A 110,988-nucleotide genomic window follows, 5' to 3' on the forward strand; every position below is an offset into this window, starting at 1 on the left:
GCAGCCTTTACTCTGAGGCAAAACTTGTATCCTTTATAGTGAACAAGTACACAGAAAAATTTGGAATTTTCAACTAGAGTAGGGACCATAGTACATTGAAAAAAGTGCTGAAAGTACTTTTTATCGATGTGCTACTCCACTTATGATTTACTTTGAAGTAAAGTAGTGATGATATTAAATCACAGTAAAACAATAAGAAGTGTTTTATCCCTACTGTGTATTTTGCTATGGTCCTTACTCTAGTTGACAATTCCAATTTTATCTGTGTACTTGTTTGTTAACTTTTTTTGAAAACAGTATTATGACTGGTGAACCCACAGATACCGCATCTGAAATGGCACTGAGTGCCCCCAGCTATATCAATTATCATCTGAAAAGTGAAGTATCCAATACACTTCATTGTCAGCTATGTTCAACCCTTACACAGCATTTTGAATCAAGAACTGGAAAAGCACCTCTGCAATCCACGTATACTGAAAGAAAAAAGTGGTGCCATGTGCCCCAGTTTATCAATTATTGTCTAAAATATGAACATCCATTACTCTTTGTTGTTGGCTATGTTCAGCCCGTCACACAGCAGTACGAATCAAGAACTGTTCGAAACGCAACTCTGCAACCAAAACAGCCACTATTAAAAACACCGATGTTTTCCATTACGAAGGGAAGCCATCATGTGCTATCACCAAATCGCCACACGTTTTACTGTCAGCAAAGATGAATGGGACACAAAGGAGGATACTGGTAAGTCCATGAAGAATGCATTGTACATACTGTAGTATGTCAAAAGGCACCTCTCGGGTCAAAGCGACATCGAACAATGAAAAAATCAAGCTTGAAGCCTTAGGCATTCATCGAGTTACACTTGTCTGAAGGCATCAGGCAGTCAGTAAAGACCCCATTAAATAAATTATTTTTAAAACTCTGTAGCAACTTGTTGAAAGCATTCCGGGTCAATCTAAAAGCTTGTTTGGGCTTAATTTTACCTCAGTAACCAATACTGCCTCATCATCATCAGGAAAAATTGAGGCTGATTTTTGAGTGATGTTATGTCGTGGGCCACGCCTACTCCTTTGTGGTTCCTACTTTACAGTACTATCATACTGTGTGATATAGAATGAATAACTATACCAGTCTCTCTTGTCTGATTTCTTCTTCGAGTACTGTGACATCTTCACAATCACTGGCACAATTTGGTCAAGTGATGATAGCTTCTTGTGTAGATATAAATGGTCCATGGAAGCAAGGGCGGATTTAGGGGGGTGCTTGGGGCGCTGAAGCACCCCCCTTCAAGATTTTACAATGAGCAAGCTAGGAAGCTTCTAGAAGCTGTAGTACAAGTGCAGTTGCATTTTATACACATGTATGGGCAATGAAAAGATGGAAAGAGCAAGGGGAATAGCTAATCTTATCCAAGAATTACTAAGAGGGGTTCAAAATTATGCTTTTGGAGTAAGTCTTACCTTAGAAGTTGCTAAATCCGAAATACTCTAATAGAACAGTCAACTACTCTAAAAGAACATCCAACATTAAAACTACACTGTAAATTGATGGTATGACTCCTGCGGTCACTTAGTATAATGATCATACTTCAAAGCGTGATGCTCATACTTCTGAAGTATGATGATCACACTAAGCGACTGCAGGAGTCATACCATCAGTATGAACTTCACACGTCTGAATTTACAGTGTATAATTTTCAAGAAGTTACCAGAGTGTAAGCTGAAATTAAACCTATTCTTCTAGACCTGTGTACTGCTACCCTCACCACTGTACCAAACATCCTGCCATATACCAATCACTTCAGGTAAAAGATTTACCTTTAATGTACTATAAATTGTATAAAACATCATTAATTGAAAATCTATTCTGAAAATAACCTTTTCTGTCAAATAGTTTAAATTTTTCAGGCTCTGCTACAAACTTGATTCTTGGGTTGACATGCTTCTCTTGCGAGTAAAACAGTAGTCTTATATAATAGTGAATTTCATAGCTTTTATAAAGTTCACAAGGCTGCAACATCTGAGAACTGTTCGTTTTTGTTTCCCTTGCTTGATCAAATCCCATGCTACATTTGTATAAATCTAGAGTTTGCACTATCAAATCCCTCAAAGCTCATGATCAACTTTAAGCTTAAATGATACTGCAGCATTTATGTTGTCATGATCATTGTGTGCTAAAAAGGAGTTAGTTGTGGCCAAAAACTAGTTGTATTTGTAGACTAGTTGTGAAACAATTATAATGATGGATGGATCCATCATTTTAAAAGTTAGATTGAAATAGCAACCAGCCATTCAAAACAGTGGCTACATATGAAGTAGATCCGTGTTTTAAATATTCTCCTTGACCTTACATTCAATTAACTATACCCTCTTTATTCTCTTTGATAAGCCACTATTATACATTTTCTTAAAATCCAATAACAAGAAACAGTGTTTAGTTCTGTTTTTTTTTTTAATTAAAATTACTTCCAACTGAACTCATTTAAATTAAAATTACTTCCACCTGAACTCATTTATTTTGTACCCAGATTTGATTAAAAATACCATCTAGATTCAATCTTGTGATAGCCATTTTCCAAAAATTTCCAGGGGGTCCAGGAGTACATATGCCACCAGATCTAAAGCCCCCTTAGCTGGAGAATTATATGCAGCTGAGTGCACATGCACTCCATACACTGGTGAGTCAGTCTACTTGCCCTCTCCACTACCACTTACCCTCTCTACTATTTGGACAGCTAGTGAAGTTTGAGCCATGAGACTGTAAATTATGCTATACTTCAAAACACTAAATTTGATCATGTGTACCTGATACCCATATGTTAACATTTCCACTACTAGTTCTTTAAGATTTTAGTCTAAGATTGAATTTTAGCTACATGGCTGTGCCCTTTAGTCTTATTGACAAGCTGTAGGGAAATAATGGTATAACATAAACAAAGTGACATCATTTTTCATTCAAAATTACTACCAAATTCAATCACAATAGGCCAAATTTGCAAAATTTTCTTGTGGGGGCATGCCCACAGACCCCCTAGATAGAGCATACTCCACATGCTGAGTGCGCTTCTCACACTAGTTGTATCAACTATCTTGCTACATACATGTTAGCACTCCCCCTTCTGAAATCCTAGATCCGCCCCTGCATGGAAGGGTTCTTTCAAACTGTTCTGTCTTCTGATGTAGCTTTTCTTCAAGCTCTACAATTTGTTTTTGAGCAGCGTTTTCAATCTCACTCAGTTTTGTTTGAAACTTCCTCTCTATTTTAGCTAGTGCCTCATCATTGCTTTAGGCTATAGCTATAGTGGTGCACATCTTAACCTGTGCAAGATCCCCACAAGTTGTAACTAATTATTGCTTTGTACTGCAAATGTGTGTTAGAAAGTGTTTTACAACTTATAGTTAAGTGTTTTTGAGTTAGAGACAAGTGTTCCATTCTTTCTTTATTGTGTTTCTTCAAATAATTGCAAGCCACTACCATTCAGCTACAACCCACCATGTGATACTCACGCTGTATCACTTCCAGTGGGCACATTTTGTTGTGCTCTTCTATATAATATTATATGCTGTCTCTTGTGAAAATGCCAACCTTACATTTATTGGGACAGGGTAGAGGACACTTTAGTTGTGTGATAATTTATGAGAAAATCACCAATCATGGGGTATTCTATTAGCCAGTCGTAAGCCAGTGTAGGTTGAGATGTACCATGTATTTTCGAACCCTGCAATTATTATATTACAATACCCAAAGAGCATGTACATGTACAAGTGCATGAATGGATATAAGTCCAATGTTTTTTGGTAGGATCTCAGAGGATTGAACAACTAGTCTACAAATTTGATTAGTTGTTTCACAGGCCTGCCAACCCACCCTTTTCATTGATTTAAAATAAATTTTCATAAAAAAGTTGGAAATGAAGCTAAATTACCACTAGAAACTATGAACTAGTGTTGTTTTAGTAGCTAAGGACTTTTAGTTTTAGTTATAGTCATAGTCAGTTTCGTCAATAATAATTAGTTTTAGTTATAGTAATTTTTCATAATTCCTTTTAGATATTGATTTAGCTATGGTTATATTCTCTGTGTTATTTTAGTTATAGTTATAGTTTTAGTTAAAAATGTGAAAGTATTTTAGTTATAGTTTTAGTAACATTTCTAAAAACGTTTTAGTTTTAGTTATAGTTTAGTTGTACATAAGAAAATCTTTTAGTGTTTAACTTAGTTATAGTTTTAGTAATCTTTTCCAATTCTTTTTAGTTTTAGATTTAGTTTTGGTAAAATATTCTGTTGTATTTTAGTTATAGATTTAGTTTTAGTTATAACACGGATTTGTTTTTAGTTATTGTTTTAGTTATAGTTAACTAATACATATTTGTCTTACTAAAAGTACTTTTATAGCTAACTAAACCACCATCAGGTCACAAACTGATGTTTGGATGCTACATATAGCAGTACAGTTTCATTCTGTGCTTTGTTCCACCTGTAGAACACATGTGAACTTATACGTGCAGTGATCTGAGCAACATTGTGTTGTTTTAGTAAAGAGTTTTAAATTAGTTTTATAAGTCATAGCTAGTTTCTTCAATAATTTTAGTTTTAGTTATAGTAATCCTTCTTAATTTATTTTAGTTATAGATTTAGTTATGGTTATATTGTCTTTGTTGTTTTAGTTTTATTTTTAGTTTTAGTTAAGAACATGAAAACCTTTTAGTTTAAATTAGTTATAGTTTTAGTTGTACACAAGAAAATCTTTTGGTTTTAGTTATAGTTTTAGTTATCTTTCTTAATTCTTTTTAGTTTTAGATTTAGTAAATTATTCTGCTGTTTTTATATAGATATAGTTTTAGTTATAACATGGATTTGCTTTTGGATTTGCTTTTAGTTATAGTTTTAGTTAACTAATACATATTTGCCTAACTAAAAGTACTTTTAGTTTTAGTTATAGTTAACTAAAACAACACTACTATGAGCACAAGCTTCTAATGCATTTAACTTCTGTTCACCTGCTCAAAACATTGCTTAGAAACACACTATGACTGCAAACAATTTGCAGTTTTGTCAAGACCATGCCATTTACTGTACTGTATTTTGCTAATCGTTTTGTCAGTTAACTTGATATTTTTATTTATGCTGACCTACCGACCCTACATGCTTGAGATTTTTACCCATAAACAACTAATCCAGGCCTAATTTAAATTCAATCTTGCAGGATCCTGTACCCAGCAAGCACCAGAAAGTTTTCTGGGAAAAGAAAGATGGAACTAAGTTTAATGAAACTCCGTTTACTGTTGATAGCCACACAGTGTTAGATTGCCAACATGGAGTGGAGTATTTTAAAGACAAAGAGTCTAAGCATGCAAGGCTACGGTTACAAGGAACAAGAAAGACTGGCTGCTGTGCACACATACGAATAACACAGTTCACTTTGTATACCGATTATCAAATTCATCCAGCTGAAAAAGAGGGACTGTCTGCATGGAAGCTGCAACAGTTACGTGAAACTAGACTGGCTAATCTTAAAAAAGAGTTGGAGACTGGCACACCTAACACAAAAGTTGTGTACTTTGTATCCTTGCCTACCAGCCAAGCACACAGCATCCACCCACACTTTGCATGTGCTCAAAAAGTGCATCCATTAATAATCACAAAAATTTCTGATTTAGTGTTTTCAAACATCTGTGATATCTATGAGATCAAGAAAATTCTACGACATTATGCAAACACTGAATTAAGCAAAGAGCTTGGCTTTAAGCCAAAGGATGATGATCGTGCATTCTATCCTGATATGTGTGATATTAAGAACCACGTATACAAGGCCAAAAGAGCACTGGAGCTCTCAAAAATTGATCAAGAGAATCTTAGATTGAAAGTGAATAATTGGAGGACAAACGGGTCAGAGAATAAGTTTTTCTTTCGCCCATATATTCAGAGTGATGGTGATAACATAAAGGAGCAAACAATTGAATTGGAAAGCAAACAGAAAGTAGAAAGAAGCGATATCTTTTGTGGCAATTCAGGAGAAGATGACAGCTGGTATGAAGGTCTTGGTTGTAGTAAGCAGTGCACTCAAACTTTTCTGTACGTTCACCAAACATCATGGCAACAGCGATTGCTGGAAGGTTATGGAAGCACAATCTCTCTTTTAGATGCAACATACAAAACAACTCGTTATGACTTGGCATTATTTTTCTCTGTGTTAGAACCAATGTTGGTTACATGGTTGTAGCAGAATTCACCACCCAATCAGAAGATGCAGAACACATATCAGAGGCTCTGCAACAGTTGCAACTATGGAATCCCTGTTGGAAGCCCAGTTTTTTTTATGACAGATTACTCTGAAGCAGAATTGTTGGCTATTGAGAAATGCTTTCCTGGAACTCAGGTTTATCTATGTGATTTTCACCGTGAACAGGTTAGTGTTGTTCTAGCATACTTTTACTTGCTAATATGAAAGCATTAAAGTATTATACTAAAGTTGTGATAAAAGGTTAGTGGTTCGAGCCCACCCAGTTGCGATTGTGAAGTTATCTTTTTAGTTTACGTTTTTTGCAATTTTAAACTTGGGCTGTAGTTTTATAAATGTTTGTTGCTGAAGCTTGTTTTTTATGCTACTAATTTGTGTTACTATTATGTGGCACCTGTGGAGCAATTGGTTAGCGCGTTTGGCTGTTAACCAAAAGGTTGGTGGTTCGAGCCCACCCAGGTGCGATTGTGAGTTTTAGTTTACGTTTTTTGCAATTTTAAACTTGGGCTGTAGTTTTATAAATGTTTGTTGCTGAAGCTTGTTTTTTATGCTACTAATTTGTGTTACTATTATGTGGCACCTGTGGCGCAATTGGTTAGCGCGTTTGGCTGTTAACCAAAAGGTTGGTGGTTCGAGCCCACCCAGGTGCGATTGTGAGTTTTAGTTTACGTTTTTTGCAATTATAAACTTGGGCTGCAGTTTTATAAATGTTTGTTGCTGAAGCTTGTTTTTTATGCTACTAATTTGTGTTTTGCTATTATGTAGCACCTGTGGCGCAATGGGTTAGCGCGTTTGGCTGTTAACCAAAAGGTTGGTGGTTCGAGCCCACCCAGGTGCAGTAGCAACCCCCTTGCCTTACATACTTTTAAAACTAGGGCTGCTTATCTGCAATCACAAAAGGTGATGTCATAATTGGTGATTGTGACAGTCAACAAACTGAACTTTTTAGTGGTTTGTCCAACTTTGAAATAATGTAAGAGGAAGTACGTAAACATATGGTGGCAGTGCAAAATGGGAGGAAATACCTCACCTGTGTCTTCGTTTGAATTCATGAATGTTAATTGGGATGAGCCTGAGTGAGCCTCACACAAGTCAGTAGCTGTGCGTACATTACGTCTCCAAAAATTTATTGAAAATCCCACACTGGGTGGTCGATTGTGCACGTTGTACGAGTGTCACGTGCATGACACACATGGTCACTGAATTACTGAGTATGCTATGAAGTTCGATTGAAATAATAAAAACTGCTCAGTTAAGTACAGTAAGAGAATCAAGGTTTACAAACAGCACAAAACTTTCAAAGATGAAGAGAGTGTGACAGATTAGAATAGGCGAACAGATGTAGCTAGAGCTATGAATTCTAGAAGAAAGCAGAACTTGATGATGGTGTATTTTGAGCAACCAGAACAGGGAAAGAAGCGGTCTGGGAATGAGCCTATGCATTACTTATTTTACAGTCTGTTACTGATTAACGGTAGGTAGTGGGCATGGTGAGGAATGAATATCGCTACTATGTTCAGCTGCTACATGTTTAAAAGATTCTACGTCACCCAATTATCATTTTGATATTGACTTATGTCCAGAGAGCTCAAGCAGGTTGGATCCACTTGACTGATAATGTTGTATAGTTCAGAACATTTGGCTCATTGTGTAACGTGTTTGCAATGATATTTCTGTTGCTGTAGCACTGAAGCAATAGATTAGCTCTGCTCGGAAATAAATTTTGAAGCTTCTTTCTGCAAAAAAAAAAAAAAAAAGGATCTAGCTAAGTCCAGTACTTACTAAATACTCAATGTTATTATATCCATGCGAAAAACAGCCATGCTGTACAAAAAGGGTGCAGCCTTCAAAAAGTGTGGGTGAAAAAGTTGTGAAATCAAGGGTGGCAGCCATGAAATCATGGCTGCAATGATCTTGATCACAATAAATTTTGTGTTATGATTAAGATCATTGAAATCATGGCTGCCACCCTTTATATATATATACTAATTCAATGCTAAGCCTATCATCACACAAGAGCTAGGATATCATTTGAAACTTCACTGAAATAGCCATTTACATGTGGTTTTCACCCAAAAGGTTGTGAACTAGTGGAATTCCCTAATGGCCTACAGATTAACCTGTGCAGCCACTATTTTGTAACTTAGTTGCTACTGGATATGAAGTCCTAAGTGCCTAAACCTTTATCCCTGTAACAAAGTATGTAATTTTTTTCTACTTTAAAGAGGTAGTGGCTATAAAATTAAAACTTACTATTGTATGTTTACACTGTTATTATGATTTCTGATCATAATAGTTACCCATGCTAATTAAGGGCTAGTAGTACAAGGTACACTACACTAAATCAATCAAATTGTATATTAAATATTTTGAGTCCAATATTTTACTAATAAATATTTTACTAATACTTATACTAAGTACAATATCTAATACTGGAACAACACTAACAAGCATGGGAACGATGGACCAACAAGCACAAAATCAGAGACTCCAAAGACCGCCTTCTCTCGCTTTGCGAAGCTGTGCTAATGCTCCACCTTATACAGATCCTACACTTCCTTCAGATGTATAATTATCAACAAGCACTGAAAGACCTTAAGGATTCTGATATTTGGAAGTCTAATGGTGAAGTAAGAGAATGGCTTGGTAAAAAGTGGCTCCCAATTGCTAAGGTGACGTATGCATGTGTGTGTGTGTGTGTGTGTGTGTGTGTGTGTGTGTGTGTATGTGTGTGTGTGTGTGTGTGTGTGTGTGTGTGTGTGTGGGTGCGTGCCTGGTAACATGCCACTCTAGTAGTGTGGCTAATAGTAGCAGCCTTGGCCTTAACCAGACAAGGCAGGGTCAAGGTATCCTTACAAGCATTAAAATAGTCTGTACATTGCATTTATAGGAGAAAACTCAGGTCTATGCTATTGTCAGTGGCCCATCCACCATTCTTGGGAGTCCATTCATTCATCTGTCCTAAAAAATGCTTGAAATTTTGTTACCCAGCGGGCGGGTGTCTCTAATGTGGGGTTGGGGGCTAAATCAAAGAATACAGGACAAGAAGCAAGTCAAGCAGTGTGTGCATGCATGCGTGGGTGCATGCAAATACCAACTATACATGTATTGTATAATGGTAGGCACATGACCAACCTAGCACAGTAGCCAAAAGACTTGTGTGATGTGTGTGTGGTGTTTCAGTGTGGTCATTTGCAAAGTGGTGGAGAACCATCCTGGAATTCACAATTTGGTTACGGCTGCTACTTTTTTGAGCAAGAAAATGTAATTTAACTTTAATCTTCCCCACTGTAAATGGGGACATGGTTGCTATCTGTGTAAGCAAATGCTAAGTGGGTTGGAAGGCTTTTCCCTTTGTTTGGCCATTTTTCCTATTAGCTACAGTATAAGTGAGATAATCTCTTGTCCATATTCCAGTAGGTATTAGGTAATCCAAAAGTTTAAGCACAATTTGCTGTCAGACCTTCAGTGCTGGCCACTGTAAAGTACTAATAATAGCAACAATAACTGTCCATGTCTCATAACCAGTTTCCAAACCTTTACCATAAGACAGATGCTGTCTCTCTGTTAAAAATATCCCTACCCCTAGGAGGATTCATCTGTTCTGACTTAGTAATGTTCTTTTAGGGCATGACTATTTGTCAAAAGCATTGTGTGTTGGTCTGTGTGGGGGGTGTGAATACGTCTTTTTCACCAGTTATATAATATTCTGCATTATACTGTATGCTTATAAATTGTATCTACATATGTGATCAAATTTGACAAAACAAGGCTTTCACGCACATCCAGTTTTATAAGTTTGAAGGACCATAAATTCATGTAGGAGTATGCCATCAGATTTAAATTTTGATCTGTTATTAGAATTGTGTAGGTCAATAGCCAACTGAGTGGTGATTATAAAGCCAAAGAATTGGTGTGTGAAAGACTGTTTTGTCAAATTCACATATAGTATTTATGTTTCAGAGATGGGCTCGAGCATATTGTGATGATAAATTTCATGCTGCTGTTGATACTAACTATGGTGTAGAAGCTATGAATAAAACTCTGAAATATAACTACTTGCCAAGAGGAAAGAACATCACTGTATCTCAGTTAGTGGTAACTTTAACTGAAGAATTTCTGCCAGAGATGCTTCGCAAATACCAAAAACAAAACATTGCTACGTCAGGTTATTATCGATCTTACAATGATTTTGTTCCTAAATACTTAAGGGAAAGACCATGGGCCGTAATTCTACACTGCCTGTCAAGAATTAAAAAGGCATCTAAATTTAGAAAGGAGTCAGTAAAGGAAACCGGTGAAGCTGGTACTTTTTTGGTGACCAGCCCATCTGGCAAGCTTCATGAAGTGAAGATCTCAAATGGTAGCGGCTTGCCAGAATGTACCTGTAAAGATTGGACACGCTGGCACATATCTTGCAAACACTTGTTTGCAATATTTACACATACATCATGGAACTGGTCTGATTTGCCCAGTAGTTATCGTCAGAATGAATACCTTTGTGCTGATTCAGAAGCATTAGTTAGTTCAGTTGTAGATGACGACCACAACAATGATGATGGCCAAGGAGATGGAGATATGATATTCCCTGAAGTTCCAGACCATGACATCGATGGTCAAGATTTTGATATGGAACAATGCAGCCATGAATTACCTAAGCATAAGGTTATTAGTTTTATCTGTAAATGTCTATTAATAATACTTTTGTTATAGCACAGCATTTCAGTACAAAAATCACAGAGAAAGATTTTCATAACTTTAAAAGTAATTGAGTCTCTTACTTACAACTGTACTGAAAGAATTAAACTGCAAATGTTGTAACACATGCTGATAAATGTAGAAAATCAGTTTAGATCAATGCTACCTCATGATAATGGCTTATTGCTTCGGCCTGTTGGAACTCACAGAATTGCTACAGCCAAGAAAGTCTGCAGAAAATACAGAACGCTACAGTTGAAGTCTTTATATGGGTCTCTTCCTTTGCATCACAAATAGCAAGAAAAACAAAAGTGGAGATTGGAGATTTAAGAATCGAGTTGGAAAAAGAGCTGATGAATGGAGAAAGGTATGCAATAGCATATATTATACACTGGTTCATTATTGATATGTATATTATAATAGGTTTCTGAAGACTTGTTAGCAGCAAAGAGGAAGACTGTAAAGAAACAGACGGAGCTGATAAAAAATTAGATGGAGTCGATGAAGCAAGATCATGAACACCTTGAATCAATAGAAAATCTAATGGAGGGAACAGAAAATCAGACAGAGCCGGTGGAAAATATGATGAAGCTGACATAAAATCAGACAAAGCCAATGGAAAGTCACACACAGTCTATGAGATGTCCTTCTGCTTCAAATGACTCTCTACAGACCAAATGTACCACTCATGGTAAGAAAACATAGTGCAAACATTACAGTGATGCATTTTTAATGCTCTTTAGGTCGGAAACGGAAATTGAAATGTGGTGAATGTCCTGGATGTATCAGTGAAGACTGCAATCAATGCAAGTTTTGTCTTGATAAAAAGAAAAATGGCGGGCCTGGCTCAAAAAATCAACGCTGTATTAACAGAAGATGCATACATACAGCAAGACATGATGTTGACATAGATAATATTGTCTCTCGATTGCGGCAGCTAAATGATAAGCATGGTAAGCTATATTAATAAAAGATTCGAAAGAATGCTCACTTCATGCATAATTGTTTGTAATAGCAGTTTTGGATCAGCCTCAGTTGAATGACAAAGTTTCTGATGAAGAGTTTATACAAGTACAACGTCATACATGTGTGAGAATAATTACAAGCATTTCACATTGTAGGGATACTTTCGAACTTTCCCTAATTTTCACAAATTACCTAATTTTATTATTGGTGATGTCCCCGTTCCCCCACACATGTTGCTTCACTAAACAAAACTGCTGGTGTTTTGTTTACCTCACCATAAATGAAGCTTCTGTATGGGCTTACAGACGCCACATGTGTTATGCTCTATTAGGAATGGATACTACGTAGTACGTACACAGCTGCATCTATTGACATATTGAGTTACACTCTTACGATCATACGACAATTTAGAGAAGATTTTAGGAAAACAAAGAAGGATTGACTACATCATTCCTGATGGTAACTGTTTGTTTAGGTCACTTTCAAAAGAAATCCTGGGTCATCAAAAATTTCATCATTTAATCCGACAATACATTCTAAAGATATACTTGATGCATATGTGTTTGGAGGGTCAGTAAAAGATCATTGTAAACAAATGAAAAACCTTGGTGAGTGGGGAACTCAAGCTGAAATTTTTGCTATGGCTACTCTGTTAAAATTACCAATTTTTGTCTTTACATTTGAAACAAATAGTCAGCAGTATCATTGGCTTTGCTATAAGCCAATTGCTTATAACCTGTGTATTGCTAACAACTGTTCTGATAATGTGAAGAAAGTATGGAAACTGGTACCTCCAACAAATTACCACATAGAGCTTATACACTCATTCCAAACTCACTTTGACAGAGTTGCACCATCCAACTTAACTTGTATTTCTATGGAAAACGCACCTCGTCTCAGAGATACTGCAGATTATATTGAATTATAGTACCTAGTTTTTAAAAGTGTGTTTATACATTTGCCAATGGGTTTGAAAGTGTACAATTTCTAATAAACAGTAGAATAAGTTTATCAATGTATATATTGTGATATGGAGGTGTACTAATACTCACAAAGTTAAGTGAATAGCTATCAATGAAGTGATCAAACTATACAGTGCAATCATTTTAATATTATATATTTAACATTTCGTCTATGTTATTGCATGGTATATGCTCAGTTCAGTGCAAGACAGCTTTTTTTATACCAGTGATCATGAGTAAGTTGGCAACGTGCTGTGTATCTGACATATATAGCTGCTTCTTTAAGGTACACACTAGGCTTTTATAGCATAGGTTACCTAGCCATTATAACAAGGTGGTCTTACTGAGTGTATCAGTACTAAATTGGCTTATCAATTTTAAATCATAACCCTTGGTCAACCATCCCAATACAATATTAAAAGCTCATACATGTATCTCACTAAAAAGCACTGGTAATTTTTGCATTTTAATGTGTCTGAACTCTTGGGCAGTGTCTTGCTGTGATGATTAGCCACATAACAACTATGCTAATACTAGATCAGGTGTCAGCAACAAACTCTTGTTACCGCTACATCTTAACAGCGTTAACATTATGCGACCGTGACATTCTTATTTTCACTGTTTAGGCCACATAAATTTGGGTATTAGTTTCTCATCCCCACCTGCATCCCGTTTTTCTTATACCTCATCAAGGAATTTTTGCACTATTGTAGGCCAATTAGCACCTTTTATAGTTGGTGCCTTGATAAAAAAAGCAGTCTAAGAAAATTGTCATTTAACTAGATAATTCAACTGCCTAGTTAGTAAAAAATAAAATAAAAATCCTCCCTCCCGCACTGCTATTTTGACCATCCCTGTGGAGACTTAGAACATGTCAATTTGTTTGTTTGTTGAAATCTAAATAGAAATTGTACCTGTGGGATCATTTTCTAAGAAACTTTGATGAGAATAATAACTGCACTCTACATTACTTATGTCCACGTCTAGATGTCAAAAAACAGCAAAACCTCCAACTAGCAGTTACTAACAGACCTTCGGTGTTTTCTTTCACACAATAAATTTTAATAAAACATTACCTGTTTCGAGGGGTCCAACACTCCTGAAATCTCGTACGCTTCATCAGAAATCACATTTGAAATCATGAAATCACACACTCAAAAGAAATCAGAAATCACACTTTTGGAAAACGAAAATCGTAAAACTCCGTATATTTCCGTAAATTATGGACGCATTGAATGATGCGTAATTATTAACTGAAACATAACAGAAGTGATTTAAGGCCCGAATCACTTGATCTGACACTGTTTCGGATACCAATCTTTTGAATTTTACAGCCCAAGCTGAGCCCACTAATGGTCAAAAGCTTCCATCACTGCATGGAGCCACACGAGTGATCTGAGAACCTATCTCGGAATCTATTCAGTGTTAGCTAACTAGCAATTCAAGCTCTACTCGCAGCCACAAGTGACAGTACATGACTGCATGGGTTAATGATGAAACGGGTAAAACATGTAGAAGGGCTGCAAGCTATAAGGACACTTTTGCAAAGAAAGTAGTTCCCAGCATTAGCTTCAGGACAAATAATTATCAGCGGCAGCTTATCTAGAAAACATGTATGTCAGTACTGGTTAGTAACTAGCTACTAGGTGTAACTTTTCAAAGATTAGCTCACATAATATGATTCTGCTTGTTCAGCTGACCCACTAACTTTGCACAACTCGCAAGCAAACATTTCATATAAAACAATCCCGGCATACACAATGAAGACCATGGATGTATCCAGATCAGTCGACTGTGTACTTAAGTGTTTCTTGCCACTGTGGTTGTTAGTCAATATGAAATGGGATCAGGTTTGTTAACAGAGAGCCATTCTAGTTTTCAATACCATTGTAAAGGAAGGGATGTGCACATTACTGATGTTAGCAGAGGTATTGTTTATGTCAACTTTCAGGTGTGATTTAATCTATTGTATATTATCAAACTGGTAGGTAATACATGCAAGTAGCTATCTTTCTGCATATAAGTCAGCATCATACAGATTAAATACATCACATATTGATCAGATGAGGTATACATTCTTATTTCTTACTAATAGCTATTTTGTGAAGATACAATCATTGTGCTGTATAAGGTTTATACGTTCTGCTAAATTTTGCAGGTATATTCATTGCTGACAATGTATCATACTGGTTTGCATTATATTATAATTATCTGAAGAACTGATAATGCAGGATACATTGGAGCTAACAGTGTATAGCACATAAATTTTGCGGAGAACCAATTACCTAAACATTCCTGATTGAGTCCATGCAAGTCTCTATCTACCTACCAAAGATACTGTTTTAAAACTCAGCATGAGTCATGACTCAGTGATAAAAGTGTAACTGAAATCATGTGGACCCATGAGTGACACGCAACCATGTAATATAGTAACGAATTCCAATATACTTAATTAATCACATGTATCATCATCAGCTACTTTTATTATTATATTACTGGGCATGCTGATATGCCAAGGAGTGAGTAATGCTCCAAGGAAAAAAAATAACACAAGATAACAACAGTACTGCTTTATTATATCGACCGGTAAAGACAATGTCTATACCATTTTTACTTTACAGCACAAGTATGTAGTAGCTATATGCTAATGCTTTCTGACTCAATCACTGAAGTTGGCAAATTATTCCAGTTGATGACAGCTCTTGGAAAGAAGGAATGCCGGTTCATGTAGCTATGTACCTGGATAAAGTGTAGGATAGTGGTGTCCAGTTGAACATCGTGTGGCTAAGAGGATAATGGTATTGATAGGCCAGATAAGTTGTGGATTGCCTCGTAAAAAATCTCATTAAAATTTATTTACTTATTTATTTATTTAAAACTTTATAGTGTAAACAACAATGATGTACAGGGGAATTTGACATGTTGACATAGATAACTTAAGAGTTTGTTACCCTGATGGAATACTGGCATCCTGTGCGAGTACCCAAACTACATTACTTATAATTACACTTTATATAATTACTTAACTTACAAATTACACCTAACATAAATTACATAATTTGCAGTTAGAGCCTTACAGGTTGAAAATTACTTGACTGTGGTGATCAGGACTAGAGATGTTCAAAGTTCATGAAAGAGTTGTTTATACAGGAGCCACAGGGGCATAGATAATGCAGTTTGTGGGAATCAGTGGGATTGGAAGTTGGCAGTGAAGTGTTTCCAAAAGAACGATTTTATTTGATTTTTGATGGTAAAAGTTGATAAATTCATGTTAATGATTGGTAAAGAGTTCCATAGTCTGCATATACAATTAAAATAACAGTAATGTTGTTTATTGGTGAAAGGTGTACTGTGCCTAAGTTTTAGACCAGAGGATCTTGTTCCGCTGATTGAAAATGATACACAGGAGTTGATATTAAAACTTGAGGTGGGGTTCTTGATGCTGTTAATGTCTTGCAGGATGTATTTAGTGGCTCTACATTGTAGTTGTTCAATCCTAGTAATGCCCTTCATAAGGTGAGGATGCCAGACAGGTGAGCAATACATGATTTGAGATCTTACTTGTGAGATGTACAGTTTGACTTTCACTGAGGGTGAATTGATTGGCTAAAAGTTGTTTGGATAAGACCTATATAGTGTTTTGTAGGCTTTAGTAAGGACAAAATCTTGATGGGGACTCCATCCTAGATTACTACTAATTAAAACTCCAAGATCCTTGTGCGTCGAAAGTGAATTAATAGTGGTTCCATTTATTGTATAAGATGTTGGAAATTTCTGGTTGAACAACAAGTGGCAGCTTTTAGAAGGATGAAATGACAGGTGGGTTGTTGAGCTCCAATTGAACAGACAGTTGATATCACTTTGCAAGAGATCCATGTCATTTTGTACTATTATACGTTTGAAACATTTGGTGTTATCAGCAAATAAATAGGTATTACTGTAGAACACTGAATCTGGAATGCTATTCATGTATACGATAAATAAAAGGGGACCTAATATATTGCCTTGTGGTACTCCAGATTCCACCGGAAGTAAACAGGAATTACTGTTGTTAATGGATACATATAGTCTTCTATTGGTAATGTAAGCTTGAAACCACAACCTACCTGTAACTTCACCTCCTATGTTAAAGGATGAAAGTTTGGTGAGAAGATGTGAGTGGGAGACTGTGTTGAAGGCCTTGCTAACGTCTAAGTAAATGACATCAAGCTGATTGATAGAAAAGATAGAAGTTGCTGAGCTGTTGATCTGTTTGGTAAGAAACCAAACTGAGCTGGATTGATCTGGCATACCACATTAGTTATTTTGTTATAGATTATTCTTTCTACCACTTTTGATACTAGCTATAACCAGGCCAGTGCGGCATTCCTTGATCCATGCCTATTATTTTTTTACCCTTGTTAGAATCAAGACACACGGTAGTGTGTCGTGCGGCCCAAGAAGCCGGCGCGCAACCCCGTGAGTATATTGACAGGAAGAAAGAAAACGCAATTTTCGCAACTTCGTAGCTCTGTGCTGCCTTGATCAAACAAGACGAATTTTGCTGTGTACATTCCCTCCAACTGCAGCACTCTACATTCCAAATTTGAGCGAAATCGCTTCACGCGTTCCCGAGATATGCGACTTCAAAAATTGGCTCAGTTTCTTCGGTTTTTTTTTCTTCTTATTTTTCTTCCTCTTTTCGCACACTTACAAAAACTGCTATAAAACGCGAACGCGTTATCCGATTGCCTTGAAATTTGGCACACAGAAGGGGGGTATAAAGGCGCATCTCGGTACCAACTTTGGCTGGAATACCATAAACAGGCAAAGAGTTATGAGCGATTATTCACGAAAAATAACACCAATATGTTGTCACGCCTACAGGGTAAACCGCGTATGGGAAGAAGCTGAAAATCGGAGGGTGAATAGGTTAACTATTGAACCTCAAACCTTTTGTGGTTTGAAAGAAATCGAGCTAAAAACCAGGAAGATACAACAACAAAACCAACAGTGTGTAACAATTGCGCAACCGAGATTAGCTAATAAAAAACGAATACTTGCCACACCTACCAGATAAACCGCTTGGGGTAATGCTTTGAAATTCACTGTACAGATGGAGTAATCATCTTAGAAAGGCTCTTCAATGGTGTAGAAGAATCAGACCTAAAGCCACGGAGTTATAACACGAAATCCAACTTGGTGTAGTAAGTGCTAGATCGAGATACTCTAATAGAGCAGTCATCCTAATAGAGCAGTCACCCTGAACAGAATTCAAGAGATCAGTTAGAAATAAGTAACCTGTATAGAGATCAGCTACAAACAAGTTACCCTGTAGAGAGTTCAGCTACGAACAATTCACCCTGTTCAGACATCAGTTAGAAGAAGTTTTCTTGTAGAGAGTTCAGTTACAAACAAATCACCCTGTTGAAAGATCAGCTAGAAGATGTCACCTTGTAGAGAGTTCAGCTACAAAGAAACCATTCTGTAAAGAGCTCAGCTGCAAACAAATCACCTATACAGAATTCAGCTACAAACAAATCACCCTGTAGAGAGATCAGCTAGAAGAAGTTACCTTGTAGAGAATTCAGCTACAAACAAATCACCTTGTAGAAAGATCAGCTATAGAAGAAATCACCTTGTAGAGAGTTCAGCTACAAAGAAACCATCATGTAGAGAGTTCAGCTACAAACAAATCACCCTGTAGAAAGATCAGCTATTGAAGAAATCACCTTGTAGAGAGCTCAGCTACAAAGAAACCATCATGTAGAGAGTTCAGCTACAAACAAATCGTTCTGTAGAGAGATCAGCTAGGAGAAGTCACCTTGCAGGGAGTTCAGTTACAAAGAAACCACCATGTACAGAGTTCAGCTGCAAACAAATCACCTGTAGAGAGTTCAGCTAGAAACAAGTCACCCTGTAGAGAGATCAGCTAGAAATAAGTCACCTTGTAGAGAGTTCAGCTAGAAGAAGTCACATTGTAGAGAGTTCAGCTACAAAGAAACTACCATGTAGAGAGTTCAGCTGTAAACAAATCACCCTGTAGAGAACTCAACTACAAACAAATCGCCCTGTAGAAAGATTAACTAGAAGAAGTTACCTTATAGGGAGTTCAGCTACGAACAGATCACCCTGTAAAGAGTTCAGCTACAAACAAATCACCCTGTAGAGAGTTCAGTTACAAAGAAACCACCCTGTAGAGAGTTCAGCTAGAAGAAGTCACCTTGTAGAGAGTTCAGCTGCAAATAAATCACCCTGTAGAGAATTCAGCTACAAACAAATCATCCTGTAGAAAGCTCAGCTAGAAGAAGTTACCTTGTAGAGTGTTCAGCTACAAAGAAACCACCATGTAGAGAGTTCAGCTGCAAACAAATCACCTGTAGAGAGTTCAGCTAGAAACAAGTCACCCTGTAGAGAGATCAGCTAAAAACAAGTCACCCTGTAGAGAGTTCAGCTAGAAGAAGTCACATTGTAGAGAGTTCAGCTACAAAGAAACTACCATGTAGAGAGTTCAGCTGCAAATAAATCACCCTGTATAGAACTCAGCTACAAACAAATCGCCCTGTAGAAAGATCAGCTAGAAGAAGTTACCTTGTAGGGATTTCAGCTACAAACAAATCACCCTGTAGAGAGTTCAGCTACAAAGAAATCATCATGTAGAGAGTTCAGCTGCAAACAAATCATCCTGTAGAGAGTTCAGCTAGAAGAAGTCACCTTTTAGAGAGTTCAGCTACAAAGCAACCACCATGTAAAGAGTTCAGCTGCAAACAAATCACCTGTAGAGAGTTCAGCTAGAAACAAATCACCCTGTAGAGAGTTCAGCTAGAAGAAGTCACATTGTAGAGAGTTCAGCTACAATGAAACTCCCATGTAGAGAGTTCAGCTTCAAACAAATCACCCTGTAGAGAACTCAGCTACAAACAAATATGCAGTGTAAAAAGATCAGCTAGAAGAAGTTACCTTGTAGAGAGTTCAGCTACAACGAAACCACCATGTAGAGAGTTCAGCTGCAAACAAATCACCTGTAGAGAGTTCAGCTAGAAACAAATCACCCTGTAGAGAGTTCAGCTAGAAGAAGTCACATTGTAGAGAGTTCAGCTACAATGAAACTCCCATGTAGAGAGTTCAGCTTCAAACAAATCACCCTGTAGAGAACTCAGCTACAAACAACCATGCAGTGTAAAAAGATCAGCTAGAAGAAGTTACCTTGTAGAGAGTTCAGCTACAACGAATCCACCATGTAGAGAGTTCAGCTACAAACAAATCACTGGTAGAGAGTTCAGCTAGAAACAAGTCACCCCGTAGAGAGATCAGCTAGAAACAAGTCACCTTGTAGAGAGTTCAGCTAGAAGAAGTCACATTGTAGAGAGTTCAGCTCCAAAGAAACCACCATTTAGAGAGTTCAGCTGCAAACAAATCACCCAGTAGAAAGTTCAGCTATGAACAGATCACCCTGTTGAGAGTTCAGTTAGAAACAAGGAATCCTGTAGAGAGATCACCTAGAAGTATCGCCTTGTAGAGAGTTCAGCTACAAACAAATCACCTGTAGAGAGTTCAGCTACAAACAAATCACCCTGTAGAGAGATCAGCTAGAAGAAGTCACCTTGTAGAGCTATAAAGAAACCACTATGTAGAGAATTTAGCTGCAAACAAGCACCCTGTAGAGAACTCAGCTACAAACAAATCGCCCTGTAGAAAGATCAGCTAGAAGAAGTTACCTTGTAGGGATTTCAGCTACAAACAAATCACCCTGTAGAGAGTTCAGCTACAAAGAAACCATTCTGTAAAGAGCTCAGCTGCAAACAAATCATCTGTACAGAATTCAGCTACAAACAAATCACCCTGTAGAGAGATCAGCTATAAGAAGTTACCTTGTAGATAGTTCAGCTACAAACAAATCTCCCTGTAGAGAGATTAGCTAGAAGAAATTAACTTGTAGAGAGTTCAGCTACAAAGAAACCACCATGTAGAGAGTTCAGCTGCAAAGAAATCACCCTGTAGAAAAATTTGCCAGAAACAAATTGCCCTGTAGAAAGATCAGTTAGAAGAAGTTACCTTTTAGAGAGTTCAGCTACAAAGAAACCATTCTGTAAAGAGCTCAGCTGCAAACAAATCACCTGTACAGAATTCAGCTACAAACACATCACCCTGCAGAGAGATCAGCTAGAAGAAGTTACCTTGTAGATCATTCAGCTACAAACAATTCACCCTGTAGAGAGAGCAATTAGAAGAAGTCACCTTGTAGAGTGTTCAGTTACAAAGAAACCACCATGGAGATTTCTGTAATCAATATATGTCACCGGATTTTCAAAAAGGGGTCTTCCACACACATCCAATTCCGTAAACGTTGGAGACCATAACTCAGTGTTCAAGTAACATATTAACCTGAAACTTTCACCATGTATTCAGCTATAGTGGTGCTCACCACTGCCCAACTTTCAAGGCAATAGCTCTTTCCAATCTGAAGTTATCAATTGTCAAAGTTGGCAAATTGGATGTGTGTGGAAGACCCCTTTTCGCAAATCCGGTCACATATGTATTATATATATAATCTGTACATTTACTGATAAAATATTTAAAGTACATTTACTTCATCTTTTCTTCTTCCTGTAGTAAAGAAAAAAAACATAGGTTAAAAAAGTCCTAAAGCTGGCCATAGGCCAGGTTTGGGGTATACAAATACAAAAAGAAATGAAATCTAATCCAAAACAGCCAAGCTGCAAAAAAGGTGTGCGGCCCTCAGAAAGGCTATGGTGAAAAAAGATGTGAAATCCAAGGTGGCGGCCAAGAAATGGCTGTGATGGTAGGTTAATGGTAAAAATTTTAATAATGACAATTTAGGTAAATTTTGTGAAGCGGCACAAAAATTCACCTGAATTGTCGTTATTAAAATTTTTACCATTAACCTACCATCACAGCCATTTCTTGGCCGCCACCTTGGATTTCACATCTTTTTTCACCATAGCCTTTCTGAGGGCCGCACACCTTTTTTGCAGCTTGGCTGTTTTGGATTAGATATAACTTATGCACGAAGTTCTGGGACGGCTTCTAGCAAATTAAATCCATTTTTAGACAGCCTATTTACACTGTTAACTTGCCTGTTAATCATCAGCCGGCACTACCATACAACCACAACCATGCACGAACCGTCACCGCTGGAATCATCTCAGCCAGCCGGCTATGGCCCCAGCATCTTTGCTTCCCATCTAGACTCTAGTGAATTGAAGATATCACTTTTACCATCCAATTTACTGATGACGAAGCTTCTACTCCATGAGAGTCAACCATGGTGAAATCACGAAATCAAAATTAAAATCACGAAATCACAATTGAAATCATGAAATCACTATTGAAATCATTGATTTCAGAGAAATCACTGTGATTTCGAAATCTCGTACACCCTTCCAGAAAGTGGCGGACCCCCCGACCTGTTTAGTTAGCTTGTTCATAATTTATGCAACTGATAGCTAGCTCCAGTAGTATAGTGTTACTCCCAATGCTTCTCACCCCACTGTTGATCTATGGTTGCAGCCTGATGATTCTGTCGAATAGAAGTCGAAGTCCGGCTATGTCTTCAATGTAGCCTTCAAAATAATGGCTCACTCGTTGCCCAATCGGGAACGCTCATGACAAACTGAAACCGAAAAGGATGGTTGTACCTAGCTGCATCAATTGAACAGTGATGAATATCAGTAGTCACCGCGCTTGTTACCGCATTGTGAGACACCACATAACAACCGGAAGTCACGTGATCACACCTCATCAAGTTGGGTGAACTTAGCCTAGCCTGGCGGCCGCTCCATCCGAATTGATAATCGAAGGGGTGGCCGCACCAGACGAAATTATATAGCTTCGGAGCATTATGTCTACTTAGCTACATCATACCTTCGTTTTCTTAGAATTGCTATACATGTGCACAAATAAAAGGCTACTGCAGTAATGAGTCAAGAGGTATTATAAACTTGACTTCCTGCCGTAAGGGATAAAATTGTAGTTCGATTTTGGGGCGATAGCTACATTAAACACTTCTGAGAACTGATTATCAATTCCGATCGATAAGCCGAACTATATACTATACGTTAGCTACCTCTAACGGAGAAGAGTCAGGACGGCACCGGTGAAAATAACAATACAGGTACAACATGCTACTGCAACCATATTGCTACGTAGCTATTATTGTTATAATTGGAGTAGCTAGCTTAGCCTAGCTAGGCTTCGTATTCGCTCTCGAAATTTAGACGATCATACACCAGTAAAACAACAGTATAACTCTTACCATAATAAGAAATCCTTTTTATCTCCGCTTCTAGAAGGCTTATCTGCCCTTTCTCTTCATTCTTCTTGTGCCAGATGAATCCATACTGATCAAAGGTAAGGTGTTGATTATTGCAATGCTGACGGCTGGCGCATTTTGTATTGAATTTACTCCAGTTTTCAATCCCGGGTAAGGTATATATTATCTATGAACACACACACCTAGCTACTCTAATCATGAGGAAACTCACCAGAAGAGCACTGCCTTGACCAGTTCATCACTATGAAACGAAAAATTCTAGTGCCTAAACTCATAGGCGATTCTAAGGGGGGGCCAAGCCCCCCCCTGTTAAAAAATAACTTTTAAAAAATCTTGGGGAAAAGTTGCTGTATAGATTGGCATTGTTATTTTTAACATTTTTCATGTTTTTAGAACAAATTTTAGGCTGTTTTCAAGCCTTTAAATTGCAAAAATCCTGCAGCTTTTGGGGGTTGCACCCCCAGACCCCCCTGAAAATTCTACTTTATACTATAGCCAAACAACAATAGTTATGCTGTTCCCTACTGGGCCCCTCCTGTAGGTCAGGTCTAGAATCGCCACTGCCTAAACTGTCTGAAAGACGCACAATTATTGTGCCACTTTTAAATGAAATTTACGGGAGAAGAAATTCCGTAATTTTGCGGGGTTTTGACATCCCTACTATGTGACTTGTGCTGTAAAGCCTTAATAAAATAAATAAATAAAAATGTGATAGGCATATCACATTTATATGTATGTATGTATAATATATATAGCTATACAAATGCATACTATCAATGGTATATGATTCACAAGATAGTGCAAGCTTCTGTTTCTGCATGTAGCTAATACATTTACTGTAGTATAGCAACGTATATAGCTACATAATACAATGTAAGTGGTAGCTTTTGGATAGACATTGTATTTGAAGGTTTGGCCTTCAAAATGTCCAAAGAAAATGATTATGTATTTTCTCACCCATGTTAGTTTCATATAGTTAGAAGAGCAACGTTGTGACAAAACCTAAACAACGTACATACCTCAGCTGTTGTGGCCCATAACTTTACATTAAAAGAATAACACAAGTCACCACATGGCTTGCAAATTTTGGTTGTGAGTGTGATTATGCATGCAACTGCACCAGATGGTTACAATTTTACCTCATACATTTGCAAACATTTTCATGGCCACAGTACAGATTTCCACCTAAATTCAGAAGTGAATAATTAATTTAAAGTTGGCATTCTTACAAAGTGTACACAGAATGTGTTATTAGTACTGCAATTACTGAAGATAGAACTACAAGCAACATTAACATTGAAACATAATACTTGATTCCTTTCTGCACTAACTCATTCTTGTATATCTTTACTATACTGTAGAATCCATTTACGACTTTTGCTGTTGTCGCTGTTATGTATGTGTGTAGGACAATGCTGATATAGAATAAAGGTAGGTACTGTTTGTCCGTACATGATTTTTGGTTCCAGTCTGGGCACTACTAACCTAGGAGTACAGTATGGTTTCACTTGACTTTAGGTTTTTGACAAAGAACTTTAAAAACTATACTGAATGTGAGAAAATATGTAGATTTGGAGTTTTTAGTCTTACTTGTTTACCAGACAGTAACATCTCTCCAGTCTAGCACTTGTAGGATTGTGCAGGATGTAGGGTTATGAATAATATGTTCCAAGTATTTTCTGCACTTGAAGCCAATTTTAGCACATCTTAATGCTATATAAATATTCTGTTGCAAGTTAGCTAACACATACGTAGTGTGGGTAGTTAACTATAGTTTTGAAGTTGACATTATAGTGACTAAAGAAACTACTTACACCTTCTGCAGCACTTATGTGTGTACTTTCTGTGTTCTATGCATGGTCACACTTGATATAATTTTGACATGCTTCATCAATAATAATTATTTTTGACCTTATTTGGGTGAGTAGTATTGCTATCTAGTTTCATTGTAATTAAATGCACCACAAGACAATATTCGGAGAATCTGAGGGAGGACATGCATAGTGACCAGCTAACAATACATAACAATTCTTTTTGTGATGCATGAGAGGTTCTCATATTCTGTAAATGTTTTCTCATGTGCAAGAGGTAGTTACTGAGCTGTCTGTATATATAGTTTCACAGTATATGTGGCTAATACTAATACCTGCCCTGCCTACACCCATCAGTTTCTGTATGCACACCTTTTGATAAGTAGATAGGCAAGGTCAGGCTTAAGGTACACATACAAGCGAATCAGTGCTTTGTGATGTCCAAGTTTCTTGCTTTTAAAGAAGTAGAAAAGATGTTAACATCAAGAAGTGAAGTAAGATTACCAACTCTATAGAATACAAGTACACAGAAAAATTTGGAATTTTCAGCTAGAGTAGGGACAGCACATCGATAAAAAGTACTGAAACAAGCTGGAGTAGTGCACGATATTAAATCACAGTGAAACAATAAGAAGTGTTATATCCCTACTGTGCTCAAGATACCATAGTGGAAATGCACAGTAGGGTTATAACACTTCATATTGTTTTACTGTGATTTAATATCGTGCACTACTCCAGCTTGTTTCAGTACTTTTTATTGATGTGCTATGGTCCCTACTCTAGTTGAAAATTCCAAATTTTTCTGTGTATTTGTTTGTTAACTATTTTTGTAAATAATTATTATGACTGGTGAACCCACGCATACCACAAAAGAAATGGTGCGCATGCCCCAGCTATATCAATTATTATTGTCTGAAAAGTGAAGTATCCATTACACTTCTTTGTCAGTTATGTTCAACCCGTTACACAGCAGTACGAATCAAGAACTGTTTGAAAAGCACTCCTACAATCAAAATAGCCACCGTGAAAAATACGGACGATTTCCATTATGAAGAGAAGCCATCACGTGCTACCACCAAATCAACACTTTTTGCTGTTAGCATAGATGAATGGGATGCAAAGAGGACACTGGTAAGTCCATGAAGAATACATTGTACATACTGCGGTATGACAAAAGGCACCTCTCAGGCTGAAGTGACATCAAACAGTGAAACAATCAAGCCCATAGCATTAGCCATTATTGTCAATGAGTTACGCTTGTCTGAAGGCATCAGTTACTTACTCAGTCAGTCAGTAGAAAATTCCATTAAATAATTGTTCTAAAAAATTCCATAGCAACTTGTTGAAAGTATTTCAGGTTGATCTAAAGGCTTGTTTGGGCTTAGTTTTACCTAACCAATACTGCCTCATCATCATCAGCGAAAATTGAGGCTGATTTTTGGGTGATGTTATTTCTTGGGTAGTTTATTTATTTATTACGACTTTACAGCACAATAGTGATATATAGGGTTGGTAGTTTGTAAATTGTCAACACAGCGTTGAATAACGTAGCTACCAAGCTAGCTAAACTGCTACTGAGCTAAACTTAAAAAGAGGGAGTTTGACCAAAATCACAGAAACCCATCTAGATATGCCTCTGGTCCTTCCATGTGTCACAAATGTTCATTTGTGCTCTAATACAGGTTAACTGAAGTCATATAGTGGAACAATGACAACCACCGCATTCAAAGAGATGACTAATAAATTCAAGCCTTGGAATGGCAGTAACTCATCCCTCTGGTTTGTAATGCAAGCAGAGAAAGAGCTACAAAAATCAGCCGCAAAATTTGCTTCTGCTAAAAGCAATGGTATGAAAATACTGCATATTGTATGTGTTATAGTAAACAGTTTCCTTTTAAAGTACAAACAACTATAGAACAATGCAAACCAAGGCTGGATCCATAGTTTTCTGCATAATTCAAACACTACCAACTCTGAAGTCATGTTTATACTTTAAAGATACTAGTTTCCAGTGTTATACTGACTTAGAGAAATGGTGGGTGTGATTTGTTGATTGGCACATGGTTAGCCACAAGTCTCATAGTACCAACCCATGCAACTACCTCCCTACAAGTTTCTTCACCAACAAGAGACTCTATAGAGAACAAAGTTAACTCTGCATGCCATTTTAAAGTGTAGATATGATATCTTTGTAGCTATAATCTAGGATCTTATGTAGGTCATATTTTTTTTTGATAAGAAAGTAATGAAAATGTTTAGACTGAGCAGTACATAATGTCATTGCTACTAATAACTGTTTACTATTGTAGCAATGAGTAGTTTGTTGCAATGGAGCAAGGAAGGGCAGAACCAACTGTTTACTGAGATATTTGGGAAAGTTGCAGAACTAAACTGGATGTGGGAGAAAACCATTGAAAAATTTGTTGAACAGGTATGGGTTAGTGTATGCTTGTGTTATAACAAAATCATGACCAGCCAGACCAACATTTTACCTATTATATATACACATACATGCACAGAGACAAATATAAAAATAAACAGTCTATCAGACCATAGTCAGATGTAACGTCAAAGGAGCCTATGGAATGTACATTACCTAACATGGTTTATGGTTTTGATTGCTACTTATCTACATTGTTACAACCCAAGGAGATAACCATGAAAGTACTTGGCACTGTTGACATTAATCTTGTTTACAACTAAACTCCTACCACGCCCTATCATTGCTGTTCAAAACTACACATGCATCGTAGGACATTTTGGTGGGTCAACTGCAATAGCATTATATTTGTCGCTGCATTTGTACAAGCATAATATGATGTCTTAAAACCTGTTATCTGCATGTGAAAACTACAAAAAGCTATGCTACAACTGGAAGGTTTGGTAAACAAGTTTAGTGAATGGTCATCATTTGGCAAAATAATTTTTCAAACTAGTACAGCTACACTTTAATGTTTATTGACTCATTGAAAACTGGATGCACCCTGTATACATAATTCCATTATGTACATACGTCTAACATCAACTTGATAATGACATCTACTTTCCTAACTTTGTTCACAGTACTCCAGTTATCAGCACTACCTTAAGATGCTGTTTAAGGCAGATAAAGAGATAGATGAGCACAATAAGGAATTAATGACTTGCTATTCTAAAGTGACTAAAGCTAAAAAGCAGGTATTATGCATAAATTATACTGTAGTCTCTTAACACATTCAAAATTCAGAAAATTTGTGCTATGAATATTTTTCTGCTTGTGATTGTCTAGAGCTAGCTTTTAAAAATCACATAATAATTATATGCACCAGATTTATGTTGGTTTACACTGTGAATTATTTGATCAGCTGTTACATGTTGCATTTAAGTTCACAATTATTTCTGTGTAGTTTGGAGCAGCCAGAAAGAAGGGGGATGCAGCATGCATTATGACACGAGAGGATGAATTGAAAAAAGTTTTAGCTAATCTTATTATTTACCTCATGTCTAGAATTGCACTTTTTTAGATGATATCACAGTACACTTCCATGCAGGAGAAAGTAACTGATAGCATCAAAAAGTTGGAAAATACAAAAGTACATAATATGTAGCTAAATAGTACATGTCACATATGCATTAAAATTTATTATATCAAGGGTAGATTTTTTTTAGGGGGGGGGGGGGGGGGCAGTAGTGGCTCAATATGTGAAGTGATATTTTGTTAATAGTGTTGTGTAACTTTGTAACCAATGTAACTGGTTACTTGGTGAACACCAAATAAATTGTGTATTTAATTTCTTTTAAATAGGTGGTTAAATTAATGTGAGCTTTAATTATAGTACCACATTGTCTTCAGTAGGTATTATAATAAATCATGTTTTAAATGTTTACTATTGTTTTATTACTAGCAGAATTGCATGTAAGGATACACAGGGTTACATGAAGAATACAAGTACATGTGTACAGGATAACATGTGAAGGGTGTTACCCAGAGATTCAAGTAGATGTACAGGGTATATAATAGAACAGGATTACGGGTGGATACACAGAATTAGCTGTGGATACACAGAGTTACAGATGGATACACAGGGTTAAGCGTGGATACACAGGGTTACATGTGGATACACAGGGTTACAGGTGGATACAATGGGTTACAGGTGGATACAATGGGTTACGGGTAATTACCCAGGGTTACATGTGGATACACAGGATTACTTGTGGATACACAGGATTACTTGTGGATACACAAGGTTACTGGTGGCTACACAAGGTTATGGGTGGCTACACAGGGTTACGGGTGGTTACACACAGTTACTTGTGGATACACAGGGTTACTTGTGGATACACAAGGTTACGGGTGGCTACATAGGGTTACATGTGGATACACATGGTTACTGGTGGATACATAGGGTTATGGGTGGTTACACAGGGTTACGGGTGGCTACAGAGTGTTACGGGTGACTACACAGGGTTATGGTTGGTTACCCAGGGTTACATGTGGGTTACGGGTAGTTCCACAGGGTTACTTGTGGATACACAGGGTTGCTTGTGGATACACAAGGTTATGGGTGGCTACACAGGGTTACGGGTGGTTACACAGGGTTACATGTAGATACACAGGGTTACGTGTGGATGCACAGGATTACAGGTAGCTACACAGGGTTATGGGTGACTACACAGGGTTACATGTAGATACACAGGGTTACTTGTGGATACTCAGGGTTACTGGTGGACACACAGGGTTACGGGTAGTTACACAGGGTTATGGATGGCTACACAGGGTTACGGATGACTACACGGGGTTATGGGTGGTTACACACGGTTACATGTGGGTTATGGGTGGTTACATGTGGATACACAGGGTTACTTGTGGATACACAAGGTTACGGATGGCTGCATAGAGTTACGGGTGGTTACACAGGATTACATGTGGATACACAGGGTTATGAGTGGCCACGCAGGGTTACAGGTGGTTACACAAGTGTGGATACACATGGTTACTGGTGGATACACAGGGTTACGAGTGGTTACACAGGGTTACGGGTGGCTACAGGGGGTTACAGGTGGCTACCAAAGGTTACTTGTGGATATGCAGAGTTATAGGTGGTTACACAAAGTTACTTGTGAATACACAGGGTTACATGTGGATACACAGTGTTACTTGTGGATACACAGGGTTATGGATGGATACACAGGGTTACTTGTGGATACACAGGGTTACCAGTGGTTACACAGTTTTTTTGTGTGGATACACAGGGTTATGGATGGATACCCTGTGTATCCCCAAGTAACCCTGTGTAGCCACCCACAATCCTGTGTATCTACCCGTAACCCTGTGTAGCCACCCGTAACCCAATGTAGCCACCTGCAACCCTGTGTATCCACATATAACCCTGTGTAGCCACCCGCAACCCTGTGTATTCACATGTAACCCTGTGTAACAATCCGCAACCTTGTGTAGCTACCTGTAATCCTGTGTAAACACCCGTAACCCTGTGTAGCCACCCGTAACCCAGTGTAGCCACCTGCAACCCTGTGTAGCCACCCGCAACCCTGTGTATCCACATGTAACCCTGTGTAACAACCTGCAACCCTGTATAGCTATCCATAATCCTGCGTATCCACTCGTAACCCTGTGTAGCCACCTGCAACCCTGTGTAGCCACTCGCAACCCTGTGTATCCACATGTAACCCTGTTTAACAACCCGCAACTCTGTATAGCTACCCATAATCCTGTGTATCCACATGTAACCCTGGGTAACCACTTGTAACGTCGTGTATCCACAAGTAATCCTGTGTATCCACATGTAACCCTGTGTAGCCACCCGTAACCCTGTGTATCCACCCATAACCCTGTGTATCCACATGTAACCCTGTATAGCTGCCCGTAATCCTGTGTATCCACAGGTAACCCTGTGTAGCCACCCGTAACCCTGTATAACCACCCATAACCCTGTGTATCCAAAAGTAACCCTGTGTATTCACCCATAACCCTGTGTATCCACCTGTAACCCTGTGTATCCATAAGTAACCCTGTGTATCCTTCCGTACTTTGTGTATCCAAAGTATCCCTGTGTTTCCACAAGTTATTCTTTGTAATAACCTTATATCCCATTGTAGCTTTCTGTAACCTTCTTTAATTAACACAATTGTAATGATTCTTAATCATCTATCAATAATTTTGCTGACATCTATACTTTAATGCATAAGCTTGCATGCCAAATTTTCGCACATTTCTAATTTCATGTATTGAGCCATATCTATGAGAGGGGGGGGGTGCATGGGGGCTGAAGCACCCACTCCAAACTTTTACTATATATATGCTAGCTAGAATAATAATAGAAGCTACAGTACTGGTGCAATTACATTCAAAGCATACATGGACAAGCTAGGAAAAGATGGAAAGAGTGAGAAGAGAACAGCTAATCTCTTCACATTGACTTCTAAAAAAACTGCTAAATATTGAAATACCCTGATATATAGTCTGAATAGAATAGTCAATTACTCGAATAAAGCATCCTAAAACTATAAAGAACAAAGACCAATTCCTAGACCCATTAAACTTCAACTGTGAACTTAACCATACTGCAGCCGTTCACTCTATAAATTATGGAAGCTAGTTACCACTGCTAGAAAATAATAATTATTTCACTTTAATACCTAAAGTGGCTCACAATGCTTTTTCAATAAGGTTTAGTCAAAATTATTGCTAAATTCTATCTCAGAAAGCATGCAAAATTGTCCTGTGGGGGCTTATCCCCAGACCTCCCTAGATAAAGCATGCTCCTCGTGCTGAATGTGCTTCTCACACTGTATTATTAGTTATATCAACTAGTTGCAACTTTTCTTAGATCTTAGCACTGTCCCTTTAGAAATCCTAGATCTGCACCCCTGCATATAAGCTATAAATATAATCATGCAGCATTTATATCTACTGTGTGAGTGAAGTGTACAATATCATTCTTGTGTGTGTAACTAAGAACAAAAGTAAAGTACTATACAAAATGATTTGTTGGATGTAATTTCTCTACATTGACAACAGGTAACATCTGTGAAGGCAGCATTGAAGGAGCAAGCTAATGCCTATGCGAACATGGCTGGAAAATGTCAGGCTATCTTTACTGCACAACGAGCTGTGGCAGCAATCATCCCTGTCCAAAATCATGGAAGTGCTTTACTATCAAATCAACATGGTGAGTTTTGCTCTTACATGCTCATGATCCAATTGTAAACTGCCTGCCTGCCTGCCTGCCTGCCTGCCTGCCTGCCTGCCTGCCTGCCTGCCTGCCTGCCTGCCTGCCTGCCTGCCTGCCTGCCTGCCTGCCTGCCTGCCTGCCTGCCTGCCTGCCTGCCTGCCTGCCTGCCTGCCTGCCTGCCTGCCTGCCTGCCTGCCGGCCTGCCTGCCTGCCTGCCGGCCTGCCTGCCTGCCTGCCGGCCTGCCTGCCTGCCTGCCGGCCTGCCTGCCTGCCTGCCTGCCGGCCTGCCTGCCTGCCTGCCGGCCTGCCTGCCTGCCGGCCTACCAACAATTTGGACATGGCACAGAACTGTATGGATATAATACATTACGTTATAGCTATTGTATGTTAGATATAGTCTATACTCACATGTGCCCAACATATTGCATATGTGAATATATTTTCACGTATTTTTCTAGTATTTTTTGAGAATATCTCTAAGCTTGTTGACTCAGTGGGTGAAAAGTTAGGATTAGTATCACCACGTAATGGAGAGGATGACACAACAAAACCGTACGTTGTACACTAATACAAAATCCATTCTACATTGTACATATTCACATCATAGTATCCCTGCCAGATCTAGAGGAGCAACGATTTCAATTCCACGCTCAGGTATGTGACATACTATTTAGCATGGTTGAGTATACACATGTATATGATATAGGTAAAAATAAACTACCAGTTCCTCCGAGGAGTCCAGAGTCTTTAAAAATTTCTGAACCACCATATGAACCAATGGATGTTACTCCAAATAGGAAACAATCTGGTGAGTTTGTATTCTACACATACTGTATAGTTTAGGTATGAGGCTATTATGCTTTTATCACCCTCTGGAGAAATGCCTGTTATTCCCAAACTTATTTTCGGTCAATAATGTTTGTATTAGACCATTTACATTGATTCTTTAGCTTTAAATAGTTGAACTCTCTCTAGGATGATTACTTCACAGCTGAGCCCTCTACAAGGTGGCTTCTTCTATCTGATCTCTCTACAGTGTGATTTGTTTGTAGCTGAACTCTCTACAAGGTGGCGTTTTCTAGCTAAGCTCTCTCTTATTTCTAGCTGATCTCTCTACAGAGTAACTTGTTAGTCTAGCTGAAGTATTTACATCGTGAATTTTGGTTGTTAAACCCTCTGAATGAAGACTTGTTTGTAGCAGAACTTCTACAGAGTAAATTGTTTGTAGCTGAACTCTCTTGAACTCTCTACAGAGTGCATGACTTGTTTATAGCTGAACTCTCTTCAGTGTGACTTGTAATGTTAATTCTGAATCACTACAGCAATATATTTGTAGCTGAACTCTCTATATGGTGACTTTCTTCTTGTTGAACTGTCTGTAAGATTAACTGTTTGCAGCTGAACTGCCTACAGAATAACTTCTAATGTAATAAAATTCTACAATGGAGTAAATAAATTACTCTATTAGGGTGACTGTTCTATTAGAGTATCTCGATCTCGCATTTGCCACACGGAGATGGCTTTCGAATCATAACTCAGTGGTTTGTAATCCGATTCTTCTGTACTACTGCAAGGGCTTTCTATGAAGATTATTTCAGCTATACACCGATTTTCAGCTCATTGCTCTAAGCGGTTTGCCTAGTAGGCATCAAAAAGTAATACGTTTTTATTCATAAAAATCGATCGCATAATTGTGACACAGGTTGGGTTTTGTGTCATATCTCCATGGTCTTTGTCTCGATTTCTTTCAAACCACCAAAAGGCACTCCTACGATGGTTACTCCATCTACATAGCACTTTTCAACTCATTCCATGAAGCGGTTTACCCTGTAGGCGTGACAACAAATAGACCTTATTTTACGCGAATAATCGGACATAACTCCCGAACCATTCATCGGATTTGCACCAAATTTGATGCAAGGATTTGCCTTTGGACACCCTTTCTGTGTGCCAAATTGCAAGGCGATCGGAGCACGCGTTTGCGTTTTGTAGCAATTTTTGCAAGTGTGTGAAAACACAATGAAGAAGGAAAGAAGAAAAATAAATAAACGAGGAAAAAAATCGAAACTTTGGCAGTTCGTATCTCGGAAATGGCTGGAGCGATTTCCTTCACATTTGGTATGTAGACTTCTCTGGCTGGCGGGCAACTCTGTAGCAAATTTTGTTCTAATTGAATAAGGGATCACCGAGATATATAAGTGTGAAAATGACGTTTTCTTTCTTCCTGTCAATATACCCACGGTGTGGCGTGCCGGCTTTTTGGGCCGCACGACACACTATCGTGTGTCTTGATGCACTGTTATAAAAATTAAGTTTCTGCCAACTGATGGTGCCAAATAGTAAATGGAAAGTAGAGCATGGTATATTAATGTTAACAATGCTTATTTACTACAACTTTAGCCACAGTGAAGACAACTATCAACAGAGCTACAACACAAACTGGACCTTATGAGAGTATTGATGATTTTTGGTTTCAATCTCCAAAAGACATGCCGGATTCTGAAGACCAAGAAAATTTAAATGCACGCATAAGATCAAACAAAAGGAACGATTCTGGTCATTATGAAAAGATTGAATTCATTGAACAAAAACTGTCTTTCACTCAACGCCTTCAAATGCAAACAACTAACCCATATATTACCATCCTACCAAACACAGAGAGAGATGATTATACCTCAGGGATGACTCGGAGTAATTCTGATTCACACTTGCACTACACTAGTGAAAATGATTATATACAAATACCAGGAGTCTCCAATTCTCTCCATCTGCCAGTTAGTGGACATTCTTATCATGCCTCCCTCCCAAATAAACCAGAAAATCAAGTTGACAGTCTCTCTTTAGTTGATACCTCATCGTCACAGAAGCCTCCTTCACCACTCACACATGCTCCTACCTATGAGGAAATGTACAGTGAAGAACTGCAAACAGATAAAGAGAGAGTAAAAGATTCCGATTATGAACAATATCAATTTGAGAAACAGGTAGACACATCCCCAGCTGTTAGCCTACATGGTACTGATAATGCAGCATTGCAACAGAAACTCCAGCTGTCATGTTCATGTGGAGATATTTCCGGCATCATTAGTAATGGACTCAAGCAAGTTCGACCAACATCAAGTTTGGACATCCCTAGCTGCAATGATGATAGTCACCTCAGTGTGAAGTCTCACAGTGTCAGCCAAGTGAATATGTTAGCAGCACTCAACAAAGATGTATACTCCTTCATAGCAAATTCTCTACACCCAGAAAGGAAAGAAAAGAGCCAGCCATCTTTAAGTGAAATTTTTGAAAGGTATAGCCAAAATGAGCATACAATGCCTGCTGGTGTACCACTTAAAAGGGACAATAAGAGACATTTGTTATTTGGAAAAGCTGCTTCCCTTGACAGTACGATGTTGTCTAGCCACTCACTATGCAGCTCTGCAGAGCTTCTTTCTAATAACAGTGGCACTGTCTCTCTGATACAACAAAGAACACTGAAGGACAGTAGCATTAAGAAGATGGAGGAATGATTACTGTATGCAGTGACAGCTGTTGTAAAATTGAATGACATCTTACAACATGTATAGTATAGAAAGCAGTATTTACACATACATAGTATGCATAAATTTTAATCTATTGATTATATATGCTGTTATCAGTAGTGGAGGAAGTAGTCAATGTGAAGGAGGCTGACCAGGGTATAGAATCTCTGGCTGCAGGAGGTCTGGGGTGCAGCCCTCCAGAAGTTGCAGCAATTTTAGCTTTCACGATATCTCAATGTTTATCAGAATTAATTTATAGGTACAATTTGAATGAAATATTAACTTTTTGGTCAAAAGTGTTTAAAACATGCTGTTTTCAGTCAATAAAAATCCCCTTTCGGCAAAGATTTTAGCTGTTGACTACAGGATTAATAAACATACAGCTTTTAAAGTAGTACAAAACTTTTAGACACCTGAAAACACTTGGTATCAAAGTAAGAGGTCAGTGGTTCGATCCCTGTAATACATAGGCAAATTTTGTTTGGTTTTCAGTCTTTCAGACTACTTTTGGGAACATATTTTTGTGAAGGCTTTGACTGCTCTATGAGGGTATTTGAGTGTTCTATTAGCTAGGTGGAATTGAATTTATGATGGAAGCTCATAAACACAGGTTAAATGAAAGTAAATGACCAGTTAAATAAAGAATTGAGGTCTTTTTGAAGGAGTTCAATGTTAAACATGGACAATATTTGTCTGAAGCACTTTGTATCATCTGCAAACTCAAATAGTTGTGAAGTAATGACAGAAAACATTTCAATCATTATTTATCCTGTGATTGCATAGTTTAGCATTCAGAAAGCCCATTTAGCTAGCTTTTCACTGTTCAGATTCTTAGTTTAAATATTTCTACTGTATTCTTACCTGTAAGTTAGTTATGAATTTAGAAAATTAGTGGAAATATCTGTAATGAATAATGGATAATGAACTGCCCACCCGCATGTATTTTTGAGATCAATGAAATGGGAAACAAGGAATTTTCTTGGAGTGGTCTTTAAAAAGATGATCATTTGCTGTTACAGAGCAGAGTATCCTATAGATGTAGCTACATCATTAGCTGGTTGAACAGCGCTACCACCCATGTCTCATCAGCCCCTCCCCAACCCACAAAACAATTGTGTGATTTAAAGAATATCACGTGATACATACAGTAATTAAATTACAATTGTACACATAATGATAGTAAAAATGAAAGTTCAAGAGCCATCGGTAGTTATCTTCAAGATATTTCCCTATAAAAGTCACAATACATCAGTAATTAAAACCATTATTACAGTAATGTATGCATGCACGTAGCTACACACACACACACACACACACACGCACGCACACACACACACACACACACGCACACACACAACACACAACACACATTTGTGACTGGGCCTGCAAAAATAGGGCATGTGGGCACATGATTTTTACCTACTTTTTCAAAAATTCATCGCACATAACATTTGTACCATTATGCTATTGCAATGCAATTTTCAGCTCTTAGTACACATTTAATTGGCTTTATGATAAAAGTTTCAGAATGCAAATATTCTGTTCCAGCACTGAGATATGACTTGTAGAGTGACAGACTGTAGTTTGTGCCCACATGCCCTGTTTTCGCAGGCCCGGTCGCAATTACACACACACACGCACACGCACACACACACACAGTACAGCATGCATGGCAAATTAAAAAGCAAACCACAATACGCAGTCAAAAATTATGCAAAGCCGTGTGTTATATTAGGGCACTCCTAGAAAATTCGTTGTTTCCTATTCCCCGTCCGCATGCAGACTCTCTTCCCACACGGTCATTCATTATTGCTATCAACTGAACATTTTATTCATTGCGATTGCATAGCAGTCAGCTAGTTTAGCATTCAGAAAGCCCATTTAGCACTGTTCAGGTTGTTAGTCAAAATATTTCTACTGTATTCTTACCTGTATATTATAGTTATGAATTTCGAAAAATATATACCTATAGTGAATAATGGATATAATATAGTTATGAACCGCCAGTAAATGAAATGGGAAACAAGGAATTTTCTTGGAATGGTCTAATGGGGAGATTTACAGGCCTTTGCCCATGTCCATCATTGTACACCCAAAGTTGGCAATAGCTTGTAACATAGCTACTATAGATATGCTTGTAGGCAGCTTCACCCACACCGGAAACCTTGTCGGCTTGTTCTAACTAATACGTTAGCTACATCATACCTCCGTTTTCTTAAAATAGCTAAATGTGTGGTCAAAGAGATTTGAGGTATAATGACGTAACCTATACGTCGAGAGTTAGGATATAATTATTTCCTCTTATAAAGTACATAGACCTTCTAAAGGGATAAACTGTATAGCTACTAAGTAGAATAAGGATTAATCTAGAGACTCACGGGTTTGAATTTGAGGCCGATAGGCTATAGCTACATACATTAAACACTTCTGAGAACTAGCCCGATTATCAATTCCAATCGACAAGTAGCTAGCAACTACGTCGGTTTCCTCTAACGTGAGAAGAATCAGGACGACACCAGTGAAAACAGCATACAGGTACAATATGTTAGTGCAACCGTATATAGCTACGTAGCTAGTATTGTTATTAATGGAGTAGTTATAGTCTTTGTTAGATTTATTAAGCATATTAATCAATTTCAAATAAGACTGGCAAATGTTGGAGCAGTGTTGGATATGAACACAATCAAAGGCCACCGGCCTATAAAATCACACCACACACACACACACACACACACACACACACACACACACACACACACACACACACACACACACACACACACACACACACACACAGAGAGGCAGATCTGAGGGGTGGCCAAGGGGTGCTGTGCCCCCCCTGGCCCTTCTCTTGCCCCCCTTGGACTTACAGTACTATATTGATACCAGAAACTGGAATCATGCATTCACACTGTATTCATGCAGAAGTAGCTATAGAAAGGCAATGCGCAAATAGTATAGAATACAACAGTTATAAATGCACTTTACAGTTATACTGTACATTGTAAAGAAAGTGAGGCAAATAAATTTGAATTCTTGTGCTAAGATCGAGATAGTGAAGAATAAATTCAGATAGTGAAGAATAAATTTGAATTGATAGCATTCTTACAAAGTACACAGTGGAAACTGAAGTGTCACAAAATGTGTTATTAGTACTGTACAAAATTAATAACTGAAGATAGAGCTACAAGCAAAATTGATATCCAATAAGTATTATATAATAAGGAAAATAAGGCATTTTGATAAGGAAAATAAGGAATTTTATAGGGATCATAGAAAAAAAAGTTGGGAATGAAGGGAGGTTGCCTGAGCCTGCAGATATACTAGTGGATATTTAATCCCTAATCATGGGTATAATATAGCTAGACTGAATTAGGGATTAAATGTCTACTAGTAGCGTACGCAATCATGCATTTATCGGATTGACTCAATTGCCGGAAACGCATGTTTCAATTATCGGACGGGAGTTTTACTAATAAAAACGGTGGAATTCCGTGGTACAAAGAAGTGGAATCAAGGGGGTGTCACCACAATAAGCACTGTCCTACGATCTGCAACCGTGGTCAAAATCGATTTTTGATTTTGACCATTGACTTTCATCGAATTTTTGTCTTGACCATGGACCTGGTTCCATTTATTTTCGTTATATTTTCGTGCACTACTTACTCGCGAAGCTTTGACCGTGCTGGGAAAACAGTTTGACCATTGTTCTTCGTGAAAAATCGGTCGGTCGCAGATCGTAGTACAGTGTATATTGGAGTGACACCCCCTTGTGGAATAGTTGACAAAGACTGTTTTACGTTTGTTGAGGGTTATAATTCTACTGATAAAGGAATGGACAAAGGTTTACAGTTTATTTGACTTCTGTACTGTAGGTTTGGAGCTGTGGATGCGAGTTTACCCTGCGCCATCAGTGGTATTTGTTCTCTGTCACTTTGAGAGAGTAGACCCCTCTACTGCTTCGATGTTAGTCACCAAACAATAAAAGAAACTAGGCAAGGACTCGATGAAACTTCCACGAATAAACATGGTACGGCTACCATCGAACATGGCAGTTGAATTGGTATGCTCATAGATGACATGGTGGTTGTGGTGAAGGCAGAGGTTGGTGAGAATATAGTCCAGAATAGTGTACTACCATCAGGCCAACTAGTAAGAAGCGTGGGTACTCAATTTCATCACTGGAGTGAAGTATGCCACCATGCTATCCCTACGAAACATCTGAAACCAAGAGATCAAGAACAGTGCATGGCGAAGTATCATGTCTAGAATTGGTTGGAAGCGTGTTGTTCCACTATTTGTTACTGTACAACTGTTAAATGATGATTGTGTGTTCAATTATCAAGCAATTTGTGCATACATTCTTACTTTAAGGTTACGGGATACTGTAAACCCCACATGTACACTATCAATCATTTTTCATGATTAGAAGTTTGATTTTTCTTAATGCACTGTGATCAAATATTTATGCATTCTTAACTTTTCATTAATCGACATGGAATTCAAATGTTGTTATGGAAACATGAGTTGTTCCCATGCCAATTAGTGAAAACTGAACTAAAAATCAGACCAATGAAGAACCATGAGAACTTACTAACAATTCTAAGGTTTGAAGAACATCACTTGTGAGGGACTGACAAGAGGATTTGTGAGTAATGTGTATAGTTGCTGAAATATGACTACAATATGGCCTAAAGCAAGACACTGTGATCACAAAAATTAATTTTTAAATTTAAATTTTTGATTTTTTTTGGGGTATCACGTTTGTCATCTTTTGCTAACACCCAGCCTCTTGCCTCATATTCTGCATTCACTCATGGATATGTTTCTAAGTGGAACTACTATTTTAGCACCAATTCAGGTATCTTAGCCTTGCTTTCTCCACTTGAATCAGCTGTGCGTAATCATCTACTTCCAAAGCTAGTTCCCCATGCTGTTAGTGACATATAACGGGAGTTGTTTTGCTTTCCTGTACGCTTTGGTGGTCTTGGGATCTGTAACCCTGTGTCAACTTCTGAGGAACAGTATGGTTTTTCCAGAGCACTTTTGTAGGGCTTTGTTGATTTAGTCTTATCCCAAAAATCAGCCTTGTGTCCATCATCAGAATGACCTCTTTCGCCATCTCTCTGTCCTTAGAGAACAGTCTTTGTCTGTCCAACTGCAATCTACTATCTCTAATTGTCCCCCACCTTTGCGCTGGGCTGTTGAGTGCTGCATGGAGAGAGGGGCCTCTTCCTGGCTGTCTGCACTTCCATTGGAGCAGTATGGTTTCACCCTTCATAAAGGTGAATTCATTGATGCCGTCTATTTATGTTATGGCTTTACACCATCATTGTTACCATCGCACTGTGTGTATGGTAAGGATTTTACCTTGTCTCATGCCCTTAGCTGCCCACATGGTGCCTTTCCAATTATCCGGCATAATGAGATTTGACTGCTAGTTTGATGATGGAAGTGTGCCATGATGTCCAAGTGGAGCCTCACTTACATGCCCTATCTGGTGAGGTTATGCATCACCATTCAGCTGTGCTTGATGATAATGCCAGAGTGGATATCAGAGCATCTGGTTTTTGGAGGTGCTTACATCATCGCACCTTTTTTGATGTTCGCGTTTTAAATTCTTTTGCAGCCTCCAATCGGTCTACGACCTTGGCTGCCACTTTTCGTAGGCATGAGACTAAGAAGCGTCATGCTTATGAGGAGCGTATACGCGAAGTAGAGCATGGCAGCTTTACCCCAATAGTTTTTTCCTCCTCCGGTGGAATGGGGAAAGTAGTCACTACCACTTATAAGCATTTGGCTCAATTACTCAGTGAGAAGTGGAGTTTCCCATATTCAGTGGTGATGGGCTGGCTCCATTGCAATTTGGGGCCCTCCTTACTTTGCTCCTCCATCATGTGCATCCGTGGTTCTCGATCACGGTCTAAATGTCCTGGTGTGCCCCCGGCAATAGATCTCGCCATTGCAGAGGGGCATCTACCAGTTCACTAGGCTTCTGTAGGTTCTTTTAGGTGTCTTTTCTGTAAGCAAATTCTTTCTCTTTCCCTTTTTATGTTTTTCTTCTAGCTTGTTTTCCATAGAGACGTGTGAGTGGAAGGGAGTGCCATTAGGGACGGGAAAAAAATTAATTTTTAAATTGAGATTACAAGCACTAGAAACATTATTTCTAACAAATGGCTCCGTCAGGACCTAGACAAGAAGCCAAACTAGTAGTCTATTTATACAAAACGTTAACAACTAGTTTGACAGTCCTGAGTTTTGGTTCAGGAAAATATCGCCATTAGTCAGCATGCGCTTACAGGTGCGCCAGTTGCTAAGTGTGTTGTTTCTATGTTATCTTGTACTGTTACGTTGTTTTCTTGTATCATAGATAATATACCTTGTACCTGTCCAGTCAGCGTGCTATGATTCTCCCAACAATTTAAGCCTGTTACCAGCTGATACACAACACAACACCAAGCCCGCCTTAATTACGTAATAAAATTTTTGTTTGACAGCCGCTCAGTATCCCGTAACCTTAAAAATCGAATCCCGATTCAATACAACATATAATTATAACTCACATGGGATAGTTGTAAGGCAACCAGCTGGAGTAGCAAGGAAGACGCCAAGAGAGCGTTTATTATCCATGGGCAGGATGGTTGAATTAAAGAAGCGCTTAAACACGCGGTTGCTATGGTTATAAGCGCCTGCTTCCCGTCGCATATCGCATCCAAAATTTTGCATGGATGTCCGTTAAATTATGTGGAAATTTTGTCAAAATTTTGATGGCTTTAGGAATAACTTTTGTTGGTGGTTAGATATTGTTCCGGTAATGGAACACGCAAGCGTATGTGAGTTCCGGTAAACGAGTTATGGTTCCGGTAATCGGTTATTTCGACTCCGCACCTTTTCGTTTATTACTGGTCAGGGAAGGCAGCTATTGACATCAAATTTAAGGTACAGAAGGACGATATCTAGGGGAATACCTCTGCCAGAATTTGTGCCTGAGGAATGTTTACAGTGGAAGGTACGTTCCGTGGTAATAAGGGTGTCGGTAATTGATTGCTTACGCTATATCTGTAGGTGTAGGTGACCTCCCTTGTTTCCCTACTTTTTTCTCCTAATTGAGCTTAAAATTCCTTATTTTTCCTTGTGCTTGTTTTATAAAAACTTTTTTGTAAAATTATTATTACTGGTGAACCTGTGCATACCACATCAAAAGAAATTAGAGCATCAGAGTTAAATATTTTCATCTGAATGCATGCCCCAGCTATCAATTACTGGCTTGAAAGTGAATAGCTACATACTATGCTTTGCTTTCAACTATGTTTAGCCCATTACACAGTGCTACAAATGAAGAGCCATAGGAGAAGCACCTCTGCAGTCACCATGAAAAATATGGACAATTCACGTGCCACAATTACCTGTATCAATTACTGGCTTGTATGTGGCCATTACGCTCTGCTTTAAGCTATGTTCAGCCCGTTTTACAGTGTTACAAATGAAGAACAGTAGGGGAAGCACCTTTGCAGTCACCAGGGAAAATACGGACAATTCCTATAGGGAAGCCATTGCACTAGCTATCCCACATCAACACCTTGAGCTGTCAGCAAAAAGAAATGGGACACAAAGAAGGATAAAGGTAACTTAGGTAAGTCCATGATGAGTGCATTGTACGTACTGCAGTATGCTAAAAGGCACATCTCTGGAAGAAGAGACATCGAACAGTGAAAGAATCAAGCCCATAGCCTTAGCCATTATCGAGTTACACTTGTCTGAAGGCATTAGTCAGTCAGTCAGTTAGTTAAAATTTCCACTAAATATTATTTTAAAATTCCGTAGCAGCTTTTTGGAAGCATTTCAGGTCACACTGAAGACACTTTTGGGCTTGGTTATACTTAACCAATACTGCTAAGGCACCATGAAGTTATTGTGAGGCTGGTTTAGGGTGATATTTTTGGCCAAAAAAGCCCAAACCTTCATGATTCCTAATATACAGTACTACCGTACTGTATGATACTTAGCTCCTTTCTGCACTAACTCAATCTTGTATACATTAAGTGAAATACTGTAGAAACCGTGTATGGCTTTTAATGTTGTTGCTGTGTGTGCGTGTGGGGTGCTAATAGAATAAAGGTACTGTTTGACAATAACAGCATCAAGACTATTTGTTTCAGTCTGGGCTAATGTGTCACTGCTAAGTGCTAACCTAGGTCATTGTAAGTACAGCATGGTTTTACTTGATCCTTAGCTAGGTTTTTAAGACAAATTATTACAAATACTGAATTTGAGCAAATATCTAGAGTGCCAGGTTATGTGTACTTGTTTAGCAGACTCTAGTGTAGCACTTGTAGGAGTTGTGCAGGATATAGAGGAGGTGCTGTTGAGACTATGAATATGACATAATTATAATAATTTTGATAGGCTTCATCAATTTTTGACTTTATTTGGGAAGTAAAGTAAATACAATTACAAAACAGTATTCCTAGAAACTGTGGGAAGACATGCATAGGAAGTCGTGGTTTTTGAAGCCATTGCAAACGAAGCCATATGTCCTGCCACAAAAATTCATTTATTACGTCATGTGATTAGGTGATTAGTGTTTACGTAATAATTAATGGCAGCTGCGCGTACTAAGGCCCATTGCCTTGTAACAAGAAGAAATTTGTTACTATTGTGCGAGTATTATTAAAGAAGACATTCGCTAAAGTAAGTAGAGTAGTTTAGAAGCTTTGTTTACGGGGATTCGGGTGGTTCGCGCGAAACTTAGGCGGCATACGTCATTTGTGGTTTTGTATGGTATGCTAAAGTGTTAGTACAACTTTCTGCGTCAGTTTTTTCTTGTATACTAGTGAGGGAGACCTCTGTATTAGCGTAAAATAAGCGATTGCTTATTGTAGCAGGGCCGCATGTCGAGAAAAAAAAGATTTTTGTACTGCCTGTCGATGGTACAGCAGGTTTTAGGTCCCTTCGCGGTGGCCAAAAGGGGTTTAAAAATCCCATAGCTGTGTTTCAACCTGGCATAGGCTGAAGTTGTGTTGATTGCGCCCTGCTTATGCTGCTAAAGAATAGATTACACGTTTTACTTCACCATAATGTGCAACAAGCTTTGCGTAAACTGACGCCGAAAATATTTTTGCATGCTCTTACAATCGGCTCTATAGCATTATAGTTCAGCATCTAATGGCCGTACAAATCATCATGTAGGTAGAGGAAGAACTGGTCTACGATGTAACGGTGTTTGCTTTCACGTAGCTGTACAAATGTGTTCACAACTGAATTTTAAAAATATCCTTCAAACCGGAAAATGTGAGGTAACCGCCACCTTAACCCATAACAATTCTATTCTGTAATTTTTTTGTCTATGTGCAAGAGGTAGTTGCTGAGCTGTCTGTTTAGCCTCACAGCATATGTGACTAATACTAATACCTGCCCTGCCCTGATTTTCCTGCACAAGTTACACCATCAGTTTCTATATACACACTTTTTGATACTGTGCACATAGAAATTTTCGTAGTATAAAATTTTTACGGTTGCAAACCAAAACAGGATTTTCATGATTTTATTTCACAGCTCCATGCCAATATTGGATTGTTCATGATTTTATTTTCATATATTACATACCTCAAGTTTATTGTGGTTTTCATAGATGCAGAGTTGTCTCATATTTGAGCTCGTGTTACAATGACTACGAGACGGATATAACTCATAACAGCATTTTTCCAAGCAGCACGTAACAGTTAATTACTGTATGTTAAAAAAGAGTTGAAAGCACCACCTATGTCCATTTTAAAGCACTGCTTCAAAGTGGTGTCTCACATTTCTATATTCCCTCTCACCATCTCTCCAACTGGGAGATTCGACATAGTCTACAATGATGATGATTGCTATTTTTTTAACTTTTTAAATTTTCACAGATTTTATTTTCATGGTTGCTGCTATGTTAACCACAAAATCCACGTACAGTAAAATTTCCATGGATATGGTTAGTAGACATGTAGGCACATACAAGTGAATGCTTTGTGATATCCAAGTTTCTTGCTTTAAACAAGTAGAAAAGATGTCAACATCAAGAATTGAAGTTTTGAGACAAAGATTACCAACTGAAGAACACATATATAAAGTAAGTGTGCAAGCAGTTGAATGTGTGCTTAATAGTTAGGGTAGAACACACTAGTGTAAGGGACCATATGTAAGTTATGCACATTTTGCATCGCCACTAGTGTGTGTGTGTGTAGTGTGTGTGAGGCAGCATCCAAGTCATACCTTCTCGGGGTGCCTCACGGGCAGTAACTTCGTTACTGGCTAGCATGACTGGTACTCTTTGGAAGTATTCATATGGTTTCTGTTCTGACTTTGTCAGTAGCCATTTGAACTCTGAAGAGTTTGTACTGCAGTGGTGTTGCGAGCCTTCAGTGCTTGACTTAAATTTGCAATGGAAGTGGAGAATTCTTACTTTATTAGAAAACCAGGTTGCACCCTAGTGGTTTTCACTGTTGAAGTCTTTTTTGTGTGTGGGGTATTGGAATGTCCGTAGTCTTGTTGAGGCAGATGGTGGCTTTAAGACTGCTACTGTTCGAACTGGGAAACATCCAGTAGCAGTGGATAGAAAAATTAAATTTCTTGTGAATGAGTTGAACGTTTTAGGAGGGGGGCAGTGTGCATTAGTGAAACTAAGTGGTTTGGTAGTGATCTGTATGAGGTAGATAGCTTTACAGTATTACATTCCGGCCATGACTTGCCTCAGCCTGGTAATGTATTTCAGCATGGTGAGGGAGTTGCAGTAGTACTCTGATCCTGTCATAACTCAAGCTTGGCGTGATGCAGGGGAGTATTGGTTGGCAGTCAATTCTAGGATTGTGTATGTCCATTTACAGTTTGGTGACAAACATCCGTCAGGTAGTCAGCAATATGTATCCATTATTAGTGTGTATGCACCCACCCATAGAGCTCCAGCTGATGTAAAAGAGAAGCTTTATGATGACCTACAGGCAGTGATTAGTTCAGTTCCATCAAGTGATGTGTTATTGGTTATGGAGGACTTTAATGCAAGGGTTGGTTGTGTGAGTAACTGAGCATCTGAGCCTTTGTGGGATGGGGTAAAAGGAAATTTTGGTGTTGGTAAGATCAATGAGAGTGGTGAGTCACTGCTTTCCTTCTGTGCATTGAACCAGCTGTGTGTGATGAATACCATGTTTGAGAAGAAGAGAATACAACAATACAGTTGGCAGCACCCTGGTACCAAGAATTGGCACTGTATTGACTAGGTGTTGATGCGACAGTCCCAATGCTATTGTTGCACAGATGTCACTGTGTTTCGATCTGCACATTGTTGGACTGATCATCTGTTTTTGTGTGCTACTCTTAGTTTTATCCCTATTGTTCAGCAGAATTCATCATGTAGGAGTCATAGATTCAATGTCGTTCCACTGAAGAATGCCACTTTTGTGTCTCAGTTTACTGATCACGTTGTGTCTTTGGTAAGGAGTAATGATGTTGATGGGTTGACAAAATGGAATATTATTAGAGATGGATTGTTAGATGCGAGTAATACCATGCGGATTAAGTAGGAGACACCAGTCTGATTGGTTTACTGAGGCGGAGGATGTGTTAAGACCATTAATTGATAAGTGTAATAAACTTTTTTCGCTGTGGCTACGGTCCCAAAACCACCAGGACAAACAAAAATTTTTAACACAGAGACGTCAAGTAGCACACAAAGTCCGGGAGTGTAAGAATAGATGGTATCAGGAAAAGGCTAATTCCATTCAAGTTTCACTTTCTCAGGGTAGACCTAGTGTAGTGTGGCAAGACATTCATGCTATTTGTAAGAGTATAGCTGGCCTCCAGCCAGTTCAACCTAGAGCTGTGAGGAAACAAGATGGTAGTTTGTGTTGTGGATTAGTAGAGACGTTTGGTTGATGGAGAGGTCATTTTGAGGGTGCCTTTAATCTGGCCACCATTGATGGTATTCAATCAATGGCAATGAAAGAAGAGATGGGTGGTCCACCTACTGGTGATGAAGTGGTAGCTGCTTTGTTGAGAATCAAAGTGGGGAAGGCAGCAGGTGGTAACGGCCTCTTACCTGATATTGTAAAGTGTTGTGGTGGACAAAGGAAGACGACGTTCCAAGCAAGCAAGATGGTCACGTGACTTAGAAGGATGATGAGGGCGCTGGAGCAACAAGGCAGGCATCACCAAGGCAGCTTTCAGAGCAATGCACTCCAGAGCAGAAGCATTCCCATAGCAATTGAAGAGATAGGTTAACCCAGTTACAAATTCAGTGTCCGCTCTACCAAACGGAACCATGAAAAGATTATGTCGCCAGTGCACAATCCGATCATAAGCAGTAGAAATTCGATCACAGAACTCAGTACCATCCAAACAGGAGTTCCACAAAAAATCAGGAGGATTAGATGGTGAAAATTTTGGAAGAGGAGGGATCTGAGAACATGATGAACAAATATAAAGTTTATTTATTTATTTATTATCTAATTCATCCAAATAGGAAGGGGTGGCACCAAAAGGCTAGTTCATTGTTGGTTTCCATCTGTCTGCCTTCCCCTGGCGAGATACCCACACACTAGCCTCCAAACTTCCGCTTTTGCACTCCTCTTTTCTTTTTTGCACTCCTCTGTCTGCCCGTGATACAGCACTTCATAAGCATCATAACATTCATCAGTGACAACTCCAGCCCCAGCATCAACTCCTTTTCACTCTTCTGTCTTCTCTACTTGCACCGAGGACTCGACATGCACTCACTGAGCGCTTTTGCATAGCTAACAAGTTTTAAACAATTCCGCGGATCCTCTTGAGCCCTGCCTCCAGTTAGTCTCGCGGCACCCAACCCTAAAAAGGGGTTAGGTGCCGCGAGACTAGCCTCCAGTAAGACTTAAGATGGGCACCACAACCGACTGGGAATTGGCTGTTGTCCATCTTTCATCAGTCTACACCATTAGACATCCAAGTCTATACTTCTGAGTAGTGTTGTGCACTGAATGGTTTGACTCTCAACCCACGCTCAAATCTTAAAAGTTATCACGTGATGCTGGGAATTACATAGAAAATTACTAAATTGATGGAGGAATCTTGACAAACTCAAGTATACGTGAATTTTTGATGATACTATTATGGAGCTAGTGCATATTTTGTGTGTAATAGTCACGGGCGCCGCTACTATCAGGCTTGCTTCCTGGGCACCAGCAATGATTGCCTGGGCCTGTGCCCGTGCAGGCCTGGGTGTAGCTACGCACCTGGGACACTACATTAGCATACCAAATTATAGGCCCAGGGATCCTACCATTGTTGAGAACGATCTAAGTGTCCGGAATTAGCAGCTGTCCGGGATTACCCCCACTTACCTTTACCATAAATTCTTACTTATCAAAATACATATCACAGAAAAAGATCGATATACTCTAATAGAACAGTCAGTAATTAGCTGACTGTTCTATTAGAGTATATCAATCTTTTCTGTGACATGCATTTTGACAAGTAAGGATTTAGTATCTTTGCTTCAGCAACTTACTGTTTTTCCATAAAGTGCAAATTTACTAGAAAAACATGGGACTGAGGTATAAATATTGAGCATAATTTGAGTGTAATAGGTAAATATTGAGCATTAATTTAAACATAATAGACAAAATTTCGAACAGTGCAGCATAGCATAATATGTAAAATAATGAGCATAATCAGCCTGTCCCTACTTTGCATGGTCCTTCTATGTATCAAAAATGCTCATTTGTGTTCTCATACAGCGTAAGATATTCAGTGGACCAGTAGATTGACTACCACCATATTCAAAGTGATGAGTAATAAACTCAAGTCTTCGAATGACAGTAGCTCATCCCTCTGGTTTGTAATGCAAGCAGAAAAAGACCTACAAAAATCAGCTACAAAATTTGCTAATGCTAAAAGCAATGGTATGAAAATAATATTGTATATATGTGTTGCAGTAAACTGTCTCCTTTTTAAGTATAAACAACTATAAGACTTTTTAGAATGATATAATGAAAACCAAGGCTGGAGCCATAGTTTTATGTATCATTTCATACACTACCGACCCTGAAGTTGTATTTATACTTCAAAGATACTAGTTTCCAGTGCTACGCTGACTTAGAGAAAATTGTGGGTGTGATTTGTTGATTGGCAATTGGCACATGGTTAGCCACAAGTCTCATAGTACCAACTCATGCAGCTGCCTCAAGTTTTTTCACCAACAAAAGATTCCAGAGAGAACAAAGTGAACTCTGCATTTGGGCTGAAACAGATATTCATATTATCTGGATATTCAGATAATAATTTACTATCCCGAATAGTAATTTGATGCCATCAGGATATTTTCTAATAATTTGAAGCAATCTTATATTAACCTTTTGCTTGATACATAGCTACCACAGTTAAATGTTATTACAAACTTAATTAATTTTCATATAAGTGTTATGTTTGTTTCTATTTTTGTTCTATATAAAGTATTAGTAAAACAATCATGTTCACAGCAATATATACAAGAATGCTTTTATAGTTAGTGATGATGTCATTATCCATAGGATATCTAGAAGATGTTGTTCAGGATATCTGGAGAGTAAAAACTACTATCCGTTTCAGCCCTTAGCTACTCTTCATGCCATTTTTATAAGTGTTGATATAATATCTTTGTAGCTATAATCCAGGGTCCCAGGTCATATTTATTTGATAATTAGATTGTAAAAAATAATGAACATGTTTAGACTGAGCAGTGCATAATGTCATTGCTCTGTTTTCTATTTTAGCAATAAGTTGTTTGTTGCAGTGGACCAAGGGAGGGCATAACCAAGCATTAGTTCAGATACTTGGGAAAGTTGCAGAACTAAACTGGATGTGGGAGAAAACCATTGAAAAATTTGTTGAACAGGTATGGATTAATGTATGTTTATGTTATAGCTAACAGAATACAAATTGACCCGCCATGTAAACCTTTTTACCTATATGCACATCATTGTACAGAGATAAAAATAGACAGTCTGTCAAACCACTTGGTCAGATGTAATGTCAAAGGGCCTAAGGAATATAGAATATAGAATATACCGTAGATTACCTATAAGGGTTATGGTTTTGACTTCTAATAATATCTGCCCTTCGAATGCTAGGAGATATACAGTACATTGTTACAACCCAAGCAGGTAACCATGAATGTATTCAGCTAATTGTTGACAATAATCTTGAAAGGGACTATCATGTCTTCAAAACTACACAAGGTAGGACATTTTGGTAGGTCAACTGCAAAACAGTATATTTGTCACTGCATGTACAAGCATAATTATGGTGTCTTAAAACCTGTTATCTGTATAAACAGCAATGCTATAAGTGGAAGGTTTGGTGGTGAGTTTAGTGAATGGTCACCATTTTCCAAAAATAATCTTTCAAACTAGTACAGCTCAGCTACACTTTAATGTGTATTGTATTAAATTCTTTGAAAACTGCCTGTATGCATGGTTCCATTATGTACATACGTTTAACTTCAACTTGATAATAAATCACCCAAAAACAGCCAAACTGTGAAAAAATGGTGTGGCCTTAAAAATCCTGGGTGAAAAAAGTTGTGAAATCAAAAGTGGTGGCCAAGAAATGGCTAAAATGATGTTAATGCTAATAAATTTTAACAATGCCTGTGTGGCTGTTTTTGTGTGGATTGCACTTCTTTTTGTACTTTATAAGGCCCCAAAACCAGCCCATGGCTGACTTTGAGGTTTGTTTTTACTCACATTTCTTCTTTTCTGTGTTGATACAATGATGATTATTGAAGACAGACTTATAAATGTATTTCATTGCATGATTTAATTCAATATTTGATTTAATTTGTTATGTAATACTTGTCAATAACTAACACTCAAGCAACTAATAACTTTAATATGCCAGACTGAATAATGTACAACATAGCAAGACTTTATAAATACAGGATACAGGAAATTGACTAAGTGATGTCATATCATTACAAAATATATTCATGTGTTGTTACATCAGCAATGTGTGTGCATACAAGTCAGTTCAATATTACACTTTATTACATCTGCCCCTCCTAGCTTTGGCTCGTTCTCAAGGACAATAGCGGTCCGGTGGTCTTCTGTCCTGTATGGTGCTCAGGTCCCAGTGGGTCACCATCAATAAAATGATGTTCTACTGAAGGGGGAGCCCAATCATTTTGAAGAAGCAGTGGAACTGTCTCATCTGAAGTAGTAGCAGCTTGAAGCCTTGGCCTTAGTCGATTGACATGAACTGTTCTAGTTCTCCTTCCATCATGTGATGGGACTTTTCACTGACTGAATGATCCATTTCCCTTCCCATTTGGGATCTAACTTGCCTGCTGTAGGGACAGACAGCCAAACTGAATCACCTATAGCAAAAGTTCTGGAAAGAGAGTGTTCATCATAGTGCTACTTTGCTGTGTACTAGCTTGGGCATTGTGTGTTTCAACAAAATCTCTGAGCTTAGATGGCTTAGCTTGAAGCTGATGCTGAGGTTACATCATAAGCCATACTAGATGGAATTGGCGGCTTGTGGGCACATCTGCCAAACATCAGCTCAAATGGTGAGACCCCAGTTGATGTATGAACAGCAGTACCGTATGCATACAGCACAAAAGGGAGATATTGTTCCCTATCATTTTGGTTAACATAAGCACGCAGCATTTGCAAAAGAGACCAGTTGAAGCGTTCAACTAATCCATCACCAGCAGGGTAGTAAGCTGTTGTTCGTGATTTAGTGACACCCAAAACATCGAGAGTCTGACGTATGATGGTGCTCTCAAAGTTTCTGCCCTGATTTGAATGTAGGATGTCTGGGATACCATAGTGACAAAACACTGTTGTAAGCTCTCTGGTAATGGTTGCGGCTGTTTGATTAGGTATTGGTATGGCCTCTACCCACTTGGTCATGTAGTCTTGAATAACCAAAAGATAACGGTTGTTATGTCGGGAAATGGAAACTTCCAAAATATCTACTGCTACCATCTCCCAGGGCTTGCCAATGGGCACAGTGGTCAAAGGGGCATGAGTTGGTAATGCAGGCTTAGAACGCTGACAAACTAAACATTCTCTGCAATACCTTTCTATGTTTTGCAACATTCCAACCCAGTACCCAACTTGACGTACCCTGGTTGTTGTCTTCTCAAATCCTAAGTGGGCAGCAGATACAGCATCATGATGCTGATATAACAGAGTGGAGCGGTATGACTCTGGGATGAGAGGAACCAATACTGTATTAAGGCTAGGTGATGGTGTATACCTTCGACATACTAACCCATCATGCAAGCACAACTGTGACCAAAGCTGTTTGTATCGAGAGTAAGGATGTGTATGCCATACAGAATTATGAGGTGGGGCCGAAATGTAAGTCCAGCATTGGACATATGCTGAAACAAAGTGTCAAGGTGCTGTATGTGTTCCTATAGATTGGCAGAATGGACAAACAAGTCATCTAAATACGCAGTAACAAATGATAAATCACCACAGATAGAGTTAATAAGCCTTTGAAATGATGAAGGAGCCCCAGAAAGGCCAAACAGCATTCTACAAAATTGGAACAACCCAAACCAGGGCCCAGGACAAAAAGCAGTTTTGGGTTGGTCCTTGCTATGAACTGGTAACTGCCAATACCAACTCCTGAGGTCAAGGGTAGAGAAAACTGCAACCCATCAAGTAGTCCTGGACTTCATCAGGCCTAGGAAGTGGGTAAGCATCCTTAACTGTGCGTTTATTCAGTTCCCGGTAATCAACACACAAGCGTACCTCCCCATTCTTCTTACGAACAAACACAGCAGGGGCCATCCATGGACTAGAACTAGGTTCAATTATTCCCTGTTGCAACATGGTATTTATTTGTTGCTGTACTTCTGCACAGTAATCTCCTGGTATTCTTCTAGGTGGTATTTTACAGGGTCACCAGTTGTGGGAATGAAGTGTTCTGCAACTTTGGTATGCCCGGGGGAGGTACGAAACAGCTCTTTGTGAGCTTCAACAAGTGACAAAAGGGCTGGATCACCACATTCAGGCAGATCATAACTTGAGGTTTTAACATCAAAGATGGGGACAGCATAGTCATCTATAGCTTCCTCAGGTGACTGGGATACACATGAAACTGGTGATGCTTTCATCTTAACTGCTTTAGTTGCTTCAAGCAGTGGCTCCATTTCAGGTGGAAGTTTAGTCACAGCACTATTGTGTATGGTAACAGATGATGTTGTGAAGTCAAGTAATAAACCATGCTTTTGCATGAAGTCAACACCTACAATCACAGGTGTGATTAGTGACCTAACTACAACAAAACAGTGGTCTGCTTTTACATTACCTAGCTGTATGTTTGTTGTGACTTGTCCCAAACCTGAAATGGGCTCCCCAGCTGCTGACATTAACTGCAGTCCCTGTGGGAGTTTAGCTAGTTTGTGGTTAGGTGTAACAAGGTTCTCTCTTACTAATGAAACAGACGACCCTGAGTCAACCATTATCTCAACTACTCTGCTTTCTAGTACACCATTAATTATGGACCCTTGTGTCCTTACTGCTGCTGCAACTACACTACTATAACTAACTACATTACTACACAAAGGGCTCACTGCTTTCAGGGGCGCCCCCAGCCCGTGCGAGACGCCCCTTGTGTGTTTCCCAAACGACAGTCCTTTGCGAGGTGGCCCATCCTTCCACAATTAAACCATCGCTTTAATCTCGGGCAATTACGCTGTACATAACCAGGCTTGTTACAATGGAAACAGAGGAGTCTGGCTGGCTGCTGGGAGGTTCTCTGATTAGTTGCCATGGCGGCCACCTGCTAAGTCAGGGCGGCGACTTGCTCTGTTAGGGCTTCCACACGGTCAATTGGCTGCTGAACAGCTGCTAATTTTTCACCAGGATTCTCAGCATCAATAGTCATCAACAACTTTGCTCGCTGCATCAGCTGCTCGCTGCATCAGCTACCCCAAGTCATTAATCTCTAGTGTTGCACACAATCGCTTGCTTATTTCCAAGGGGAATCCCGTTAGAAACTGGTGCATCACTAACTGTTGGAGTGTTGTCGCATCTGCTGCTGGCATAGCTCGATCTATTTGCCTTTTTAGCTTGTGACAGTATACAGACAATGACTCACCAGGAAGCAACCATCTGTGATGAAAGTCATCCATCGACACAAACCGTACTGGCCCCATTCTCTCCTGGATGCTTTTCTTAGCTAGGTCATAACTTGTTTGCTGCTTTGCGGTCAACTCTAGCCAGGTAACAAGTGCTTCTCCCTCTAAAAGTGTTGGCAATTTATTTGCTTTCATCTTGTCGTTCCAGTCATTTGCACTGCAGCAGGTCTCGTAATGCTTAAACCATTCAGTTGGGTCACCTTCTGAGAAGATCCTGGGCAAACTGATGTGCTTGGAACTCGTTGCAGCTGTGCTAGGGTTAGACATGGCCAACTTCAACTGTCCTCTGCTACCAATGTAATACTCGTCAATAACTAACACTCAAGCAACTGATAACTTTAATATGCCAGACTGAATAATGTATAACATAGCAAGACTTTATAAATACAGGATACAGGAATCATTACAAATATATTCATGTGTTGTTACATCAGCAATGTGTGTGCATACAAGTCAGTTCAATATTACACTTTATTACAATTATAATACTCAGTAGAGTGCACATTTTTTGAGGACTTCTAATAGAACATACATAGGATGTTCTAGAACAATCTATTACTTCTATTGGTAGATCTATCAAATTACAAGTGTTTGATTATAAGCAGATTTCAACTAGAAATTTCATTTATAAAGCAGAAATTAAGTGAAGTGGTCAACCAAGGTAGCAGTGGTTCAATGGTTAAGGATGCAGGTGTTAGGTATGGAGGTCCCTGGTTCGAATTCTGGTAAGTTTTTTTTGTTGACATTTTTGCACACCTTTTTACCCCGCAGTGACTGCTCTATTGGAGTATCTTGATCCCGCGATTTTACCCTTGCTTGGTTTTGCTTTATAACTTTGTCACTGTAACTCTATTGCTATTCAATAGGCACTGCTACGATGATCACCCCATCTACACATCAATTTTCAAGTTATTTCTATACTTGGTTTACCCTGTAGCCGTGACAAAAGTTTGATTTTTTTAATGTGAATAAACGCTCATAACTCCTTGAAGATTCCTCAGATTCACAACAAACTTGGTATGTGAATCCACCGTTATACGCTCTTCATTTGTGCCAAAAGATCAAGGAAATTGAGTTATATGTTTGCATTTTATAGCAATTTTTGCAAAGTGTGCAAAAATAAATTGAAGCCGCTGTATGGCATAAGAAAAAAACGAAGAAATTAAAATGAAACTTTGAACGTTGATATCTTGCAAATGGCTGTTACGAATATGATCAAATTTGTGGTGTGGAATACCCTACCTGGGGGACAGCTATAAAGCTAAAATGGTGCGCTTTGGAGAAGGGACCATGGAGCTATGCACGCATGAAAAAGCTGTTGTTGTTTTTTCTTCCTGTCAATATACTCACGGTGTGGTCGCCGGCTTTCTTGGCACACGACACACTACCGTGTGTCTTGATCACAGTGTGGTTGCTGGCTTTCTTGGCCGCACAACACTGTGTCTTGATCTATTATCCTAACTTTGTTCACAGTACTCCAGTTATCAACACTACCTTAAGATGCTGTTTAAGGCAGAAAAAGAGATAGATGAACACAATAAGGAATTAATGACTTGCTATTCTAAAATGACTAAAGCTAAAAAGCAGGTATTTATGCATACACTGTAGCTTCTTGCCACATTCAAAATTCAGAACATTTGTGCCTTGAATATTTCCTGCTTGTGATTGTCTAGAGCTAATTTCATAATATATGTACCAGATTTACACTGTGAATTATTTGATCAGCTGTTACATGCTGCATTTAAGTTTACAATTATTATTATTATTATTATTAAAACTTTACAGTGGCCAAGACTGAAGGTCTGACAGCAACACGTGCTGCAGCCTTAGGATTACCTAATCTAATTTCAAGGACTTAGACTTAATGGCTTGACTTTGTGACTGACTTAATGACTGATAAGGTGTAATTATTTCTGTGTAGTTTGAAGCATCAAGAAAAAAGGGGGATGCAGCACACATTATGACACGAGAGGATGAAATGAAAACAGTTTAGTTAATCTTATTGTTTGCCTTGTGTCTACAATTATCCTTTAGATGACATCACAGTACACTTCCATGCAGGAGAAAGTAGCTGATAGCGTCAGAAAGTTGGAACATACAAAAGTACATATGTGGCTAAATAATGCACGTGGGATATACGTACATTAAAATTTATCTAATCATGTGCAGCGTTCATTGTATGAACAAAGTGTACAATATCATTCTTGTGTGTATAGCGATACGTACTAGTAATAGCATAGATAAATTTCACGAGGCGAAGCCGAGTGAAATTTACCATTTCCAATACAACAAGAGTGGTATTTATCCCAAATTTCACTGCTACCCATGCTATTCCCAGTTAATACCATACTCGCTGCATATACACATGCTGTGCATTAGCTTTGCTATGTACGCAATTTGTCACTATGTACTAAACACGCGTCGACACTAATTGGCGCTACATTGTTAACATAAATTCTAGCCAATGAAATTGCAATTACAACTTTTTCACTGCTGTCAGTGAAATACGGGATAAATTTCACTGCTACTATTGAGACTTTTGTACGGGCAGTGAAACAGGTATGGTATTAAGTACTATATACAATATGATTATTTGTTGGGTGTAATTTTCTTCTCTACATTGACAACAGGTAACATCTATGAAGGCAGCACTGAAGGAGCAAGCTAATGCCTATGTGAACATGGCTGGAAAATGTCAGACTATCTTTACTGCACAACGAGCTGTGGCAGCAATCATCCCTGATGAAAGCACTTTACTATCAAATCAACATGGTGAGTTTTGTTCTTGGTTCTCAAGATGTGCTTATATGATCCAATTTTAAACTACATATATAATACTGACAATTCAGATGTAACACAGAACTGCATTATACCACTGCCATTGTATGTTAGATACAATCTATACCAAGGCATTGGATATGTGAATGCATTGTCATATGTATATAGGTATATATAATATACAAATACACATATATATTTCTAGTATGTTTTGAGAATATCTCTAAGCTTGTTGACTCAGTCAGTGAGAAGTTAGGATTAGTACCACAACATAATGGAGGGAGTGACACAGCAATACCGTACGTTGTACAACTATAGTACCTTAAAGCAATGCATTATATTATATTGTACATATATTCACATCACAGCATCCCTGCCAGATCTAGAGGAGTAACAATTTCAATTGCAGGCTCTAGTATGTGACATACTATTTAGCATGAATAAGTGCACATATGTAATATATGATGCAGATAGAAATGACCTACCAGTTCCCCTGAGGAGTCCACACTCTTTAAAAGTTTCTGAATCACCATATGAACCAATGTATGTTACACCAAATAGGAAACGATTTGGTGAGTTTGTATCCTACGTGCTTAAATATATACTGTTTAGGCATGCCCATCATTCTCAAACTTATGCCACCATCTTTGGATGTTTGTATTAGACTATTTACATTGATGCTGTAACTTTAAATGGTCTTCTAATCTGCTACATTATGTGCTTTTGTCAATCTATTGGACCATAGGCGGTGGCGGAGGGGGTGGGGGCTAGGGGGCTGAGTCATGCCAAAATTACCCTTCTTGGAGTGGGGCTGAAAACCGTGATAAAGATCGAAATACTCTAATAAAGCAGTCACAGTAATAGAACAGTGTGTAGCGAGCTATGTAAGGATTTTTATATAATTTATCAGCTATAATGCATAGATGGTGAGGTGGGCAACTATTGTTAGCTGGCTGTGACCTTTTTTTTTGGTCTCACCTTACCAAACCAGAGACAATGTAGTGCCTCAGTTCATTTCCGTCCCTGTTCAGCCCCCCCCACTTCCTCCGCCACTGTATTGGACTGCTTTCTGTACTGCTCTTTTATAATTTTTGATTCTATTTGCAGAGTTTTAAAAGTTTTATGATTGCTATAGAATGCTAGTGTAATGCCTGATGTCCACATGCATGTAAAACAATAATTTCTGAATTATGCCAGCATCATTGCCAACCCCCTACATGCTTTCGCATACATGAACAAGTACATGAAAAAAATTGAAATTTTTCAACTAGAGTAGGGACCATAGAACATTGATAAAAAGTACTGAAACAAGTTGGAGTAGTCCATGATATTAAATCACTGTAAAACAAAAGAAGTGTTATATCCCTACTGTGCTCAAGATACCATGGAAATGCACAGTAGGGATATAACACTTCTTATTGTTTTACTGTGATTTAATATCATAGACTATTCCAACTTGTTTCAGTACTTTTATCAATGTGTTATGGTCCCTACTCTAGTTGAAAATTCCAATATTTTCATGTACTTGTTTGTTAACTTCTTTTGTAAATAATTTTATTATGACTGGTGAACCCACACATACTGCATATGAAATAGCACCGCACGCCCCAGCTATATCAATTATCATCTGAAAAGTGAAGTATCCATTACGCTTCGTTGTCAACTATGTTCAACCCATTACACAGCATTTCGAATCAAGAACTGTTTGGAAAGCACCTCCACAATTTACGCATAGCAAAAGAAATGAAGCCGTGCGCCTCAATTTTATTAATTATCATCTGAAAAGTGAAGTATCCATTATACAGTTCACTGTCAGCTATGTTCAACCCGTTACACAGCAATACGAATCAAGAACTGTTTGAAAAGCACCTTTGCAATCAAAATAGCCACTATGAAAAATATGGACAATTTCTGTTTCGAAGGGAAGCCATCACGTGCTACCGCCAAATCGACAGCTTTCTCTGTCAGCAAAAATAAATGTGACACAAAGGAGGGCACCGGTAAGTCCATGAAGAATGCATTGTATGTACTGTGGTATGCCAAAAGGCACCTGTCGGGCTGAAGCGACGTTGAACAGTGAAATAATGAAACCCGTAGCCTTAGTCGTTATCAAGTTACGCTTGTCTGAAGGCATAAGTCAATTACCGTATAACAGGAATAATTCGCGGAAGAAAACATTTGCGAATAATCTACTATTTCCTCATTCAAGAGAAAACATTTGCAATTTATTGCATAAAATAATTAATAATTGGCACGCGCCACAACGAATTACTCTTTTTTTCTACAGATAGGGAACGCTTGACTATATGGCTGACTCTAACATGTTGCGTACTACGCATACTAGTAGCCATGCATGATCACTGTTTTGCTGGAGAAGTAGGCATTCACAATAATGAGCACGGACGATATTTATTTATTTATTTATTGATTAGCAAAACCCTTAGGGTAACACACTAATGTACAATTACATTATTAAGTAAATAAGTACGACCTAGATATGTGACCGGATTTGCGAAAAGGTACCTTTTCCACACATTTGACATACCAGCAAACAAAATAATGTAACACATGACTCCTTATACCAATTAACTTGCTCTTAGTATCAAAATGTAGCCAGATACTGTGGCTACATTCATTGAAAATTTCAAGCAATTATATGGTATGATCAAAAAGTTATGAAGCTTTGAAGTCCAAAAAATAGGTCAAATTTTGTGTGTGAAAAAGGTACCTTTTTGCAAATCCGGTCACATATGTACATCTATAGCCTTGGGGACGGCACTAAAACCGAGGCTAAGACACGCCATTCCGGCACAGTGAATCACTAGGCTGCAATTATGTTTGCCCCACTTAGAAGCACTGGTTATTCACTGTCACTGAAGTTTGCATCTGTTCGAATCACACGCCACGGTCCTGCACCTCACTAGTTATACCGTCATGCATATATAGCAGTTTAGCAAGTAGCAAGGCAAGTAGCTACCCGCTTATGCACTCGTTACATAAATGCTACATCAACTGATCCATAAAAAAACTTTTTAATTGTAGGAAAATTTTTGCAAGAAAACATTCACGAATGCCCATAAAATCACAAAGTTCGTGAATGTTTTCTTCTGTGAATCATTCCCATTATGTGGTACTTACTCAGCCAGTTAGTAGAAAATTCTGTCAAATGAAAAATGTTATAAGTTACATTGCTACCAACTGATGGTGCCAAATAGTAAATAGTAAGTAGAATATGGCACATCAATGTTAATGATGTTTATTCATTTCAAACTTTAGCCACAATGAAGCCAACTATCAACACAGTTACAACACAAACCATTCAAAAGAAGGCAGCAGAATCTTATGAGAGTAAGCGAGATTGGTTTCAATCTCAAAAAGACATGCCAGATTCTAAAGACCAAGAAAATTTATATGAAAGCTTAGGGTCATACAAAAGGAAAGATTCTAGTCATTATGAAGAGACTGAATTCGAACAAAAACTGTCTTTCACTCAAAGCTTTCAAATACAAACACGTAACCCACAATCAGACTATATTACTATCCTAGCAGACACACAGAGAGCTGATTATACTTCGGGGATGACTCGGAGTCATTCTGATTCACACTTGCACTACACTGGTGAAAATGACTATATACAAATGTCAGGAGTCTCCAATTCTCTCCAACTGCCAGTTAGTGGACATTCTCATCATGCCTCCCTTCCAAATATACCAGAAAATCAAACTGACAGTCTTCCTCCAGTTGATGCCTCATCGCCAGGGGGGTCTTCTTCACCAAACACACTTGCTCCTACGTATCAGAAAATATACAGTGAAGAACTGCAAACAGATGAAGAGAGAGTAATAGATTCCAATTACGAACATAATCAGTTTGTGAAACAGGTAGACACTTCTTCAGCTGTTAACCTATGTGTTACTGATAAAACAGCATTACAACATAAACTCCAGTTGTCACGTTCATGTGAAGATATTTCTGGCATAACTAGTAATGGACTTAAGAAACAAGCTCCATCAACATCAAGTTTGGGTATCCCCAGTGACAGTCACCTTAGCATGAAGTCTCATAGTGTCGGCCAAGTGAATATGTTAGCAGCACTCAACAAAGAAGTATACTCCTTCATAACAAATTCTCTACACCCAGAAAGGAAAGAAAAGAGCCAGCCGTCTTTGAGTGAAATTTTTGGAAAATATTGTCAAAATAAGGATACAATGCCTGATGTAACACTCAAAGGTGACAATAGGAGACATTCGTTATCTGGAAAAGCTGCATTCCTTGATGATAAAGTGTTGTCTTCTGAGTGTAGCTCACTTTGCAGTTCTGTAGAGCTTCTTTCCAATAACAGTAGCACGATACAACAAAAGAATGTCAGAACACTGAAGGGCAGTAGCATTAAAATGATGGAGGAATAATTAGCTACTTGAAGTAGTGTAAACTTGAATTTTTACAATACAATATTTTGTAGGTATAAAGTACATGTAAAGCAACATTTACACATACATATTTACATATAGTTTTTTTTTGTTTTTTTTTTACATATTGTATACACAAATTTTAACCTATTAATTACATAATATTATTATGCTGTTTCTTTTTCATTGTAAATTGTACTGGTTGGCAATGACTGAAATATCTAAAGATTTTTGAACTACGTATACAAAGACTCTTCTCAGGAGAATAATGCACTATAGTGTATACCGTAATTCGCTTTACTTTTGTGCAAAAATTTTCGTGTAAAACATTTTCGTATCATTTACGAGAATGACTGCTCTATTAGAGTAGTTCGATATTGCAGAAATTTTGTACAAATTTTGCATACGATTATTATCTCACAACGAAAAAAAAGCTAATTTCGTACTTTGAAATCATCATTATGATGCAGTTGTGTCTTTGACTACTGGAAAAGTTTGCACAGATCATCCTATTTTAGCAGGCACTCATGATCAGAGTTCTGTGATTGAACTCACAAGTTGAATTTTGTAATTTTTGGTACCTATTATATACGGCACGTTGTGCCTTCGTGTGTTTGTTACTTCTACTCTTTTATATTATTGTAATATATCAGTGTTACATAATAGTGCATTCTTGTGGTATAAAGATTTCATGATATTATTCCACATGTACACTGTTTAAAGTTTATTTGACAGCTCTGCTGGTGATATAGAAAAGGATGTAGAAGAACAATGGTGGTGTGAAGATGTTACTCGCTATAGCTACTGTATAGTATGCTAATTGAATGTGCTTCAGTTCGTAATCTTCCCCTGGTTATGTATCATAAGTATTGCCAGGGCTGCCCAGAGAAATTAAGGGGCCCAGGGCAAAGAGTTAAAGTGGGGCCCTTGACCCAAGTTGTAAGGTGAAGACCAAAAAAAAAAAAAAAAAAAGGTCACAACCTGCTGGCAATGACAATAACTACCCATCACCATCCATATCTCCTTATCTATAAGCTTGCTATACTGCTCCTCTGAAGAATACTGTGACTGCTCTATTAGAGTATTTAGATCTGACTGCTCTATTAGAGTATATCGATCTTTTAAACAGGTATTCAGGGGGCCCTTCATGGGGCCTCGTGGGGCCCCTTTCAGGCTGGGGCCCGGGGCAAAATGCCCCAGTTGCCCCCCCCTGTGGGCAGCCCTGAGTATTGCACAGTGCATACTACTATGATGTTCTTTACAGCATAATAGGCTATTAGAGATGGGACAATGATATCAATAAATCACCATATAGAGTGAATCAATACAAATTTTACTAGATTGACACATGGCAACATAATTATATATCTGGTGTACTGACATGAATATTACATTTTGATAGAAAGTATGTAGATGCCAATTTACAAAAATGTTAGTATTATGATCTGTCATTTAAGGAAATCTGACATGTAGCTACTGGTTTCTAATTATCACAATTATTATTGTATCATGATATTTTAAGCCATTGATACTTTCCAATCCTGTTGTGTCACACCTCTACAGGCTATATATTATGCGGTGGAGTATTAATCCTAAACCGTGACCATCTAGGATCACTAAAAGCCCAACCAGGTTGTATGAGCAAGTAGCTATAGTGTACTCAATTTACTTATGCATCATTCTTGTATGTCAAGACTAAGTTGGGCTGTTTTGTTTTATAAATTGCCACTTACTGTTTGATGTGAGTGACTGAATGTACAGTCAAACTTTTGTATTAAGGACATGGATGTTGGAACCAACTGACTGTAGTGTCCTGATTATCAAGATGTTTAAGTGATACCTTACCAAGTGTCCAGTTTATACAGTTATATATCCTCATCTTCAAGTGTCATGATCAACAGGTTTCGTTGTACATGTAGATGTATATGCACAATAATAAGTTATACCTGAGCTCTGCTGCCACGTTAATGATAGCCCTGCACTATCATAGAGGTTATTTTATGTAAGAGCATTTGTTTAACCAAAATATATTGCATGTATATACACATTATTGTTAATAGTACAAAGAACACAGTGGCATAAATGTGGTGATCAATGTCTATACACATCCATTAATGTCAAAACAGCTTTTTAAACAATCCAATAATCTACAAAACTGGTTGAATAAACATGTCAAAGATTCTATGGAACCAATTAAAACAAAACAAAAACAAATAATATAAAGAGTCAAAAATGAAAAGTTCAATCAAGAAAATGTGCATGTACAACAGATTCAAGCCTAGATGGAATTTTGGCCAACATCTGTAATGTGCACTATCTATAATCGGAACAATTTTTTGATACTTTCAGTTAATGCAAATCCTGTATTCACACACATTCTGTATCCCTTGTTCCACTATCGATTCTTACACATACTTGTGAACACTGTATTTTATTGGAGGAATGCACTCTTTGTCTATGTTCTAGCTGAATATTTCTCTTCAGTTTTTACTCAAGAAGACACTACTAATGTACCAGTATTAGAAGGTAACCCTCTTCCTGAAATTCCACCAATTCACATACACTCTGATGGAGTATCTCAATTGCTTCACAACTTGAAGCCCCACAAAGGGCCCAGACAATCTTCCATCTTACTTTAAATCTCCCCTGCCCTTTCTATAACCTTGTCTATAATTTTCCAAACACCACTGAACCAAGGAGCCATACCTGACATATGGAAATCTGCTCTGATAGTTCCAGTATATAAAAAGGCAGTCAGAAGGACCCTGCCAACTACCGTCCTGTATCACTAACATGTATGCGCTCAAAAATCATAGAACATGTTATCTACTCTAGTAAGTTTGAACATTTGAATCATCATCAAGCTTTAAGAGATGAACAACATTGCTTCGGCAGCATAGGAGTTGTGAGATACAATTAATTACAACAGTACATGATCTTGCACAATGCTTAAACCAATGAGGACAGTGTGATGTGTTGCTGCTTGACTTCTGTAAAGCCTTTGACAAGGTCCCCCACTCCTGTCTCTTCCACAACTTACAATTTTATGGTATTAAAGGACCTCTTTTGACTTGGATTAAGAACTTCTTTCTGATCAATCACAACAAGTGGTGTTAGATAATAAACAAGGTTACTCACTATCTGGTGTACCACAAGAAACTGTTCTGGCTCCATTACTATTTTGATTTACATCAATGACCTTCCCTTACATGTCTCAAGCAAAGTTTAACTTTATGTTAATGATGTTATACTTAAATGTTTACTCCATGGAGGACTGCCATCAATTGCAATGTGTTCTTGACTCCTTAACACAGTGGGCACACAAGTGGCTTATGACGTTTAATCCAATTAAATGTGAATTTCCTACAAATAACAAACAAGATAAACATCATACCATTCACTTACCACATTGACAACTCTACAATCAGAGAGGCCACTTATCTAGGTGTAGTCATTGATCAACACCTTAACTGGAACAATAGAGTGCACAGTTTTAAATTTTCCTTTTTCCCTTCAGTGATTAAACTATGGAATAATCTATCCCAGAACATTGTTAATGCTCCCACATACACTGTGCTTTGTAATGATTTGGACACTTTTATAATTACACCTGTGCATTATAAGTATACATGATTCCTGCAAATATAATAATAACCTCAGTTCGTGACAAAAAGGTAGACAAACGTAACTCTTTCAGATATGCATCTGAAATTTATTCCTTTACATTTGCTAGAAATCAAGGACACTTAAATGCCCACTGTACATGTGCTGAACAGCATTAGCAAACTTCCAGTTTGGACTTCTTTGAGGCAGTGCAAGGATTCCATACCATGCGTGTAATGTATACTCCAGAGATGATTATATCAGATACCAATGAACCATGGATTCAGGTGTATGTAGCACCTTATACAAAGTCTTACTGGCTTTGGGAGACATGATGCTTGCAGTGGCTTGACAAAACTCAATTGCGCAGAATATGCACTTGCTGATGTTAATTGTGTGCTAGATATGTGGGCCACACTTTGCAGGTTACGGTTGTACATCTGGCGGGGGTAATAGATTTTAAAAAATTGTCATGAGTCCCACTGTATGCACTGTTACAGGCTGACAAGTTCACACCTAAGCACAACATCGATATAGGTGCATCTTACATTATATTCAATCCAAATTCAGATTCTCTATTAGCTCTACTGATCCCTGCCATCACCTGAGTCTAGCTGGCACAGATAATACCATGATTGGTGTCACAATGTGTAGTAATTTCTCTGTACTGGCGAGTCACAAGTTTCAGATGCACTGCCTGAGGGGGGCTGATGAGATATGGAAGGGTAGTTGCTTTCCGGTCCGTCCAACTCTTCAGGCTTCCATAAAATACTACGATTGAAAATATGTCTATTAAATTCGAGCAGTCAGTGCTTATAGTTCTATAATAGAACATAAGATCACATCACTCAACATGGAATAGGGTGAACTTAGCGATTCCCAGCCTCCCATGTTTTTGGTGCAACTGGCGACCACATGTATTTGAATAGTTTGATGCAATATACACTAGTATGGAAGCCGTACTGTAGTCTATTAACACTCAGCGGTAGAACCTTGAGTGATGGCCAGGGTAAAGAGTAAGACAATAGCACAAGCATTGTATGCTTATCAATATACCAAAGGTTTTTTCTTAGGCGAACTAGAAACGTTTCTGCAAAAAAATTAGGACTATAGCTGTAGCCACTTTTCCGATACACTTGACTGAAGGCGTCAGGCAAGGCAGACAGGCAGTAGAAAATTCTGTTGAATAATTTTTCTAAATTCTGTAGCAACTTGACGCAAATGTTTTGGGTTGATCTGAAGACACTTGGGCTTGGTTTTACCCAACCAATATGTCATGTTGTTGTGAGGAAAAATCATGGCAGGTTTTTGGGTTATATTATATCACGGATCGCCCCCACACCTTCAATGTCCCTAATATACAGTACTATCATACTGTATGATAAAGTAGCTACGTAGTTATGATTTATTAATAGCATAATGTAACACCATATCTTGGCTTTCCCATGTTTGGGTCATTAGCCTCAATCATTTTGACAACGTTGAGCACTTTGCGGTTGTCTACCCCCACTTTACTTGGCTATGCCACTCTCAAGGTATACTGGGATACCTGTACAATTAGAAATCTGTCATTTTCTATCACTTGGTGTAGTAATTCCTATTGGGTGTTCTAATCTAAAGTTCTCACAGTCAGTATTGAGAACCAACATTTAGAAATGACCTATACATCTACAGCAGAGGCAATAGGTGTAGGGATAACGTAGCAATGAAATTGACACAGTATAGCTTCTGGAAGTATTTAGACTAACTGGAACACATGCTATTCTGAGGTACATGAGCATTGTGGTTTTAAAAAGTATAATGGATTCTCTGTGTTGGTATGAATAAAGCAGTTCGCACATGAATTACTTGGTGATTAAAAAACAGTTGAAAGTCCTCAAGATAATGAATCTTGGTACAGAATTGCAATCACAGGTGGTTGGTCGCATGTCATATTCCTATGACATGAGATTAGCATTGTTTCTGGTGTTAAAGAGCTAGGAATGCAGCACGTTGTACTAAGAAGGCTCTGGAATGTTCTGGTATATGCATATTGTCCTTCAGAATATTGAGGTGTCAATGTTAATAGAGGTATGCGATAATCTTGATTAGTATATGATAGTTTATTCATCTAAATAGGAAACTTCTTTAAATGACTTGTATACCCAATGGTGTAAACACCTCCTGGGGGTTCCAACTCTCCCACCACTTGGCATAGTGTTAAAACTAATATAACATTTTTCATTCTTTTAAATTCTTCAAATTGTAATTTGCTCGCTTTATTGGTTGCATTATTGGCAAATAAATAAATGACGTATTTGTTTCAATTTTCTAAATATGTTAAATAATTGAGATAAGTTGAATGCAGTTAAAGCTGTAATCAAATGTTCAAAGTCAACCAAAAGAGGATATAATGCTTGCAGTGACATGCAACATAGAATTATAATTTGTATCACTTGATTCATTACAACTGCACCTTTTCCATATACTTTGCACGTAGTGCTGGACATTATAATTATGTAGTTTGCATTATTAACACTTTCAATTTCAAACTCTGGGATGATAGCTAGACTAATATTATTAAATTAATGAATTAGAAAATTAAGAAGGCTTGTTCAGGATTGCAGAACACAGATTTCAAACTTATATTATATTGACCTAGATGAGTATATTGATTGTGCTTCTGAAGCATCTGTTCCAGTGGCATTGGAGCATCATAGAAGTACAAGGCACACAAAGTGTAAATGCCATAAGATGCTAAATTTGTCTGTGAACATATCTGTGTTTCATGGAAGTAACCAATGTTTGAGGAGACAATGCACACAAGAGAAGCTAGATTGCACAAACATCCAAAGCTCAGGAATGCGACTAAAACACAGCAAATGTTCCATGCAGTGATTGACAAAATGTGACCAGATTTTACAAAACCGATCCAAATCGCACATCAGGCAAAATCAAACTAACACCACCAGTGGAAAGCTACACTATCGTCAAGAGTTAATAATAAGAGAGGAGAGTGTCTAACACTGTATAGGCCTGTAATAGATGATTGCGCAGAAGTTAAACGGCTTCCTTTCCATGTAACGTATAGGGTTCTAGTATTTGTTTATTTCCTTACCGCAATTAGTTTAGCCACACCGTGATGAATCCTCGAGAATATTCGAAGACTGAACTAAAGACTGAGCTGTATGTACAGGGAACAGTGCTCCTTCAATTCAAGAATGCTCAAATGTAGGGCAACATGGTGACGCAGTGAAAATTCGAATCGATACCCCGCCTTTGGTTCATGTTTATTGGTTTCTCAGACGCTCCACCCCAGAGTTATCTTCGAGGTTAACAGCCAGACTTCTTTACGCAACAGAGCGATGCTCTTCGTGGTGAACTTGAACATTGAGTTGAACGCACGCCCTTGTGTCTGGGATAGCCTTTGTGGTTAAATGCAAAAATATACTGGCCAGTCTGTACGTTACGTGAAAAGAAGCCATTTAACTTCTGCGCAATCATCTATTACAGGACTATACGGCGTTAGACACTCTCCTCTCTTATTATTAACTCTTGCTATCATACTAGTAGTTTTGACAACCAGTACCACTCAAACTACTCGAGGCTGGTTTCAACAGATGTCTTTTCTAGGGGAGTGTAGAGCTCAAATGGCGGTTTTAGGCCTTGTGAAGGACCTGGCTTGGCAAGAATCAGTTGTTTACTGGTGGGACAGCCTGATGATGTTGGCCAGACATTTTTCCTGTGGATTTTGCTACATATCATCAACCACTAAGGAGCCAGCACAGCCCTGTAATCTCGTCCCTGGACTCCAATCGTGATCTGCCTCCATTTTGAGGTCTATCCCTTGCCCATCCAACCACCCCCCACCCTCCACCTCTTTGTGAGCACTCATGATACTACTTCGCTTGTCCACACTGCTTGAAGTTTCTTAGTTTACTAGAAAGGTATATTCCCAGTATATGGAACAGTTAATCGTTTGTTATTTTATTATTTTTTCAGTAAACCCGCATTCACTGATGTTTTACTGAGGGTTTAAAACTTAGTAGAACAATTATGTTCCATATACTTAAAGTTACTGACATTTTACTATCAGTATAACTGGGTACAACTACAGTAAAGCATCTTAACAAATTAGTAAACTAAGAACCTTCAAGCAGTGCCAACACCTCAGATTTTCTATCTTATCTGGCGAGAAACTCTACAAGCAGCTACAAGTACTGGAGGTGGTCTGAAAGGTAACAGATTGGTGCATCTTTAGTGTAAATTTCATACACGTGCTTGCTATCCTTGGAGAGTTATGCTGGCTTGAATTCTTTAAAACCATTTATCTTGAAACTTCTAATGTGTGATTTGGATCATTTTTCCAAAATCCAGTCACAAATTATTACTGAACTACGCATTGTTATTAAGCTAAAATACATTAAATTAAAATCATAGCTACTTTCACTAAACACCTCAACAATATATTTTACGACAATGTGGTGAATAATAATTATACAAGGGAATATGAGCATTCCAGGCATTCTGAACTGTATACAAGAAATATCATTACACTAACTTATAATTAAAGCCAGTACTTTCTAAGTCAGCAAGGCAGCTATGGATAAGTGTTATTTAAAAGGCATCCTCCATTTCTATAATAATAATAAGTCACAAACACGATGACACATGAGATATTTAGCAATGCATAAACTGACATGTATAATATACTGCAATGTAGCATAGCCAGGTCAGTCAAGAGCGACCCCAGCCCACCTGGCCTACTTAAATCATTCAAACACAATAACTTTCAGTAGAGATCTTACAGGGGAGTAGGAAGCAGTCTTGGATCGGTCAGGCAATTAAACTTTCACACATATTGTAGTGGTGTACCATATCCTTAGATTGCCTGTAATATGGTTTTATACAGTGTAGTTCAGCAACTGACGGTTCTATTTGAGTACCTGACTGCTCTATTAGAGTGTCTGACTGCTCTATTAGAGTATATCGATCTTGCTATGGAAATATTAGTCCAGCAATGGCCGGGTTTGCCAGACCTACTCTGATGCCCCTGTCTTAGAGCCTGATGTGACAACTTTGTCCACCATGAATGTGACGCGGCAGATAATTTCCTGAGGAGTATTACTACAAAAGTGGAGAATCAGCTTCAAGGTTCAATCATCTTGTATCCTGCAATTAAATTCATGATTGATGTGATTATTAAATAGCAGACTAGAGACTCTTATCTAGATTTGTTAATACTCCATTCCCACAATGTTTACTAATTTTGGATTTGGCTCTTATCCTCATAAAAGTCAACCTGGTAAGTATTACGTGACTGGGCAATGTTGAACCAACTTTTGTTTCAGTGCTAATTGCCTTTTATGGTATCTGCCATGTATAACCAGCTGAGCAAAAACCCGACTAGTTTACGAGTAATTTCTTTATTGCTTAGGGGAGAAGCCAGCTGCAGTGAGCTATTAAATTTTCACCCTCACCTGTTGAATACAGTTGAACTTATAGTGATATATAGAGAGTAGGAACAGCAAAACCTGTCATTTAGTACAGTGACCATATATTTAATCAATAATAGTGCAACAGTCTATGGAGTTAGGACTTGACTCTGCATTTACCATGAAATGGAAAATCCACCAAGGAATAGTTTTCAACCTAAATCTACCCATGCTTGCAAGAAGGCTGTTCAAGCTTAGAAATGAGGACTAGGGATGCGGCAATTATGCCAGCATAATTTTGGGCATAATAGGTATGTGTGAGAATCAGGAATTATGCTAGCATTCTGAGGTGACTATAAAGCTTTAACACTAGAAAATCTGCAGATTGCACAATTCTGTTAAAAAATTGAGATACTCTAATAGAGCAGTCACTGAATAAAGCAGTCATATTGAAATGAAATACTCTAATACAGCAACCAGCTAAAGAATTCAAGATTATTTGAAGCTTAAACATCAATGAAAATGGTCTGATACAGCAATAAACTGGCATTATTAGCCAATTATGGTGGCATAATTTTGGGAATAATAGGCAATTCTCAAAAGCATAATAGGTGATTTTTTGAGCACTGCTCGAAAGCATAATGCTCAATTTTTGGAACATAATAGCCTCATGCCTAATGAAGACAAAACGTTACATTTTACAACATAAAGGCTGACACAATGGTATATCACTTATCAATTTGTGCTTTGCTTCACTGTTTACTGAAGCAACTACAATCGCAGCATGCATAATCATTTTTTGCAAGAGTGCATTGTTTATCCAACGCATTTATGCAACTAATCAAGCCTTTGTATAACAGGCTAATAGAGAAAACATTTTAAGTAGCGGATACTGAATTGATATTTATCTAGCTACTGTATCAGACAGAAATTCATTGTCAAACATATCAACTGAACATACAAACACCACGGGCACACCAATCCAAACCAGTACCATACAATACTGCACTATAAGTGATCTCACCATACATGTCTCAGTGCACAAAACACTTACGTTCTGTTGTGCTAGACCAGCTGTTGACTAGCTCTTTAACAACTGTCTTCCAGTCCTGCAGCTCCATGAATACAGGAATATTTCACAAGACTATTCTTGAGCCTTTCCACTACTCTTAGCTATATTTAGCACGTCCTGGAGTCTCAGTCTGATGTATGAAAACTGAGTAGCTACAAACAGCCCTATCAGTGGCCAACCTTCTTGACTAGCAACATTCTAACTTCTCTACTTTGAATTCTTGACGATTTCCTGATGTACGAGTGGAGGAGCCTTATGTCGAGTCCCACAATCAAATTCACGGAACGATAAAGTGCACGAATCACATGATTATTAGAGTAGACTAGTTTAATAATCACTTACTCTATAGTGTTTGATTTTCTGTTTGGGATCATCTGGACTTTCTCATAGCTCGTATAAGTCAATTATGTGGGCTTCATGTGACTGTCGGTTCAATAGCAGTGGCGGATCTAGGATTTTTAAAAGGGGTTTCTGAAAGTTGGTATAGCCGAATAAGGCATCTGATGACATTTCTCCAGAAAAAAATAGAAGCTCTGAGATTGTATTTTAGGCTACTTTTACTTAACGGTAGGGCAAAGATGGTGACTATAAACTGTAGCTTTGATTGCTCTATCAGAGTAGTTACTTGACTGCTCTATTAGAGTATCTCTATCGTTTTTAATGCAGTGGGAGATGAAAAGTGAAGTATTGCTGAGGATTTAATATCTGTAAATGGTGTCAGTTAAGTGCAGCTGCATGCATGCTACTGATATTTAAAAAATATACAGTGGTATGTAGTTAATTGATATGACAAATTGTCAGTACAACAATGTTTATGTAGAGCTATTAATCGATTCCCGAACGATTTTATATCCGGACACCTGTAGCAACCAAACAAACGGTTCCATAGTCCTGATATTTGCAGCATAGGAGGACATATGCGTTGGTACTTTACATACCAAAAAGCATTCCAATCGGTTGAAGCAGGTAAGAATACGAAGCCCAAATGTCTGTCCGAAAAAACGATCGATTACCGGACAAAAAAATCTATATCCGAACAACAGCTCATAATTCCACAAGGAAAGAACCGATTGCCACTAAACTTTAGTATATATAACTTTAGTAGGCATTCCAGCCCAATTTTTAAATTTTGGAAAAATGGGCTTTTTATATGCTCAATAGATAGAGTATTGATTGCCGATCTCAGAAATATATAGTTTGTTGGGCTGGAAGTAGCCACTTTGGCATGCACAGTGCTAAAAAACTAAAAAAGGTATATTTTTTTCTCCGGGGTTTCCCTACATTTTAAAGGGGAAAATGACACAATTGAATCAGGAAGCCATCTAGCAATCTGGAAAACTGTAGTTGCTTCTAGCTGCAAGTTTGTACATGTAATGAGATTAACTTCAGATTGTATCAGATCTCAGCGATCTTTGTATGCTTTGTGGTGAGTAAATGTTTCACCTACTGCGCACTTCTCAATACAATGGTGCATGCCTATAGGCAAGAAGCTATGTCAAGTAAGCAAAAACATCAAGTTAACAACTTATAAAGGTAAACAACTAAAAAGTGAATGATGCAACAATACCTAAGGTGGAGCTGTGGTTTCAATTATGGCATTGTTATGCCAACTTTGAAGTGGTTTATACTTTTGAGCTGATGACACAGCCATCAGAAAATTGCTCTGGAGCTGAAAATCGCTAACCAGAGCGAAGTAACTACGCACTTTAAAGTAAACACCAGTGACTACCTTCCACCCGAAAGTACGTTCTTTTAAAGTTTTAAAGTATTCTACATACAATACAATACAAGGCTTGAAAAGATTACAAAACAACACAAAACTTACTTATATGTAACGCGCACGATAAAACTAAGATTTTCATGATGATCAGCGTGTGGACAAACCCCACAGCGGTTTTCATCCTCATTGGAGCTCGGACGACGGAGCAATCCCAAGCGGGATCCCAAGTTAAACACGAGTTGTTATTCTGTGCGAGGGTTCTATTGGGGAATATACGGAGAATCTTTTTATTTTAAAAAATCTCGGATACTGAAATGCCTAACTTTAGCCTATGTTAGTACCATGATAAAAATTTGGAGTCTGAAATGTACACCAACTGGCAGATACAGCTGGCTAAAGTTCACCTACTCCAACGACCACTATTTCCGGACACTTTATATCTAGCAACCATACTGAAGTTACTTTAATGCAACTGCGGTCAGACCCGTAGCCAGAAGGTCCTGAAGAACGGCCTTCTTAGAGAAAATGTCAAAAGGTTCACAATGTTAGCAAAAGTCCACAATTTTGGTAGGTATACAAGTCCAAATTTTCAGTAGAAACGTCCATCAGCTGCAGTTTACTAAAATACCACTAATAAATAGCAATAGCTATATATCAAGCTAAACTAAATCTCAAATTAAATGCTCCGGGTAACTTATTCAGTAAATGTAAGATTACCACATGTATCTACCACAGCACACCAAAATAGTTATTTTTCAAAAACAATTAATGATTAGAACTCGATCTTCACCAGTAGCTAGATCTTATTGAAGTTGCAGGTGCTGGCATTTTTAGAACCAGACTACAATCATTATTGTAATTGTGTTACATGTATTTGGGAAAATCTGAGCACACCAGCAGGGCTGACTGCTCAGTAATAGTAATAATCATATAATCATATAAAGATCGAGATATTCCAATAGAGCAGTCAACCACTCTAATAGAACAGTCATTCTAATAGAACAGTCATCTGTACATTTTCTTTTAAAAGCTGAATGTAACTACTTAATTCGTTTACAAAAACATAGTGAAATCATTTAAACTTGCTTAAATGAGGCACTGAGCCACTCAGACCCCATGAATAACATTCACGCTTCAACTTCATGTAATGTACAATTTAATTGTCTTAATTGAAGCACGTACTCTTTGGCCTGCTGCACTGCCCTTGTAATAGTAGTAATAGTAATAGTAAAGACTTTACAGTGCAACACAATAGGGTACAATTACAGTATTAATTATCAGTTACTTAAGTTACACTGATAGTCTGCTAGCAACCTGTGCTAGCAGCCAAGTACAAAACAAAGTGTAAATTAATTAACTATTTATATTAAAATTAGGGGTAGTAGCAATATTACAACAATTATAGCAAGGGCAACGGAAGTGATATGTACATGACTTGTTAGGGTTAAAGTGTTCAGCAAAATGGTTCCAGAGGTGATCGTAAATCAGTGACTTAATTGTGTTGAGGTGTAGATCAACGTTGATTGGGGGGAGAGTATTCCAAAGTCTAGGGAGTCGATTAAAATAGAAATTATGAGTTTTATTGTTGCGTGAGTAATTGTGTAACAATTTGTGGGTTGTAGCTGATCTAGTCCTGCTGGTACTAAAAGATACATAATTAAAGATATTAAAGTGGAGATTTGGCTGCTTCAAAGATTTCACAAAGAAGAGAATATCATAAAAATCAAGCATATACATCAAAGGAAGGAGTTTCAATTTAAGTAAACGAAATTTGTAATCTGAATTGTAATCATTTAGAATATATTTAGTGGCTCGCCTTTGTACTCTCTCAAGTATAGTAGTGTCTTTTATTAGATGTGGATTCCATAATTGTGAACAATAAGTAAGTTGTGAGCGGACAAGTGCTAAATATAGAGATCTTCTAGCTTCCACTGGCCCAGATCCACCAAATATTCGTCTCAAGAGTGCCAGTGATCTATATGCCTTGGAGCAGATCATGTTGTAGTGGTTATTCCAGGATAGATCACTTGACATTTGTATTCCAAGATCTCGATGTTCACTTAGATGTTGCAATATATTCGACTCAATGTGGTATGATGTTGATGACCTGTAGTTAAAGCTAAGAAACACACATTTTGAAATTCCAAAATAGAGTTCATTAGTAACACTCCAGTTGAAGAAGGAGTCCAAATCCTTCTATAAAAGCACACTGTCTGAAAGTTGAGATATGATTTTCAATAGCTTTGTGTCATCTGCAAACAAAAAAGGTTTTGAGGAAGTAACCTCTGATGGCAAATCGTTCACATAGATTAAAAATAATAGAGGGCCAAGGATACTTCCTTGTGGAACCCCGGACAACACTGGTAAAGTGTCAGATAACGTGTTGGTGATACGTACACAGTGTCTACAATTGGTCAAGTAATTTTTGAACCATTGCCATAAAATTCCACTGATACCTATTTTCCACAATTTAGAAAGTAGTTGGCTATGTTGAACCATGTCAAAAGCCTTTCGAAAGTCAAGGTATATAATGTCGACTTGGTGACCAAGTGAAATTGCTTCGTAGATGTAGTTGAGGAATAATAGGAGCTGTTGAGTTGTAGATCTACCCTCCAAATTGAACAGAGGAAATTGTCCTGAGCACATATTCACTAACATTATTATAAATCAGTCTTTCCAATACTTTAGAGATGTTAGATAACAGGGATATGGGACGGTAGTTATTAACTAATGAACGATTATTTGATTTGTGAATAGGAATAATTATATGAGTTTTCCACTCTTGTGGTATATATCCTGTAGATAAACTTAGGCTGAACAAATAACATAAAGGACGAGACAATGACATTGCACAGTGTTTAAGTACTCTGGGTCCGATGCCATCAATGCCAACTGCTTTAGAGGTATCTAACTGAGAGAGAGCCTCAAAAACTTCAGTTTCAGTAACAGTAAGTGAGCACAAAGAATTGAGCTGCTGTTGGGTATCATCATAGTTGGGAATTGGATGAGATGGTTTGTTAAATACTGAATGAAAGTAACGATTAAATAATTGAGATTTTGATTCATCACAACTAGCTGTTGAGGTATCCAAATACACTATAGGTGGAATTGATTTGGTTTTAGATAAGTTTCGTATGTAACGATAAATCACTGGAGTAGAACCAAAGGCAAAATTGTTGATAAGGGAAGTTTCATACTGTGCTTTGGCCTGCATAATGCTCTGTTGAAAAACTTCTTCCAATTGCTTGAGACGGGATAAGTTGTGGGCGGTGGGTGAACGTCTATATGTTCTTCTGTGGGTACGCAAGCACTTCATTTGGTGTCGAAGATTACTATTGAACCACACAGGATGCTGTGAGTGATGTGACTGATACACAGGAACAAACAGGGATATGGCATCGGTTATGACTGAACTGATAACGCTCCACGCAGATTCAACATCTGTTTCCTCAAAATACTGTAAATGACATGAATTAATTATATACTGTTCCATTCTGCTAAAATCAGCTTTAGAGTAGTCATAGGAATAATAAGTAGCCTTTGGTGGTGCCGGTAAAGTAGACAGGCATATATGAAAAGTAATTATGAAGTGGTCAGAGAAGATGATAGTATTGTGAGGATTAATGACTACATCATACACTAATTCATCACTGTTTGTAATAATAAGGTCAAGTATGTTGCCTCCAATATGGGTAGGTTCGAGGAGGTGGGGTCATGCTTGCTGTTAAAGACTCTCTACCAAGTAAACTTTTACCGTCTCCTGGTAATCTAGAAATTGTAACAGTCTCTGTCAACATGGCTCATCAAACTGTTCTCTGTGTCATTTACCTACCCCCAAATTCAACGCAAGAACATACGCAACCTATTTTTGATTATATTAAAGGGTTATTCCTAATTACATCTTCTATTATTATTCTGGGTGATCTTAACTTTCCTGACATAAACTGGGAAACTCTATCGGGAGGATCTCAGGCCTTGAATAATTTTTGCGACCTTGTATTTGATTACAACCTTAGTCAATTAATTGAAGAACCTACCCATATTGGAGGCAACATACTTGACCTTATTATTACAAACAGCGATGAATTAGTGTATGATGTAGTCGTTAATCCTCACAATACTATCATCTTCTCTGACCACTTCATAATTACTTTTCATATATGCCTGTCTACTTTACCGGCACCACCAAAGGCTACTTATTGTGGATAGAGTACTCAGGCTTTCCCATCTATATTGACTGTGACACTCCAATACATTTAGACACATGCAGATGGTATAATTGCAGTAGCAGTAGAGATATTTGCCAGATGTCATCCATATAGCTGGTCTTTTTAGTTTAGGTTTTGTTTTTACTTTGAAAACTTCACAAACAGAAGAATATACACAGATATAATATAATAAATAATGTTAGCTATTGATTGCAAAATAATAGTTACGTAGCAGAGATTTGAATACGTCAGTGTTTTCCGCTTCAAAGATGTAGCAAGGTAGTACATTCCATTGCCTTGATGTTGATGGTATAAAGGAGTACTTGTAGGTGTCAGTGTTACAAAATGGTTCAATGAGTCTGAACATGTGGCATGATCTGGTCTGTAGCTGGTACTGTGATGTCTGCATATGAAACTCAGGTATGTATTCAGGTGGTAAATAGACATTTTGTTTAAGAATGTTATATAGCATAGTTAAGGAGAGCTGTTCTCTTTGAGACTCTAGTGATTCCCACTTAAGTTCGTTAACCATCTGTGTTACACTGGCATGATAGGAGTATATACCTTTGACATATCGTGCAGCACGCCTCTGAACCTTTTCTAAAGTGATCTTGCCGGTTGTTAAATGAGGGTTCCAGACTGTAGTTGCATATTCAAGTTTAGGGCGTACTAGGCTAAGGTAAGCTCCCTCTCTAAGGTGAATAGATGATGCCCTCAAGTTACGCTTTAGCAGACCAAGCATCTGATTTGCTTTGGAGGTGATAAATTGAATATGTAGGTGCCACTTCAGATCACTCTGAATAATGATGCCTAAATATTTATAATGTTCAACAGGTGAGAGGAGATGATAGTGTAGTCTGTAGGGAGTAATGATTTTATTTCTTCTAGGATGTAAAACAGTCATGGTAAAGCACTTTGATACGTTTGGTCTCATCAGCCATCTCTGCTTCCATTCTTGTAATGCATATAAATCTTCTTGTAACCTCTCAGCATCTTGAGCTTGAACTTGCTGCCTAAAAATTGTGCTATTTTCATTGACTAAAATACTACAAGATTCCAACCTATTTTCAAAACATTTCCTGGTAGGCATGCTCTCAGATGCACCTAAAGTCTGGCTATGCCCTATGCAGTGCATTACCACTGAATTGATGAAAATGTTTATATTGATAGCGTTGTGTTACATTTTCCCACTTCAGCTGTTTTATAGGCTGCAAGCTTGCCATTTAGCTATGCAGTACAGAGCCTTGCTTATAGTCACCACAGTGTTAATTTTTCATAATTATGTGTAATTATCCACTGGAGCCATGCATGCACTTGCTTGTTGGTGCTTAGCTACTCATGGCCAAGGCTGTATGTATCTGTCAATTGCATGGGTAGCTAATATGCAGTTGAGACCACTGGCACCTGCCTAATGGAAAATATGCACTTGCTTATTTAGGTAGAATTTAACATGAACAAATGCAATTAACCATAATCTAATTATGGAAGTTTGGCTAAGACCTAATTGTTGCAAAGTTCATATGTGATACAACAGTGCAGAGTTCTCTGAACAGAGAAGTTGATTGTAAGTGTTTGACCTATTTCCACATGCATGATTGTGTAACCAAATACATCAACCAAATAATTCTTTAGAAATGATACAAAGAACATCATTTTTATCCATCAAGAATAGATTTAGTACTGCCAAAGGCCTTTGTGCAACAAATTCTGGACACTGCTGCAAAATGCAGCTCAGTATCTCAAAGGATAATATGGCACAGAAATGCAGTAGCCTCTGTAGACCTGAGCTATCTGTATTTAGTTTACATACATATATACACGTTATCCTTACCATGTCCACACCAGAGCTTGGATTTAGGGTATACAAAGGTACCTTGTTAAATTTTTAATAGTATACTTTGTTAGCTGCTTGGCAAGTTGCAGTGGTTTCATGACAAAACAGATTTTTATGCAGTTAATATCACAGGTGTAAAAGTGAGAGTTATTTCAAACTATCCCAACAGTGTATGTAAGAAGCAGGATCTGGTCCCAGATTAATTTACTCTAATACAACAGTCAAACATGCATTCTAATTGAACAGTCAAGTGAAGTACATTTGTTTATACTCAACTGTATAGAACAGTAATAAGTTTCTTTGGCCATATTAGTCTCCAACATCCGAGGGCTAGAAGTGAGACTGCTAGTTGTAGCCAAAAATACTGACTTTGGGCATAGGGAATAATCCTTGCCTTGGGCTTGTACATATTGCAAACTGATGACTTAAACTCTGATGGTTAAAGTTACAACCCTTGAAGTGTTAGCTAACTTACCCCCCCCCCCAGTCTCTGCACTGAGAAATTAGTACACCTTTATGTCACTTCACAATTCAAACACTGGCCCACACAAGTATTTAATTAACACCTTTCTACTGTTGCATGTAATGGAGGATCACACTCACCCTATAATTATGTACATATTTCTGAATAATATTAGCTAATCATTAACTAACTATAGGCCTGAGTCAAATATGATTAAAATTTTTCCTGAACTGCTTTCAGGAATTCCCCAAAATTTAAGGTTCAGTTGCTCCCATTTTACCTCCTAGGTTATAACAGCATTTCTTTGGAATATTTTTGATCATGAGTGCTCTTTTAGAGTTTTTCACTACAAAGTGACGGTTCGAATAGAGTGTTGATCAAAGGAGCCATTTACATTTGATTGCAGCCTTAATTTTCTGCTAGCTGCTCTATTAGGGAATGTTGATCTATTTACAGGCACTTAATTAAGCTCCATGGCATGAAATATTCACCTAGTATGTTTGCATTATGCTGACATATCACTCTAGCCTATAATGCTGGCATATTTGATGCAGGCTTATAAGTAACTATACCATAAAACTATGAAACATGATAGATAAATCACATGCAAGGATGCTTACATGTGTACATCACATTATGATCACTACTGAGTCATAGCTAAAGAGCTACAGAAGTAAAGCTACAGTATATTATTATGTTATTACTGATGCTCCTTGCATTTGAAGTGATGGGGGTTTGCTTCTTAGGAGAAATGGCGGCAGTATTTGTGAAACCAAAGATATCCTATGCTATCTGCTAATTGCTCAATCATACACTTTTCAGCTGCACAATACTCTAAAATATTAACATATTAGTAAAGTTGGTAATGTTGATTTTAACAGTACTTACCATGAGAACTTTCACTGCCATCTTCATTATCTAGGAACAGAGATCATGTTTCATAAGCTTGGTATGCCATGTATATGCCAACTCACCCTTATGCTCTTGTTACCATAATGTGTATGTGTACTTTTAGCTTTACTGGCAGCATTGTAAAGGTATGTTTGAAACCCATAATTTGTGTTATGAATACATGTATATATCCCATCCCAAACATCTTGTATCTGTAAAAAAGTGCATGTCCAAGTAAAGCAGAGTTAACTGCAACAAAAAGTAATGATATCATAGTGTGACCGTGTGTGAGGTATAGAAATATTAATCAGACAATACAATACTATTGTTAAAGTATTAATGAGAACTATGTGATGCAGCTAGCTTTTAAGTGTGTGAGCATCTTCATAAAGGTCACTCAAATTTGATTCTCAATAATGCAATAGATGATTCTCTGATAGCAATAAATAGTCTGCCTTTTCTTTTATTTGTTCATAGCATTACCTTATGCAGGAAAGGCAGCCAAGCTCAAACTATTTATTGACATCAGAGAATCTATTGCTTTATTGAGAATCAAATTTGAGTGGCATTTATGAAGATGCTCACACACTTAAAAGCTAGCAGCATCACATGCATAGTTCTTATTAATACTTCAACAATAACATTGTATCATCCGAATAATATTTCCATACCTCACACATAGCTGCACTATGATATCATTGCTTTTTGTTGCAGTTAACTCTGCTTTACTTGGGCGTAAATTTTTTTACAGCTATAAGCAGTTTTGGATGGAATTAAATTTACACATTACACGAAGTTGAAGAATGGATGTTATTCATGGGGATCTGAGTGGCTCAGTGCCTCAATTTCATAATTTAATCAAGTTTATATGATCTCAATATGTTTTTGTAAATGAATTAAGTAGCTTTTAAAAGACTATGTAAAGGTGACTGTTCTATTAGAGTGGTTGACTGCTCTATTAGAATATCTCGATCTTGTATTAATTTTACTGAATAAGTTACCCGGAGCATTTAATTTTAGTTTAGCTTGATATATAGTTATTACCAGTGGCGTAGCCAGGCCTCCACGGATGGATGGGCACACTCACCCACACATTTCACCCCATGCAACTAACTAGCGTAAAATGCGAGTCCATACTTAGTGGACTCTACATACATTTGGTTTAAACTGTTTCAAAAGTGCATAAATGTATCTAGCCAGCTAATAATACACTACGCTGCTGTTCCTGCAGCTTATTTCATTAGTCTAATGCTACTGCATGAATGATATAGAAGCTGGAAATTGAAACTAACTTAGTACACCTCCTTGTCTGGTCTCCTTTAACTCATCTGTACTTGTACACAACTCCTTATACTCCAGCCTGACTTTTGAGATAATCGTATGGCTTAATTCAGCTGCCAATTGCAATTATTCTCCTCCAACCAACTTTACACCATTTGGTCTATCACTTTAGTTTAGGTCATTTCACCATGCCAACAAAAGAACATCTGTGCTGTTGCTCACAAGTCAATATTTCAGATGTAAAAAATAGACTGAATTCCTCCTTCCTCATGTTCCTCTCTTCCCTGCCTAAAATTTGGATCACATGATGGTGTGCATTAAATAGAAAACACTGAACCTACATGGATCACGTGATGTAATTATTGAACTTATTATAATATCTACTGCTGATTTACAACAAAAATATCGCACTACCAAGGTATGCACTATTTGTCTCTTGTTCGTAATAACAAAAATAAGCGGGCGCTGCTCTTCTAGGAAAATTTGGGTGGGCACGTGCCCACCCTTAGCTACGCCACTGGTTATTACTGCTTATTAGTGGTATTTTAGTAAACTGCAGCTGATGGATTTTTCTACTGAAAATTTGGACTTGTATAGCTACCAAAATTGTGGACTTTTGCTAACATTGTGAACCTTTTTACTTAAATTGTGGACATTTTCTCTAAGAAGGCCGTTCTTTTAGATATGAAGAATCTATATGTAATGTCAACATATCTGAGTCTATTGTATTGGAGAAATTGAGTACTCTGAAAGATAATAAGGCTCCTGGTCCAGATAGCATCCATTCTTATGTTCTCAAGGCTTGTGCCCATACAGTTGCACTCCTTTAACCATGCTATTCCATCAGTCCTTGACTAGTGGAGATCTCCCTTGTGAATGGAAGAAAGCCCACGTAATACCAGTATATAAGAAAGGTTCTAAGTTTAAGGCTACCAACTACAGACCAATCAGTCTGACATCTACTGTGGTTAAAATTTTAGAATCTATTATTCGTACGGAGTTATTTGACTTTCTTTTAGAAAATAACATTCTTAACCATCAGCAACATGGTTTTGTGTGTAACAAGTCATGTTTAACTAATTTGTTGGAAATCTTTGAAGACTGGACAAGTGCGGTGGACCAGGCTTATGGGGTTGATGTGGTATAGTTGGATTACAGTAAGGCGTTTGACTCTGTACCACATCGTAGATTGATTTCTAAACTTGAAGCGTACGGTGTGCGTGGAAACTTGTCCCTATGATTATCCAATTTTCTCACAAATCGTTTTCAGAGAGTAGTGGTTAATGGGTCTCAGTCAGATTGGGTTAGTGTTCAGAGTGGAGTACCTCAAGGTTCAGTCTTGGGTCTCTTGTTATTTATATTGTATGTCAACGATGTGCCTGACCTCATTGAGAGTAATTTGAAGATGTTTGCAGACGACACCAAGATATACTCAGTCATCAAATCTTTTCGTGACAGCCTTAAACTACAACATGATATCAACAAGTTAATGCAATGGTCAAGTGTTTGGTTGCTTAGGTTTAAAGCAGCCAAATGCAAAGTAATTCAGATTGGTAACTTTCTTCCTGCATCGTACGTACACCATGTACGATGGCACTACAAATGTATCTACTTACCTAGAACTAGTGAACGAGGAGAAGGACCTTGGAGTGTGGTGCACGAGTGACCTCAAGCCATCTCTACACTGCCAAAAATCTGCAGTCAAGGCTACACAGGTTCTTGGGAATCTTTTAGAATTGATCATTGATATGTTTATATTTTTGTATAAGATTTATGTTCGACCGCATTTGGAATATTGCGTGCAATCTTGGAGTCCGTACTTAGCCAGAGACATCGACACCCTTGAAAAGGTTCAGAGACGTGCAACTAAACACCTCCGCGGATTAGCCCACCTGACTTATGAAAGCCATCTTGAAATTCTGGATCTCTATTCTCTGTATTGCAGACGCCAAAGGGGTGATATGATTGAAACATATAAGATACTTAAACAACATTATGACTTGGATCCATCTACATTTTTTACTTTAAATACTGCTACCACCAGGGGCCACTCTCTTAAGCTTTTAAAAGAAATACTCAGCATATTGATCAAGTAAAGCCTAAATATGAAGGGGGGGCTTCAGCCCCCAAAGCCCCCCCCTGGATCCGCCCCTGCCATACATGATTACCCTACAGTCGTAATTTCAGCACCAAACAAAGTTTCAGTCGTCCTCAGTCGACCTAGAGGCCAAATACAAATCCCAGATTGTTGTTTTCCGCAATACTCGTTTGGCATGTAGAGCAATGTGTCTTTAAACTGTCTAAAAGTTTCGTTCAGATTGAAACATATGTTTTCGAGAATGGCTAGTTTGAAATTTGAATTTAGTCGCCCCCACGTAATTTGCTCTCTCTAAGAATTTTACTCGGAATTTAAAGAATGATGCAGAGCACAACTGCGGTCACTGGGTATTGATGAACTGGCTACGGTGGCCGGTTCCGGGAGTTTCTCACTTATTTCTCAGTTATTTCCGAGAAATTTCTCACTTATTTCTCAGTTATTTCTCACTTCTCGGTTATTTTCTCACTTATTTCTCAGATGTTTCCCATTTCTCGCTTATTTTCCCGATTATTTCTCACTTCTCAGTTGTTTTCCCAGTTATTTCTCAGTTACATTTCCCATTTCTCAGTTGGCTTTTCAGTGGTGTTTAGCAGCTACCAGCTACAGTACCAGAAGCGACTATACGCTGGCAACCTCCGCCTGCATGGCTGTTGCGGACTGTGCAGCTCTTCATCGCGGTTCCGCCTTGAATGAAGATGAATTGATACAGTTTTAGTTTAAAAAAGGATATACATACCAAAATATAAGAAGCTTTCTAGCAACCAAGCATGGGATTGAGTTAACAGACGACCAGTTAAGATGGAGACTCAAGAAACTTGCTTTGAAGCGGCGGGGAGAGGAAGTTCAGTCTTCCTTAGAAGAAGTACAAGCAGCAGTCGAGGTTAGCTAGTTACTGTGACATGTAATGTTATAACTAATGTTATATACAGGAGGAACGAAATGAATCAGGAAGGGACCTTGGCTATAGAATGTTGCATCAGCGTTTACTTCATAAGCATAAACTAAGGGTGGGAAGGTTCGTATTACTTGGGTGAAGTCTTACATCATAGATATACTAACTCCAAGTGCCTATATCTATGTTTATAACAAGGAGGTGGCACTCCAACTACTCTGATAATTGTCTTCGATCAAAGTGAGAAATGTCTTCAAGGACAAAAGACTATTTTTTCAGTGTATACTTTAATGTGAATGTATATTCACAAAATATACTGGAATTTAGACAAGAAGGCTGATTTGACCGCTTTGTCTGAGGATGAGATTGGAGAATGGTGTATATTGGAGTGCTGCCCTCTTGTTACATGCATGTGAGGATGAATGCAAATGCAGTGGAACCTGCCTTAACGGCCACCTCTCTACAAAGCCCACCCTACAATTCCCCAAATGAGTAGTTAATGCACTTATCCACCTGTATAAAACAGCCACCTCCCTAGAAATTGTGGTGACCGCTATAGACAGCTTCCACTGCAATTGTTTCATTGTTTTAACCCATCAGTGTAGTCCAACACCACAAGGCTGCATTGTAGTCAGAGTGCCATTGAGGTTGTACAGATCAATGGGACAGGTAAAAGCAGCAAGTAGAAGTAGACTAGTATCCCTGACTATTGAAATCTGATAGTGTGTTGAGCTTAGAATTGACTTGTCAGTGACAAAAATTTCAATTCTCACATGGGTATTTACATGGGCCTGTCATGAAAAAATTAGGTCCCTGATTTAGTTTCCCCAGTCCAAAAATATTGATATATTTGGACTCCACACCCAATAATTGTTTTCGCTCTGTTTTCAAAACCATAAGGCTTTGTTCAAAAATATTAGATGACTCCTCGACAGATTCTTTGTCCCATATAGTACTCCATAAATTTTACTATTACATGTTTTAGAGACACTGTCATGATGCTGTCAGCAGTTAATGATCCAGATGGGGCTTTAGAAAGAAAAAAGCATAAATTGAAAAGAAGAGAGTACCACAGCAAGGTAAGTGAATTTAAATAATTATGCAATGTAATATGCACAATATTTAAGGGACCAGATTTTATATGGCACATGGATGGGTATAAGCTAAAACCCTTTGGATTTGCCATTCATGGGTGTATTGACGGGTAAGTTGTACATGTGATTGTGAAGTATATAAAATTACGTTAAAACAATTCTTATGCAGCTACTCTCGTCAAATCTTATGGCTTTATGTTAGCCCATCTAATAATGATCCCTATATTATTGCAGGGTATTATTTGGAGTGTGTCAGAACATTAAAAGGTATGAGTCATTAGCTACTTGTAAGTATTTAACATGAGTATAGGCTGTCCGACTATTGTCAGATCAGATAGAGGGACAGAAAATTGCAATGTTGCATTTCTTCAGCCTTTTCTACGAGAGTCCTGTGATGATCAATTTAGAGGTGAAAAGAGTTTCATGTATGGAAAGTCTACGTCAAACCAGGTTAGTTGTACAATAGAACCTGAATTAATTAGGGTATAAACAAGGGGATTGCTGGTGGGCAAACTAATATTCTTCAAAAATTTTCCCCTTTGAATTAATGATGATTCATCCCAGGTGATGATGTTGATGATTCATCCACCCAACTGTTAAAATTGTATGTAATAGGGCTGAGCGATACTGCCATTTTAGTATCACGATCGATACTAAAGCCACTATTCACGATACTGAATACTTCACGATACTTACAAATATGTCAATCATAGCTGGTGCTACATAGTGTATTCCTCAGTATTCCTGCAGGATGTCTTCAAAAGTAGAATCAAACTAGCTACTGTCAACTATGTTTACAGTAACAGTTATTGTAACACATGCTTTGAAGTTATGTTATGGTGTTCACACCTCTCTGCAGGGGTAACCAGGTTATGACTTACAAGGATTCTTGAGCCTAGTACTTCATAACAAATGGCTTTTTAATGACAGTAATGTACAGGCATGGTATCACGATAGTTAGTAACAAAATATCGCGATATCGATACTTTCAAAATATCGTGATATATCGCTAAAACGGTAGTATCACTCAGCCCTAGTATGTAATCAGGGCACATCTGAAAAGCAGCCTGACTAGGCTGATTCTGTCTTCCCTGAAAAATAGTATTCTTTTACGCACATTTTGGCTACGTACCAGCTATCATTTTTGCATTGAACATGTACGTGTATAGCTAATGATCCCCAAAAGGAAGTTACTGAGGTAAACATAGTTGAGTGACCATTTGTAATGAACATGGGTTATTTCATTTTTCTGTCATTTTAGCGAATTGAAGCATGGTGGGGGCAGCTACGAAAAAATGGTGCTGGTTGGTGGATGGATTTTTTCAAGGTACACGCACACAACTAATTAAATAATTAATCTATAAAATTTAATAGGAATTAAGGACTAATGGAGAATTGGATGACTCTTGTGATATTCAAATGTTCGTTAAACTGATAGAATTTATTTAAAATCTACTTTTAATAGGGACTGTTTACGTTTTTCTTTCATGTCACTGATTCAACAAGAGTTAATCATAATAGCAAATGAGTGGAACGTACATACAATAAGGCAGAGTGCACAGAACCCAGGGGGAGTTCCAGATGTTCTGTATTTTCTTCCACATCAAAACAGTTCAGTGACAAATATGTTTTAATGGTCATGTTTTGTATTATGTCTGTTTTAGATTGTCGGTCATACAAGCACCCTATTGACAATGATGACATTGAAGCTGCTGAAGAATACAGCTGCTTGAAACCAGAGCCTACTTCACCTGAGTTTAAGGAATTAGCTGAGCTACTCATGGCTGAAGCTGGAATTAATAGTCCCACTAATGCTGACGAGGGACTGGCATTATATAGACATTTAAAGTCAGCAATACTTTGAATGGAAAGTTGATCTCTTTGAATAATCACAAATACAGTAATAACAGTAGGCAAGTTAGTTTGATGTCCTGATTAACTGCAAGATTTCAGCCCCAGATGAGCGTTGCTTAGGTTCATATTTTAAGCAGGATTCACATACGTGTTGTACATGTTGATCTAAATGGCTGTATGTTGGTAACTTCTTTGTTAATAATTGCATCATTAGCTGGTTGTTGGTCTTGACATTTCTCCAAGCATGTTGCTGGCCATACAATTCTATCAATACGATGCCTAACGACCATATATCTGAAGCTTTTCCAACTACTCCGTCGAAGGTTTCAGGGGCTGCATAGTATGGGGTTCCCACACAACGAGCTTCTGTGAGTGTTGAACAACTAAACTTAACCTTTGCCATACCCATATCAGTTAAGTACACATGAAGTGTACTTTCTTCTACCTGTAACATATGATAACAGCTAGTACATAAATGACATTGTGCAATTCTAACCAGTATATTTGATGGTTTTATATCCCGGTGAATCATTGGAGGGCTCAAAGTATGCATATATGTCAAGGCTCGGGTAATCTGCTCAGCTACTTTTTCTGCATGCAGAATTATACACAAGTCATTGTGTTAACTAGCTAGCATACTTCAGTGAACAGTAGCTTGTACAAGTCACTCCCATGAACATAGTTGGTCACAATTTGAATGCTGTTGTCATCACACGTGTAACCCATGAAGACTACGATGTTTGGATGGCGAAGAGCACTATTTTACATAGCATAACATCTTGATCACATAAAGCTCAAGTTAATATTACCTTAATGCTTTTACTTCATCCATATGGTCTCCATCTGCCCTTTTGTCTAGTTTAAGTTGCTTGACAGCAACTTCAGTTCCATTTAGATGTGACAAATACACCATCCCAAACCCACCCTCTCCTAATTTTCTCCCAAGTGAGATTTGAGTGCCAGACAACAAGAACAGATCTGTGTGCAAGAACATGATTGACTGTCACAGTGATATTAGCATGTGCATCAATGATTACATGCAACAGTTGTACTGGTCAGTTTTCACAAGAGGCTTCCATGTTCTCCTCATACCTGTAAGTTTAGTAATGCCAAACAGATAGTCTATTATAACAAGCCTGATAACATCCTACTGTGAGAGCAACTGCATACCTACCAACTCGTACTTAAATGCACAAGTACAGTGTTCTAACCCATACTGGTTGTCAATGCCAGTTAATTTTAAAATGCCATTTCACATGTCCCCCATTGTGTGATGACCCCAGGATTATGATACTCGATTGCTGAGTGTGATATCACGTATGCAGAGATGTGATTAGGCCATTATTAATACATTGCTTGTTCCCGTCACCTAGTGCAGCACAAACTGATGTTAATGGGCAATAATTAGTTGCACACTAGATTGTTCTAGCTATTTTAGTGTGTGACTGCACTACTAGACTTCAAGGTATGCAGCCTGTTTAACAAGAGTGGAGAAACTCCAACCACTCAACTAGTACATGTTTATGTACATATAGCTAGTGCATTTACCTTGACAATTGAGTCATACATAATGTATCTCCCTTAAGCAATTGACTCTAACATAATAGTGCATCCACGTGATCAACATTAATAATAATTATAAAATTTGGTGTGACTATCTATAATCAGATGTGGGTGGTGATAGTAAACAAAGAATGAAATAATGATGGCCTAACAGTATCCAGTCAAACAGCAAACTATAGCTACAATATATTAACATGCACAAAATTACAAACGCGTTTAGCAGGGATATACCTTTGTTTTTCTTTGTCACTTCTAAGTTTCCTGGAGCGCCTTCACTGACTTCTATGACTAATGGCCGCTTATCACATATGTCTGCTGATGAATGATTCGTGGAGTCTTTGTTGCTGCCTATGTGCGTAAACTTTTCTGCGTTGGAATCTTTTTTCATTACATATTCTTCTAAAGCATTTTGACCTTTGTCACACTAAAAGGTGTGCATGCTACCATACTAAAGTGCATACGTGGTTTACCATGTGCACATACCTGAACACAGTAAATTTTAGTTTTTGATGGGTAGTATCCATGGACATGGATGTACTGTGCTAAACTCCACGGTTTTCCAGCAATCGAGTTCATAAGTTTACTACCTTGTGGGTCTGCCAAAAAGTACTCATATCTCTCCTCATCAGTACTGGCATTTGACTCTGCAAAGAATTGTTGCTTGGCCATTCCCACTATCTCTTCATATGTAGCTGCAGGGCGTAGTGAAATAGCAACCATTGGACCCAATTCCTTGCATCGTGTCCCACATTGCTTGAGGTCATTGAATTTCATACACCCCATGGAAATCTAAAAGAATAAATACACCATGCAGTGAGTGAATGTACACCCCATTATGCCTCAGTTATAATTATGATCATTAAAGTGACATGAATTTCAGGACTGGGTCTTGAAACAATCAGCTCAAGGGCAGGCCAATGAGTGGCAGAGGTACCAAATTGGGTGGTAAAAGTGTTGAAAGTTCATTCTATTTTGGGAGCTGGGCATTGTCCGGGAAAATTGCAGCATGAAATTAAACCAATCATGCAGTACTGGTAAATGGACAATTCACAAGTGCAAAAGTACCATTATGTATACATATAGACCAGAATCTAAGCTCATTTGATACATTCAACACTTACCTTCATCAAGACAGGGCTACGAGCGGTGGACTTCATCTTACCGCCAACCTTTTTACCTGAACTCAAACTGTCTTGTCGGTTTGCCTTTTGAATCGCTTTGTATTTCGCCATCAACTCAGCTTTCTTGCTTAATACTCCTACTGCTGTACAAGGAACAACTAGCCACTAATTGTCTTCAGAATAGTTATATACGTACCTGTATCTGCTTCATTTCGAACCGCTGGAACCGTTGCAGCCCCCGCTGCGACTTTCAGTTGTTGACCTCGTTCTCGACTCTCAGACGACCCACCAGAAGATAGAAACTCTTTGGCTTCTGCATTGGAAAGTTTTCCTGCTTTCACACACTCATAAAGAAATTTTACTTCATCCATCATGACACGAGGATTTAATTTCTCCCGCCAATAAGCGCCAAAACCACGTGGTCGATTGAGAAATAACTGAGAAGGTGACTGAGAAATGGGAAATGTAACTGAGAAATGGGAAATGTAACTGAGAAATAACTGGGAAAACAACTGAGAAGTGAGAAATAATCGAGAAATAATCGGGAAAATAAGTGAGAAATGGGAAATATTTGAGAAATAAGTGAGAAAATAACCGAGAAGTGAGAAATAACTGAGAAATAAATGAGAAATTTCTCGGAAATAACTGAGAAATAAGTGAGAAACTCCCAGAACCGGCCACCATAGCATTTCTTATTATTCTTAGTACTCATTTATATAATTATGCAGCATGTAATGGTGCCAGACATGCAAATTGCATCTGAACGGCTGAAAAGGTGAAGTGGCCATCACATTTTTTTTTCCAGCCCTTCACCAAGCATGAGAAGCATCTCTGCAATTAATGCAGGTGACAAGCATGATAGCTAGCCAGCCATTGGGAAGCCATATCATGCTACCTGAATTAACACCTTTGTAATGTCAGCGAACACTGTGAAAAAAGAGGAATATAAGATGGTATATCTAATGGCTTAAACTATACAAATAATCTCAGTATAGTCTTGCATTATACTAACTATCTTATACTTTAGTATAAACCCCATCTTATATTATGGGAAACAGATTATACTTTAGTTTAATACACATTCTTTGTATGGCTTTGTTTACTTAACTAAATGTGATAACTTTTTAGCTTCACCATCAGATCTCATTATTGTCTTATTTTTAGCTTCACCATCTCATTATCACCATCCCATGTGACTTAAGATTTTTTTACTGTACCAAACAAAGTCATGATGATTTTACAATAAGTAGCTACACTTCTGTTAATCACTATATCTAGCTAACTAGCTTCAGTTTATTGTGATAATTTCATACACACACATTTTCATATGGCAAAGCATATAATACCATTATTCAATCTAAGAATCTAGATTTTCTTGCACAGTTAGCACACCTGCAAAACTTCGTAGTAATGCTTGTCTAAAATTGAAGGAGTCAGTGGCGTGCGCATGCGTATTAGGTGCAATTAAGTCGCCATCTTTGTCGCTATTGTTGTATCATAGGCTGTAAATGTGAGTGATATGGTGGTGGCGCTCGGACGGTGTATCTCGCGGAGAGAGTGTGCGCGATCGGCGCCATCGTCCAATGAGCCACGATGATAGTTATGGACCACAACTGTACATCCCTGCTGGCCTGTCACAGTAGTGGTGATGTGGCGCGGCCAAGTGGACAATTCCTTCAATGGCAGCCATCAAAAACAGCTCTAGATGAGTAAGTATTAGACTAAAATGATAGCTTGTACGATAGGTTTAGCCGTATTAAATTGTTTATTGTGTATCGTATGACAATGGCCTGCAAATGATTCAACTTTGGTGTTGCTGTGTACGTATTACATGTTTTATATCCTGTTATCTCAGCTTATGGCGGATGACGAGTGGACACAGTTCATAAGCCATCAAGGGTAAGAGTATGCATGGTCTGCTCTTATGATTTTGTATATTATCTCTTCAGAGGTACAGTTTCTTGTCGAACCTCTTGGTTCTACAGGCTGTCAGCGTACAACATCTGCAGTGTTAGTTTCCTTCAATGGCAGCTGCTTCCTTTAAAGAATCTGGTAGCAACCATGTGTGGACTTTTTGGTTTTTTTCACGGAGTTGTTCAACGTCATCTTCTAATTACTTACAGCTGTAAGTGCATTAAGTCTGATTGTGTTTTTATTCATTTTCTTTTCAATAGGGTAGGAATTACAGACTTGGTCTCAGTTCTAGGAGATTCTTCGTATTGCTAACATCTGTAAGTAAGTACACTGAGAGTGTCCAGTATACATTTATATTTACCTTCGTTTAGGTTTGTGGAAACTGGTCTCATTTCTTCTGGGAACCGGTCTCATTTCTTCATGTTTTTCACTACTTTTTATCAACAGCTGACAGCTGCTATCTCGTCTGGCACTGTAAATGAGTTGAGTGCTTTCAAGAACCTGTTCCATCTTGTTTGTCCTTATTTCACTGACCATGCTCGTATTGCTAACAAAAGTAAGTTCACTGAGAGTATGCAAATTATATTATATTTAGTCTTGTTTCAGTTGTACTTAGTGATTACAAGATTCTTGGACTTGGTTATCGGTGTATCAGATGCTTCTTGTGAGCTTACGTACACATTAGCCCAACAAAGTCACATACTAAGTGGCTGTTTTATGTCTGGTTAGACTCACTAATAACACCTGTAAGTACACCAAGTAATCCAGAATATGAATTATGTTTGCCTCCATTTAGGGTTGTGAGACCTGGTCTTATCAGACTTGTCTTAGTTGTACATGGATTGTCGGTCTCAGTTTTAAAAGATTGTTACAAACTGTAAGTACAATGATTGTTCAGTATACGCATTATATTTACCATCTTTAATAGAGTTGTGGGATCTAGCCGCCGTTCTACATGGTAATGCTAGGTTTCCAGACAAGGTCTCGGTTTTATGAGATTCTTATCGTTACAAACTGTAAGTCCAACGATTGTCCAGAATAAACATTATATTTACCATCTTTGTATTAGAGTTGTGGGACAGTTCTACCAGACGGCTAACAGATTGTCATAGAGTTCTACATAGTGATGATAATACAGGTAATTTGTAATGGAACTTGTGAATTGTATTTACTGTCTTACCTGCTGCAGTTGGATAAAGACTGATAAATGATGAAATTGATTTGATACTGTCATGGCCAAGGAGACATTGATTTACTAGCTGTACCTATTGTGGTTTAACATATTTACAGAATTAAATTCATTACAAATATAATTATAGAAGTTATTTAATTAAGGTAGCCACAGATTATAGGAAAGTAAAAAAGTACAGTAGTATAGTAGCCAATATATGGTTGAAATAGGCTTAGTATAGTCTGATAATACACCGCACTATACTAGTGATTTAATCTCTAATATATGACCATCTTAAATGTATTCAATAAGCTTGTTATAGTAAAGTCCTAATCTATTAATATATACTGTACTATTTCATTCCAATACTAACATAATAAGACTGTTATAGACCTTATTATTCTGAGCTTTTTTCACAGTGGAAAAGAACAAAAGAGGACAAAGGTAAGTCCATGATATGTGCATAGTATTGCAGTGGGCGAAAAGGTGTATCTTGGGCCAAAGCGACATTGAATATTGAAGAAATCAAACCCATAGCTTTATCTAAAGTAGAACTATGCTTGGCTGAAGGCATCAGTTAGTAGAAAATGTTGTTAAATAGAAAATTAAATTTCATTAAAATTTCTTTGATGGGTTTGGGTTCATTTTGAAGACATTTATGGACTAGGTTATAGCTAACAAATTCTGCCAAGCTGTCATGAAGGAAAACGGAGGCTGGTTATTGGGTATTTTTTGCCATGTTCCCTAATATACAGTAGTATTGTACTGTATATGTGAATATTAACAGGACTTTTATAATGGAAGAGAACTGCAAAGAGGCTATACAGAAAGCCTAGTAACAAGTATGATTAGCTGGTATGGGTGTAATGCACATTAATGATGAAAATGCACACTATGCATACCTTGCTATGATATTCTCTTCTTTTCAGTTTATGCTTCCTCCTTTCTTGGGCACCAACAGGATCATGTATAGCAGATAACATCATAACAGTATCTCTGTAAGAAATAGTAATTGTGACACTAAAGCCTCAACAGCAATACACATTCTATATAGAACCGTACCTTCCCACCTTTAACTTATGCTTCTGTGTCAAACGTTGATGGAGCACCCTATAGCCAATATCTCGTCCGGACTCACCTCTTTCCTTCTGTGTAAAAATGCATAACCGATGCACACATACATTTCAAATAAAACAAATAAACACACACACTAGTCTTATTAGCACTTGATTGTAAATTTAACCCCCCCCCCCCACCTTCTCCTGAGCCAAATGGTGGTGGCTGTGTTGTTTATTCCAGGTCCCTAAGCAATAATATTATGGTCTTAGAGTTTTTATAGCTGTCCTCTGGATGTAGCTGCCCTCTAATGGTTGTTTCTTGGGAGGTGATTGGCTCTCTACTGGTATTTTATGTCAGTTGAGCTTTGTGAATTAGACGGAAAATAACCTCATTCTGGAATATGTAATGCAAGTGCACATGCATGGGAGGTAAGTATATAAAGTCAAATGTGTGGACACATGTTTAATTCTATGCTATCATTTCATAAGTGTAGGCTACCTTCCCTCCCACCCTCCCATTTGTGATTTTCTTGACAAGTTTGTAGACCTAGAGTGGAGTTAAAGGCGGTGCTGCTGTTATGGACTTGGACTGAAGCATACATTTTTGTGAGGGTGGATGCAGCCGATGCACATGGATTTTTCTGGGCAGGCAACAAAAAGGTTGCCTGTCTGGTTTTTTCCCCTGGTCTCACTTGGGAACAGTGATTCCAAAATTAATTGCACTGTACAGGCCCCCACCCTCCTATAGTATGTTCACGTTGAGCTGAATCCTGAAAAACAGCTAAAAATTAAAAGTGGATTTTTTTTCAACAGAGTTAACATTTCAGCCAACAAGATGATTATTGGTAACAGCAAAGGTGTCAACAACAGACATGTACGGTTTGGCTCCATTACAAGTTCGGGAAAGGGCTGTAATGGACACTATACTTATATGGCTTCCCCATAGAAAATGTATTGTAAAAACTTTGATTGGCCGTAAATATTATGTCAAACATTTGAACAAAAAGATTTCAAAATATTTTTAGCGGATCAAGCAGTACTACAAATGAGCCAAATTTCAAGATCATGTGTAATTGCAAGTTATTAAATGTTTTTGAGGATTCAGCTCAACGTGATTATATTATAGGTAGCATAACTGCTGTATTTGCTTATGCCACTGTGGTTTGTAATTGTGCTCTAGTGTGCTATTCATAGTACACCTGTATGAACTGGTAGCCACACTTGGCAGCTACATGTCTCCAAGTTATTGTGGGTTTATTGCATGCATGAGGAAGGAGTTCGTTTTGTGAAAATGGCATGGCAAACAAGGATAGTTTAGGCAACTTCTGCCTCTCATTTTAACTTTTGCGCTTGTCAAACTTGTAGTTAACAAACATCAGTACATGCACCATGAATAGCCATTCCATAGTCTACTGACTCACCAGCAAGTAAAATATGTTACGGTATATAAAATCTACTGTGCACAGTACAAATAGCGGATGGATTAGGTGGGTTTCCAGTCTCGGTTTCCAATCCAATAGTGGAGTGTCTTATCTAAACTGGTAACTTAACAGTTACTTCCATTCCAAATGAAGCCCCTCAGTGATGTTACTTTAATAGCCAGTAGGGAATATATACAATATATAACGCTAAACCTCAATTGCCTCCTCTACTTCTTGCAAAGGAGAGTCAACATCCTTCCCCCGTCGCTTTAGTCCAAGACGACTTAGTCTTCTTCGAAGTTGATCATCAGTTAGGAATACATCATGTTTTGTCTCCATAAAATCTCTGATGTCTCTATAAATATAGCCTCTATCAAAATACTGTTTTAGGAGTTCATCTTCATCATTTAATTAGCTGATGCAGAGCAGGACAATCTGCAACAGCCATCAGGGTGGCGGGTTGAAAGTTCACGAGGCGCTCGGCAGTCTCCTCGGAAGTGACTGAGTATGTATCCTTCCTGGCCGACAACTGGTAAAATTGACTAGGGTCAAGACTAACCCGCGTTTATCAAAGTATGCATAACTGAGAAATAATTGAGAAATATCTGAGAAACAACTGAGAAATCGTAACTGAGAAGCGAGAAACATTTGAGAAATGAGAAAAAATCGAGAAATTATCCAAGAAATAAGTGAGAAAATATTGGTAAGTGAGAAATAAATGAGAAATAACTGAGAAATTTCTCGGAAATAACTGAGAAAAGAAGTGAGAAACGCCCGGAACCGGCCACCGTAGTAATCTTCGCCGTTTACTGTACCGTGGCATGGAGTATAGTGGGCATTAATTCGGTAAGTTTTCCGATTTCTTTTGTAATTGTTTGCACATGGTTGATGACACGAATTTACGTGGGCGACTCGCTAGTGTGGGGCTCGCTCAGGCTCGCTCAGGCTCGCCCCAATAAATCCGCCATTATCAGTGGTCAGTCGCTATGGACGCCAGCTCCATATCCGGCGTAAACTTTCAGTTACTGTATCAAGCGAAGGAATGGCACATGAAGAGAAGATCGTTTATAATATTTGTGTCAGTGTTGATGGTTATAACTGGAACAATCAACACATTGGCTACAAAGTAAGTTAGTTAGCTAGCTAGCTATACGTACATAGTGTGTGTTTATGGGTTTGTAAAAAGATAGTAGCAATGTATAACAGCTACCCTAATATCATTTACCATACTGAAGACCAACGTAGCTAGCTAATAAGATTCCTTGATTCCCGTCACCTTGAGAGCAATCAGGTAGTGAGCCGAAGCGTGCGATTTATTATTATTTTATTTTTTTATTTATTAGTAACACTTTACAGTGACCAGTACTATCATATAGATAATATGAGGCGCGGACTCGGAGTTATTATTAACTAAAGATTTCATTATTTTAGTGAACTACTTCAAAATAACAATACACTATCCACCTTCAAGCGACAGGCTAGATGTTTCAAAGGACTGTGGCTTTACACATGTCGCAGACAACAACAAAACACTTTCCAAGAAACTTAGTACCAAAGTAACACTTTTTGGAGGAGTTTGAAACTAAAATGCCTCTCAGTTGGTTTTGATTGCTGTGGTACGTAGAGCTGCTGACTGCTCTATCAAAAATATTTATATTTCTACATAATTTTAATCTTAATTACAATATGATTACCAATGTGGTAGGCAAAGTGGCATGCAGGTGGGTGACAGGAAACAAGGAATTAAAATTTGTTAGCCTAATCATAACCATATAATCATAATCATAATCGTTGACCATATCTTACCATATCAACCATAATCGAATATGAAATGTGACCAGATTTGAAAAAACCAGGCTTCCACACACATCCAATTTGAATTTAACCGCTTATAACTTAATCACACAGTGTGCTATTAACCCACAAATTTCACATAACATAAGTCTTTCATTGCATTATACAACAACATGTTATAATGTGGAAGTGATAGCATGCTTCTACATTGAGTTATGGTCTGTCACAAAAAAATTTGGTCCCCTAATTTTGGTTCCCCCAGTCCAAATATATCGAAATATTTGGACCCCCCAGAATAAAAATGTTTGAAATGTATGGAGCCCCTCTGAAATATTTTATCCCCCTACAAATTTCACCATTAACACCATTTGCAAGCATTTAAAGGGGGGTCCAGATATTTCAGCTGGGTGGACTCAGCCAACCATAGCTACTTATTGTAATAACTATATTTTTACTGGATAATATAAAAGGGGCAGGGGGATCAATTATTTCAGCTACTCTTTGCATGATTGAGCTAAGAAAATTCATTCAGAAGATGAAATATATTATATACAGGCAGCATCATTCAACATCTTCCTGACAAACAACATGGAGGATGCTGTTAATTCAGCAGATTGTTCACAGAGACTGGCTGGTAGTGGCCAAGCACTGTAATTTCAATTGTCTCATAACTTAATACCTACTTTTAAATCTCTGCAGCAATCAGTTGAAGGTACTCTACTTTGCTGGAAAGGGCTGATAGTATACCACGTACAAAGCCCAGAGGGCAAGTCAATTCTAACATCACATTTTCATAGTGAATTGAATAATATCTGGGTGATAGCATGCTGTTAGTATGGATATTGGAATTGTTGCTTAAGGTGCTTCGGTAGCTAACTGGGAAGTTCTGTTGGTCTGCATAATACGTAGCTACTAAAAAATTAGAAAAATTTCAATGAGTTTTGTAGCTAGAAAATGCAGCACCTTATTGTGATGGTAAGTGTATCTCTGCTGACCTTAAGAGACAGGGGACAATCGTTTAAAACATTTGCTGTAGTAAGGCAGGTGGAATTACACAATAAGCACTTTGCATCACATTGCGTGGATTGATGTTGAAAACTAACAGCAGTGGGCAAAGTGTCGGCAGAGCGGGCAGCCCATAAGAGAAATAGTATAGTTAGACACTTTACGCTTCTCACTTTTCTATAACAAAAGAAACTGGAGTGGTTAGCTGATTACAACAGGTAAGGGAAAGGATAATATAGATGGGGGTGGGGGGGAGGGGTGACCGATTATTTCAGCTGAAATATCTGGATCCCCCTTTGAATGCGTGCAAATGGCGTTAATAATAAATTTTGTAGGAGGATATAATATTTCAGAGGGGCTAAATATGTCGAGAAAAAGTGGACTCCCTGATCCACTTTTTGGAGGGTCCAAATATATTGTTACAGGTCCTTTAAAGTCACAAGTCTGTATGTGTGTGGAAGCCTGGTTTTGTCAAATCTGGTCACAAATAGTAAACTTACAAGCATAGTGTCTCTCATATGTCTCATGATACACGCATTTACAAGAAAATATCATGCAGAAAATTTTAGAAAGTGTAGATAGTTACCATGCGAGCATACAGTTTTAAGTGATTACAACCATGCATTGAAGTAACTACGTACCACCATTACTCTACATACATTGAGTATATCTTAATGGCTACAGTGGATGTACAAAAGTGTACGTGTACATGCACAAGACAGGCTGTTTAGGATATTTCAATGAATGGTGAGGTGTGATTAGCTAATCACTGTAATTTGCTTTATTTTTGTGCAATTTTTTTTGATGATATGCACTGAATGAAATTTATTTTACATGACTGTGAGTATCTCACTAGTACAGTGATTGTCAGCTAGCCATCTTCTTGACATATTTTAGTTGAAAGCCAATCGCTACAGTATTAAGTAAGTTATGCAGTTATAAAGTTTGGAAATTTTGGCTAGTAGCTGTAGATTATAGCTATATGCAGTTAAGTAAAAAATAAGTAAAATAATTTCTTATGATATAATTAAGTAAAATATAATTTGTTCATGGTAAAGGAAATAAACCAGCAAAAAGAGCATTAATTGAATATACTTAGACAATAAATGTGTTACTAAAAATGGCACTGAACAGAAAAGAACTGCAATTGTTGTTGGAAACCAAACCTAGTGTGAATCCACAGTGTGTATGACCATTATTCCTTGTGCCCTCCAGCCCAGTTCACCTCAAACTCGCAACTAGTGTGTTTGATACTGATGATATTAATGCTGGTAAAATAGCCATTTCAACATGAATTCCGACCCATCAACATGAATGTCTACTCCATATCACATTTTGCATATACGTACTTTACCATGAAAAAATTCAAATTAATTATGGCAGTGCACAACACACAGTTAACTAATTGACTTAGTAGCTTAGCTACCATGTATGTACTCACTTGTAAATTTAAATAATGACCAGGCTATATGTTATCTAGTCAAATCATGCACTACCCATGTTTTAGTTGACACACTGCTTGGCTTCTGTGCCAGTCATTCATATGAGACACAACTGCTCCTCACAGTAGATGACTTTGCTAAAACCTTTGATCATTCACTTCAAGTTGATGCTGCAATCTTAGACTTCACCAACGTTTTTGAAAAAGCCTCTCACCACCACCTCATCTGCAAGCTAGACTGCTATGGAATAATGGACAGTTTATTAAACTGGCTACAATCATTACTTTTTGCATAACCGATCCCAGGAAGTTCTGGTTAAAGGAAAACATTCATGTTCTTGTACAGGTTTACCTCAAGGCTCTGTGCTAGGGACAATTCTTTTTCTTCTGTACATAAATCTTCAGTTCAATTAAAATTCTCTCACTATCAAGCCAGAACAGAATGATTATATCATCAACTCCTTTTTCCCCAAGACTATCCCTGAATTCTCTACCCTATTCTAATTTACATGAGACTGACATAGAGACATTTAAGTCATAGTAATTGCATATTAACGTGATATCCCATGGGTTTTTGCTGACTAAATAAACAATATCCACAAAATAGATTTTTGCAGGTGGGAGCTCAACATCATTGTTCATTATTAAACCAGGTTCCTGCCTTCAGCCAGCTGTAGGCACGTGCCTGCTATTGAAATAGCTTTCATAAAAGTGTATATATGTGTGTGTGAGTGCGAGTGTTGTGTGCGTGCATGTATGAAGCAGACAAACAGCATAGCCAAGTAGCTAGAGCATCAACTTGGTAATCGAAAAGTCCTAAGTTCGATGCCCAGTTATGCCAAATTGGTGTTGTTGTTTCCTTGAGCAAGAAACTTTACTCACATTGCTCCAGTCTACCAAGCTATTTAAATGGAGACTAGACATAGGTCTGTATCAAATATGCCAGCATAATAAAAGCATATTAGGCTGGAGTTCTATGCTAGCATAATGCTAGCAGATTAGGTGGATATGAAAATAGATAGATACTCCCTAATAGAGCAGTCAGCGGAAACTGCAATGGAGCACTCTGCATTGTACATTGCTCTTAGGATCAACAAACTCTAATAGAACAGTGACTTTGTAGCGAAATACTCTAATAGAGCATTCACTGATTGAAATGTTCCAAGATAATCGTAAGAAATATGGCTAACCTAGGAGCATGATGCAAGCATAATTGGAACACTGAAGAGCATAACAGGTGAAAATTTTTGTATGTTTCTGAAAGCATTCTAGGCAAATGTTTGAGTACATCTGATTCAGGGGACCTGGTAGCCTGGTGTTAAGTGGGGAAGCAGCCCACCCAGTTATAACGTTAACATTAATGGCACTTAGTGTAAGCAGGGGAAACAAATGCCTCACATAGTGGATGAAGGTCCAGGTGGAGCTTCAGGTGCCCACACCCTCACCTGTGAGACATGGCACAGCCCTGTAGGTTATTAGTCTGCCCCAGGAGGAATTGTCTGCATGACTCACAGCACCTGAGTAGTGCACAGGTGTCCCAGTATTGCATGGCCCACTGGGTAGGCTTGACCATGTTAGCATTTTTGTGTGCATATGTGTGTGTTACTTTAAGTTTTACAGATTTTTTAAAGAACTGAAAAACAACATTTCAGGCCTCATAGACTACCAGTGAGAGCGTATCCCTTGAAGTTGACAGGAGCATGTCCACTTACTTGAACGAAAATGGAGGGAAGCTTTGAGGCTTGCATGAGATAATGTGATAGACAGACTATAGAACAGTTGAGAAGGCACTTCTGTGTGCAATTTGTAGTTTACAGTGGTTTGTTCAAGTAATGCTTCCTTAGCAGTGCATAGCAAAACAAAATAATTAGAAATACACTTAAAAGTACAACAACTGAGAGCGAATTTGCAGCAAGGGGGTGACGCACTTTCACTCACTGTAGGTGGATCTGTAATCACAGTCAAACTCTAAGTCACAGGGTCAAGGCCACCAACTTTGTGCCTAGTCAATGGTCATGGATAAAAAAGTAAATAAAAATTCCAACTCATCAACTGATGCTGCACGTACTACTTCTTGGGGTAAGTTATTCCATGATTCAACAACTCTTCTTGTAAAAAAATATTTCCTGGCATCTGTTCTTGAAAGATTTAAATAGCCTAAATGTGTGACCTCTGGTATGGGTAATGAGTGAAAAAGTTAAAAAGTCAGAATAGTCTATATCATACTTATCATGTAGCACAGCAATCATGTCACCTCTATAACGTCTATCAAGTCACAGGTCAAAGATTGAAAAGGCTCTTAGTCACAGGTCAGTGAAATTACAGCAGGTCAAGACTTTGATCACTGTCACAGATAAGGTGACTCAGTAGCTTAGTATAATTTTATTATGTCGGTGAAAAACTGCCTTGGAAATTTAATTACAGGAAATACATAAACTCTGTATACAATATATAAGAGTGGATCCAGGATTTCACAAGGGGAGTTGCTAATAGGAACAAAAGATTACAGTCAGAGGCTCAAAAAAGTGGTAACTGACTATATAGTACAGTGGGCGAAGCACGCCAAGCATGATCCCCTACAGGAAATTAGCCTTCTGATAATCTGGTAACAAGGACTTTATTCAATAAGAATATATGCATTTGTAAGTCACTTCATTCATGATCATCAATCTCCAAAATACTACAGTATTTTAAGCTGTCAATGGGGGGTTTTCTCCCCCTGGCCCTTCTCTTGCCCCCATTGGACATACAGGACTATATTGACACCAGAAACAGGAATCATGCATTCACACTGTATTCATGAGTACAGAAGGATGTCTTAACAAACTAGTTCATGCAGTAAAATTATGTTCCCAACATACATTTTATGTTGCATTTCATTCCCCAAACTACAGCATACAGCTTTAATTTTGTATATAAATGCATAGCTACATACGTGTATGTATCCTAGCATAGGGTATATGTAGTAGTTGTAACATGGGCACGAATGATTTGCCTGAAATATATGCACTCGCACTCAGTCTACGCTCTCGTGCTCGTGCATATATTTCAGGCAAATCACTCGTGCCCATGTTACAACTACTACTCATTACTATTAGTATTATTATCTTTGTAATTCCACTAGATGGGCTGATACTATAAAGGCTAAAGGTACTAATCCAAAGCCTGAACATTATTTTATACACCCTTATATGCAGGTATGGTATTAGTTTTGGTCTGTAGTGTTAGACTATGCCATTACAGGCACTTGGAATGTTTGCAGGAGAAGCTAGCTGTTTAGTTGTATTTAAATTTCTGTACCTCTATTATAAATGGGTGAAAAAGGATGCAACTAAATATGGTAAGCAAAAATTTTCACCCATGATTTTTGCAATTCCAGCTTTTTGTGATGTTATTGGAACTTCCTTGATGTTTGTTGGTCTCAATTTGACATCAGCATCAAGTTATCAAATATTACATGGAGCAGTCATTATTTTTACAGCACTTTTATCAAAGGCATTTTTTGGAAGCAAACTTCAATTGTATCACTGGGTGGGTATGCTGACTGTTGTCATTGGCCTAATAGTAGTTGGACTAGGTGATATGACAGGAATAAGTTATACAAAAGATCGTTATTCAGTTTTGGCCGGAGACCTGCTGATTGTAGGGGCCCAGATCATTTCTGCTGTTCAAGTCACTGTAGAACAACTATTTGTGCAAGGACTAAATGTACCTCCATTACAAGCAATAGGCTGGGAGGGAGTTTTTGGGTTTTGCTTTGTTGGAGTTAGTCTTGTTCCAATGTACTTCATTCCATGGCACATACCATCAGGACCACACTTCTGGTACAGTGATCGTCGCTTTGAAGATTCCATTGATGCTGTATACCAGATATTTTACATTCCCACTTTGACAGTCTCATTCTTTACTTCTGTTGTTAGTATTGCAATTTATAATTATGCTGAGCTGAGTGTAACAAAAGAGATTAATGCTATTACCAGTGTGACACTTGACAGTGTCCGTGTACTCTTCATCTGGATATTTGAGATGATTGTTATGTGGCAAAAATTCAGTTTTTATCAACCAATTGGATTTCTGATTCTTGTCATTGGAGTTTGTGTTTACTATGATATAATATTTTCCTGGGTGATGAAGAGGTTGCATATTTGGCCATATTTCTGTGGTGTACCTGATGGTGAAGACTACGTCTGACTGCACAGCTAAAAACAATGTCATAAACTGTATACACTGTCCAGTTTTATGAGTTGACAGTTTAAATGTTATAATAATAGTTAGACACCAAAACACAGGGTTCTATGGAATTTAGTAACCCAAAAGGCCCTGTGTTGTGGTGCCCTAGCAAAGTGAGGCCACTACTACAAGGTCTGAGGGTTTCTAAATTCTGTTGAATTCTGTGTTTCAATTTCTAACTTATTTACAATACAGCTCATTGTTGTACCTTCACAGTTGCTTGTGACATGAGAATGTAGCATTGAGTAGTGTTAATAAGCCCATTACACCTCCCTGTAAATGCTGTAATTAATACTGCACTTGCTGTCCAGTTGAACACCCATGCATTGCCAATGTTACAGGGATGTAATTGCTGTGTTTTGTATTGCTCCAGACACAGGGATCTATTAATGGATCTACAGGATTTAATAGATACCTGCAAGTATAGCCAAAAAATTCCAGTATTTTATCTTGCTGTGGTCTAATTGAAATATAATAACAATTAATGGTGCAATGTATACAGGTATATTAATGTCCATTACAAGTAGCTACCTGTTATTTAAATATGCAGTGTGAAATCTACATTTATGCAACTTTAATCCCTTCTGGTTTTAAAATTACAGAAATATCATAGCTACCAGTTTTTGTAAAAGATTCATGCCACTGCACGACATTATACCAACCTGCACTATATAGTGCATCACAATACTATATATGTATTTTTATATATATATATATTTTTGCTTAGAATTTTCATGGTGACATCAAAGTTGTCTTAATTTTGATAGGATCACACATGTGACACTGATTAATGATTTTTATTTCTAAAACTAAAATGTTACAGCTCATTTGTTAGTCAGTCAGTCTGTCTTTATTAAAGTAGTTTGCACAGAAAAAAGTGACATTTCCGGACTTTAAAAGGCATGGAAATGTGCAGGACATGTAGGCATTGAATTTACCATAAACAAACCTGTAGTAAAAAGTAGACTGTAAATGTCATAAGGTCATTCATGACATTTCTTAGTATATTGGAAATTTCATGTGTCTGGACATTTCCTCTGCCAAACATATGACATGTCATTAACTGACAGATTGAGCTGACATTATGAGATCTGGAAACAACACAACCTTAACAGGCAGAACTTAACATGGGAGAGCCACTAAAATATTAATATCAGGCAAGTCCTACAAAACTCTTGGATTAATTCATAGACGTTTTTCAGGTAGTGGCTCAGTTGTAACTAGAAAAAAATTATATATCTCACTCATTCGCTTGCCAATCCTCTATTGTTCACAAGCATGGAGACCTTACCTAATTAAAAAAAACCTTAAGATGTTAGAAAGAATACAGAGGTAAGCTACAAAGTGGATTTTGAACAATTACCAATCATCATGCAGGTCTCGTATGGTGACTCTATGTCTGCATGTTACCATTAATGTACGTTTATGAAATGAACTATGTTTCTTAACAAGTCTTACAAGCAACAGTCATCACATTTCAACATTACTAAGTATGTCCAGTTTAGTATTTCCATTACACATTTTGGTTCATCTAAAAAATGATCCATCACAGATGTTCCAACATAGCTCAGAACTCTTACTTCCATCATTTACCAAGCATTTGGAACCCATTACCTAAAATAGATCTATCTCTATCTATACAAACACCATAAACACAAACTCTACAACTTCGAATTCATGCGGGATCATTTCATACAGCAATTTCATGATTCAAATGTTCATACTTTCCATTACCTTTGTCCTTGCTGCCACTGTTTAACAGCATCAACATCACCAATATTATGACACCTAATTTTGTTTATGTAGTGAGTCACTAGCAGCACTTGCCAGTGGCTTTCAGTATAATTTTTTTACTGAAAAACAATAATAAAATTAAGTAAAATTAAGCAAACACAAAAGAGGGAATTACATACGAAGTAGCAACAAGATTGGGTTTGGATGCAATTTTAAAAGACTGAGACAATATTCACCTTATTATAGACTTTTAATTAATTACTACTGGACTGTAAATGAAAAATAGCCATGACTAGATAGAACTGTATGTCAGTTTTTTGAGATTGAACCTTGGGGTACTGTTAGTCAAAATGTCAAATGGTAGGCTGTAAAAGATATCAAAATGCACAAAAGTACAGTGTACATGCATGATTTTGTCTAAGAGTGTTCTGCAGTGCAGGTTGCTATAATTTTAGTCTGGCTTTTACAATTAGCCCACAACTAAATGCTGAAGTCACTTACAGATAGCCTTTTGGCCAATACTAGCCCACATTTTATAATTAGCCTCTATCAGGCAAGTATAATTTTGCCATCTTCTTTGAGAAAATGCTGCTGGGTCTACTACTGGTTTTGTGAGAAATACAAATTTTAGCTACACCTTCAGAATGCATGGAAGTTGATAGAGCAAGCAAATAACAGAGGATATCCTGTAATGATGAAATGTAAAAGCATCTTGTCCTTCTATAAAAATAATAATAATAAGCATTAGTCTGTAAAATCTTTACTTCAACTAACTACATATTCAGCAATGAGTGAGAGTACTACCTTGATAATTCAACAATTACACATGGTACATAAAGTTATGAGAGATTAAAGTTTGAAAAGTAGGTAAATTTTATGTGCTCACATGCCCTATATTCACATGTTCTCTTGACTTTCTTTTTTTTTTAAAAAATGTTTGTTTCAGCTTAAGCTATACTATAATGGTTACCATTACTTTTATACTTGAGAGAACAAACACAGTTTTCTGGTAGGAAATTTAATTCTGGTCTTTGTCCTGTTGAATGCTTCTAAATCATTATGATAGAAGAATTAAGTGTCTCGGTGATGATGATTTGCCTCTTTTGAGTTTCGCTGGTGTGGAAAAGCTCAGTTAGTGCACCCTTTCTCCAGCTAGGGGCTCTCACAATACTATTCTGAAGCCTCTGAGATCAGGACAACTTTCCAATAAGAACAGTATAGTGGAGTCTTAAGGTGTCCAGAATAGTGTTGTGAGAGCCTCTAGCTATATTTTATATAGGATATGCACACATGTATGTATGTTTGTGTGCTACCTCTTAATCAATATTTTTTATGTACAGTAAATAGATTATGACATGCCCTTTGTACTGAAGTTATGTCTGTTCTCACTCACTTCTGCTCAATCATTTCTGTCTGTACCCTTTGTTATTTTCACTGAAATGGCCATCAAATCAAATTCTTTAAGGTGTGCTATTCTCCTATGCTTGCATGCTGCTACTCTTGCATGAGAAGTTTGGTAACCTTACAATTTGGCATGCAAGAGAGAACTTGCAATGATATAAAAGTGCTCAACATACCAGTTATTTTGTGACCAAACTTGCAAGAAAGATCTTCTACACACCAAATTTTACCACTTTAATGATTCGTAACTTAATTTAGATATGAAATAAGGTATTGATTGAAATTTTGTTAGCTGTGAGCCATAACATAGGGCATTGGAGGCAGAAAATTTTCAGAAACAAAGTTATTCATACAATTAGCAATTAAATGTGGAAGACACAAATCCAGCCTTTAAGAGCATCCATCGCATTATATTGCATAAACAAAATTAGACTTAAAAGTCTTTCCTACTGCCACCTACACTAATGATTTCCTCTAATAGCATTAATCAACAGCATATATTGGGGCCAGCGACAGCCTGCCATATGTATGTGTGTGGCACACATATGCGGTACAAATTTGGTTTTACGAATAATTCATAATAGTGCATGCTGAATGCGTACATGTACGTACATATACAGTCGGTGTTCTATGAAGTGCAGTGGTAGATAGGGACAATCCTTGGTTACAACAAATCCGCAACAGTCAAGCTGTGCAAAGGGTGTAGTGGTACTACAACTGTGTCATTCAGAGTTAGCTATAAACTAAAAGTAAAAAGTATTGGTCTAGCTAACATTTTAATTATTGGAGCAATTTCTTGGTGATTTACTTCACAGTTTGGCTATTCTGTCTGCAGCTTGGCTATTTTGGCATGGATCCCATCATTTCCTACTTTACATGTGCTCTATTCAAGGCAGAAAGTCAAGCTAATGTTGAAAACAGAACTTAGACAATTTACTTATATATTTAAAACCATTTAGTTAATGAGATTACATTAATTTAACTTTACTTAATCGCTCAGCATAAAAGTAATAGTGAACTAGTTCATTCTGATCACCCCTGCCAGGCCTGCCTTATCAAGGAGGTGGTTGCATTAAACATGTTAAAGTCACTGTGCACACAAACGACACAATTAGGAGACGTTACAATGATCAGTTTAAATCAGGTGACCTTATTATGCAGCGATCCAGTTGGACAGGTTTCATTGGATATTAGAAGTATTGCACCTCAATCACAAATGCAGTAAAATACCGGTAAAGCAAACAGACATACCACGGAATGTGATCAAAGGAATCAAATGAAACTTGGTGTATGAATTTGACTCATGATGCCAATGATGACTCTTTGTGCCAATTTTGAAGAAATTTGAAAAGAGTGGGTAATTTGAAAAGAGTTGGTATTTTAATTTTTTGATAATTTAGCATGGAATGACCAAAATACTAGAATTTCCTGAGTTAATATCCCAATTTGCCCAATGCTGACAGAGGTCCAGCAGGTGGTTTTGAGTAGTCCATATATAGCATGGAGAAATATTTTGTGGCATAAAATAAACCATAGACCATATTGCAAGGTTCAGTCAAGAAAGCCTCTTATTCTACCAGACTATAGGTAAAATTAATTTATTGCTGCTCATTCATACCAGATAGCTATAGTTACTGGTCATGGTACAGGTTTTAAAATCAAAACATTTTTCCAATATTTAACTATAGTGTGACTTACTACAGTATTACGTTGTAGCTACATTTTAAAATAATTTTCTGAAATGTAGTAACTTAGTAGTTTTCTTAATTCTTACTTGTATTTATTGTATACGTAGTTTACTGTGTAATGTCAATAAGGTTGCAGTATTGGCAGTTTATTTACAATAGCAGCATAAATACCACTGGCCAAACAGCATTATAATATCTGCACATATTAATCACCAAGCACTAGTACTGCTTAATGCTAGTTCCTTGTGCTACCAAATCACGACACACCAACATAATGCTTGGTATACCGTATATACAGCAATTAAGGATACACAAAGAATGGGGCATTGTTACAGGGTGGCAACTAAAACTATACTGTGTAGCTACCGGCTATTTTATATTCCATAGGAATTAGCACCATTTTAGCCAAGTGTTCTATCTTATGTAGACAAGTATGTAGTGTATTTACTGTACACTGAATGTACATTCTATGTCTTGAAGTTAACTTTTATAGAGATGTGGTCTCTTAACACAGGTGCCCACTATAAGACAGGTTCCATCCTACAACTGTAAATGATATCACATATCTAACTCAGCATAATTATGGAAATACAACCTGCACTATGTATAAGTACCATATTGCATGATATGCATGGGCGGGAAAAAATAGGGCTACTTTTTGCTCTTATAAATGGCTATAACTTTGGAATATTAAAAGCTATGAACTATTCTTAAATGTTAGGGTACTCTTCCGAGTAAGAGCATTTATTTGACACCAAGTTGATGAATTTTTAACCATTTATAGGTGAGACAGATGAAAAATGTTCCATTTTAAAGCATTAAATTGGGTGTAAAGGTCACCAAAGGTCAAATCTGAGGTGGCTCCCTATCAAGAAATAATAATCTTTATGATACATACAAACTATGTGACAAGTTTCATGCTTTTATCCAAAAGTGCACAAAAAAGGTCTTAGCACCCTAACTATAATGGTTGGGTTATGTGGGATGTGTGAGGAGGAAAAGTACACAAAACTACCTGCTCTTTGGCAGCCATGCAGATTGTCTCAGGA

At 37.9% G+C, this 110,988-nt stretch overlaps 7 protein-coding genes, 2 long non-coding RNA genes and 3 other non-coding genes across 19 annotated transcripts; 9 read left to right on the forward strand and 3 right to left on the reverse strand.

Annotated features, from left to right (window-relative positions):
* Nucleotides 1–6,630: 6,630 nt before the first annotated feature.
* Trnan-guu (transfer RNA asparagine (anticodon GUU)) lies at nucleotides 6,631–6,704 on the forward strand. Its single transcript has one exon. It is a non-coding gene; the product is annotated as a tRNA-Asn (tRNA).
* Nucleotides 6,705–6,816: 112 nt separating this feature from the next.
* Nucleotides 6,817–6,890, forward strand: Trnan-guu (transfer RNA asparagine (anticodon GUU)). The gene has a single exon. It is a non-coding gene; the product is annotated as a tRNA-Asn (tRNA).
* A 114-nt stretch (nucleotides 6,891–7,004) lies between these two features.
* On the forward strand, nucleotides 7,005–7,078 carry Trnan-guu (transfer RNA asparagine (anticodon GUU)). The gene has a single exon. It is a non-coding gene; the product is annotated as a tRNA-Asn (tRNA).
* A 1,473-nt stretch (nucleotides 7,079–8,551) lies between these two features.
* On the forward strand, nucleotides 8,552–12,896 carry LOC136240560 (uncharacterized). The gene is made up of 6 exons (XM_066031557.1): nucleotides 8,552–8,912; nucleotides 10,204–10,905; nucleotides 10,954–11,305; nucleotides 11,362–11,629; nucleotides 11,682–11,891; nucleotides 11,954–12,896. The coding sequence occupies exons 1-3, from the start codon at nucleotides 8,769–8,771 to the stop codon at nucleotides 11,059–11,061; spliced, it is 954 nt and encodes a 317-aa protein (XP_065887629.1). The 5' UTR covers nucleotides 8,552–8,768; the 3' UTR covers nucleotides 11,062–11,305; nucleotides 11,362–11,629; nucleotides 11,682–11,891; nucleotides 11,954–12,896.
* Nucleotides 12,897–22,742: 9,846 nt separating this feature from the next.
* LOC136240364 (uncharacterized) lies at nucleotides 22,743–35,768 on the forward strand. The gene is made up of 11 exons (XM_066031317.1): nucleotides 22,743–22,980; nucleotides 26,633–26,797; nucleotides 27,260–27,381; nucleotides 28,014–28,127; nucleotides 28,337–28,402; nucleotides 28,454–28,522; nucleotides 31,969–32,119; nucleotides 32,581–32,674; nucleotides 32,730–32,776; nucleotides 32,829–32,930; nucleotides 34,523–35,768. Exons 2-11 carry the CDS (start codon nucleotides 26,659–26,661, stop codon nucleotides 35,635–35,637), a joined length of 2,019 nt encoding a protein of 672 aa, XP_065887389.1. The 5' UTR covers nucleotides 22,743–22,980; nucleotides 26,633–26,658; the 3' UTR covers nucleotides 35,638–35,768.
* A 993-nt stretch (nucleotides 35,769–36,761) lies between these two features.
* Nucleotides 36,762–42,336, reverse strand: LOC136240213 (uncharacterized). The gene is made up of 2 exons (XR_010693744.1): nucleotides 42,213–42,336; nucleotides 36,762–36,878 (listed from the first exon to the last, which is right to left on the reverse strand). It is a non-coding gene; the product is annotated as an uncharacterized lncRNA (long non-coding RNA).
* Nucleotides 42,337–42,460: 124 nt separating this feature from the next.
* Nucleotides 42,461–62,213, forward strand: LOC136240365 (uncharacterized). 2 transcript variants are annotated; one of them, XM_066031319.1, is made up of 11 exons: nucleotides 42,461–42,658; nucleotides 49,389–49,553; nucleotides 50,403–50,524; nucleotides 56,261–56,374; nucleotides 56,709–56,774; nucleotides 56,822–56,890; nucleotides 57,418–57,559; nucleotides 57,771–57,864; nucleotides 57,934–57,980; nucleotides 58,036–58,137; nucleotides 60,842–62,213. In XM_066031319.1, exons 2-11 carry the CDS (start codon nucleotides 49,439–49,441, stop codon nucleotides 61,972–61,974), a joined length of 2,004 nt encoding a protein of 667 aa, XP_065887391.1. In that variant the 5' UTR covers nucleotides 42,461–42,658; nucleotides 49,389–49,438; the 3' UTR covers nucleotides 61,975–62,213. The 2 variants fall into 2 exon arrangements, with proteins under 2 accessions (XP_065887391.1, XP_065887392.1); XM_066031320.1 differs by lacking the exon at nucleotides 49,389–49,553.
* A 22,893-nt stretch (nucleotides 62,214–85,106) lies between these two features.
* LOC136241178 (uncharacterized) lies at nucleotides 85,107–88,585 on the forward strand. 2 transcript variants are annotated; one of them, XM_066032354.1, is made up of 10 exons: nucleotides 85,107–85,438; nucleotides 85,488–85,573; nucleotides 86,436–86,529; nucleotides 86,578–86,654; nucleotides 86,714–86,811; nucleotides 86,855–86,994; nucleotides 87,806–87,871; nucleotides 87,919–87,965; nucleotides 88,010–88,155; nucleotides 88,209–88,585. In XM_066032354.1, the coding sequence occupies exons 2-10, from the start codon at nucleotides 85,527–85,529 to the stop codon at nucleotides 88,406–88,408; spliced, it is 915 nt and encodes a 304-aa protein (XP_065888426.1). In that variant the 5' UTR covers nucleotides 85,107–85,438; nucleotides 85,488–85,526; the 3' UTR covers nucleotides 88,409–88,585. The 2 variants fall into 2 exon arrangements, with proteins under 2 accessions (XP_065888426.1, XP_065888427.1); XM_066032355.1 differs by having other exon boundaries at nucleotides 85,108–85,438; nucleotides 85,488–85,565.
* Nucleotides 88,586–89,016: 431 nt separating this feature from the next.
* On the reverse strand, nucleotides 89,017–91,761 carry LOC136240739 (uncharacterized). 2 transcript variants are annotated; one of them, XM_066031779.1, is made up of 6 exons: nucleotides 91,279–91,761; nucleotides 91,083–91,222; nucleotides 90,445–90,750; nucleotides 90,193–90,385; nucleotides 89,208–89,376; nucleotides 89,017–89,155 (listed from the first exon to the last, which is right to left on the reverse strand). In XM_066031779.1, exons 1-6 carry the CDS (start codon nucleotides 91,454–91,456, stop codon nucleotides 89,029–89,031), a joined length of 1,113 nt encoding a protein of 370 aa, XP_065887851.1. In that variant the 5' UTR covers nucleotides 91,457–91,761; the 3' UTR covers nucleotides 89,017–89,028. The 2 variants fall into 2 exon arrangements, with proteins under 2 accessions (XP_065887851.1, XP_065887850.1); XM_066031778.1 differs by having other exon boundaries at nucleotides 91,083–91,225.
* A 251-nt stretch (nucleotides 91,762–92,012) lies between these two features.
* LOC136240545 (uncharacterized) lies at nucleotides 92,013–94,309 on the forward strand. 3 transcript variants are annotated; one of them, XR_010693881.1, is made up of 10 exons: nucleotides 92,013–92,791; nucleotides 92,938–92,981; nucleotides 93,032–93,207; nucleotides 93,257–93,317; nucleotides 93,368–93,552; nucleotides 93,603–93,742; nucleotides 93,793–93,873; nucleotides 93,925–94,012; nucleotides 94,066–94,134; nucleotides 94,186–94,309. It is a non-coding gene; the product is annotated as an uncharacterized lncRNA (long non-coding RNA). The 3 variants fall into 3 exon arrangements; XR_010693880.1 differs by having other exon boundaries at nucleotides 93,257–93,313; XR_010693882.1 differs by having other exon boundaries at nucleotides 93,257–93,313; nucleotides 93,444–93,552.
* Nucleotides 94,310–94,822: 513 nt separating this feature from the next.
* LOC136241444 (uncharacterized) lies at nucleotides 94,823–97,437 on the reverse strand. 2 transcript variants are annotated; one of them, XR_010694299.1, is made up of 4 exons: nucleotides 96,860–97,408; nucleotides 96,647–96,815; nucleotides 95,230–95,315; nucleotides 94,838–95,163 (listed from the first exon to the last, which is right to left on the reverse strand). XR_010694299.1 is itself a non-coding variant. In XM_066032652.1 (3 exons), the coding sequence occupies exons 1-3, from the start codon at nucleotides 96,983–96,985 to the stop codon at nucleotides 95,016–95,018; spliced, it is 360 nt and encodes a 119-aa protein (XP_065888724.1). In that variant the 5' UTR covers nucleotides 96,986–97,437; the 3' UTR covers nucleotides 94,823–95,015. The 2 variants fall into 2 exon arrangements, 1 of the variants encoding a protein (XP_065888724.1); XM_066032652.1 differs by lacking the exon at nucleotides 96,647–96,815 and having other exon boundaries at nucleotides 94,823–95,163; nucleotides 96,860–97,437.
* A 170-nt stretch (nucleotides 97,438–97,607) lies between these two features.
* Nucleotides 97,608–105,349, forward strand: LOC136241445 (solute carrier family 35 member F6-like). 2 transcript variants are annotated; one of them, XM_066032655.1, is made up of 4 exons: nucleotides 97,608–97,772; nucleotides 104,011–104,083; nucleotides 104,130–104,226; nucleotides 104,323–105,349. In XM_066032655.1, the coding sequence occupies exons 1-4, from the start codon at nucleotides 97,633–97,635 to the stop codon at nucleotides 105,075–105,077; spliced, it is 1,065 nt and encodes a 354-aa protein (XP_065888727.1). In that variant the 5' UTR covers nucleotides 97,608–97,632; the 3' UTR covers nucleotides 105,078–105,349. The 2 variants fall into 2 exon arrangements, with proteins under 2 accessions (XP_065888727.1, XP_065888725.1); XM_066032653.1 differs by having other exon boundaries at nucleotides 104,130–105,349.
* Nucleotides 105,350–110,988: the final 5,639 nt, after the last annotated feature.

The sequence above is a fragment of the Dysidea avara genome, chromosome 12, assembly GCF_963678975.1.
Source record: "Dysidea avara chromosome 12, odDysAvar1.4, whole genome shotgun sequence".
Classification (NCBI taxonomy): Eukaryota; Metazoa; Porifera; class Demospongiae; order Dictyoceratida; family Dysideidae; genus Dysidea; species Dysidea avara.

Bases quoted from the DNA above. Each gene is read 5' to 3' on its own strand.
- LOC136240560 (XM_066031557.1), top strand. From the start codon at position 8,769: ATGCTCCACCTTATACAGATCCTACACTTCCTTCAGATGTATAATTAT. The intron at 8,913-10,203 runs GTGACGTATGCA...TTTATGTTTCAG, and splicing joins AGTGGCTCCCAATTGCTAAG to AGATGGGCTCGAGCATATTG. The intron at 10,906-10,953 runs GTTATTAGTTTT...CTTTTGTTATAG, and splicing joins ATGAATTACCTAAGCATAAG to CACAGCATTTCAGTACAAAA.
- LOC136240364 (XM_066031317.1), top strand. From the start codon at position 26,659: ATGACAACCACCGCATTCAAAGAGATGACTAATAAATTCAAGCCTTGG. The intron at 28,523-31,968 runs GTACATAATATG...CATTGACAACAG, and splicing joins AAAAGTTGGAAAATACAAAA to GTAACATCTGTGAAGGCAGC. The intron at 32,120-32,580 runs GTGAGTTTTGCT...GTATTTTTCTAG, and splicing joins TTTACTATCAAATCAACATG to TATTTTTTGAGAATATCTCT.
- LOC136240365 (XM_066031319.1), top strand. From the start codon at position 49,439: ATGAGTAATAAACTCAAGTCTTCGAATGACAGTAGCTCATCCCTCTGG. The intron at 56,375-56,708 runs GTATTTATGCAT...ATTTCTGTGTAG, and splicing joins TGACTAAAGCTAAAAAGCAG to TTTGAAGCATCAAGAAAAAA. The intron at 57,981-58,035 runs GTATGTGACATA...TATATGATGCAG, and splicing joins AATTTCAATTGCAGGCTCTA to ATAGAAATGACCTACCAGTT.
- LOC136241178 (XM_066032354.1), top strand. From the start codon at position 85,527: ATGTTGCATCAGCGTTTACTTCATAAGCATAAACTAAGGGTGGGAAG. The intron at 86,530-86,577 runs GTAAGTGAATTT...ACAATATTTAAG, and splicing joins GAAGAGAGTACCACAGCAAG to GGACCAGATTTTATATGGCA. The intron at 87,966-88,009 runs GTTCGTTAAACT...TACTTTTAATAG, and splicing joins GACTCTTGTGATATTCAAAT to GGACTGTTTACGTTTTTCTT.
- LOC136240739 (XM_066031778.1), bottom strand. From the start codon at position 91,456: ATGATGGATGAAGTAAAATTTCTTTATGAGTGTGTGAAAGCAGGAAAA. The intron at 90,751-91,082 runs GTAAGTGTTGAA...TTATTCTTTTAG, and splicing joins GTAGCCCTGTCTTGATGAAG to ATTTCCATGGGGTGTATGAA. The intron at 89,377-90,192 runs GTATATCCCTGC...TCTTGCACACAG, and splicing joins AGTGACAAAGAAAAACAAAG to ATCTGTTCTTGTTGTCTGGC.
- LOC136241444 (XM_066032652.1), bottom strand. From the start codon at position 96,985: ATGGAGACAAAACATGATGTATTCCTAACTGATGATCAACTTCGAAGA. The intron at 95,316-96,859 runs GTTTAGCGTTAT...ATTTTTACACAG, and splicing joins AAGTAGAGGAGGCAATTGAG to AAGGAAAGAGGTGAGTCCGG. The intron at 95,164-95,229 runs GTACGGTTCTAT...TATTTCTTACAG, and splicing joins CATAAGTTAAAGGTGGGAAG to AGATACTGTTATGATGTTAT.
- LOC136241445 (XM_066032653.1), top strand. From the start codon at position 97,633: ATGGACGCCAGCTCCATATCCGGCGTAAACTTTCAGTTACTGTATCAA. The intron at 97,773-104,010 runs GTAAGTTAGTTA...TAATTCCACTAG, and splicing joins ATCAACACATTGGCTACAAA to ATGGGCTGATACTATAAAGG. The intron at 104,084-104,129 runs GTATGGTATTAG...ATGCCATTACAG, and splicing joins TTATACACCCTTATATGCAG to GCACTTGGAATGTTTGCAGG.